Source organism: Microcaecilia unicolor, chromosome 2, assembly GCF_901765095.1.
Source record: "Microcaecilia unicolor chromosome 2, aMicUni1.1, whole genome shotgun sequence".
In the NCBI taxonomy this organism is placed as follows: Eukaryota; Metazoa; Chordata; class Amphibia; order Gymnophiona; family Siphonopidae; genus Microcaecilia; species Microcaecilia unicolor.
This window is the reverse complement of record NC_044032.1, coordinates 460,880,193-461,024,371: the sequence shown is the minus strand read 5'-3', so window position 1 is coordinate 461,024,371 and position 144,179 is coordinate 460,880,193. Positions and strand designations below refer to the sequence as shown.

Genomic DNA, 144,179 nt, shown 5'->3' with positions numbered 1-144,179 from the left:
AGCTCCTAAGCACTGCAGCCCAGATCCTGTTCTTTCATCATTAATAAATTAATTGTCAATGTTCATCTGTCTCTAAACTATTATCTCCCCCAATTAAATCACCTTCATTAGTGAATCAATAGTTTAAAAAGATAGTCTTTCATAACTTTTTCCAATGCAATCAGCTCCAAATCTATGCAGAAGTCTCTGGAGGAATGCAGCTAGACAACCTGCTTTGTTTCTTCTTTGAAGCTGTAATAGCTTGCTGATTGCTTCCAAATTCAAGGCCATTAGAATATGTAAATAGATCATTGACTCTTAAAAAGTCAGGGGCTTATTCTGTCTAATATGTGAGAAACACCAAACAAGCCTATCAGTAATTTTAATGACCTGTTTGTTGAGCAATATGGTGTGTTAAGTATCTCTTTACCATTAAACAGGTAAAATGACAGAACTGGAATATCCTCTCTCCGTAGCAAATTCCTTTGTCCTAAATGGGTGGTGACCTGTAAACATCAAAGCAATCCTTGTTCAAAGTTTTTCTCAACAAACAATTTTATTATTTTATTGTGTGTTTTACTATATTTTTATTGAGTTTACAATAAGTGTGGAGCTAACCTCTCACTAAGGGCTTCTTTTACAAAGCAGGGCTACAGATTGGTGGTGTGCTGAATGCAAAGAAGCCCATTCAGTTTCCCATGGGCTTCTTCACATTCAGCAGATGCTAATCCTTAGCACTGCTTTGTAAAAGGAGCCCTAAGAGAAGAGGGTAGTTCTGGAGGTCCTACACAAAAGAAATATATGTGGTGTCGGGGTCTTGGGTGAGGAGAAACAAGTTAAAAAGTGCATACCAACAGTAAACAGGGGCGTAGCCAGATGGCCAGTTTTGGGTGGGCCTGAGCCCAAGGTGGATGGGCATGGAATTTGTATCTCCCCCTTCCCCGGCTCCACTCTCCACTCCTTCCCACCCACCCACCTGCCGACCCAAAATATTAAATACCTGAGATGGTAGAGATCCCCAAACCTCACTAGCTAAATATTTCCTCCTCTTTGGGCAGCCAATGCTGTATTAAATGGCAGCTGGCAGCACTTGTCTTGAGCTGTTGCTGCCACCAGCAGGCTATGCATGTATGAACACTGAGCATATGCAGCAGGGCCAATGTTAGCATCAGCTTGAGGCAAGTGTTGCTGGCTGCTCTTTGGAAGAGTGCTGGCTGCCCAAGGAGATGGAAATCTTCAGCTGGCAAGGTTTAGGGATCCCGGTCAGCCACAGTAACAGTGCCACAATTTTGGGTGGGCCTGAGTCCATCTGTAGCTATGTCACTGGTATGACACAATAGTGTGTTTCCCTTTTCTCTGTTTCTTAGATTCAGGTTGTGAGAAGGTCCTTGGTGGGGAGAGCCATGGCAAAATGGGTCTTGTTGATGATTCTCAGCCAGGGTTAAAGAAAGGCGCAGTGCCCCCTGGTGCACGGAGCCGACATTAACATGGCACCGTGCACCGATGGGCCTACACACCGGAGCAGCGGGGAGCAGGCGAGGTGGGCGAGGCCTGGATCCCGCCTCGCAGGGGCTCCCCGCTCAGAGGGGCTAGAACAAAGGAGGTTTTAAAAACCCCTGGGCTGAGCTCGGACGGCCTCTTACGGCATCCGAGCACCAGCCAGTTAAGTGTTGGAGTGCTTGTATGTTGGGATATAAGCTTTTCTTACTAATACATGCCAGATTGAGATTTTCATCCTATATCTAGCTCAGGAGAAAAAGACTGATACTTTGTAGGTTTTGCAGATGATAGTTCAACATTGCTTAAACTTTAAGGATCCTAATTTGTGGGGATTTTAATTTTAATCTGGAAGACATTAGTGTTGTAAATGCAATGCTTTGTAAGGCTTTCATGTATAAAATTAGGCATGGATGTTATTCAAAAATACCACCTAACTTGAATGTTCCCTAGTCTTTGTACTTTTGGAACGAGAAAAAAAATCGATTTACTTCTACTCGTTCTACACCACTGAGGATTTTGTAGGCCTTAATCATATCTCCCCTCATCCATTTCTTTTCCAAGCTGAGAAGCCCTAACCTCTTTAGCCTTTCCTCATACAAGAGGAGTTTCTTCCCCTTTTGGTTGCTCTTCTCTGAACCTTTTTTAATTTCACTGTATCTTTTTTGAGATACGGCGACCAAAACTAAACGCAATACTCAAGGTGCGGTCATACCATGGAGCAATACAGAGGCATTATAGTATTTTTGGTCTTATTCACCATCCCTTTCCTAATAATTCCTAGCATCCTGTTTGCTTTTTTGGCCACCGCCGCACACTGAGCAGAAGATTTCAGCGTATTATCTACAACGACACCTAAATCTTTTTCTTGAGTGCTAACCCCCTAAGGTGAACCCTAGCATTAAGAAACTATGATTCGGATTATTCTTTCCAATGTGCATCACCTTGCATTTGTCCACATTAAATTTCACCTGTCATTTGAATGCCCAGTCTTCCAATTTCCTAAGGTTTTCCTGCAATATTTCACAGTCCACACATATTTTAGCAACCTTGAGTAGTTTTGTATCATCTGCAAATTTAATCACCTCACTCGTTGCTTGAATTTCCATATCATTTATAAATATGTTAACTGCGGCACTCCACTGTTCAACCTCCCTCATTGAGAGAAATTACCATTTAAACCTACCCTCTGTTATCTGAATATCGACCCCTTCAATTACAGATTCAATTATAAATCAGGCAATAGTGAATATGATTCCAACAGAAATAAAGGAAAGTAGGTTTTCTGACCTGCAATACTCTGTTGATAACTATTTCTAAACTAAGCCTTCTAGTATGGATAGTTTTAGAATCTGTACTTAATCCGCCTGACTTTTAGACTGCGTGAAATTATTGCCAGGCAGTTGTAGGTTATTAATTTAAACCCTTCAATATAAATAGCAAAACCCACTGGAATTGATTAAACCAATATTTAGACATCTACATTGGGATCCTCAGAAGCTTAGCCAAGATTGGGTGGCAGAGCCGTTGGTGAGAGGTAGTATAATCGAAAGCGACTTTTTTGACAGCATCGCTGTTTTTTCGTCGCCTCGCCAGTGAAAGTTCAAGGGGGTGTGTCGGCGGCGTAGCGAAGGGTGACATGGGTGGGCATGGGCATGGCTGCCAGATGGCCGGCTTTCGCGGATAATGGGAAAAAAAGTGGTGTTAATCAGTATTTCGCCGGGTTTACTTGGTCCTTTTATTTTCACGACCAAGCCTAAAAAAGGTGTCCCAACTGACCAGATGACCACCGGAGGGAATGGGGGATGACCTCCCCGTAGTCCCCCAGTGGTCACCAACCCCCTCCCACACTAAAACAATAAAAATAAAAAACTTTTTTTACCAGCCTGTATGCCAGCCTCAAATGTCATACCCAGCTCCCTGACAGCAGTATGCAAGTCCCTGGAGCAGTTTTTAATGGATGCAGTACACTTCAGGCAGGCAGACCCAGGTCCATCCCCCCCCCCCCCCCCACCTGTTACACTTGTGGTGGTAAATGTAAGCCCTCCAAACCTCCCCAAAACCCACTCTACCCACATGTATGTGCCCCCTTCACCCATAAGGGCTATGGTAATGGTGTAGAGTTGTGGGGAGTGGGTTTGGGGGGATTTGGGGGGCTCAGCACCCAAGGGAAGGGAGCTATGCACCTGGGAGCTTTTTTTTTATTTTTTAAAACTTTTTAGAAGTGCCCCCTAGGGTGCCCGGTTGGTGTCCTGGCATGTCAGGGGGACCAGTGCACTACAAATGCTGGCTCCTCCCATGACCAAATGCTTTGGATTTCGCCAGGTTTGAGATGGCCGTCATTTTTTTCCATTATCGCTGAAAAACAAAACCGGCAATCTCAAACCCGGTGAACTCTGGCATTTGGCCAGGCTAAACCGTATTATCGGAAAAAAAGATGGCCGGCCATCTTTTTTGATAATACGGTTCCGGCCAACGTTCGATTATGCCCCTCTGTGTTACTATATGCGTGTAAATCCTAATTTTAGAATGGATATACGCATGCAAATAGCAAATACATGCATATAGTAAGGAGGCATGGTCTGAGCATGTTTTGGGTGGGACTAGGACAGGGTGAAAAGATATATGTGCATTCCCCATTTCAGAAGAGGAATTCATGTTTATGTCCTCCAACATCAATGTCAGGATTTATACCTGCAGTCATGGATGTCTAGGTTATAGAAAGTTGATTAGTTTCTGCAGTAATCCACTGGAGGGAATAGGAGAAGTTGCCCCCTTAATCCCCAAGTGTTTTCTACGCCCCTCCCTAAAGTGATACTAGCAAGGCATATCAGGTGTTGAGACAGCTTCGGAATACATAGACATATATGTTTCCAAAATGGCAGACATACATGTGTATGTTCTGAAATACCTCAAAGCAAGGAATAGGAAAGTTAGGCTCTTCCAAAGAACCGGAGGAGACGTATATAAAAAAATCCAATCTTTATTCCAAATTAAGCACTGACAAACTTGACTCTGACTCGACACAGCTGTGTTTCGGCACCAAAGCGCACCTTCATCAGGAGTCTTATGAAAAACTGTGGATAGTGTATATGATCAATTGTCAGCTATATGATGACATTGAACCAGATATGGCTTACATCCAGTATCTCTGCTGGAGAGAGTCTCCGTAGCGTACGAGTATCTCTGATGTGTCGTTTCACTGGAATACCAACATGCATGTGTATGTTCTGGTACATACATGTTTATGTTGCTATGTTGACCCCATTGATATTTTACTAGTTGATGCTTGTACAATGGATGTTCCTGCTGCACGTAACTGGTGCAGACACGTCCATTCCTGCATGTAATTTAGGACAGGCTCTACATCGGCAGAACTTGACATATTCCAACCTGGAGGTCTCAATTCTGATTTGCTTGTTCTATCTACAATGTGTCTTTATACCCATAAATGTTTTGAATGATGGCATAAATGTGCAGATATGTGCACAATGAATGTAAATGCCAAATTTCTGTCTAAGCGCTATTTTGTAAAAATGAGCATATTTTACACCGTTTATTTGACAGACAAGTGTGCATATCAGTGGAAACTGGGTGGAGTGTCGGTGGACACTCAATGAAATTACATGGAAATACTTTTAAAACAAATAGGAGGAAATATTTTTTCAGTTAAAGAATAGTTAAGCTCTGGAACTCATTGCCGAAGGATGTGATAACAGTGGTTAGCGTATCTGGGTTTAAAAAAGGTTTGGACAAGTTACTGGAGAAAAAGTTCATAGTCTGTTATTGAGATGACCAGCAGAAGGAGCAGTGAAGGTAGCAGGGCTCTTCCACAAAATAACAGAAGGAGGAGAAATGTAATAAAATCTTTATTCTTCAAAACCGCTTTTCAGCATCTCGTTCCTGAATGTTGCACTGCATGCCCACCGTGATTGTGTCTTTTAAAAGACTGTTATCCTGAGAAGCAATCCTCATCAGCGATCCCTGATGTAGGCTTCACGCTGAAACACAGTACTGTGTCGGGTCTTGACGAATAAAGGTTTTATTACATTTCTCCTCCTTCTGTTATTTTGAGGTCAGAGAGATGATTAACTGTTATTTCAGCTAGGATAGGAGTGGATAAACATATCCAGCTGCAGTATGTGGAGCCCGTGTCACTCCTTGTGTGTATGAGTGAGACTAACAAGTTAGTTACTTCTTCCATAGAAAGCTGTGTATCAGCAGCAGCAGCTACAGTAGTGTGGATGATGTGCTCCGGACATCCCATAAAATAAACACACGCATTGTTACTTTGAACTTGTCTCTTAAATGAATTATTCCTACCCATCTTAACACTGGCATTGTCTACAGAAAACTCAACGCAGTTTTCCCATTGTATCTCATTTAATCTCATTCTCTCTTGAGCTTTAGGAAATATTTCCTTTGCAGTGTCTGAGTGAATGTCTGCAGTTAAGACCCATGTTGTTACAAGATGTTTCTGGATATCAAAGATCCTGGCTGTAAGTGGATTCATTTTTTTTTTCTGTGTCATCAGACCTATCAACAGAAAAAGAAAAGGCTTCAGCCTTCATGTGCTGTTTAAGGCTGTCTTTGAAATAAGGAGCAATAGCTCCATTTAGCAGATGAATAATGTTGAGCAATCGGAGTCTGTCAGGGAAGATATCTTTCAACAGAGGACTCAGAGGGCCTCCAGTTTCAAGAGGAATATTGTGCTGCACAAGTTGTTGTGACTTTTACTTCTGAATGTGTCACCTGTGGGGACCTAAAGCAGTATTTATACGCTTCTGGCCAAGTAATTTTTACAAGATGATTCTGGATATGAAAGATCCTAACTCTGGCTGGAAGTGGACTGATACATTTGATATGATCACTTGGTAAAATATGGTGTGATCATACAGGAAATATGAGGGAGCTGCACTTGAAATGAGAACCCGTTCTTTCTGGAGGAAAAATTGTTGGAAGCGGTTGGGCATGTTTTGTTCCTTCTACCCTATTCCTTATGTTTAATTGTTGTATACTACTTTGCAGCCTATTGTTGTTTTTGGTAGTTTTTCTGCAATTCTTTGCTGAGGGGCCCTTTTACTAAGCTGCGTAGGTGCCTACGCGCATCCAACGTGCGTCAATTTTGAGTTACCACCCAGACTTTGCAGTAATTCCATTTTTGACGTGCGTCCGCAAGGAGCACCGGAAAATATTTGTATTTTCTGGCGCACGGGCGGTAATCGTTATTCTACGTGCATAGAACATTATCGCCCGGTTACCGTTTGAGACCTGACTGCTCGGTCAATGGCTGACGGTAAGGTCTCAGACCCAAAATGGACGCGTGGCAATTTTCATTTTGCCGCACGTCCACTTTCGGCAAAAATTTTACCAAAGGCATTTTTTATTGCTGCGCTGAAAAATGATTCTCCGTGCGCCCAAAACACACTTCTACACTACCGCAGGCCATTTTTCAGTGCACCTTTGTAAAAGGGCCCCTTAGTATCGTGTTTCTATGTTTGTTATTCAACAATTTTTCAATAAAGATAGTGAAAAAAAAAGAAAATAAAGGAATTCTGCATCACAACCAGTTCCAAAGTCAGCATCTAAAAGTGCATTCAACAAGAAACCACTTGATGTAGACATTTGCTGAAACGTGACTGCATTGGGTTTTGCACATTAGATGGTTCATCAGTAAATTGATTTTTGCCATACTGGCGTACCTTTCCATTTTCTGCTTGGACCTGTCTTCTTCAGCTGCTTAAATATAAGTGCCTGTTGGGCAAATACATTTATAGAATACTGCCGTTCACACAGGTAAGTGTGCGCTTACCTGCATAAATGTATTTATTTATAAAATTTGTAGCCCACATCATCTATAATATTGAGCAGATAAAATACAATCATAATTTTCAACAAATACAAAGCAAACTCTTATTTTAAAAAAAACCCCAAATGATTAAAAGCAACAGTTCCAGTCCATAACTCACATCCTAGCAAGGAGAAAATGCCCCCTGGAACAGCACAGTTTTTAAAGCTTTCTTAAATTTAGCCATACTTCTCAAGGCCGTTACCTCAAAAGGCAAGGAGTTCCAGAGCTTCGGCCCAGCAATATAGAAAATCGAATTTCTGTACTCATCTAGATAGATCAATTTAAAAGAAACATCCAAAATATTACTGGAGGTAGATCTCAGAATTCTGGCAGGTTGATGTAGGTGCAAGCTACAAGCAATGACTGGTGAAATCTTATTAATTGTCACTTCCAAAAATAACAGTAACATTTTGTACTGAATGGCAGAGTTGTGCCTAATCGCTGTTCTATAATTACACATTCAAATGGCATAGCATGTAATTGTTAGAGGGGCATTCACAGGGGAGAAGCATAAGCACGCCATAGGAGAGGATGATCTTTATGCGGGTAATTTACAAAATAATGTAAGCTCTGTGTATTCCTGTTGCTTTAGGCATGAACATTTACATGAGCCATAGACCTGTGGTACCTTCTGCGCCTACCTTTAGGCATGCTGCTGCCAGGTTTACAGGAGTATTTTATAAGTGCACTTGAGTGCTCACGTGCCCTCATAGGATAGGCTCACTACCTATTATTAGGCTGCCTAAGTGGAGGCACCCAGCTATAGAATCACCTCTTTGGAATCAGTGCAGATGGAAGCGACCAAAATTGTAAATGGTCTCCATCAAAAGACATATGAGAAGAGACTGACGGTCCTAAGTATGTCTACTCTAGAGTAGAGACCTGCAATGGAATGGGGTTCGAGGGAATCCCATGGAATCTACGGGAATCCCCCTCCAGGGCTTCGGGGTTCCCGCAGGGATGGAAGCAGCTCTACGGGGTTCCCGTAGGGTCGGAAGCAAATCCTGTGGGGTTCCCATGGGGGATGGAAGCAGTTCCTGCAGGGTTCCCGTGGAAGTCTAAGCTGCACCTGTGCCAGCCTCTCACCTACCAAATACAAAGTTCTTTGAGTGCCACCTCCTGCTCCTCTTTGCTTTAACAGCTCAGATTTAGAAAGTCTTCCATTAACCTTCTCTGCTTCTGGGCTGATGCACAGGCCTCAGCTCTAACACAGGCACAAGCATCAGAGGTCACCTGACCTATTGATGCATGCTTGTGGCAGCCTCTCAGCACACAGTGACAGCGAATCAGAGATGAGCCTTACATGTGTGCACTAGTGTTCCAACTTCCATTTTTTTCCTTGCTTGCAGTGCTGTGGCTCGAATCCAGAGACTGAGCGAGCCAACCGTAATTTTTTCTTTTTAGGGGATGGGTAGGGATGGGTTAAATTCTTGCGGGGACGGGTGAGGATAGGTAAGATTCCAGCAGGGTTGGGTGGGGACAGGTAAGATTCCAGAGGGGAAGGGTTAGATTTATGTCCCAGTGCAACTCTGTACTCGAGAGGGGGGATAGAGGAGATGTAATAGAAACCTTTAGATACTTGAATGCAGGGCATTTTTTCTAGCAAAAGAGGTGCCGGTACTGAAATGTCAAGCTGTCCTTCAGGGGTATGAGGATCACTGAGGGACCAGCTCCACAATAGTCAGGCCCCCTGCAACCAGCCACAAAATCTATGAAAAGATAGCATTGGTGTGCAGAGACTGAGCTTCTTATCTTTCCACCTAAACCGACCTCTCCTCTCCCCCCTTTCTCTGTTTCTGTGGATAATACGCTCATCCTTCCCATCTCATTAGCACGTAACCTTGGGGTCATCTTCGACTCCTCCCTCTCCTTCGCGTCACATATTCAACAGACTGCTAAAACCTGTCGTTTCTTCCTCTATAACATCACCAAAATTCGCCCTTTCCTTTCTGAGTATGCAACCAGAACCCTCATCCACACTCTTATCACCTCCCGCTTTGACTACTGCAACTTGCTTCTCACAGGTCTTTCACTGAGCCATCTCTCTCATCTTCAATCTGTTCAAAATTCTGCTGCACGACTAATATTCCGCCAGTGTCGTTATGCTCATATTAGCCCTCTCCTCAAGACACTTCATTGGCTCCCTATCCGTTTCTGCATTCAGTTCAAACTCCTCTTACTGACTTACAAATGCATTCACTCTGCAGCTCCTCAGTACCTCTCCACTCTCATCTCTCCCTACACTCCTCCCCGGGAACTCCACTCACTGGGCAAATCTCTCTTATCTGCACCCTTCTCCTCCACCGCTAACTCCAGACTCCGTTCCTTCTATCTTGCTGCACCGTATGCCTGGAATAAACTTCCTGAGCCAGTACGCCAAGCCTCATCTCTGGCCATCTTCAAATCTAAGCTAAAATCCACCTCTTCAATGCTGCTTTTAACTCTTAAACCTAAACCTAACCCTTCAACTGTCCCCTATCCCTGATATGTCCTGTCTGTCCTAACCCTTATCTCTTACTTGTCCTGTCTGTCTGTCATAATTAGATTGTAAGCTCTATCAAGCAGGGACTGTCTCTCCATGTTCAAGTGTGAAGCGCTGGGTACGTCCGGTAGTGCTATAGAAATGATAAGTAGTAGTAGTAGTAGTAGTGCAGAGCCTGGGCTTTTTCATTAATACTTAGATACCATGGGTAAGGTTACCAACTAGATCCAGATTTGCCCAACAGGATTGCTTCAGTCCTTGGCTTACCTCAGTGCATGCAGGAACTTGTAGTCTTGCTATTCAAAGGGAATCCAATGGGGAAATCCAAATCACAAGTCCCTATATGTAATGGAGTAAGCCCAGGACTGGATCAAACCTGTCAGGAAAGTCTGAATCTACTTGGCAACCCTAACTATGGGTCAATTTTATCAAGCAGTGAAAAAGGTGCCAGTACTCAGTACCCCTGATTACCCCCTGAAAAAAAAAGTCCTGCTTGATTGTATTACAGAACAAAAATGCCTTTTATAAATGAGGATATATTGTAGAACTAGAAGACATGATACAAGGCTACATAAAGGTCGAATCAAAAGCAGCATTAGGAAATACTTCTTCACTGAAAGAGTGATGGATGACTGGAATGCCTTCCGAAAGGAGGAGGTAGAGGCAAAAATGATTCTGGAATTAACAAAGGAGTGGGATATACAGAGTGGATCCCCAAAGGGCAAGAGGATATAAACCAAAGGAATGGAGCACCTGAGCTCAAAACAGCTGTGAAATATCTGTTACTAGTAGAAAAGGCCCGTTTCAGGCACAAATGAAACGGGCGCTAGCAAGGTTTTCCTTGGAGTGTGTATGTTTGAGAGAGTGTATGTGAGAGTGACTGTGTGAGAGAGAGAGAGAGAGAATTTGCGAGTGTGTGTGTGTGTGTGACAGAGTGAGTGAGACTGTGTGTGAGTGTGTGTCTGTGAGAGAGAGAGAGTGTGTGTACCTGGGGTCCCTCGCTCCCACCCAGTTTCAGTGTCCACCCTTCCTCCGTGTTCCAGGGTCATCGCCCCCCTCCCTCCCTCCCACCCAGTTCCAGTGTCCCCCCTTCCTCCGTGTTCCAGGGTCGTCGTCCCCCCTCCCTCCCTCCCTTCGAGTTCCAGGGTCGTCCCCCCTTTTGTTTTTAGTTTTGGTACAGGTGGTGCATTCCCCCCTCCTCCCCTGTCGTCCCCTCCTCCAAAGTCCAGACCCCCATCCCTCCGAATTTTATTTATTTATTTATTTATTGCATTTGTATCCCACATTTTCCCACCTATTTGCGGGTTCAGTGTGGCTTACAATACATTGTAAATCGTGGAAATGCAGTTTGTTACAATCAGTTATGGATTCCATTGTGAGAAGTTAAGCGAGACAAAGTCAAGGTGTCGTTAGGGAAAAGGTCAAGGAAAAGAACAATGGAAAGAGACAACTGGAAATCGGTAGGGTGATAAAATCTTAGCAAAAGAACATTCGGTATAACATTTTCTGTGAGTGAAGGTTTAAGTGTGATGAGATTACGGGGGATTAGAGTTCAGAAAAGAATGTATTGGTGTATTTCTGGAATAGTGAGTGTGGACTTCATGTGTATTGCTCCTTGCAGTAAATTTTATCGAAGAGATGAGTCTTCAGTAGTTTGCGGAAGTTGGTCAGTTTGTGGATTGTTTTCAAGTTGCGTGGTAGTATATTCCAGAATTGCGTGCTTAAATAAGAAAAGGTTGATGCGTGCAGCGTCTTGTATTTTATGCCTTTGCAGTTGGGGAAGTGGAGGTTAAGAAACGTTCGAGATGATCCAGACCCCTCTCCCTCCATCCGAATTCCAGACCCCCCTCCGAGTTCCAGACCCCTCCCTCCCGCTGTCCGAGTTCCAGACCCCGCCTCCATGCCTCCCTCCCTCCGATTTCCAGACCCCACCTCCCTGCCTTCCTCCCTCTGAATTCCTGACCCCCTCCCTTCGATTTCCAGACCCCCCTCGGAGTTCCTGACCCCTGGACCCCCCTGTCGTGACCCTCTCGAGCCCCTCTTCCCGCCGCCAAACCTCCCCCGCCGCCTTCGCATACCTGTGTCCGTAACTTTCTTCGCTGGGCTCCGAAGCCCCAGCTGACATCACTGGATGTGATCAAGTTGGAGTTTGTGTTCGTGCATCTGACGTCTGACGCACGCACACAAACAGATTCCAACTTGATCACGTCCAGTGACGTCAGCTGGGGCTTCGGAGCCCAGCGAAGAAAGTTACGGACACAGGCAGCCAGGCTCATAGAACGTTGGGGGTGAGTATTATTATATAAGATGTTTATCATAAGAAACCATGTGAGAAAATAACCAGCACTATGCAGAAAGTAACCCGCACTGTGCGTGCAGATACTGCCCTGGTAACCCTACTGGGCAGAATGAATGGACCTTATTGATCTTAAGATTTTATCAGCCACTATGCAAGATAACGGAAGGAGATAGAGGTTACAGAAATTTAAACACAGAGCTCCAGCATCTGGAGACCTGTGAGATCACATCCTCCCACAGTTCACACCTCAAGCCAAGTCCTGTGTTCTTCCTGCTGAAACTTAGGTAGCCTGTTTGAACAAGCAGCTGATTTTTTTGTAGGCTAATCTGAACGTGTACCTGTATTCATAGTTATATCTTTTGGTTTGAATCTGTTTATTAGTTAGAAGACTTTTGTGTGCTATGTGTATGCTACCCCAGCACAGCTAGACTGAAGCTTCTTATCTGCTAAGAAAATTTCCTCTAGGAACTTTGGAATCTTGTGCAAAGTCCATTGGCAGCTGCATGGAATGCAGCATTTGACAGCCTTTCCTCTCTGCTGACAGGAAGGTGGAGTAGGAGGCTAGCAAGGCCATAAGGAAGGTGGAGTGGGGAGGAGGAAAAACAATGACTTGTAAATGAAAGACAGGTTAACAAGGGCTCTGGTCACACTACAAGACATGCCATATAGATTAGTCTAATTAGCTAGAACCGCCGTGTGAACCTGTGAAGATTCTCAAGGATCCCTTTGCATATCCACTGAGAAGGAGATGCTTTGTTATGTAGCTTTCCTTCACTTTAAAAAGCCTGGAAGATAATGAAAAACATTTTGTTACAATACCTAAGTCTGTTAGGCACAATCAAGTCAATTCACCCTAGCAGATTTGTATTACAGAAGGCGAATAGCAACCAAACACCAATTTTTGGCCAACGTTTGGACTGTTGAAACACTCAGAAATATATTTGCATGGGCCTGTAAAAAAGATATTTAGGGGTCCTTTTACAAAGGCACGTCGAAAAATGGCCTGCGCTGGTGTAGGCGTGTGTATTGGGCGGACGCAGATCCATTTTTCAGCACGCCTGCAAAAAAAAAAATGCATTTTTTTAGCTGAAAATGAATGTGTGGCAAAATAAAAATTGGCACGTGTCCATTTTGGGCCTGAGACCTTACCGTCACCCATTGGCTTAGCGGTAAGGTCTCACGCGTTAACCGGGCGGTAATTGTCAGCACACGGACACTGCCAATTATCGCCTGGTTAGCACCACACAGTAGAAAAATATTTTCTGCCACGCGTATCAGATGTGCGTAAAAATTAGAATTACTGTCAGGGGCACGCGGTAGCAGGGCGATAGTTCTAATTTGATGCGCGTTGTACGCATATAGGTGCTTACGTGCCTTAGTAAAAGGGCCCCTTAGAGTGCATAACAGTTAGTGTCTGACTATGCTCACCATTATTGAACTCTGCTCCACATACTGTCCTGCCCATATTTGTTTCCTCTCTCTTCCTATATACGCATCTTATATAGGTCTGCCTAAAACTTTGTATCAATGATATTTATTCCTGCTTAGCACAGGCGTAAGCCCAGAAAGCCTCCGATTTCTCTAAATAGCTTCCATTATATTCCATGAAAGGAAACATTAATTTGCTTTTTCTACTTTTGTGTATTTTTTCTGCTATTAAGCATCACTTAACCAGATGGTGCCTCTGAATATCAGCAGTGACCATAGCCGCCGAGAGGGGGGTGGGCAGGAGGGACAAAATTCCTTGGGCCCGGGCCTCCAAGGGGGGCCCAGCGCCGCAGTCCCACCCACCCTCCGTTGTCGACCGTCTGCCCCCTGCATTGAAATCGCAGTCTCACATCCGTGAAAGCAGCGCTGCAGGCAGCAGAACGCCTCCCTTTGGCCCTCCTTCCTTCCCTGTGTCCCGACCTCATCTGACGTATCTTCCGCAAGGGCGGGACACAAGGAGGGAAGAAGGGCCAAAGGGAGAAGTTCTGCTGCCTGCGGCGCTGCTTTCACGGAGGTGAGACTACGATTTCAATGCAGGGGGCCCGGCCCGGTGGCAGATGGAGGGGGGAGAGGATTTCCGGGGGGAGTGGTGACAACCTCGGGGGGGGGGGGTGGAGGGGGGAGTGGCGGTGGCGACCTCGGCGGGGGGGGGTGGGGGTGGCAGGAGCGTTACCCCGGGGGCGGCCTTGCCCCGGGCCCGGCCCAGTCTCTCGGCGGCTCTGGCATTGACTGCCACAGCACTCGCCAGTTAATGCCAGGGCAGTCTGGGGGTGGAGTCAGAGCAGACTCAGAAGTTTTCCAGGCACCACAGATATTTAATGCTGGTGACTGTATAGCTAGCCGGGCATGTTGAACCACATATAACGCAGTCCTAACTATGCCCAGTTAGATATACAGGTATGGCACTGAATATCAGCCACATAAGCACTGCCATACTGGGTCCATCAAGCCCAGTATCCTGTCTCCGACAGCTGCCAATCCAGGCTTCAAGAACCCGGCAACCCACCCCCCAAATTCAACAGCAAGCTTGTGCTTTCTTTAACAACTATTTGTGCAGCAGATTGGGTAGAGCTGAAAACCAGGAATTTAGGTCCTTGAAATCTCCATAACTAGTCACTACTTCCCACCACCAGCCCCCAACTGGAAATGTTGCAAAATTATTGAAATTACAATATTATCACTTGCCACTGCTGTGGTTTGTATTCCATTTTCTCATACTATTATTTTTTTAATTGTCTACTGGTGCATTTCTGACATACCTTTCTGTAACAATGTGTTGTAAATCGACTGCATACAATGTCAAGACATGTCATCAGAAAGACTGTTTTCTGTACAGCCTATACAATAGCAAGCATAAAACTGTCTACATTTAAACTCTTGTCAGTAAAGCCCTGTTATTTTAGTGTATATTGATTAGGACACTCTATCAGATGCCTTTTGGTGTCTTGATTCTTTATATCTGTGCTTCTGGCTGTTGTGCTCAAGAATTCTTACATTGTCTTAGATAAAGGGGACCACATGTCTATGTCGTTAATGCAATCTCGTTCAAGGGTAATGTTATTTTATCTAATGACATTAATTATCCTGCATTGGTTACTCATTTGATGTGTTCTGGTCCCTTTTGTGTCTTCCAGTGCCTTTTTACTGGTATTCAAGCTGTTAGAAAAAGTGCCAAAGCAAGTCTACTAGATATTTCAAGTGTTCCTTTATCCTCTATATATTTTGGTATGTAGAATTTTGGGATATTTCAGCCTTATTTATTTATTATTTTGGATTGCTCTGTTTTGACATTGTTAGACATTAGATTGGCTCTCTGTTTTTTTTTTTTAATTCTCTCCTTACATGAGTCATTCATTTGCATCCACCAGTTGATTATTTGTAAAGGAACTAGAAGACAAACTATTCATTTGATGGAGACACTGAAAAAGAGAAACTGTTTGATATCAGCAGCATGACTGCATAAAGGGATAGGAGGCATTAGAAGGAGTTACTATAGATATTCTGCCTGTCAGAGACAGCTTGGCAATAATCTCTGCTCCTCTACTAGAGTCAAGAAGGTGACATTTTGACTTGGAAAGCTTGTGTGGTTTCCAGAAAGAACCAGGGCTGATCCTATGCCTAGTGACAGGAGTAGGGCAAGACACCATTTGGAGGGAACCTGAGGGACTATAAAACCCTAGTCAAGGGTGTCTTGCCCTACTCCTGTCACTAGGCATAGGATCAGCCCTGAGAAGGGAAGAAGTGAAAGAAAAAGGGACAGAACAAACCGGTTGCTGTACTGATTCCAAGGTATGTTTGGACAGGATCCAGACTACCACACTATCTTTAGAGAAGATGTTGAAGAGTGGAGTTGTGGGAGAAGCTGGACAACCATCTTTCCAGGAGAAGCACCAGGGCACAAAAATTGACATCTGCTAGAGTAACAGTAAGTGTTAAATACTACTTTGATACCATCTGTGAGAGAATATTTTGTACTGAGTACTTTGTGTGACTGTAAATAGTTTTTGATAAGAACTATTCTGTTGACATCACCTGTGTTCAATAAACATTTTACTGGAGTTTACAAATATTGGCCTGGACTACATTATTGGGTGAGGGAAGTGTGGAATGTGAGTGGATTAACTGTGCCTTCCAGCTTTTCTGGTCCTGGATCTGAACCCAAAACCATTCTGAATAAACTCTTGAAGTAACCCAACAAGGGTTACAGACATTTCATCAATGGCCTCCACTCCACCCATAGATATGCCCCCAAATATCTATTCACCAATAGCCATATATGCCTTTTACTATATTCACCTCTTGGAACCTTCATACCAAAATAAATATCCTATTCCTTTGAGTTGTCATAAATCAGAGGCCTAGGGACAGAGCTAGGGTTGCTGGCACCCCTTGTATTTAAATGCCAGCTCCCACTTCTCCCTTGGACACACTACCACTATCTCCCCTCCCACCAGGGTCTGCTGCTACCTTCCACCCCTGAATCTGCTACCACCAAAATCTTACCCCATCCTCAAGGTTCACCACTCCACCGCTGATGCAAGGCCTTTCTCCACAGGTCCACACAGCTGCTGCATTCTGCCCTCTCTGATGACTTTCTGTCAAATGGGATAGGCTGCACAGCACCAGAGCAAAGGCCTGATACCATGGTAAACCAGGTAAGCATGGTGTCCTCTTGTCATGTTTACCTGGCTTAAGGTGTTCTACCAGCCCTGCAGAAGACAAGTGTTGCCATAGCCATACAGCTCCCATTACTTCCTATAAGCCTGATAACTAAGGCTGCTCTCCCATTCTTTATCCCTTTGATGCGCTGTGGCTTGAAGCAGCTCTTGTATGTTCAGTGTTTGGGTTCTGAAGGGTAGGTGAAAGTGTTTCTCTTCAAGTCCCATAGCAGAAAATGAACATTTCTAAAGCATCTTCAGTCTCACCACTCACCTCCATATATGGCCATAACCATTAAGAACATAAGAATAACCATACTGGGCCAGACCAATTGTCCATCTAGCCCAGTATCCTGCATTTAATAGTGGCCAATCCAGGTCACAAGTACCTGTCTCTGTCCCATTAAACCATGTTTATCTACATGTTCCATAATTTTACTCTTTATAATAGTTTCCACTATTTTCCCCAGCACTGAAGTTAGGCTTACCAGTCTGTTGGCCACCCTCCAATCTTCAGGTACTATGGATGATTTTAACGACAGGTTACATATCACTAACAACAGATCAGCGATTTCATGTTTGAGTTCTTTCAGTACCCTGAGGTGTATGCCATCCAGTCCAGGTTATTTATCACTTTTTAACTTGTCAGTTTGGCACAATATTTCTTCCAGGTTCACCAAGATTTCTTTCAGTTCCTCTGAATCATCACCCTTGAAAACCATTTCCGGTACAGGTAGATCTCTTACATATTCTTCCGTAAAGACAGAAGCAAAGAATTCATTCAATCTCTCCAGTATGGCCTTGTCCTCCCTGAGAGTGCCCCTTTTGCTCCTTCATGATCTAACGGTCCCACAGATTCCCTAATAGGCTTTCTGCTTCTGATGTACCTGAAAAAGTTGTTACTGTGAGTTTTGGCCTCTGCGGCAAGTTTCTCTTCATATTCTCTTTTAGTCTTCTTTATTAATGCTTTGCATCTGACTTGCCAGTGCTTATGTTGCTTCTTACTTTCTTCATTTGGGTCCTTTTTCCATTCTATGAAGGACATTCTTTTGACCTCTTTTACTTCACTTTCTAACCATGCTGTCTGTCGTTTTCTCTTCTTTCCACCTTTGCAAATATATGGAATGCATCTGGTCTGGGCTTCCAAGATGGTATTTTTGAATAATATCCACACCAGATTTAGTGCCCTACCTTTGCAGCTGATCATTTTAGCATCTTTTTAACTACAGTCCTCATTTTATTATAGTTGCCCTTTTGAAAATTAAATGCAGTTACAGTAGATTTCCTTTGTGGGTTCATCCAAGATGGTAGCTCAAACTTGATCATGTTATGATCACTGTTTCCCAGGGGACCCAACACCAGATCCAAAATGGCTTTCCCTCTTGTTGATTCCTGGACCAGTTGCTCAAAGAAGCAGTCATTTATTACATCTAGAAATTTTATCTCTCTGGCACTCCCTAATATAATATTTATCCAGTCAATATTGGGATAATTGAAATCAAACTAAATTATGCAGAATCTGTAGAACTCAATATCAATCGATCAAAAGACTACGTCTACAATCTTGTCACCTGTATCTAGAGGTACATCTTGTATCATTTAATGAAAAAAGTAGTGGAGAAAAAAGACCTCAGTATGAATCAGAGACACTTCAATGTGAAAGACACACCTTCATAGAAAAGGAGGACTCCTTTTAATCATCAGTCTAAAAAAACTCCACTTGGTAATTGAAATCACCCATTATTATAGTGTTGCCCAATTTGCCAGCTTTCCTAATTTCTGTAAACATTTCTTCATCTGTCTTGTCATTCTGTCCCGGTGGACGGTAGTACAGCCCTACAAGAATACTCCTTCCCTTCACACATGGAATTTCTATCCATAATGATGCCATGCTCTATCTGTTTCATGTAGAATGTTTATTTTATTTGACTTAATTTCCTCTTTAACATATAGCGCAACCTCCCCCCCTCCAATTTGATCCTTTCTATCATTACGATACAATTTGTACCCTGTTAGCACAGTGTCCCACTGATTGTCGTCTTTGGTGGGATACCTAACAGTATCATTTGTGCCAACATGGATGAGTAACATAGGATAATGGTCAATAGTCTTGAGGAGTTTCAGCAAGCTTTCTGTAATGTCTTGAATCTTGGAACCAGGGAAACAGCACTCCTCCCTGGACATCATGTCTGGTCAACGGATGGGTGCCTCTGTACCTCTCATAAAGGAATCACTAATTACCACAACCCTTTGTTTCCTAGTGATCCCTATTTCAGCAACTTTCAGTTTTTTTGTGCTTTGTATCTTCCTGTTCCTGGAGTATTTTGACCTCTTCCACTTCCAGAGCTGCATCCTGGTTCTTCAGTTGGGGTCTTAATTTTGCATGGTCTGGTGATCTGCGTTTAGCTGTCTTCTTTTTGTACAATATCTCTTTTCTCTTTGCTGGAGATCCCCGTTGGCTCCAGAAGCTTTGGGGACATGATATCCCCTAGTCATACTTCAGTAGTAGGAGGTGTGTACCTGTAGAAAGAAAAGACCTACTAAGGTCCCCAAAGGTTCCCTTCTTCCCCAAATGTTGTGTAAGTAAAAGGAAGCAGCTAGCCACTTTTATGTGAGATCTAACCACTTCTGATTCCCTGTATCCTGATTGCTTTGTCACCTATTAATTGGGTATAGAGTGATATTACCTGATGTGTTCAGGCTGAGAAATGTGTTTTATATATCTGACTATGTGAAAAGTAGTCTGTTTCCTTTGTAATTGTAAGTTAAAGATTAAAAATGGACTAATTCGAGCCCCTGGAAATATAATTATTCCCTTTTCACAGATTAATGAAATGTAAGTTATTGAATTCTATGATTATCCTTGCAACCAATGGCAAATTCTTCTATTGGTTTGGGTAGGGCTAAATGATGAGTGGGTCTGTGTAGATCCTGTAGAAAGAAAATAGTTTGCTTTCTCTTTTGAAGTAGAGGGAAAAAAGAAAGCCCTAGGGTGAGCTAACAACTCTAGAATAGAATGGATAAACTAAACTAATCCCCTTTTATTTAAACATAAGTGAAAAGCAATTCAGTAACTAGGTGCGTGTATTTACACTTGCATGGGTGAGAAAAGCAGCACTTACGTGTGTAAACACACTACACACCATTCTATAAGATAGCATGTAAATTCTGTAGACTGTAACTCAAGGGAGGCGTACACATGGGAGAAGCATATGCAGCTTATAGAATTAGGCATGGCCATTCATGCCTGCTCTTGAGCTGGCATGAATGGTTGCACCTACGGTAAATTTAGACAAGCCTGAGCTAGTATTCTACAATGGAATCCAGGTGCCCAGATGACTTTATAGAACAGGTTCTCCCTGCACAGCATTGGGGCACCTACATGGAGGTGCTCTCTTATAGATTTGTCCCCTAAATGTTTACCTAACGTGTTTATATACTGTCTTATTCACAGGAACATTAATATTTTACATCAATTAAATTATAATGTGTTATCTTGGTTGCTGGTTTATCCTTGGGGTTGTGCATAGAGATTACTGGACTCTTGGTGGGCCTCATGACCTCTGCTTTTGGGGAGGTTATGGTGGTCCTTTGTTTCTCCCTCTGTTTATTCAACAAGTGAAGGCAAGTGTAAGGTAAGACACACATCCTGCTCTTCTTAAGAGTCTACCTGCTGTACATGCTGTGCTGAATTTGTGCTGCTGTTTGTTGTCTAGAGTTTTGCTGGTACCTGCCGGTTTTGCTGGTTCTGCCTCAGACACCCAACGGCCACTGCTCTCGCCCACTGGTGACGCTAAGTTTTGCTGTTGCCTGCCAGTCTTGTTGGTTCTGCCCCAGATGCCCAACAGCCACTGTTCATGGCCATTGGTGACGCTAGTGAGGCTGGGGAGGAGCAGACAAACTAATGCAGGAAGGTAGGAGGCGGGGGGGGGGGGGGCGATGGCAGCCTGAGCAAGTGAGTGAGGAGTGGTGGCAGCAGCTGCGTCCCGAGTGTGTGGGGGGGTGGGGGTGGCGGCAGCTACATCCTGAGTGGGGAGGGGGGCGGCAGCCCTGCCCCGGGCCCGGCTCTGTCTCTCGGTGGCCCCGTGCGTCATTGGAAGAAGGACAGTCTAAAGGGTCTGTGCCTGAAGGTGTTTGATTGGTATCAGGAGCAAGCCTTGGGTTTATTGCTGGCACAACAGGATGTGTAAAGGACAGGAGCTTATGTAAATATATACAGCATTGATATACTCAAAGAGTGAAGTGAAGTGGCTGAGATTATCACTGATGGTCTCGGGTGTACAATATACATGTTCAGAAGTGTTTAACTGCTGGCTGCAGAATTTCTAGTTAAGTTATTTTGCATTAAATAAAACTCCCGGAGTACAGAGTGGATTTCTTGCATGAGAGACAGGGTGATTGCTCCCGAACTGAAAGAAGTACCCCTGGTAAGGGTCTCCTAAACTCTCAATGCCCTGGATCTCTACTCCGGACTATTAACTAGCTCCCAGGCTCGACTGCAGGCGAACTGAACTGTGAGTGTTTGAGACCCGTAAAAAAGGGCTAGAAAGGATTTATTTTTGACATGGATAGGAATGAGTGAAAGGAAACTGAAATGAGCTAATTGGAGGGCAGATCTGGGTTACACATAAATATGATGACTAAATAAGCACATAAAATTTCTTACAATGAGAAATTTTATGTACTTATTTAGTCTCAGCAGTTGTTGAGAAAACGGCAAAAAACTTTAGGGTTTTTTTTTTTTTTTTTTGCTCACCCTGTAGATGACTTACTTTCTTTAAACAGCAGGGGCAATGGGATTCCTGGGGGATGCCAGATAGGGGGTGGTGGTGGTGATGATGAATGGGGAGCTCACCAGTAATTGATTCTGAGTAGCAGGAACTGTTAGGGGCTCCTTAAAGTCACTAGCTGGAGGGAGTGCTGAGCGGTTTGCTTATTGCTTGCCTAGCATGACTTGGTGGGCCGAACCCTGAAAACAGCCTTGTGTAATATGTTGTAATTATCTTAATGATGCTGTGGTACTGTAACAGTGTTTGTGTGTGCTGTGTGGTTGGTGGGCGGGAAGGGGGCACTACAGCTGCCAGGGTTACAGTTCTCTGTTCCAGAAGTAAATGAAAACGAACAAAGAAGAACAGCTGCAGGGCTGAGGCCAACAGCTGCTGCTGCCCTTAATAATCAGGATTTTGTCTACCTCTCACTGGCTTCCATACTCTGCTTTGACATATGCTAAGCTTTTAGGCAACAGGTGGAAATCTTCAGAGACCACAAAGACATTGCATCTGTCACCATGAAAATGGTGGTTCTTTAGGAAACAGTATTCTCTTCTTGTCAAAAGTCGTTGATATAAATGGCCTGACCTAGAAAGCTGTTTTTTTTTTTTTAAATTTTCTGCAGATGAGAAAATTCATTCATAAATCCAGTCTGGAACTGGGTGTAAGGGTTGACACCATAGGCGGTTGGCGACTCAGCTGTTTGGGGAGGCTAAAGTGAGGGGCTAGGTGAGTTATAGGGTGGGGCTAGGGTCAGGGTGTGGGACAGATTGAAGCGGAACAGAGTAAGTTAAAATCCTTGGAGTGGGGGCAGATCCTATGTCAGCAGTAAAAGGATGGTGAAGCACTTTTGAACACTGCTAAGGATAAGTCCTTCACTGTGTGGCTCTGGTGCAGATGTATCAACTGTCTGCCCAGTACCTCTGTAATATGCGCACCGAGTGCATTCCAGGAATTATATGCCAAAAAAATATATTAAGCAGCTGTAAGCTCAATGTGGGCTTACTACTCGGCAATCTGGAGCTACCACCAGCCCAGCGAAGGCACTGGCAATAGCTCGATCCCCAGTGTGCAGCATTTCTGGCACTAGTGGAAATATTTGAAAAATATTCCCACAGGGGATTATCCGGCGGTAAATCGGTTAGTGCTGGGTTAGCGCAGGAACCCTTGAGGTGGCGGTAAATGCTCCCTCCACATGGCCACGCAGTAAGAGCAATCTTACCACATGGCCATTTCTTTTTTCAGCCTTTTTACCTGCTGTGGTAAAGAGGGCCACAGCGTGTGGCAAAATCAGCCCCTGCCGCTAGCGCAAGGTCCTTTTTACCGCAGCTTAGTTAAAGGGCCCCCTAAATAATACAACATATTAAACAGGACAATATTTGCAGTATTCTGGAAACATATACAAGTATTTAGCACAGATTTGTCAGCCTTCCAGAGACAGGAAGACGCCTACTGTAGCTTAATATAACTCTCACTGAGCTACAATTGAAAAAGGCATGAGCTAAATCCAAATCCAAAATTCAGTACCAGGCACACTGTGAATACAAAGCCCTGCAAAAATCACTTAGGACCTGTAAAGCAATTCTAACCTCCTGGAGTCACACAAGTTCCTTCCTGGAAAAATCAACACCATAAACTGTAGTGGGCAGAAGAACATAAATATACCTGTTGGAAAACTAAACAAGTTGGATTAGTACAGATCAGTCCTACACAGACACTCAGTGCTAAACGGAATACCTAGCCTTTTTCACACATGATCACATGTAGACCCTCATCAAGTATAGAATAAGTAACCACAAACTGAAAATATAAATATGTAGACAAAAATTAAATTGAACTCCAAGAAGCCATATTCTGCATACAATGCAAAACCAAAGAATAACAACAGTAACATGTCCCTTTGTACTGTGCAAAATCTAGAGAGCAGATGTAAATTAAAAAAAAACCTGATATATTTCAATTGCTACATTAAGAATTAACAAATAAAACAAAACTAGAAAATAAGGTGATACCTTCTTATTACTCATTACATTTTTTGACTAGTTTTCAGAGGCCAAAAACTCCTTCTTTAAGTCAGGATGAGGATACTATTACAGCAGTATACTATCCTAACCTGGAGAATTAAGTTTTGGTCTCCAAAAGCTAGTCACAAAAATGTATTTAGTCCAATATATATTTTTTTGTTACATTTGTACCCCGCGCTTTCCCACTCATGGCAGGCTCAATGTGGCTTGCATATTGTATACAGGTACTTATTTGTACCTGGGGCAATGGAGGGTTAAGTGACTTGCCTGAAGTGGGAATCAACCTCAGTTCCCCAGGACCAGAGTCCACCACCCTAACCACTAGGCCACTCCTCCCAATATAAAGGTGTTACCTTACAGTATTTTCCGTTTTTTTTTCTTTTACCAATATTTATTAACTTTTAAAGTGGACTAACATGGCTACCACATTACTTCACCCTAAATTAAAAATAACATTATTTTTTTCTATCTTTGCTCTTTGCCCATTTAATTTTTCTAATTGTGTTGGTCCTGGTCTCTGGTTACTGCTTCTCTGTCTTCTTTTAACTCTTTCCACAGGTCTCATGCCCATGTGTCATTTTTTTCTCTTCTTCTGTCTTCTTCACCTCTTCCACTATAAACGCCAACACTGATCTGTTCCTTTCAACTTTCTTCCATTTTTTTAACCTATGCATTCAGATTTAATTCATATTATCCAGTCTTCAATCCCCCTCTTTTTAAGGTGTCTACCTACGGTTTTTCATCTCTTTTTCCTCATTCTGGCCCTCCCATTCTCCTTTCTCTTATTCCTCAGTTTTTCACTAGCTCTTTCCTCTCTCCCACTGACATCCAGCATCTCCTGTCTCTCTACCTCGCCATTCAGCATCTCTCCCTTTTCTGTTTCTATCACTTGCCATCCAGCATTTTTTCTGTCTCTCCCTCTCCCACCATCATCCAGCATCGCATCTCCTCTCTCGCTCTACCCCTGCCATCCAGCGTATTTCCTCCCTTTCTGTTTCTATCACCTGCAATCCAGCATCTTCTATCTCTCCATCTCCCACCACCAAGGCCGCCGAGAGGGGGGACAGGGGGAGCAAAATTCCCCGGGCCCGGGACTCCAAGGAGGGCCCGGCACCGGGGTCTCTCACCCTCTCCTGCTTCCAGGCCACCGGCGCCACAGTCCCCAGTCTCCACCTACCTACCTACCCTCAGCTCCCTTCTGTCTGCCATCCGACCACCTTCATTTAAAAAAACAAAAAAAAAAAAAACCTTGAAATCAGCAGCGCAGTGCCTTATTTATTTCATTTATTTATTTGTAGCATTTGTATCCCACATTTTCCCACCAATTTGCAGGCTCAATGTGGCTTACATTTGCCGTAATGGCGGTTGCCATTTCCGGGTAACAGGATTACAAATGATATTGCGTTAAGGTGCATACATAGAGTTCGGTTTTGTATAGATTGTGTATAGTGTTATTATATAGTATTTAAGATGGATGTTTATGGTATGCCTTCTTGAAAAGATCTGTTTTCAGTAGCCTTCGGAAAACGGTTAGGTCTTGCGTTGTTTTTATGGCCTTCGGTAGTGCGTTCCATAGCTGCGTGCTGATGTCTGAGAAACTAGTCGCGTATATGGATTTATATTTTAGCCCTTTACAGTTAGGATAGTGGAGATTGAGGAATGTGCGTGATGATCTTTTTGCATTCCTAATAGGCAAGTCTATAAGGTCTGACATGTAGGTGGTCAGAGCTTCCCCGTGAACAATTGTGTGGACCAGGGTGCAAACTTTGAATGCAATTCGTTCTTTTAGTGGGAGCCAATGTAGTTTTTCTCTTAGGAGTTTGGCGCTTTCATATTTTGCTTTCCCAAATATAAGTCTGGCTGCTGTGTTTTGAGCGGTTTGTAGCTTCTTAATGATTTGTTCTTTGCATCCGGCATAAATGGCATTGCAGTAGTCTAGATGACTTAGCACTATTGATTGTACTAGGCTGCGGAATACTTCCCTTTGGAAAAAAGGTTTAATTCTTTTAAGTTTCCACATTGAGTAGAACATTTTCTTTGCTTTATTTTTTGCATGGTCTTCGAATGTGAGATTTCTGTCAATTGTGACTCCCAGAATTTTCAGGCTGTCTGAGACCGGAAGGGTGTAGTCTGGGGTGTTTATGGTATTGGGTTTGTTTGTGTTGTATTGTGAGGACAGGATGAGACATTGTGTTTTTTCTGCGTTTAGCTTTAGTTGGAATGCTTCCGCCCATGAGTTCATTATTTGGAGGCTGTGTGTGATTTCATTTGTGATTTCGGTTATGTCTTGTTTGAACGGGATGTAGATCGTGACATCATCTGCATAGATCTACGGGTTGAGTCCTTGGTTGGATAGCGATTTGGCTAAAGGTGTCATCATTAAGTTAAAAAGGGTTGGTGATAGCAGTGATCCTTGTGGTACTCCGCATTCAGGTTTCCATGGTGTTGACGTTTTTGAGCCTTCTGTATGAAAGCAGCAGATCGCCTTGGGTGGGCCTTCCCTCACTGTGTCCCACCCTCCTCTGATGTAACTTCCACGAGGGCGGGACACAGTGAGGGAAGGCCCGCCTGAGGCAATCTGCCACTTTCACACAGAAGGTGCTGCGCTGTCACTTTCGAGATTTTTTTTGTTTTTTAAAATGAAGGTGGTCGGATGGCAGACAGAAGGAAGCTGAAGGTAGGTAGGTGGACTGTGGCGCTGGTGGCCTGGGAGCAGGAGAGGGAGGCGACAGCATTAGCGATTGGGGGGAGGTGGAGGCGGGGGCAGGGGAGGGGCGGTGGCGATCCTTGGGATCCGACTCAGGCTCTTGGCGGTCCTGCCCACCACCATCTAGCATTACTTCTCATCTTTCTTTCCCACCTGCCATCCAACATCCCTTCTCTTGTCTCTCTCTTTCTCCCCACTTGCCAGCTAGCATCCCCTCGTCTCTCTCTCCCTCTTCCATGGGCGTAGTTTGACTGTTTCATTTGGGGGGGCAAAGGATGGGGCGGAGCATATTGGCATATTCATTTGCATATATATTTAAATGAATATGCTAATATGGAGGAAGGAAGGAAGGAAGGGAAAAAGAGCTGGCTTTTTTTGGGAATAACCATAATGAATATGTATGAGATATCAAGCCAGCTCTTTCTCCCTTCCTTCCTTCTTTCCTCCTTACCCAGCACTTCCTCTTCCTCTCCAGTAGTATTTCCCCACCCCCCATTCCCATACCATGCCAGTGTTGACCTTAGAAATGCATAGGCTCTATATGTAGATCCTTCAAGAGGTAGTGTGTCATGATTTAGGCTGTACACCCTTTCTGATGTTTTGGTGCCACCTCAGTAAGGCCAACACACAATCTCTCCACTGCAAAACGCTATACACAAACTTGTGCAAAAACACACTCATATCCTTATTAAACCATAACAGCACTAATTCCAAGGACAGGATGAGCTACAACCTTATGCGTGAAAAGGCAGAACTGTAATTACACCAGGCTCTAAAACACTAATACACTACCTCGTGAAAAAAAAGCAAAACAAAAAGGGCTGCAAATACTACACGCTAGCAGAATGCTGCACCTTGATCACACATGAAAAACACATGACACAACAGACATGACACAAGGAACTAGAAATAAAAAAATATGAAGGCAAAATACTAAACTGGAAAGTTAACTCAAAAGAAGTCAGACTCAGCATGCAGCAATACCAGAAAAATTGAAACTTACATGCAAAATATCACAGATGCGCATTTCAAAAAGCTGACATATTCCAATTAATAAATTCTGAATAAAATACTTTTTTCTACCTTTGTTGTCTGATCATTTAGTTTTTCTATTTGCTTTGGTCCCAGTGTCTTCTGTTTTATGCAGTATCTTCTTTCCATTTGATATTTTTTTCTCTCACCATGTCTACCATCCTCCTGTGTCCTTATGCATCCTGTCTACCATCTGTAGCCCTGTCCCTATCCTTCCTCGAGTTTCAGTATCTGCCCTCAACATGTTCCAAACCAGCCCTTAAACTCAGCAGTTCTCCCTCCATCCATGTCCAGCATTTCTCCTCTCTCCGTTCCCCTCCATCCATGTGCATCTCCTTCCTTTGTCTTTCCTTCCCTCCATCCTTGTCCAACATTTCTCCTCTCTTCCCTGCCCTTCACTCTATCCATGTCCAGCATTTCTCCTCTCTTCCCTCCCCTCCATCCATGTGCATCTCCTCCCTGACTTCTCTCCCCTCCATCCATCCGTCCAGCAACTCTCCATTCTCCCCTGCCCTCTCCTCCATCCACCCATATCTAGCAAATGTCCTCTGTCCCCTGCCTCCTCCATTCATCCATCCATATTCAGCAATTCTCCTCTCTCCCCTGCCCTCTCCTCCATCCATCCATGTCCAGCAACTCTCCATTCTCCCCTACCCTCTCCTCCATCCATCCATATCCAGCAAATTTCCTCTTTCCCATCCATCCATCCATGTCCAGCAACTCTCCATTCTTCCCTGCCTTCTCCTCCATCCATATCCAGCAAATTTCCTCTCTCCCTTGTCCCCTCCATCAATCCCTGTTGTCCAGCAATTCTCCTCTCTCCCCTGCCCATCCTGTTTCTTTCCATCCCCTTCCCCATTCTATCCAGCGTCTCCTCCCCCCTCTCCCCCTTCGCAGCATCTCCCATCTCTCTCTCTCAATAAAGAATGACAATGTGGATGCAGCAGCTCACAGGTTTGCTTGTTGTGATTTGAGTGAATGGTGACGGCTGCGCGAGGGAGTGGAAACAGAGATTTACCAAATGGCTTCCTTCCTTACAGTGGACTAGATAGGCTGGCTCACTTCCACTCCACTCTAGTACCAAAGTTGCAGCGGCGAACGGGCAGGCGGGCGGCGGTAGTAAAAGCAGCAACCAACCAGGCTCGACTCTGTCCTTCGCTTCCCTGCCCTCTCTGCGTCCTGCCTTCCTCTGATGTCATTTCCTTTCGGGTGGGCGGGACGCTGAGAGGGCAGGGAAGCGAAGGACGGAGAAGCGAAGGACGGAGTCAAGCCTGCCTGCTTGCTGCTTTTACTACTGGAGTGGCGCCCCGCCCACTAGTTTGCTGCTGCAGGTAAGAAGACTAAGTCGTCGTTGTTCTACGCCCATGCCCTCTTCCACCATAAAGTATCTCCTCTCTGTCTCTTTCTCTTATCCCCACCATCCAGCATTGCCCCTGACCATCTCTCTCTCTCTACCCACATTCAGCATTGCCCCTTCTCTATCTACCCCCCCCCCCCCACACCATGCAGTATTGCTTCTCTCTCTCACGTCCTCTCTGTCTCTGCAACCAGCAATCTTCTCTGTCTCTCCACATACCCATACCCTCTCCACATACCCAGCATTGCCTGTCTGTCTCCTCTAGCATGTAGCAATGCCCATTCTCTCTCGCTCCTCCACTCCCCACACAATTCATTGCTCCTGTCTATCTCTCTTCCCCTCATCCAGCATTGCTCCTCTCTATCTCTTTCTCACTCCCCCCTCCTATGCAGAATTTTCCCTATCTGCTGTCTCAGATACTCTTCAGCATATAGTCTCTGTCTCTCTGTCCCCCTTTATGAAGTATTATGCCATCTCTTTCTGTCACTTTCTCTCTACTATACCCTCCCATCCAGTCATGTTTCGTTTCTCTCTCCCTCCCTACCCATCCACCGCCACCGTACAGCACAATTTCATTCTTCCCTCTCGTACCTCTGCCGCAGATCCCTCGCTAATAAACAATGATAGAAGAGAGCGCAGGACCTGGCTTTCTGCAGCGTTGCTAGTGCTTCCTGTGCCGGTCCCGCCTCCTCTGATGTAAACTTCTGGGACCAGCACAAAAAACACTGCCGGCGCTGTAGAGACTAGAGAGCCAGGTCCTGTGTTCTTCTATCATTGTTTATGAGCATGAGCCTGGTGGCAGTGGTGCAACAGGAGGGAGACAAACTCTGTTGCAGAGCTGGGGTGAATGGGAGGGGAGAGGCACTGGGTCCGGTGGGCAGGGAAGGTTGTGGTTCAGGTTGGGGAAGCTTAATTTGCACTCAAAGCTCAGGATTATTACTTCCTGGGCTGGCTGAGGCCGGAGTGCTGTAGAAGTAGCCTTGTCAAGCTTGCTGGGTGAAGATATGTGGTTCTGAGAGAGGAATAAACTAAATACTATTTAATATGACTGGTTGTGGTTCCTAGTCATCCAGAGTAGGAGAGCTGATGAACAGGCAGGTAGTTGGATGACTGCCTTTCTTTATAAAATAGATGCATTTTTTCTATCTTAAACTAAGTACCCAGTTATTAAATTGCCTTTCACAAATTTCTGGCCTGGTGCACAACATGCACTGTAAACCCCATATATCATGGCTTGAAATAATATGGGATCACTTATAGGACTAGATTCTATATATGGTGCAAAAAAATCGGTACCAAAAAAAGCACTATTGTATAAGCCACACTTAAAGTTGGGCGCGGTTTATAGAATAGTACTTAACTTTAACCACAGCCATTTGCACCAACTGAAATGTGTTGCATATGGATATGCCTACATTAGGCACGTATTCCTGTTATTCTATAACAATGAGCATTAATTTTAGGAATACCCCTTTATGCACATGACCCTCCCATTTTCGCGCCCCCTTTTCAGATCATGTGTAAATTTTAGGCATGGACCCTGCACCTAAATGTATGCATGTAATTGCCAATTACATCTACTTAGTTAAAATAATTGTTTGTTAAAAAGCCAATTATTGGTGCTATTAAATTGAGCATGCAATTTTTGATGGCTTTTATAGAATTAGGGTTTAATGTGGTCAATGGTAGGACCAAATATCTTGGACCCGAATATCAGCGTTATCACCTAATTCTATTAACTTGTCCATCCTAAGTTATGCTTATCCCAATTTTGAACATGCAATTTATAGACTCGGGTCAGATGTGTGTGCAACTTAATTTAATAATTGACTGTTAAACGGATTTAACAGCTAATTATTGGCTTAAATTGGTGTTTGTTCTGCCCTCATATTTATGGAAGCAGGGTGCATTTTTATGTGTATTTAATATGAGTATTATTTGTATTCAATTGCATTGTCTATGTAATAGATAGCACTGTGTACTGGGGCTTCCCCATCACCCCCCCCCCCCTCCAATTTGCAGTATCCTGTAATTGACTCCTTGTGAGCTTTCCCTATTGGCTGTTAGGTCTGAGCTAGGGCCAGCCCTCCCTCGCTGCCCTGCTGTGTGAGAGAGTCCAGTTTTTCTTGCAGCCTTTCTAGTGGGCTGATCTCTCCTTAATCTACTGTAATTTCCCCTTTTATTTTCCTTGAGTTACTCCCCCTTATACACTTTGAGTGTTACAGCTTTTCCTCTCAGCTGGGCTGAGGTTCTGATCATCTCCTTTCCTCTAGGGAGGCTAGATACAGACTGAAGGCAACAATTCTCTTCTAAGCTACTGAACTGTAAATTGGATTTTCTTTGTTTATTCTGAGTACTGCAATAAAGAAGATTTGCTTCAGAACTGATAAGTCTGCTGGTAAAGTTTCTGGTTGGGGATGATTTAAACTGGCTGTTGAAGCTACTCTATAATTTGCCTAGAACAGCACAGTGTTAATTGGTGCTAATTGGCACAAGTTAGGAATTGCACACCTAACTGCGCTTAGTCACTATTCTAGAAGTCGTGCATGCAAATTCTATCATGTGTAATATTTTAGGGGGACTGGATGTTGGAGGTGCATGGGTGGGTCAGAGTTTGCCTAGAAATAAGCACGCTAGGAGTTACACTTCTAACTCCAATGATCTGTTCTTGGCCAGATCCAAAGGTCTCTATTCTATTCTCATCCTTCTCGATCTATCTGCTGCTTTAGACACTGTTGATCACAGCTTACTCCTTGATACGCTGTTCTCACTTGGATTTCAGGGCTCTGTTCTTTCTTGGTTTTCTTCTTATCTCTCCTAGCGTATCTTTAGTGTATGCTCTAGTGGATCCTCCTGTACTTCTATCCCACTGTCAGCTGGTGTACCTCAGGGACCTGTCATGGGACCTCTTCTTTTCTCCATCTATACTTCTTCCCTTGGTACTCTGATCTCATCCCATGGTTTTCAGTATCATCTTTACGCTGATGACTCCCAGATCTACCTCTTCACACCAGAAATCTCAGCCGAAATCCAGGCCAAAGTATCAGCCTGCCTCTCTGACATTGCTGCCTGGATGTCTCAGCGCCATCTGAAACTAAACATGACCAAGACTGAGCTTCTTATCTTTCCCCCTAAACCAACCTCTCCTCCTCCTCCATTCTCTATTTCTGTGGATAACACTCTCATCCTTCCTGTCTCATCAGCTCCTAACCTTGGGGTCATCTTCGACTCCTCCCTCTCCTTCTCTGCACATATTCAGCAGACTGCTAAAACCTGTCGTTTCTTTCTCTATAACATCACCAAAATTCGCCCTTTCCTTTCTGAGCACACTACCAGAACCCTCATCCACACTCTTATCACCTCTCGCTTAGACTATTGCAACTTGCTTCTCACAGGTCTCCATCTTAGCCATCTCTCTCCTCTTCAATCTGTTCAAAATTCTGCTGCACGACTAATATTCCGCCAGTGTCGTTATGCTCATATTAGCCCTTTCATCAAGTCACTTCACTGGCTTCCTATCTGTTTCCGCATACAGTTCAAACTCCTCTTATTGACCTATAAGTGCATTCACTCTGCAGCTCCTCAGTACCTCTCCACTCTCATCTCTCCCTACATTCCTCCCTGGCAACTCCGTTCACTGGGTAAATCTCTCTTATCTGCACCCTTCTCCTCCACAGCTAACTCCAAACTCCGTTCCTTTTATCTTGCCACACCATATGCCTAGAATAAAGTTCCTGAGCCGGTCTGTCAAGCTCCATCTCTGGCCGTCTTCAAATCTAAGCTAAAAGCCCACCTTTTTGATGCTGCTTTTAACTCCTAACCCTTATTCACGTGTTCAGAACCCTTATTTTATCATCCTCACTTTAATATTCCCTTATCTCTTATTTGTCCTGTTTGCCTGTCCTGATTAGATTGCAAGCTCTGTCAAGCAGGGACTGCCTCTTCATGTTCAAGTGTACAGCGCTGCGTACGTCTAGTAGCGCTATAGAAATGATAAGTAGTAGAAAGTAGTAACTGACAACCATTAGACACAAGTACTTATACCACAATTTGACATGGCATAAGTTCCCGTGCCTATAGTTAGGCACAAAACTGTGGACTTATGCTAGCATTGTATAATGGCATCTCAGCATAGAATTGCTATTATACAATTTGCGCTTAACGTACATCATCCTGGCACCTAAATTGTGACGCTCTTTCTTGAATCTACCCCTGTGCAAGGTCTAACTGTGTATTTTGTGCTGTTTCTCCTGTTCACTTGATGATTATAGTTTTTTTTCTACCCTCTCTTATTAGAGCAGTCTTATTTTTTTTTTTTCTGTCAGCTTTGGAAAACGTGCATGGTTTACATGTTCTTCTGGTGTACAGTTCCAGAGAAAATGCATTTCTCTCTTTGTTTCTCTACTGTTGCATTGCATGCAAAGTATCAGTAGCTGTATGTTTCACACTGCTGTCATGAAGCACAGTAGAATTCCAGCATCCTAGGAATGTAGCCATAGCCAAAAAGCCCATAATTGTCATATCAAATAGGAAAGTTAGCATCGTAAAATTATGACTAATTTTCTGCTCTCAGGACCTGATGATTTTCCAGCCTTCCTCACTGAAGAAGTTCATTTAAAAACTGGTTGTATGTTCATAGTGAAAAGGAAACTGGAAAAGGAGGAAGAGGAGCAGGGCCTTAGATAAAGGAACTATTATGAATCAATAGACAAGATTATAGAAAGTGTCTTGAAAAGAGATCACACACTCATTCACTGAGGCTTGGTGCTGTGACAGCTGCTTTATTACCAGTGCTCCCTAGATCTATTGTCAGTGGCAAGTATCCTTTCCCTCACAAACTTATTTGGTCTGAATGCCAGCTGTCCCCCAGAGAATCTTTTATTCTTTGTGTTAAACAACAAGAGCCACAGAAAAAATATTTAGAAAATGGTACACCCCAGAAACTGAACACCTGTGAATTACTACTCTCCAGAAGACATACATACTTGGCTCACTACTGGTTCTCTTTGCAGAAAATGGGGCCATTCATTCTCACTTCATGTTTTGCAGCACAACCTTTGGTTTCAAGTGAAGAATGAAATATCTTTGTTTTAGTGATATCACGGAATGGAGGAGTGCCTAGTGCTTGGAGCAGTAGGTTGAGAACCTTCTACATCAGGGTTCAAAGTCTACTAATGCTCCTTGGGGCCAATATTCAGATTATGGGAGTTAGCACTCGATGCTGAGCCTGGATATTCAATGCCGGTACATTTCCAATGACTGGCATTGAATATCTAGTTTATTTTTGGCCAGTTTCAACTTAACTAAATGGAAGACATAACTAACTTGTTAGTCTCACTCACACACATGACATGGGCTGCACATACTGCAGCAGGACATGTTTTTCTACTCCTACCCTAGCTGAGATAACGTTGAACTACTTCTCTGACCTCATGTGCACCTTTCATTAAATTAGTCACCTTACTTTCTAACTCTTTTTATTCTTGTACCTATCTATGGGGTCCTTTTACTAAGGTGTGCTAAAAAATGGCCTGCAGTAGTGTAGACACGTGTTTTGGGTACGCACAGAATTATTTTTCAGCACACCTACAAAAATTGCCTTTTTAAAATTTTTGCTGAAAATAGACGTGTGCAAAATGAAAATTGTCGCACGTCCATTTTGGGTCTGAGACCTTACCGCCAGCCATTGACCTAGCGGTAAAGTCTCACACCCCTTCTATGCCTCCTCAGACCTGGCAGTAAATTTCTCACACTGTGCTTGCTATAAAATCATCTTGTACTTCCCTTCATTGCAGCGGAATTGCTATTAACTTCACTACAATTTGTTTTATTATGCTGCCTACTGCTCAAATTAACTAATAAACTGTATCTTTTTCTGTATCTTGCACCCAGAAACGTGCGCTTATAGCTCTTGGTAACTGCATGCTTCTGCCCAAAGCAGCTTTGTGCATCTAATACTGAGTGTCCCTGCTGACTCCGCAGTCAAAATGGCTGCTGTGACTTCCTGCTGCAGCCTCGTGAGACTACCACAGGAAGCTGCAGCAGCCATTTTGAAATTTGAGTTGGCATAATCAGGAACTACTTGAATCAATCTTGCCAATGCTGGGTCCAATCTCAAAATGGCTGCTGTGACCTCCCACAGCAATCATTTTGACTGTGGAGCATGCATGTGCAGGAATTATTAGGGATCGCTCCTGTTTCTATGAGGCCACAAGATCACTAGGATTTGTAAGGCAGGCTCAGGAAGGGGGCCCATAAGGGGCAGACGTGGAGGAGCTGAGGGAGATAGGTACATAGGGGAGACCTACAGGGACATTGTAGAGAAGTCCCACCTCCAGTCTGGCAGCCCCTGTGCTGCCTTGGAGAAGGGAGGTCTTCTAAAAGGAGAGCATCACCCTGTATCTCCAGGAGCTTCTGCCCAGGAGGGAAGGGGTAGGACAGCTGTTGTAGTTGGTGATTTGATTATTAGGCATTTAGATAGCTGGGTGGCTGGTGGATGTGAGGATCACTTGGTCACTTGCCTGCCTGGTGCGAAGCTGGCAGACCTCATGCGTTACCTAGATAGGATTTTACATAGCGCTGGGGAGAAGCTGGCTGTCTTGGTACATGTGGGTACCAATGACATAGGAAAATTTGGGAGGGAGGTTCTGGAAGCCAAATTTAGGCTCCTAGGTAGAAAGCTGAAATCCAGATACTCAGGATCCAAGAGGCAGGCAGAGCTCTGAAGACTCTTGCATTAGGCTCCCTGCTCCTTTTCCCACATCTCTCTCTCTCTTTTCTTTTCCTTTCCTACCCTTCCCATGGTCTGGCATCTCTAATTCTTCCTCCTTCCAGTATTTCCCCACAATTCCCCCTGCCTCCCCCCCCCCCCCCCCCCCCCACACACACACATTCTGCATCTCTCTCTCTCTCTTCCTCCTCCTAGCACCTCTGCTAGTATCTCTTGGCATTCTCCTTCTTCTTTCACTCTCCTACCTTCCCCTCTTGGCCCTCTAAACTTACCTCTAATGCTGCAGTGCTGAAAGCTTGCAGCTTCTTACCCACCTGAAACCTCTCTCTGTAGTGTCCTGCCTCCTCTAACACAACTTGCTGTTTCTGGGCAGAGCGCTAGAGAGAGAGGCTTTAGGTGGGTAAGAACAAGGAGGTTGGATTAATAGGAGACAGCATGAGCCTATCTAGCCCATAATCCCTGGGATTCTATATATCGCGCCTTAATTTCTGTACGGAAATCGAAGCATATTCTATAACAGTGCAAGTAACTTAGTTGGTTAACTAACTAATCAGTGCTGTCAATTGGATGTTAAAAAGCAATTATCACCACTGATTGGCATTAAGATTTAAGTGCACAACTCGCTACATGTATTCTGTAACATGGTGCGCTTAAATTCTAAGTCAGCCTGGACTGGTTCAGTGACAGGAGTGGCATAGGCAGCAGCTCATTTGCTTTCCCCCTTCACAGGCCTCAAAAGCTCCCCAACCCCCCCCCCCCCCATCCCCTCCTAACACAGAGAATGCAAAATCTAGTTTGCTATCGTTTTCAATGGCATTTGCTATTGTTTTGGACAAATCAAGATGGCTGCTGCTGGGGAAACTGGCTTCAACGTTTTGACGTCATGCTGTTTCCTGTTAATCCAATCTCCTTGGATAAGAAGCATCATGCTTTCCGCCCAAATAATGTGTGCATTATTGGTGTGCTGGAGCATCAGCAGGGTGGCTCTGTCTCTCAGGCTCCTCTCTCCACAGACGTTATGCTGCCACTGTGGCCAGTTGGCCAGAACTGTGCTGGCTATGCCAGATGGAGATGACTGATTGTCATGGCCATAGTTTAAGGAGAACATTTTTAATTCCTACGGAGGAGTACACATGGTTTGAGCTCTGGGTCACATTTTGCTTTGCAGAAACATGTTTTTTTTTTTGTTTGTTTTTTTTTGGGGGGGGGGGTGGAGTTATTGATGCCAAGACTTATTGTACTGGGTCAGGGGACTGTGGGTATTGATCACATGGACATTTGGTATCCCTTGTTTCTTCTTTTTCATCTCTGACCATGTTGTTTAGGGCAATGGGGGGGTGGGGGTCTTGCTGGACGGGAGTGTTTTGGTATGGGAGGTGTAGTGTTGCAGATTGATGGGTTAGCTGTGTAAGATGTACATGTGGTAGTACACTGTATGCCTGTAAGTGGTGAAAGTGAGCATATTGTGTTTGATATTGGGGAGGCAATCTTGGATTACAAAATTATGAGTGGGGTGGAACATAGGGAATGGTTATTTAACTTGTCAAACAATGCAAAAACAACAGGACTCTCCATAAAAGTAATGATCAGCAGATTGAAAACAAATTGTAGAACTTTTTTTTAAGAAGCGTATAGTCAAGCTGTAATGCCTATTGCTGGAGAATGTGGACCATGTGACCAGAATAGAAGGATTCTAAAGAGGATTGGGCAAGTTCCTGGGGGGAAGTCCATAAAAAAATAATTTGCCAAGTAGATTTGGGAAAGCCATTGTTCATCTCTGTAAATAACTATGGGAGACAGATCTACTTTTTGACATCTGCAGGCTATTTTGCGACTCAGAAAGGCCACTGTCGGAAGACAGGATGCTGGGCTCAAGGACCTTGGTCTGACTCAGCAAGGCTTTTCATATGTTCTTATATAGGGACCAATAGATCAACACATCATGGCACTGCACGGAAGTAATATGGAACAGTTGAAGAAACAAGCAAATGAGTCTGATCACCTGGGGCTTCATTAAGCCCTGAAATTAGGAGCCCCCTCCTTTTACAAGATGTCTGGGTTTGATTGACATGGAAATTGTGCATAATGGTGGTAAGGATCCCTCTCGGGGGTCCTTTTACTAAGTTGCGGTGGGCTCTATGCGCGTTCAGTGTTTGCCCAAATGAGACTACCACCAGGCCAGGATGCCCTCCTGGCGGTAATTTCAGATTTGGCATGTACCCATAATGCGTGGATGAATTATTTATATATTTCCTCTTACTCATGCCGGTTCTGGCAGTAATCGGCACTTTGTGCGCACTGACCGGTCACCGCGCATGTAGCGCATAATCCTTTACCACTAAATCAATGGGTGGCATTAAGGGTTCAGGCCAGTTCTGGGCACGTGCTGATTTCATTTTTTCCGCAGGCCCTTTTCCCGTCCCATTAAAAAAAAACCATTTTTTGAAGATGTGGTAAAAACTGGCCCGGCGCGTGCCCAATATACGTGCCTACACTACCGCAAGCCACTTTTACCGCAGCTTAGTAAAAGGGCCCCTCAATTACTTTCAGATTTGAGTTTAAATTAGTCTAACGATCAGGACATTCCTCCTGGGAATGTCCATCTCCTTAACATAGTTATGAACCCATTAGGGGTCAAAGCTGCCCAAGAAGAAATAATACTCCCTTACTAGGGTCAGATATTCCTGGCTGATATTTGGAGGAGTAGACTCTTCTTCAGAGATTGGTATCATAGCTGCCTATTCTTTCCAAAGAGACAGTTTCCAATTTGAAAAACCAGAACAGGAGAGCTGATAAGGCAGAGGACTGTATTTCTAAACCACCGGTGCAGCCAGTATCAAAGTATGTCTACTTGTACACCATCAGCTTGAACTGGCTAATAATAAACCTGATGATGAGAGGATAATTCTTGAAAGCATGTCACAATTACATTAAGTTAATCTAATAAAAAAAACGTCTTAATTACAACTTGCTTGTTGACCCTTATTTCCATATATCCAGGTGGATTATTATAGCAACCACAATTCTCTCCTCTCTAGACGAAAAAAGAGAAGATATAATACAAACATTTAAATATCAAAAAGGGTTTAATAAAGTATTATGGAATAAAACACAAGCAAATTTACCACCATCAACACACCAAAACTAAATCTACCAATTTCGGAAACACTGAAAATTCTTGGAGTCACCATTGATCGGCACCTAACACTTGAGAATCACGCGAAAAACACAACCAAAAAGATGTTCCACTCAATGTGGAAATTAAAAAGAGTAAAACCATTCTTCCCAAGGATCGTTTTCCGCAATCTGGTACAATCATTAGTACTCAGTCATCTAGACTACTGCAACTCACTCTACGCCGGCTGAAAAGAGCGAATACTCAAAAAACTCCAAACAGCCCAGAATACAGCAGCCAGACTCATATTTGGAAAGTCAAAATACGAAAGTGCAAAACCCCTACGAGAGAAGCTGCACTGGTTACCACTCAAAGAACGCATCACGTTCAAGGTATGTACCCTAGTACATAAAATCATCCATGGCGAGGCCCCGGCCTACATGTCAGACCTGATAGACCTACCAACCAGGAATGCTAAAAGATCATCTCGCACATTCCTTAACCTTCATTTCCCCCACTGTAAAGGCCTAAAATATAAATTAATGCACGCATCAACCTTCTCCTATATGAGCACGCAACTCTGGAACGCATTGCCACGCAACCTAAAAGCGACCTATGAACTGACCAGTTTCCGCAAACTACTAAAGACCCATCTCTTTGACAAGATATACCACAAAGATCAAAACATGTGAAGCTCCCACATCTATCCAGAAATGTTAAGAATGCCTTTTGTTATATCACTATCATGAATTCCATTACCATATAACCCCAAATCCTTCTGTAACACCAAATGTCTATTCTCCTCTCATTTCCATTATCCATGATGTATTGTAAGCCACATTGAGCCTGCAAAGAGGTAGGATAATGTGGGATACAAATGCAATAAATAAATAAATAAAAGCTCAAGGACAAGGTTTTATATGTAGATAAAGGCAGATAAGCTCAAAATGCATGTGAGAACATACTTTTACTATGAGGGTCATAGACATCTTCACAGACTTCCAACAGAGATTTTAGGAGTGAAATGGCAGAATTCAAACAATCATGGGGAAGAAACCAAGGACTTTTAATGGCTAAAGGAGAGAAGAAGACAACCATAGCAGCACAGTAGACAGACCCAAATGGGTAGATGTGGTAGTGATCGCTTTCTGTCATTTTTTTGTGCTCCTAACTAGCCTTTCACCAAACACTATTCAGTGAACTGGATCATTTCTGACCAGCTGTAATCAGAGGCAAATGATATCCCATTTATGCCAAATGTATGTACAACATAGGTAAAGTTTAGAATAGCAGCAAGTCTAGACATTAAAATGCAGTGAGAATATTCCTGAACTGAATCGTTTTTCATATCAATATTGAGCCAACTTAAAAGAACATGTAAGAAAGGATTTTACATTGCTTGATTTTTTCCCTTATAGTTGAAGTATTCAAAAGGATAGAAATATAAATCTCTCTTTTGGATGAACTGATAGAGAAAGAGAATGAGAGTCATTTAGTGCCCTCTAGTGGTTCAGTTGTAAAATGACAGGTAGAGAATGCGTCTTGTATGTGGTGCTAAATAATAGGAGTGTTTGCATTTTTAGGGAACACAGTCTCTGGGGAGTGAAGAAATTGATACTACATAGTAACATAGTAGGTGACGGCAGAAAAAGACCTTTACGGTCCATCCAGTCTGCCCAACAAGATAAACTCATATGCGCTACTTACCATTTTCAGGGCACAGACCACAGAAGTCTGCCCAGTACTAGCCCCGCCTTCCAACCACTAGCCCCGCCTCCCAATCACCGGTGCTGCCACCCAATCTCTGCTAAGCTTCTGAGAATCCATTCCTTCTAAACAGGATTCCTTTATGTTTATCCCACGCATTTTTGAATTCCGTTACCGTTTTCATCTCCACCACTTCCCGCGAGAGGGCATTCCAAGTATCCACTACTCTCTCCGTGAAAAAATACTTCCTGACATTTTTCTTGAGTCTGCCCCCCTTCAATCTCATTTCATGTCCTCTAGTTCTACCGCCTTCCCATCTCCGGAACAGATTTGTTTGCGGATTAATACCTTTCAAATATTTGAACGTCTGTATCATATCACCCGTTTCTTCTTTCCTTCAGGGTATACATGTTCAGGTCAGCAAGTCTCTCCTTATACGTTTTGTAACGCAAATCCCATACCATTTTTGTAGCTTTTCTTTGCACCGCTTCAATTTTTTTTTACATCCTTAGCAAGATACGGCCTCTAAAACTGAACACAATAGCTGTGCACAAATGGAAAACTGGACATTCAAATGGCAGATGAAGTTTAATGTGAACAAATGCAAAGTGATGCACATTGTGAATAATCATCCAAATCATAGTTAACTAATGCTAAGATCCCCCTTAGGAGTCAGCACCCAAGAAAAAAGTCAAGGTGTCATTGTAGACAGTATGCTGAAATCTTCTGTCCTATGTGGCATTAGCCAAAAAAGCTGCTAGGAATTATTAGCAAAGGGATAGAAAACAAGACAACATATTATAATGCCTCTGTATTTCTCCATGGTGCAAACACACAGAGTATTGTGTGCAATTCTGATCACCGCATCTTAAAAAAAGATGTCTAAATCACCAGAAGATCACTTTTGGGCTCATTTTCAAAAGAGAAGGACGTCCATCTTTCGACATAAAATGGAAGATGGACGTCCTTCTCCCAGAGACGTCCAAATCGGTATAATCGAAACCTAATTTTGGATGTCTCCAACTGCAGTCTGTCGCAAGGACGTCCAAATTTCAAGGGGGCATGTCAGAGGCGTAGCGAAGGTGGGACTTGGGCGTGCCTAACACTTGGACGTCTTTGACCCATAATCAAAAAAAACCAAGGATGTCCCTGACGAACACTTGGACGTTTTCACCCAGACGTGTTTTTATTACGAATAAGGCACAAAAAGGTGTCTGAAATGATTAGATGACCACCGGAGAGAATCGGGGATGACCTCCCCTTACTCCCCCAATGGTCACTAACCCCCTCCCACTGTTTCTCAGAAATCTTGGGAACTAGTTGAGTAGGCTGGAAACTCCAATAATGCTGTCAGAACAGGCACAGAAAATTATTACTCCTCTGCTCCATTTTGTAGATCTCTCCCAGCATGAAATTACAAAGTAATATTGTGTACTACTTCGTTCTCTAAGGGTCTTACCACAAAGACTGAATTGGGAGAGAGGAAGAGGGGAAAATAAATAAGCAAATTTAAGCATAGCACCAAAACGTTAAAATTCACCTTATTTATTGACTGTGTCTTGTACTATACCTCCCATACACTGACTTAAAGATGGGGCACCAATTTTTTTTTTTGAGACAGGGCTACACCACAAGGTTCCATTGTAATTTAATGGGTCAATATTCAGTCACTGCAGTTAGTGGGGTTTTTTTTTGTTGAACACAATAGTGGTGATGTCACAGATTTATTTTGATATATAAAAGTATTGCATCAATTCAGGACTCGCATTGAGGGGCATAATCGAACGGTGCCGGCCATCTATTTGGCCGGCGCCGCAAAAAGGAGTCCCAAACCATATTATAAAAAAAGATGGCCAGCCATCTTTCGTTTTGATAATACGGTTGGGGCCGGCAAAATGTCAAAGATGGCCGGGTTTGAGATGGCCGGCATCGGTTTTCACCCATAATGGAAACTAATGCCGGCGATCTCAAACCCGGCCAAATCCAAGGCATTTGGTCGTGGGAGGAGCCAGCATTTGAAGTGCACTGGTCCCCCTGACATGCCAGGACACCAACCGGGCACCCTAGGGGGCACTTCTAAAAATTAAAAAATAAAAATAAAAAATAGCTCCCAGGTGCATAGCTCCCTTACCTTGGGTGCTGAGCCCCCCAAATCCCCCCAAAACCCACTCCCCACAACTCTACACCATTACCTTAGCCCTTATGAGTGAAAGGGGGCACCTACATGTGGGTACAGTGGTTGGGGGGGGGGGTTGGAGGGCTCCCATTTACCACCACAGTGTAACAGGTAGGGGGGAGATGGGCCTGGGTCCACCTGCCTGAAGTGCACTGCACCCACTAAAAACTGCTCCAGGGACCTGCATACTGCTGTCAGGGAGCTGGGTATGACATTTCAGCCTGACATAAAGGCTGGTAAAAAATGTTTTTTTTTTTTGGGTGGGAGGGGGTTGGTGACCACTGGGGGAGTAAGGGGAGGTGATCCCCGATTCCCTCCGGTGGTCATCTGGTCAATTGGGGCACTTTTTTGAGACTTGGTCCTAAACAAAATTTGCCAATTTAGCCTTCCAAAGTTCCATAGGTTTCTATGGAACTTTGGAAGGCTAAGTGCTTTGAAAATATGCCTCCAAGTGATGCCGGCGAAATGCTCCTCAGAGCCGGCCTTCTTTTTTCCATTATCAGCTGAAGCCGGCCATGTCTTAACAACGCCCACATCCCGCCTCTGTCCCGCCTCCCATACCCTTCTGAAATGCTCCCTTTAACTTTGGCCGGCTCTGCGACGGAAAGCAGTTGGAGCTGGCCAAAATCGGCTTTCCATTATACCGATTTGGCCGGCTTCAGGTGTCAGGTGTCGGAAGATGGCCGGCGATCTCTTTCGAAAATTAACTGGATTATCTCCTGAACTACAACATCCTATTGAGAACGTTAAGAAGATCACGATTCCATCTCTTCCCTCCCAATTCCACTCAAGCTAAGTAGCTGTTCCTTTTTTGTTCAGATTGTCACATTTTGTGGAATTATAATAGGTAGGAGTGGAGGCAGGGTATGCGATGATGGTGGCATGGTGCTTTTACACATCTCGAGTCTTCGGGTTCTTGTAATACACCTAAAAACTGAGCACAATTTATTGCTACATATTTAATACCCATTTTTAGTATTAAATTTTTTTATATATTTTTTTGTTTTGATATGTATTTTGTTTTTCTGCTTTCTGGTTTCTGTAATAGTTTTCAACTTACTGATTAGAAATCGAAATTTATTTAAAACCCAGAATATTTAGTAAGTTTTTTTTAATGCCAGTTGTGCCTATCAGAAAATATCTGGATATTCTACTACTACTACATATCATTTCTATAGCGCTACTAACGTATGCAATGCTGTACACTTGAACATGAAGAGACAGTCCCTGCTCGACAAAGCTTACAATCTAATTAGGACAGATAAACAGGACAAATATTCAGTGCCACTATCTAGTTAGTGACGGTGCTGAATATCTGGATAAGGCAGTCAGGCATCGGAACTTATCCAGAGATTGGCAATACTCAGTCTTCTATCCAGATAATTTAGAATAGCCTCTAATCTGTTCCAAATTATCCAAATTTCTGGATAGTGGCAATATCCAGCCTGCTAAGTTCTGGGAGCACCCTGGCTCACAGTCATGCTCCACCCCGGAAGTATCTGCATAGCACAGAGGCAGTCTGTAAGGATATTCAAAGTCAATATGCAGATAGTACCTCTGAATATTTGGTCAGTAGCAGTTATCCACATAGCAGGTGCTGTTATCTGGATAAGTGTTTTTCAATATTGGCCTGTTAATAACAAAAAATCAAAAAATGTTGAAGAGCTAAAAAAATGGAAACTTAATCAAAACATTGCTCTAACCAATGGCTATTAGCCTAGGACTTCATATATATAATACATTTAAATAACGGAAACCTTAAAAGCCTAGGGAGCCTACAAAGATGGTCTACCCCTTAACAGGCTCTCATCACAGACTTCAATCTAACCTCTGAAACCGACTGCAATGCAAAACAACTCCCTAATGGAGAAAAAAAAACACTGCAGAAAAAAAACAGAGATTTTTAATAATAATAATAATAATAATAATAAACTTGGTTAATGCCATAACAAATAAGAAACATACATACTGAAAAAGATAATCATCAACTGAAAAACATGTGCACAGAAAAAATATAATCACTTAGCTTCTCCTCCCGGGTGGTAATCCAACATCCAACCTTCAGCCGGGATGAGCTCTGACTATATTAAGTAAAGCAACATGCCATTTCCTTGACAAAAGGTGCCTTCTGTTTTGCTACTGCCTCAGGAGGAGTTAACTAGAAAACAGAGAATATCTTCCTTTATTTAAATATATATATATATATATATATATATATATATATATATATATATATATATATATATGACGTCCTGGGTTAATAGCCATTGTTTAGAGCAATTTTTTGATTAAGTTCCTGTTAATAACCAGCAATACTAGCATGGCCATTGCCCAAACATCTGGCTTCCTTGGTTTCTCTGCATAGCGTGCCTAAGAGGTGAGATGTTCCATTTTTTTGCTGAGAAAAAAATACCAAGACCTCTTTATTAGGTAATCAAACTTTTGAAAAGTCAGGTTTGTACAATATAATATGGGATGAGCACTAGAAAATCTACAACATGTCTTTAGGAATTCTGAACAGTGTCAGAAAGGAGATAGAGGCCCTTTTACAAAGGCGCATAGGCGCCTGTGTGCATCCGACATGCATCAAATTGGAACTACCGCCCGGCTACCGCACGCCCCAGGCGGTAATTCCATTTTTGATGTGCGTTCAAAACACGCGGTAGAAATATTTTCTATTTTCTACCGCATGGTGCTTACCCGGCGGTAATCGGCACTTTACACACACTGACACTTACTGCTCGGTTAGCACGCCAGACCTTACCGCTAAGTCAATAAATGCCGGTAAGGTCTCAGGCCAAAAATGAACACGCGCTCGATTTAATTTTGTCGCACATCCATTTTCGGCCACAAAAAATGCCTTTTTTTTCCCAGGCGCGCTGATAAATGTACCTGCATGCGTTCAAAACATGCGCCTACACCAGCATAGGTGCAACTTAGTAAAAGGACCCCATAGAAAGTGAATTTGATGACTTCTAAAATTTAAATGGTTGTTGCCAGTTTGTCCACAGAGTGGCAGTGTTACACCATTTTAGGAAACAGATGGGCATTATGCTCTTTCGGCCTTACTTAAAGGTTATCAACAGAAATCAAACAAAATAAAACATGGAAAAGAAAATAAGATGATACCTTTTTTTATTGGACATAACTTAATACATTTCTTGATTAGCTTTCGAAGGTTGCCCTTCTTCCTCAGATCGGAAATAAGCAAATGTGGTAGCAGATAGTATATATGAGAGAAACATCAAAGCATTACTTTGGCAGTCTGACAGAGTGGGAGGTTGGGGGTATGCATGGGGACATCAAAGCATTTCATTGATATTCTAACAGAATGGGTGTTGGTAGGTGAGAGGAGGGTAATAAACAGAGAAATAAACAGAGAAATACAGCTTTATGTTTTATAACGAGTTAGAAAACCCAGATCCTTATTAAGTCCTGTTTGTTGGGTGTCAAAATATTCAATCATTCTTATTTCCTTACGTTCCTGTATTGCTTTAAAATTACCTTTCAGTATTCTTACTGTGAAATCACTGGTGCCGTGTTCTGGTCTTGTGAAGTGTTGGCCCACAGGGGTGGGTGCCTGACTGGCACTGGCTATTTTCATGTGATGTCTGTGTAGATTGAATCTTGTCTTAAGCATCTGGCCTGTTTCTCCAATATAGCATCCTTCGTTACATTTTTTACACTGAATGATATATACCACATTGGAAGATGAGCATGTAAAATAGTCCTTTATGTTGAATATTTTTCCTTTGTGAATGACTGTGGGGTCTTGTGAAATGTTTTGACATAGTTTGCAGCTGGCTGTGTTACACGGAAACGTGCCCTTTTCTTTTTCCGTCTGTGTTGGAAGTTTACTTCTGATCAGCTTGTGTTTTAAATTTGGTGGCTGTCGGCCTTACTTAAAATACTTTTTTCATATTCTATGTCTATGGGAAAAATCATTACTGAATACAGTCTTTAATATTCAATAAACATTCTGATAGTTTTCTGCTCTATCCCACCTTACCTCTGCAAATTCAAATTGGCTGGGAAGTAAAGCTGGCACGTTCTACTATGTTATTGAATATTAAGAGTTAGATTTCAGGATTTCCTAATACAAAATTGTTTGACATTAGAGGAACAATGGTTTATATATTTTGAAGTATAATTTAAGGCTTGAGCAAAATAAAAGGGAGGGGGGGGGGGGAGAGAAGGAGAATCCTCCTATATGTGCAAACCATTATAATATTAGAGAAGAAAAATAGATGTGTATGTATTGTACACAAGGTAATGCACACACAGACAAGGTTGAACTGAATTAGCACAAGTTCCAGAATTTGTGCAGTAACATCTTTATGTCTTAGCTACCTGAAGGGGTCTTTTACTAAAGATTAACTTGAGTTATCTGCAGCAGGGCCCATTTTATTTCCATGGGCCCTGCTGCAGATAACTCAAGCTAATCTTTAGTAAAAGACCCCCTGAATTAAGTCTAAAGTCCTGTTTGTCAGTCTTGCTGCTCACCCTTTTCTAACTTGTGCTACTTTGGCCTTTTGGATGAATAAATCAGTCCAACGTCCTTACAACAGTATGAGACCCAATAGAAATGCATAATATTTGCACAAAAAAATGCCCATGAAAAAATTTAGCAAAGGCTCAGTAGGAGTTTTGTCCTAAGAATTAATGATGGTTTTGGAACTACCATTGTGTAGTGTTTAGTCAGTGATCTGGATGAATATAGGGGATCTGCATCTGATTTTCAGTGTGACCTTGCACAGTGTGTCTGCATAGGAGTATTGACTATACAGACCCTTAGGGGTTCTGCTCATTTACTATACTATATACGATACCTTCTATTCTGCAAAACACCTGACCAGTTCATTGCAGATTACAAAAAGAAGACTGGATCAAAACTTTCCAGGAACTACAATACATTTCAAAAATAAAACAAAAATAAACTCTCAAAAACGTCTCAAATAACCATGTTTTTAACAATTTACGAAAAGTTAAGTACTTCAAGATAGTGCGAGGCAGAAGATTCCAAAGTACTACAGCTTGATAATATACAGAAGAATTGAATATAGATTTATATGTAAGTCTGATTGAAGGAGACTGTAGCAACATCAATTTAAGCATAGAATAAGAGGGATTAGAACAAAGCAAATTTGTCCAATCAGCAAGATAGAAAGGGTCTAACCCAGTTAATACTTTGTAAACAAAAGAGCAAAGTTTAAACTGAGCCCTGGCTTCAATCGGAAGCCAGTGAAGCTTCCTAAGAAGCGGAGTAGCAGATTCAAATCTAGAAACTGAAAATATAAGACATGCTGCAGTATTCTGTACCAATTGTATTCTACTCACTAATTGCCGTAGACAGCCAACAAATACAACATTACAATAATCCAATCTGCTTAGAACTAATGCTTGAACCAGCAATCTAAATTCAGCAAATCCAAAATATTTTTGAATTACTTTTGATTTACGCATAGTAAAGAAGGATTTTTGTACAATCTGTTTAACATGGTTTGAAAAGGTCACTAAACTATCCACTTCAACTCTTAAGATTTGTGAAGAATTCTCAAAAACAAAAGAATCAGTTCCTATTGAAAGTTATATGGAAAGTTTAGACACTCTGGTCCCAGCCATAGAAACTTAATTTTTTCTCAGTTTAGGTTTAAACAATTAGTAATAATCCAATTATCAATAAGCCTGACACAACCCATCATGCTATTCAAGGTGGTGGCCCAATCTTTAGCTGTTGGTAACAATAAAGTGATGTCATCCATATAAATATAAAATGATATTTTTAGCCTGCTGAAGCTCCATTCCCAAAGGTTGGAGCAAAAGATTAAACAAAGTGGGAGACAGTGCAGATTTATTTATTTATTTATTGCATTTGTATCCCACATTTTCCCACCTTTTTGCGGGCTCAGTGTGGCTTACAATACATTATGAATCATGGAAATACAATTTGTTACAACTCGGTTATGGATTACATTGTGATGAGTTATGCGAGACAAGTCAAAGTATTGTTAAGGAATATAATAATGGAAAAGAGCACTGAAACATTGGAAGGAAATAACGGAAACAAAAAGGGGCGGTATATAATAACAGGAAAACATTTGGTATACATTTTCTGTGAGTAAAGGTATGAGTGTGGTGAAATTACGGGGGATGAGAATTCAGAAGTGGCTGTGTTGATGCATTACTGAACAGTGAGTGTGGGATTTATGTGTTTTGGTTCTTTCCGTAAATTTTCTCAAAAAGATGGGTCTTCAGTAGTTTGCGGAAGGTGGCTTGCTCGTAGATCGTTTTCAGGTTGCGCGGCAGTGTATTCCAGAACTGCGTGCTCATGTAAGAAAAGGTTGACGCGTGCAGTGCCTTGTATTTCAAGCCCTTGCAATTAGGGAAGTGGAGGTTGAGGAAAGTTTGGGATGATCTTTTAGCGTTTCTGGGTGGTAAGTCTATTAAATCAGACATGTAGGCTGGGGCTTCACTGTGAATGATTTTGTGGACTAATGTGCATACTTTAAAAGTAATGCGTTCCTTGAGTGGGAGCCAGTGTAGCTTCTCTCGTAAGGGTTTTGCACTTTCATATTTTGGTTTTCCGAAGATGAGTCTGGCTGCTGCACTCCACAACCAAGCCTCCAACTGGTGGAAAAACAATCTACCCTTTTCACCGTAAAACTACATACTGCCAAAAAGCCTCTAAACCAAGAGAGCACCTCCCCACCTACTCCCAACTCACTCAGATGAAACAACAAAAGATCACGATGACCAGATCAAACGCTGATGAGATATTGAACTGAGTAATAATAGCATTTTGGCCCTTACTCAACAAAGATTTACCATAAGCAATCAGAGCCCCTAGTACCATTTCAGTACTATGATTCTTTCTAAATCTCAACTGAGAGACATGGAGAATATTATGAGTATCAATATAACCATCCAGCAATTTTATAACATATCTCTCTAATGTTTGAATAAACAGAGGGATAGAGGCAACTGATCAACAGTTGTTAACAGAAAATAAATCACCTCTAGGATTCTTTTGGAATTGGGGTAAGCACAAATTTCTCCCAAAAGGGTGGAAAATGTCCGCAAGCTAAAGTTAAACCATTCTGTGAGCTTATAAAGAAAAGATGGAGACATCTCTTTCATAACATAAGTAGGGCCAATATCCAAACTACAATGAGATTTTACACACTTGGTCAATAATAATTGAATATCAACAACTTTCCTGGGGTAGATCTCCAACAAATTCTGTCTTCCAGAGCTTGTGACTTTCTCCAAGTTCTTTCCCTCTTTCTACATTCTCGTTTCAAAATTAACAAATAAGAATCAAACCATTTTTCAGATTTCTTAGCTACCTTAATTTTGGTCTTAACTGGTACTATCTCATCTAGTATAACAGTAACATGATTATTCCAAGTTGAAAAAATATCCTGTGTAGGATCAGAAGTACATAAATTATCCAATTTATCCCAGAACATAATTGGATCAAATTTCTTTATATATTTTAACAAAACCTTATTCTTGACTTTTTTTAGGACCAGCATTTTGCCAAAGAAGAGTAAAATCCAATATATATTGATCAGACCAAGGAACTTGTCTAGTATCATTGAAACTAAGGGTACAATGTGAGACCTCATAATTCATATTTGACAAAGCAAGAATATCCAAGCTATGACCTTTAACATGTGACCAATGAAAAGAAGGCCATTTATAGCCCAAAGATACCAAAAATTCAAAAACATCATTGGCTGAATTACCCTGCCTATCCTCCAAATGGAGATTAATATCACCTGCTAATAATGTATGCTGATAATGCATAGTAATGTTAGTAACAAATTTTGTGAATGTGCCCATTTACCCAGAGGACAGTACACAAGAATGCATCCAAGAGTACCTAGAAACATAGAGTCACTAAGGGCCCCATTTACTAAGTCACGCTAGAGGCACGTTACTGTTTTTAGCACATGCTAACCATTAGCGCGTGTTAACTGTGTAGGCGCCCACAATATTCCTATGGACGCCTTCACAGTTAGAGTGCCCTAATTTTGTGCATGCGCTAAAAACACTAGCGCACCTTAGTAAACAGGGCCTAATAGTGCAACTCAATATCTGTAGGGATGCTGTTGAAATATTACCTATTAAAGAAATGGTCAAAAAACTTTTATAAATTATTAATAATCCCCCTCCATGCTTACCCAACCTAGAAACATTTAACAATTTATAACCAAAGGGGCAAATCAATCGCAAACTAGGGTCACCATGTCTCTGTTATAAACACAAACCCTGGTTGTGATTCCTCAATTAAATCTTTAATAATTTTGGTTTTATCGACCTACCATTGAAATAAAAACATGGTATTGGAGTGGCAGTTGGATTGCATATATTATTAATGTCAACCTGAATCAAATTCCCCATATTAACCTTAGTAAAAGAAAAAACATTTCTGTTTCCCATTATCCTTTCTCTCCCTAATTAGAGTAGGCATAGCATTTAGCATAGCCAACGAACAATCTTTCAAATTAAACAAACTAGCCTTCTGATAAAATGACTCAACATATTGCCTAAATGTAAAATAGGTAAACAAAGAGGCGCTGGGTGTCTTGCAGCAGCAGAAAGAAACAACAGAAAGCAGACACCAAAAGTCCAAACAAGTCCTTTATTCAAACAGACCTGATGTGGCCATGTTTTGCCAATTAAACTGCATCATGGGTAGAGACACAAAACAGCTAACAGAAGAATATATATATAAAATATATATATATAATCATAAAATAATAATTTGGTACAGCCAAATTAAAATGTACAAAAAACATATATATAAAAGAGCAACAACATAAATCTTTAATTGATAAAAGTTTAGAAACTTAAAAACCACATATATAGGTAATAAAAATAGAACATGCATATGCGATAAGCTCATTGGGCATAAGGAGTTTTTTTTTGCCATTTACTTTTAGCATAGCATTTTTACTCTTGTTCTATTTGAGCTCCATTTTACCAATCTAACCCTCCCCCAGATAAGATTAGAAGTTGTTTTCTTCCACCTAAGTTGCCTTTCACATTTACTATCATTCCATTATGCTATTCCATCAGGTCATCTTGGATGGTCAGTTGTGCTACCTGGGCTAAGCCTTCTCTGCCCCTGGTTAGGTATGTCTTTTTGTACATTTTAATTTGGCTGTACCAAATTATTATTTTATGATTATACATATATTTTTTTATTCTTCTGAGTCGAGTTATCTAGCCGGGGATTGAAGGTGAGGTTAAAGTCCCCCCCACCCCAACTAACACTGACCCCTCCCCATGTGTCAGTAATAACTGATCCAATTGGTGGAAAAATTCCCTGTGATCCGCATTAGGCTCATATACATTCACTATAGTGTATTTTTGAGTCCCCACTGAAAAAAACTAATAATAAAAAACGACCCCCCCCCCCCCCTTATCTTGAATACTTTTTTCAATGCGCCAAGGATGGGAATCATTAAACGCTATCAGAACCCCCTTGCCCCCTCACGATTAGATGCAAAATACAGAAGTGGGTAATTACGATGTTTACACAGATGTTCGTGTTGTGGCTTTAGATGCGTCTCCTGAATCAGGGCAATGTCCACCTTCAAACGAACCAGCTCCCGAAATAGAAGCTGACGCTTCATATGCACATTCAGACCCCTGACATTCAGGAGCATTAAGGTTATATCGGACATCCAAACAGTGTCATACCCCCACTCCGGCCATCTACAGCCCCTCGGGTTCAGCGTTGTCCCCCTCGGGTGCAGCATGACACCCCCCCCAAGTGCAGCGTGTCTCCCTCATGCATCACCTCGAAGCCCCTTCCCGGCTGGGGTGCTGGGAGCAGCCGCACAGCTGTCAGCTCCGCCAGTTTCTTGCTCCCTCTGCCCTAGAACAGGAAGTAACAGCAGATGGAACATGGAACCAGTGGAGCTGACAGCTGTGCAGCTGCTCCCTGCATCCCTGCTGCAGCGTACACCCGGGGCGGACTGCCCCACCCTCGGTATACTGCTGTTTGAGACATTTGGGGCAAATGATTGATGAAGCTCTAAGGAAACAGCTGGGCGCTATAACAGGTCCGATAACTTCCTATGTACCTATCTGATGCCTCCATGTCTTTTTAGTGTACTAAAAAAGAGAACACAGATTAAAGTGTGTTCTCTTTTGTTGCCACATTTTCACTACTCCTACTTGCTGTTTGATACTATTTGGGTTTCTGTCAAGTACTTGTGACCTGGATTGAGCACTGTTGGATGCATGATACTGGTCTAGATGGACCATTGGTCTGACCCAGTATGGCTATGCTTATGTTCCTAACTGCTACTACTACAACTACTGCTTATCATTTCTATAGTGCATAAGATGATGGCTTTTTGACAGGAAGTACATACATTTTTATAATTAATTAGATAACAGTAAAATAAAATTACAGGATGCAGAAAGGATGATAACAAAGACAATTCCTCAGCTCTGGTCTAATATGTATTTTGTTGTGGTTTTCCCCCCTCTACATCTGCCCTCTTCAGATAAAGCAAATGTACTGGAATTGTTCACTAGTCTATAGTAACATTAATGGAAAAATACTAAACTAGCAACTGTTTGAATTCTTATTATTTGTGGATATAATGCCACTGCTGCTGCTTCATTTATGCATTTTAATAGAGAAAAAGATATATTTCAAAAATTATTTAGAGTCTTAGGAAATGACTGCTGTCATTTTCTCATATTGTCTATATACACAGTGGTCAGAACAATAAAGTTTCTTTAAAAAAAATTGCTCAGTGAAGGAGGGACTACAAATCCCATGAGTCCTGTGTACTTCCTGAACATTGATTATGTGATTGTTGCCAGGGTTACTGAAAACAATATGGATTCTTACTGCAACTTGCAGGAACTGTGATTCATTGAAATGTGTTTATCTGGGGAGAGTGAAATAAAAGATTGCTACAAAGAAGCTGAAACAATCTCTTTGTGAAAACAAGAAAAGGGCAGCAGAAGAAGGAAGTAATTAAGAAATCTTCTTATTTATGTGCATATTATGCTTCAATTCATTTAGAAATTGCTCCATTCACTCCTAAGGAACCAAGGATTCAATTTAAGCATGGCAGTAGAATTTGGTGAAGAAAATCTGCAGGAACTTTATACTTGGGTGGATACCATCCCTCTCTCCAGACCAAAAAGAAACATTACCAGAGATTTCAGTGATGGAGGTCTGTATCATTAATCCTACTTAAACCATGTCTCAGATTTGATGGTCTGTATGCAAACTTATCTTTTCTTTGCTGGTGTGCCTGATTTCTAAAAATTCAAATGCACTGACAGCTTACAACAGTTACTGTTATAGTTCTGTTTGAGTACTGCAAAGATGCCAAGTCTCACTCATTAAGACTGTGTCACACTCAGAAAGCTTTCTCCCTCTCACACTCTTTGAGCCCTGTTTCTCATTCATCAGAGCTTCAGAACCAGTGCACTGATCTTGATCACTGCTTTCATGAGAGGGAGGCATTAGAGAAGTAACCAAGTGGTCCATCCAGTAAGAAGAAATATGAGCACACCTTCCTGCCTACTGCTTTCCCTTGCCCTTTCCCTTTACTGTAAGTACATGTACTTGGAAACTGATGTACATACTTTTAATTATTGGGAGGAAAAAATTTTCAGCTAAAAAAAATGTACCCAAATTGCTCCCCATTTTGTCTGTAGTCTTTCAGAGGCTAAATATTATGCAATATTGCCTTGATTCATTTGCAAAGCACTTACATCATTCTAGATTTATACCCTGGATGTACCATCTGAAAAATCTCACTGTTTGGGATGGTTCACCCTTGGCATCTCTGGTACTGTCACCTCTGGCCCTTTGTGCTTCAGTGTAACATCAGAGCCGGCCACAGGCGTTACATATAGATTATAATCAAGATGTGTGTATTGTTTGGCTTTGTGTACCTGCACTCTAACTTTTGAACAATGATTTCACTTTCTTTTCCATGAAGCACTGGTCTGTTAACAGTTCTGAGCATTTCTTGGTGGGGAAGGAAAAGCTTCTTTTTCCTCTTGCTAGATTTAAGAATGTAGCTGATACAGCACATTGCAATATTAGTCAATTAAATTGTCACGCAAGACTACTGAGAAGGATGAACAATTCAGGTCAATAAGATTCTTTCTTGGTTTATCACCCAAGAAACAGCATTTGATAGCTGCTGTTTTATATAGTATGCTGTTTGTTATGTACTAAGTTGTTTTATTCTTATTGGAAAAACTGTGAACTACTGAAGTTACAAATTTTAGGCGCTTGATCTTAAAATTTCTACCAAATAAAACAAATTAGTTAAACATGTTACAATTAATTTATAACTTTGGTGACATATTCAAGGACAACTGAACTCAAACAAGGAAATGCAACAACAACAACAAAAAAATCTCATTATTTATTTGAAGCAATTCTGTTCTTGTGAAGAATGTTTACCCGGATTTGTGACGCTTATGCCAGGACATTCCTATATCCTAGCACCTGCTTGTATACCAACTGTTTGCTCATGTGCAGCACTGACAGAAAAGAGATAAAATGCCTGTTTTCAGCATGTCATTTGGTAGCACATAGAAACATGACGGCAGATAAAGGCCATATTACCCATCCAGTCTGCCCATCCTCTGTAACCCCTAATTCTTCTTGTTCCTAAGCGATCCTACATGCTTATCCTATGCCTTTTTAAACTCTGGAACAGTCCTTGACTCCACCACCTCCATCGGGAGGTCATTCCATGCCTCCACCACCCTTTCTGTGAAATAACACTTCCTCAGTTTGCTCCTAAGCCTGTTCCCTCTCAAATTTGTCGTATGTCCCCTCATTCCAGAGCTCTCCTTCATTTGAAAAAGGCTCTCTTCCTGTACATAAATGCCCTTGAGATATTTAAATGTTTCTGTCATGTCTCCTCTCTCCCAGCGTATACATGTTGAAGTTCATAAGCCTGTCCCTATAATTTTTGCATTCAAGACCGCTTACTAATTTCTTAGCCGCCCTCTGGACCGACTCCATCCTGTTTATATTTTTCCGTAGGTGTGGTCTCCAGAACTGCACACAGTACTCCAAATGAGGCCTCACTAGAGACTTATACAACAGCACTATCACCTCCTTTTTTTCCTGCTGGTCATGCCTCTCTTTATGCACCCAAGCATCCTTCTGGCTTTGGCCGTCACTTTTTCTACCTGTTTGAAAGCTTTAAGGTCGTCAGACACAATCACCCCCAAGGAGTAGCCCAGTGGTTAGTGCAGTGGACTCTGATCCTGGGGAACTGGGTTCAATTCCCACTGCAGCGCCTTTTGACTCTGGGCAAGTCACTTAACCCTCCATTGCCCCAGTTACAAATAAGTACCTGTATATAATATGTAAACCACTTTGAATGTAGTTGGGAAAACCACAGAAAGGCTGTATATAAGTCCCATTCCCTTTCCCCCTTTCCCTTTCCTTCACACACTGAAGCACTACACCCCCTATACTGTACCATGCATGACCCTGCACTTTTTGGGATTAAACCTTAGTTGCCAAATATCGGTCCGTTCTTCTAGCTTTGCTAGGTCTTTCCTCATGTCATTCACACCCTCCAGGGTATCCACCCTGTTGCAGAGTTTAGTATCATCCACAAAGAGACAAACCTTACCAGACAGCCCTTCTGTAATATCGTTTACAAAGACGTTAAAATCTAATCTTAATAAAAAAATATCCATCTAATTCATTTTTATAAAACATGACATTAAGAAATGATCAGTGTTATGCATCACGGTCACTCTACAGTAATGTAACCCCTGGCTCACCCCTCAGTCAGGGTTGCCAACTTAGCTCCCCGGGTCTAGTACCAGGGACCAGGGGTCATAAAACAGATGGGGAACTTCAAGCGAGCTGAACGCAGGCCGGGGCTAAATTCCGGTAGGCCAAAGGGAATTCTCTGGACACTCTCAAGTCCACTCCACGAAAAAACAACCAGCAGTCATTGCATTAAACTTAAAACTATTTTTTATTTAACAGTAACTTGAAGACAGTTTAAAACACAAAATTAATATGTACAACCAGGGCATATATTAGTTTCACATTAGTTTCAGACACTATTTCCTTTTATTGCCAAACTTAATATGCACAGTCATTGTACATCAGCAGCACGGTTTCTCTTTTACTCTTGACCCATCCCAATTCAGGATTACCCTCTGAATACTCATTGAGTGGGCCTTTTACAAAGACGTGCTAGCGTTTTTAGCGCTCACTAAAAATAAGCATGCGCTAAATGCTAGAGATGCCCATATATTTCTATGGGCGTCTCTTGCATTTAGCAGACGCTAATCGTTACCGTGCACTACTGCTTTGTAAAAGACCCCCTGAATGTCCTGCCAGAACTGAGATTCTCCTTCTCCCACTTCTCCTACCCAGGATGTCTTTTCCCCTGAGCACTCCTTCTTGTTCCCAAGTCTGGAACTCCCTGCAGGCACCCTCTGCTCCGTAGCAGGTGCTTCATCCACTGAATGATCTAGAAGTCTTCTTTTGTGTCCAGGACTTCCCCCTCGGTATTAGGGTTTCATCGGGGGTGGGCAACCAAAGACCTCAATTTCACAGACACTATCCCTTTTATTATCTCCTGGCCCTATGCAAATGGACTGGCCCTTCCTAAAGCTACCCACCAGGTTGGCAATCCCAGCCCTCCTTGGTTCAGTGACCACCCTGAAAATCCTTCCTCCCACTGCCCCAAGGCAGGGACATTTCAGGGGTGGAGGGGCGAATCACAGTAAAATACTTGGCATACAACCAAAAGTGCTTTTCCCAGTGTGCCAGATGAGATGCCCATTAATCCATCCAGAATCTGCTGCCCTGGGAGGGAAGACACCCTAACCTTCCCTTTCCTCTTTACTATTTTCAAAATATCCAAATTCATAAGACAAAAGGGGGATGGGGTAAAGTATCTGGAAGCCATGCCTAGGCTGCTAGTCAGGAAGCCGTCTTAGATTCTCCCCAAGCTGCTTCAGCTTCTTACTTTGCACTGTCTCCACTGCTCTTCTTGAGTGGCAGGTCCTGACCATTCTGCCACCTACAGTTCTACTATCACTCACTCTTTGGATCTTTACTCATTCAGGTGGCAGAAAAGTAAGGAAGTGGATGGGCTGAGAGGGAAGATCATGGAGGGAGAATACCCTCTTACTTCTCTGTGTTGTGCAGATCCCCTCTCATTCACACACTAAACCCAGAGCAGATCCCCTCTCATTCATGTGCACACATGCGTACATATTCACCCCCTCTTTCTGCCTTCTGTCACCCCTACACCAGTCCTCTCTGATTTATGCCCTCTGTGAATCCCCATCTCTTACTTCTCTAGTTAGTACATACATAAGTACATAAGTATTGCCACAGTGGGACAGACCAAAGGTCCATCAAGCCCAGCATCCTGTTTCCAACAGTGGCCAATCCAGGTCACAAATACCTGGCAAGATCCAAAAAACATACAAAACATTTTATGCTGCTTATCCCAGATATAGTGGATTTTCCCCAAGTCCAATTTAATAATGGTTTATGGACTTTTCCTTTAGGAAGCCGTCCAAACCTTTTTTAAAACTCTGCTAAGCTAACCGCCTTTACCACATTGATTGTTTCCATCTAGTTGATCCCTCCTCATGTCCCTGCCAAGTCAATTTTCCTTTCTCAGATGATTCTTGTGTGACCTCCCTGAAAACTGCTTCTAGGAGGTGGAAGGATTTTCTGGGGATCACTGTGACAATGAAGGATGGAATTACTATCCCTATGGGTGGATACAGAGAGTCCCAGCCATAGGCGCCCGGTATAAGAGGCTTGGGGAGGCTAAGCCTCCCCAGCCCCAACCATGACTTCTACCTTCTTCCCATTCCATTGCTAACTCTGCCACTGCTGCCGGTTTAGAAGTACCAGCAAAACAGAAGAGAGCCGCAGGGTCACATCAACCAGCTGCCGACTTTCCCAGTCTCTCCCCCTCCCTGACGTCATTTCCTCTCCCAGCGACTGAATCGGAAGGCACGCCTATGCAGAATCAGCTCTTCGGGGTTCAGTGCAGTAGTAGAAGCTAAGATAGGATGGCAGAGAGTGATTGGGATACGGTGACCGTTCTGAGGAAGAAGGGTCCCACTGCAGCGCAGGCCAAATCTAAACAGGTGAATAAATGGAGGAAGAAAATGAGCGAACTGAAAGACCTCTTCGAGCTAAACAATCTATCTAGATTTCTGCCCCACTACTGTGTGTTATGTGCGGGAGCGGTGCAAGCCAAGACTATGGATGTCTAGGCTTCCCGTGCTGTGATCTCCGACTGTTATTTTTTTTCTTATAGTTTCAAATGCTTATTTTTTAAAATATTGTTATTACAATCATGGGGGGGGGGGGGGGGGGTTGCCTGAAAATACACAAAAACTTCCCGGAAAAATAGAGAGGTACTAGGAAAACTTGTTCTCGTGGTGTTGGTTACGGGTTTTGGTATCTTTCGAAATTAAAAGTTTCTGGATCTCAAGCTTGGCAGTTGGATCTCCCCCCCCCCCCCCCCCCCTGTTGTCGGTCTTCGTGATTCCGGGGTGTGGCAGAAAGCAGCAGGGCTCGTCATCCTTGGACATTTCCGCCTGTCCCGTGTGATAATTGCCCTAGTCTTTGCTCACGTGTCGTTTCTGGCCTTCTTTATTCTGTTCTGCTCACTTCTCTACCTGTTTTGAATATGTCAGCTTTTGGAAATGTGTATCTGTGATATTTTGCATCATGTAAGTTTCAATATTTCTAGTATTGCTGCATGCTGAGTCTGACTTCTTGAGGTAACTTTCCAGTTCAGTATTTTGCCTTCATATCTGTTGTATCATGTGTTTTTCATGTGTGATAAAGATGCAGTATTCTGCTAGTGTGTAGTATTTGCAGCCCTCTTTGTTTTGATTTTTGTTTCACTAGGTGTGTACTGGTGTTTTAGAGCCCGGTGTAATTACAGTGCTGGCTTTCAACGCATAAGGTTATAGCTCGTCCTGTCCTTGGAATTAGTGCTGTTATGGTTTGATAAGGTTATGAGTGTGTTTTTGCACAAGTTTGTGTATAGTGTTTTGCAATGGAGAGATTGTGTGTTGGCCTTACTGAGGTGGCACCAAAACATCAGAAAGGGTGTAGAGCCTAAATCATGACACACTACTTCTTGAAGGATCTACATATGGTCGTTAATAAAAGGAGCTCATTGTGAACACTATCCACCCTAAAAGGGTGTTTTGTGGCTCTACATGAGAATTATGATATTATGATCCTTTGTTTCATACTGTTGACGGTCTGCATTTTCCGTATGGGTGGTATATTGGTGTATTAGGGTCTGCCCGGTGTAATATTTATGGTACAGTAAGGTTCTGAGTGTGTTTTTGCACAAAGTTGTGCATAGTGTTTTGCAGTTGAGCGATTGTGGTTAGTATATGTTTTGAGCAACCACTTTATTCTTTGACATATGATACATATCTAATATCTAAATTTAATAAAAGGTATTAATTGTGACTATTTTTATTTTTTTTTTTTTCTGTGTGTTGTCAGACAATTATGGAGGTAAGTTCCGCCCCTGGCCCCACCCCTAACCCTGCCTCCTTTAGCCTCCCCAAACAATTGGACCACCGACCGCCTATGGTCCCAGCCCTAATGGGCAGGGCAAGAAGGCGATAAAAAGGGTTGCATTGGTTGAAATAGAGTCTTTGGTTGTCTGCCCCCACGAAGACCCTGAGCACTGAGGGGAAAGACCTGAAACGAAGTGAGTGAATACCTGTAGCAACTGGTGGATGAGATCCTTGCCCAAAGATAAAGGATGCCTGCAGCTGGTTTTCCCAGTGTGAGGAGTCTTAAGGGAAGTGATGGGAGAGGACACCACAGGCAGGAGAGGAATGAGAGCGGAGGAGCCTCATTTCTGGTGGAACACTGCCAGTGCTCAGAAACAACCCTAATCTAGGATGGGCCAGAGATAAATGGAACATTATTTGAATTTGGTTTATGGCCTCTATATGCACGAGAACTGTGTATATTAGACTGTTTTTCATTAACTGAGTTTGCTGTTCAGTAAAAGGAAAGTTTAAGTTACTCACCAGTCATTTTTTTGAGAGCGAACTATTATGTATCCCAGAGGGAGAGAGTCCTTCAGCCTACCTGGATTTGGCCTGGCCCCAGTCTGCGCCCAGCTTATCTGAAGTGCCAATCTGTTTTGTGAATCCTGGTCCCAGGTATCTGACCTGGGGAGCTTAGCCAGTGGCCCTGTCTGAGGGGGTAAACCAGGGTTACACAAAAATGGTGCCTGTAATGTGGGACGAAAGAGCTAATTCTCATCTGGACGGAGACTTGGAGAAAAGGAGAAAATTTTATAGAGTTTTGCTTTTTTTTTTCTGTAAGCCCTGGCTGAAGGGGTAAACCAGGGTTACACTTGCATTCTCACCCTTTTCCCCCAGTTAATGCGCTAAGCTAGCCCTTCCTCTCCCCAAACCAATTCTTCCTTTTAACCTGCCACTTGTGGTTCACAGGTTCTTCTTTCATGTTCTTCCTTATGCCGTATGCATTTGTTTGTTTGTACATGTTAAAACAAATGCATATAGATGAACATACAGGCAAACAGACAGTTAGATGGATGGACCTTCCTGAAAAGCACAAATGCTTAAGTCAAGGACACCTCAAAATTAGGAAAGCAAGAAATCCAGACTATTTCTTAGAAATAGTCAAAACTTTGTGACTATAGGGCTCATTTCCAAAGTACTTAGACTTACAAAGATCCACAGGTTACTATGGAACTTTGTAGGTCTAAGTGCTTTGAAAATATGCCTCTATGCATTAACATAAATGGGTTTTGAAGGGCTCACATTTACCACCACAAGTATAACAGGTAGGGGGGGATGGGCCTGGGTCCGCCTGCCTGAAGTGCACTGCAGAACCCACTAAAACTGCTCCAGGGGAAAAGAATAGTGATAAGAGTGCACTACCGTCCACCTGGCCAGGAAGAACAGACTGATGTAGAAATGTTATCAGTTCCTGCAGTACCCCCTTCTTTCCCCTTTTCCCTGCCTTTTACTCTATGAATGATTGCTTCTTGAATGATTGGTATCACGGAACACTGTCCTGTCGATTTTTGTAGTTCTTTTCTGTTTTCCTGTTTTCTTTGTTTTTAGAATTGTACACCGCTGTGATCTACGAGTTAGCTAATGGTGGTATAGCAAACCCAAATAAACTATAAATAAACTATAACATGATGCAAGGTTCCACATTAGGAGTCACCACTCAGGAAAAGGATCTAGGTGTCATCGTTGATGATACATTGAAACCCTCTGTTCAGTGTGCAGCAGTGGCTAAGAAAGCACATAGAATGTTAGGTATTATTAGTTATCAATAGAAATCAAACAATAGAGTGGACTAACACGGCTACCACACCTCTCTACTTAGGTATTATTAAGAAAGGAATGGAAAACAAAAAAAAAAATGAGGATTTTATAATGCCTTTGTATCGCTCCATGGTGCAACCGCATTTCGAATACTGTGTGCAATTCTGGTCACCGCATCTCAAAAAAGATATAGTGGAATTAGAAAAGGTACATAGAAGGGCAACAAAAATGATAAAAGGGATGAGACGACTTCCCTATGAGGAAAGGCTAAAGCAGCTAGGGCTCTTCAGCTTAGAAAAAAGACTGAGGGGAGATATAATAGAGGTCTATAAAATAATGAGTGAAGTGGAACAGGTAAATGTGAATCGTTGTTTACTCTTTCCAAAAATACTAGGACTAGGAGACATGCAATGAAGCTACAAAGTAGTAAATTTAAAACAAATTGGAGAAAATATTTCTTCACTCAACATGAAATTTAACGCTGAATTCATTGCCACAGAATGTGGTAAAAGCAGTTTAGGGTTTAAAAAATGTTTGAATAGCTTCCTGAAAGAAAAGTACATAAGTCATTATTAAAAGCTTTAAAGTTTGGGAGACTAAACAACAGTCTCAGTGAATGAGGAAGAGTGTTTTTCAAAGGTGAGGTCCTTGTTCTGAAAAGGTGTTGTCTCTAATGTGGTCATGGATTAGTATGCAGTAGCTATGAATGATTAATTGATTCTGCTGTGCAGATCTTAATGTCCTATTTGGACAATATGGAATTAGAAGTTGAGAGAGATATAACGGTTTGTTAGAGGATAGGGTTTTGAAAACTAGTAACAAGATTTTGTAGATAATACGATGTGGTATTGGCAACCAGTGCGCATCCTTAAGGTAGGATGTGACGTGATCAAATTTCCTAGCTATCAGTCTTATTGCAATGTTCTGTATAACCTGAAGATGATGTATTTCTTTGGCCCTGATTCTTTGATAAAGGGAATTACAGTAATCTAATTGCGTTATAACCAGGGAATGAACTAGAATGTTAAATGCAGATGGCGAAAGTAGTGATTGTATGGAACGAATTAACTGAAGTTTGTAGAAACAACTGCGAACCACCAGAGAAACTTGTGGGCAGAATGCAAGGTCTGAGTCAAAGATGACCCCAAGAATGTGAACTGTGTCTGTCTGTGAGGAATCCCTGCAAGAAGAATGGATATAAGTAGTAGCATATTTGCTATTTGTGAGAAAAAAACAACTTTGGATTTTGAAGGGCTTAACACTAGGTTATTATCTCAAAGCCAGTCTGTAAATACTGTGAGCTTTTGATTCAAGATAGTGAGCTTGGTAGAAGAGCAGGAATCTAAAGAGTAGCATATCTGAATATCGTCTGCATATACATACATCGTTAAACCTAGAGTTTGAGCCAGAGTTAAGAGAGGAGCTAGGAATATATTGAAAAGTGTTGGTGATAGGAGTGATCCCTGGGGGACTCCCACTCCAGGTTTGAATGCTGTCGATGTGGATCCATTCAAGGTTACGGTGTATTCACGGTCTGTGAGAAAACAGTATCAGTAATACCAATGGAATGGAGATGATTGAGTAGAATGGAATGGTCAACCAGATCAAAGGTGGCTGAGAGATCCAGTGTCAGAAGAAGCACTGATTTGCGTTGATCAATAAAGAAAGATGGTAATACCTAACAGAAAGGTTTTGGTACTATGATGTTTCCTAAATGTGGTCTGATTAGGATGAAGAGCTGAGGTTTTGGTAATGAAGTCAAGAAGTTGTGAGTGTACTACTGCTTCAGCAATCTTGGATATAAATGGTAGATTTGCAATTAGCTCATAGATGTTGAGGTCAGTAGTAGAACTAGAGATGTCCTTAAGCTTTGGACGAATAGTAGCTGGTTTCCAGAAGTCTTGAACTAGCCCTAAGGACAGACTATTGACAATTATAGCCTGGAGAAATGATAGTAAAGAGGCTGTAGGTGCTGTAGTTGTCTTCATAGAGGTGATAAGGCGACCCAAATTACTTTGGGATGGTACATTTAAATGACTGAAGATACTAACTGGAACAGTAGCATTTTCAGAAACAGGAGAGGGAGGTTGCAGAGACTGGAATAAAGGTGCCTTGCAACAATTGGACTTTGTTCAAGAAATGACTGGCTAGCACCTACAGCGAAAGAGATTGTATCTGATTTATTTCCACAGTTTTGAAGGTGGTCAAGGATTTCAGTATCTTATATAGAATTGAGGTGTTTGGTGCCTTATTGATCATATTGGAATAATAGTTCTTTTTTGCAGTCAAAACTGCAAGTTTATATGAGTGTGCTGTACATCTGTAGATTGATAAGGTGGTAGATGAAGGATGACGGTACTATTTCCTCTTAGCTTGATGGAGTTGTTGTTTGTGTCAGTGGAGATCATGTGTATACCAAGGGTCATGTGTATGACGCCGAGTTGAGACTGTATGGAATGTAGTGGCGTTACTGTTTCAAGAGCCAAAGAGAGCTCATCATTCCAAGTCTGGATTTGATTAGTCAGAGAACGATTCTTAAAAGAATCAAAGCTTAAGATGGAATTGGATAGCAAAGATGTTGGCTTATAATTTGGGTGGTGATATAGTGGGTGTTGATTGAATGTGATAACTAAAAAGAATTAGGGAGTGATCTGACCATGGTAAAGGAAGCACTGCAGAAATTGAGGTTGTGATTAATGTGCCAGGAATGGTTAAAATAAGATCTAGGATGTGTCCTCCTTGATGTGTAGGGCTAGTGATATGTTGTGTAAGTTGCAGACAGAGAAAAGATCTAAAATATCTTGAGCAACAGGAGTAGTAGGAATGTATAAATGTAGGCTGAAATCCCCTAGAATAATCGGGTTGGGCAAGTGAAGACAGAAATCAGTGATCACTGATTGGAGAAGATGAAAGGTTGCAGCAGAGGAAGGGGGAGGATGGTAGAGCAAAAGAAAGTCCAGCATTAAAGAAGTATTCATACAGAATTTGAGGAATTCTAAAAGAAGCTGTGAAGAAGAAGTGAAGCTAGATCCACCCTTATGGGTTGCACAATTACAATTTAAATAGCGGTAAACGGGGGGGGGGGGGGGGAGGGGGGGAGAGAGGGGGTAGCCTGAGATGCGTATTTGTGTCAGTTAACTATGTTTCTGTAAGAAAAAGGAGATCAAGGTTATAGATGGTGATGAGATCATAGATAAGAGAGTGTTTGTGACGCATCGAACGGCAGTTCAGAAGTCCGGCAGAGAATTCCAATGTGGGATCAACAGAATTAGAAAAGGAGGCGGCTGTCTTGGGTATTAGTGAGAGATAATGAATCTGAGGAAATGAATAAGAAAGGCTTTGAGAGAGTGGGCATTGGCCCAAAATAACTGGGATGGGGTTTGCAAGACACATAGCGATTAGAAAAAGAAGATGCATATTAAGAGCAAAATGGTGCTTTAGCACCACGGGAAAATGGGCCAGAGCAGGGTGCGTAAAATGGGCCAAAGCAGGGTGCTTTCGAAGGAGCATTAAAAGGAGCAGGACCTGCTCCTTGTGCGCGTTCCTTCGGCACACTCCTAAGGACGTCTTATCATTTAGTGCACGTTAATCGTTAGCACTCCTTAAATCTATTAGCGCACCTTAGTACAAGGACCCATAAATTTGGCAATAATGTTATGATAGTAGCCCCAAATTTGGATGAATTGAGTGAATTAGATCTTCACAGATTATTTGATGCTTTTCTTATTTTTATATTATTCTATTTTTTTCTCTAGTGTTGACAGCAGAAGTAGTAAAATATTATTTCCCAAGACTGGTTGAAATGCATAACTATATCCCAGCCAACTCTATGCAACAGAAACTCAGCAACTGGACCACTCTTAACAGGTAAAGCCAAAGAACCACAAATGGGTTTTTATTTAATGTATGTATTTAGGTCTAACTGTGTAGCAAGGAAAATAAAAACTTTGAGTAGTATTAAAGGCAGGAAAATGTATTTTTTTTATCTCTGATATGAAGAGTTTTGGAACATGCTAATCAATTACATGAGTTAGTTCTTAGTTGACAGTGCTACTGAATATATTATATTTAATATTTTCTCATTTCACTCTGTAAACAAACAAAATATTTAAAAGAAATGTACTGTATTAGAATCAAATTTAGTTTTGGGGTAAACTGCTTTAAAGATGCAACTGTAAAATCTACTGTGGACTTAAAGGATTTGAAGTTTACAAATGTGCAATGAGTTGATGTAGCAAAGATAACTTTTCTCCTACCATTTTGTGATACAAACCACTTCTAGCAGGGGGTTCCAAGCTAAGGCTCTTGGAGCAAGTTTTTCAGGCCCTTCGTGCTTTTCCTATCTTCTGATCTGATTTGGCTGCAGACCAAAGTTTTTTCACCTTTTTTTTCTTTGCCCATGTGCTCCTTCTTGCCTATTTCTCTCCCTGCCTTCTGCAGCTTGGGACTGTCATCCAGAAGAGTGTGAGGAGCCCAGCCTCAGTGGTTCTTCCCTTTCTATCCTTCCCTGCTGAGCTTTCCTGTTCCTCAGATCCTTCTCCTCCTTCCTTCTGCCAGGAATGTGGCAACAGCCCAGGAATAAGGTAAGAGAGCAACAGGGCCAAGAAGAGCCACTGTCTCTAGAGGTTTGAACTTCTGAATCTGCCAAAAGTGAATTCCTTCAGCCACCTTCAATCTCTCCGATTGCGGCTCAGCCCCAGCTTGCATCTGTCATGGTATAAGCACCATCTCTATTGGGAGAGGAGATGCTACCTGTCTTAGTGATGTAGGGCAAGGACTTGTGTTTGATTCCCTCTTCCAGGACTGAAACACTGAGATAAGTGCTTTTGGTGCCTTGGACTGCAGGACTGGGGGAGGGGGGAGAGGGTCCAGGTGTATCTCTTTTTTGAACTGGTGTATAGTGTAGTTGAGTACAGTGGGTTTTTCATGGGCTTTTAAGGGCTCACCATACAATATAAAAGGGTAATGGTGAGATGTGCACCTTGGACCTTTTATGTGAAGTCCACTGCACTGCCCCCTAGGGTTCCCCACTGCTCTGCTGGGATGCCTGTGTTGCTAGTATATTAGGAAAGCTGTGTCCCCCTATGTCCCAATGGCTTGATTTTCTGCATTTTTCACTTGGACGTATTTTTTTTGAACATGGTCCTAAAAAATAGATGTGCTAAGCACAACAATGCCTAGGAAATGGTCATTTTCAAAGAAAAAAGATACACACTTTTCAGGTTTGAAAATCGTCGCTTTCACTACTTGATTTTTGGACATTTTCAGCAAAATATCCAAAGTCGGATTTAGACGTTGTGACAGAACAGTGTGTTCTAAACCTGTAAAATTGCCTTTATTAAACTTTGAAGTGCATTTCTCTAGTTTGGCCAGCAAGTTGTACATGTTTTATGTTAAAGCTGTTGTAGAAAAGTGAATGCCCTCTTTTAGTTTCACTCAGTGAAGAAATGAATCTACAGTACTGTGAGCAGTATACTTTAAAAACTGACTGGGCTCTGATTGGCCTGGATTTTGAAATTACCCAGCAGTTGCTGACTGTTGCTTCTGTCTTGGCCCAGGAGAAGAAACAGAGACAGATCTCTTTGCTGAGGCTCGGTTAATTATATGTCATGATCTTCCCAGGTATTGTTTAGACAGCATACAAATGTTTAGTTAGTGATATAATTGATCTATATTTCAGTTACCTGTTATTGTTTGGTGATTGCACTATTTTGTTCCACTGTTCAATTTTTAGAAGACAATAAACAATATTTAGTTTATTGCTTCTGTGTCTGGACAGACAAAGAATCCTGGTTGTTTGTGTGTTGAGTCTGTGAGTGCTTTCTCAGGATTGTGGGACCACTGGGAATGTAGCTCCAGTAACCTAGAAATCACTGGGAATAACTGGGGAACGGGAGACTCACCCAGAGGCGATTGTGATCCAGTCAGTGGGAGAAGTGTAGAGCACAGGCGTACCTTTGCTGTGCTGGGGATAGACCTTCTAAGTTGCCGCAGGGTAACTCCAGGCAGGTGGCTAGGCGTTTCATGTTCAGACGTCATATAGAAAATGCCCCTCCATGTGTCTTTGTAAAATAGAGGGGCATTTTTGAAAAGTCATCTAACTCAAAATTGGGACATCCTGTTCATAATGTCCAAAAAAAGGTCTATTCCACAGCCAATCTCATACAGGAAAAATGTCCAGAATTTCTGTTTGAAAATGGCTGTGAGATGGATGTTTTTATGCTGAGAATGTCTAAAATGAATAGCCATTTTCCAAAATTAAATATCCAACTTATGAACACCAGAAAAACAGGGATATGGACCTGACATACAGACATCCAGGCAAAGCAGATGGGTAGCCTAGTGGTTAGTGCAGTGGACTTTAAACCAAGACACTCCAGTTCAAATCCCACTTTAACTCTTTTATTTTGTAATTGTGAGCCGTCCAGGAACAGAAAAATACCTACTGTACTTGAATGTACACCACTTCAATAGCCTTCAGACTTACAGATAGCTTATATAGTTAGGTACAGTCAGGGCTGGTCTTAGGCAGAGGCGACCAAGGCGACCGCATAGGGCCCCGCGCCTAAGGGGGCCCCGCGCAGCGCCTCAACTCTGCCTCGCTCGTGCCTCCGCTCCGACCTCCGCTGCTGCTCGCCTTAGTCGCCTAAGATGATCCCCATTCCCGCGGCTCGGCCAATGACCCTCCACAGGTCCTCATTCTTGGAACAAGAAGTGATACAGACAAAAACAGTGGTGGAATCCAAAAAGGAATGGTGCTGTACACAGAGGACTCCTAAATGGCAAAGGAATGGAAACCAAGCATAGAGCAGTTCAGCTTAAAACAGAAATGAAATTACTTTTGTACTTCTAAGAAGCAGGGGCAGCCCAAGGCAATCTGCTGCCTGAGGCAAAGGTTGAGATGGTGCCCCCTCCCCACGCCCCCAGCTCCTCCTCAAAACAATAATCAGGGAGTAAGGTGGTGGGAGTTAGAGAAAACAAGTAAGCAATTATGTTTATTATAAAATCATGAAAATATATATATGAGTAACAGCCTGATGCATTGAACCATATACAAAAGAAAAATGTCCAGTCCATTTTGCCAGTGTTGAGCCCTCTGCTGCTGGCGTTTGCCACAGACTAGCTGGGGGATCAGGGGTGCAGGGTGGGGGGGAAGAGTGTCTTTTATTAGGAAGAGGAGGTTCAGAGGCTATTTTCCAGCTGGAAAAGATAGACTGCTTCAGATTCCTACACAGAACATTTTATATATCAACAGAATCCCTCATCTTTTTTACACAAGAAAAACAAAGGCCATCACTTAGGGAAAATTAGTAATAATAATAATAGACTGCAAATTAGAAACATATATCAAACATATAAACGGCGAGTGACCGACTCACTCGCAAATGTACAGTAGAGACTTCCCTCTCTGTCCCGCCCCCGCGTCAATACGTGATGACGAGGGCGGGACAGAGAGGGAAACTGCGCCGCCGAGGTTGATACCGCTCCCCCCCCCCCCCACCACCACACCCGGCCCGGGCCCTCTCTCCGCTACTAAACTTACACATCCATTCGCCGGAACGCAGCACGCACATCAGCTGAGCTGCCGTCGGCCCTTCCTTCCCTGCCTGTGTCCCGCCCTCGCTGACGTTACGTCACAGGAGGGCGGGACACAGGCAGAGAAGGAAGGGCCGACGGCAGCTCAGCTGATGTGCGTGCTGCGTTCCGGCGAATGGATGTGTAAGTTTAGTAGCGGAGAGAGAGAGGGCCCGGGCCGGGTGGAGGGATGGCGGCGGCGGCGGCGACTCCGGGGGGGGGGAACGGTAGCGGTGGCGACCTCACGGGGAGGGAGGGAGGGAGGGAGGGGGAAGGAAGGAAAACCTCAATACCAGCCCGTTTTTACGGGCTCAACAGCTAGTGTAGATATAAAATGAAACAGAAAAAAAAAGAGAGTGGATGCAGCAGAACCCCAAAGAAGAAGAAATGCATTTGTTGCCAGGCCAGGTCAGGCCCCACCCACCCAGCCACCCACTGTGAATGAATACAAAACCTGAAGAAAATTCAACATCTCTCAATATACATTTAGCAAACAAATCATACAATAGTAGCACCAATGCTATGATACAAAGAGCAAGGACTGTACTTATTACTCCTGGGGCAATTCAGTGCAAACTGAACATTTCTGCATAAAACATTTTGGGAAATTCTTCCCCCTGTTTGCTAAGCCGCATGGCAATGCCGACAGCCCATTCAAAGTGAATGGGCTGTGTTGGCATTAGCACACCACCGGCCCTATCATGGCTTAGTAAACATGAGGTCTGTGTGCAATATTAAAAAATTCTGCATTATTTGTAATTTTTTGTGCAGAATTTCCCCAGTCATAAGGCCTGACCACTCCCCCAGCTTCTTTCTTCCCTAGTAATAATTACTTTCCAGCTCTATCCTGTCCATTTCTTTCTCACCCCGACTTAGCTTGAACCCCTTCCCTTCCCCCAGCTTCCTAGTTCTTTCTCTCCTCTTAGCCCCTCCCCCCAGTGCCTACGTTTCTCTATTCCTTCTCTCCTTGCCTCCCACCTTACTGTGTCTTTCTCCTGGATCATGTGGCTTAAGAAGAAGCAAGCAGCCTGCATATCAGACCGTTTCATCTTCCTCTACCTGCCTAGGTCTACTTCTTATTTGAACCACACAGACTCCATAAAGCCACGCAGTGCAGTTCAAATAAGCAGTTGAGCTCAGGCCAGCAGAGGAGGAGGAACTGGTCTGATGCAGCTGCTTGCTTCTTTCTTATACCACATAATCCAGGAGGGCAGCACTACAAATATTACACTGGACCCTAAAACACCAGTACATCTATTCAAGTAAATCAGAACAACACTAAAGAAACAAATACATTTCCTATTGTACTGAACACAATACATAAACATCTGCGATGCACATTTCCCCATGCTAACATATTCCAGTTAATAAATTAAAAATAAAACACATTTTTCTACCTTTGTGTGTATGGGCCTTATTTTTCCATCACATTGGTCCCAGTTTCTTTTTTATGCTTTCCTGTCTTCTGCTAAATCTGTTTCCAGCGACCACTGTACACTTGTTATTCCCTCCCCTCTCCTCCTTCCCTCATTACACCTGTCTCTGACACATCTATCTTTCTCTTTAAGCTCTCTCCTCTGATTTTTCTTTTATGCTTCTGTCCACTCAAATTTTACCCTCTTGCTCTATTCCTTTTCACTTTTCATGTACTTATCAACTTTCTCTCTCCTTCTCTCTTCTAGCTCTCACATTTCCCATCCTCCTATTCCCTTTTATTTTTTATCTGCTCTCCATTATCACATTCTACTCTCTGTACTCATTATCCTCTTCTCACTCATCTCCTGGACATACCTCCTATGGCTCTCCTACATGGATCCACCATTCCCAGCATTCCCCCCTCCTTATCCCTCATCCCACCCTTATAACATTTCCATCCCCTGATATCTTCTTTCCCTTCTACCCCATCTGACATCTCTTTCTCCCCCTTCTGCCCTCAAATTCCGTCTCCCCTCTGCCTTCCCCATCCATCTTCCCTTCCATCTCCCCCTCCACCCTCCCCCGTCCAGATCCCCATCTCCTTCTTCCACCCTCCCTTCTCCATCTCCCCTTCTCCCCAATTGTCCCTTCCACCCTGTACCAAGTCCATTTTCCCTCTCCCCTTCAGCCCCCTTTGCCCTCTCCCGAGTCCACTCTTTCTCTCCGTCCTCATTTATCCCTGCTCCTCCATCCTCCCTTTCCCCCTTCCCCTCTCTCTGCCCTCCCCAATGTCTATCTCTCCCTTTCCTGCCCCACCCTCCCCATCCATCTCTCCCTCTCCCACCCCCTCCCATGAATCTGACATCTCTTCTCCCTCCCTTCCATTACCACATCCTCAAGACTTTCATCTTATTTCCCCTCCCCATTCTCTCCCTGAGTCCAACATCTCTCCCTCTCTCCCTTCCAGCTCTCCCCCAAGTTTGACATTTCTCCCTCCCTCCTATCTTTCTAGGATCCCAAGCCCAACATCTCTCACACTCTCTCTTCCCATTCTCCTCCACCCCACCCAGCAGGCCAGCATCTCCCCTCTTCCTCCCTCAACCCTTTTTCCCTTAGTCTATCTTTAGTTTGTTTCAAAACTTGCTGGGCAGCAGCAGCGTTTCAAAGGCACTGCCCTGCCACATCCCAACATCTCTCTCTACTGTGGCATGCCCCAGCGGAAACAGGAAGCTACTCAGAGAGGGCAGGCCACCTCAGAGTGAGAGAATGTTGGGCCGACAGCAGGGCAGCACACGTGAATCACTGCCACCGCCCGGCAAATTTGAGGCAAATTAAAGGTAGACTTGGAAGAAGAGGGTTGAGGGAGGGAGGGAGGAAGGAAAAGGGGAGATGCTGGCACAGGGGTGGGGGGGGGGGCATGGTAGAGGAAGATAGAAGGGAAGGAAAGGAAAGATGACAGAGGAGGAGTGCAGCAGAGTGTTGCTGCTCCCATGTAGTGCCACTTGAGGCCGCCACCTCAGTTGGTCTTATTATAGGGCCACCCCTGCACAGACCAGAAATGACAACCCTAACCACTTTCCTGGACAGATTGGTTGGGTCACTTTCTGGCCAATATTCAGTGCTATTTAGCCAGCCAGGAATGGCTCCTGGCTGGTTAAATAGCACTTAACTGGCTAACTGCTAATATTCAGCACGAGATATTCAGTTATTTCCGCTGAATATTACCACTTAGAGCATAGCAGCTAACCGGCTATATAACAATATAATCAGCTAGCTGCGAATATTCAGCGCATTGCCGGCTAAGTTTAGCAGCCAAATTAGACCGCCTAAATAGCAGTCCTACCTTTGGCTGCTGTAAACAACAAGACAGCACTGAATATTAACTTGGCTGGTTAAGTTTAAGCAGGCCCAAAAAACCCCAGATTTTCAATGCTGGTCACCAGAAACGGCCCAACATTGAATATCCAGGCTCAGTGCCAATTATGGGACTTAGCTGGCCTGCCTCCCGTGGGCTGAATATCGTCTGGTTTGTCTTTATCTGCCATAATTTACTATGGGTCTGATATTAAAAAAAAGCTGACTTCCTAAATGTATACTTCTAAGTTAGGCTCCTAAATTTATAACCTATTTTCCACCAAGCTTTGGAGCCTGTTCTCCCGATATTCAAACTGCGGGAGTTAGCCCGGTTAACTGCCACAGACAGCGCTAAACCCAGATATTCAATGCCCTCCCATTTCCGGTGACCAGCATTGAATTTTCGGTCTATTTTTGAGTGGTTAGAAGGTAACTGGCTATGTTGATACCCAGATTTAGCCAGTTATCTTTTAACCGGCCAAAGGTATCCCACATATTCACGCGGCCAAATATAGCTGCTTTAAGTGTGGCTGAATATCACCAGATAGCCAGTTAAGGGGTATTTAACTGGCCAGATGCCAATGCATTTTCAGCTGAAACTGAAACCCCACCCCTACCCCTCCAGACTGAGTCTCCTCTCCCCTCCCCCCACAGCCAAACTGAATCCTCCTGGTCCTGCCCACCCCCCCAGAGAAAGCGGGTCTCGCTGGGTTACTGCCAGCATTATCCCCCCAGAGACTAGGTCTTGAGAGTCTCGCAGGGCTGCTGAAGAACTCTCACCAGCCAATTTTATGGCACAACCAGCGGGGGCGGGAGTGATTGGGATAGCTCCTGTGCCAAAGAAGCCACTAGACCACCAGGGAAGTTAAAGTTAGGCCCAGGGAGGGTCTTCAGGTGATCAGGGGTGGGGTGGCTCAATAGCACCCACTTCCTGCAGAATAGGGAGGGGCCTGGCTGGTCAGGGGTTAGAATAGGGAGGGACCTGGCCGGTCAGGGGTTGGGGGGGTTAGTGCTGGAGGCCCGGGAGGACCTGCTTTCTGCTGGGAGGGGGAGGATATGCTGTTTTGGTTTTGGTTTTGGCTGCTGATTCGGTTTCAGTTGACACCAAAAAGCCCAGTTTTAGTCAGCCTCTATATCAATCTTTCACCTCCTAGCACATATAGCTCGAATAGGGTAATGATATATAATTTTAAACTTTTAAAAGAGACAATCTGATATTTAAATTATTGTTTTCTCTGTTGTTTTTTTTTCTGTATCCCCTATTTGATCATGTCTGTCTTTTTCCTGTTCCTTCTTTCTCCATTTCTCCCAACTTTATCATCTCTCTGAGACCTATTCAGTCTCATGTTTCTTTTCACCACATTTGTCTTCTCTTCCTCTGTTTCTTCCCCCCCCCCTCCATTAGCTCCTGTTCATGATTTTTTCCTCTGCTTCTTTTCAACATCAACTCTATCCCTCCCAGCTCTCTCGTCCTCCCTTCTCTTGTGCCATCCTTACCAGATCTACTCTCCTACTATGCTGTTAATGCTTCCCAGCTCCTTTTTCCTCTCCTCATGATTCCTTTCTCAACTTTATCTCAGGCACCATCACCTCCACTCTCTTTCACCCCTTCATCCATTCTGCCTTTTGATTTCTCACTTCATTCAGCCTACATTGTCCCCTCCGACCCTTTCTCAGCCTCTATCAAAAATGTTAGTGGAGGGGCCTCATCTACTAATATACATTAACCAGATAAAATTATGGACCAGAAAATGGATGAAAGACAGGATGAACAGGAGGCTGGGGAAAAAATGACGCAGGAGTAAAAATTGGAAAGCTGGTAAATAGGTGAAAGATAAAAAGAGGGAGACTGAGGACTGGAGGAGTAGAAGGAGGAATTAAATCTAACTATAGGAAGATGAAAAGGCAAATGAGACAAATGGAGAAAAAAAGATGAAACAGAAGGATCAACATCAGAGACAGATTTTTTTGGAGGAAGGGAAAATACAAGGAAAGTGAAGAAATAGAATATGGAAATGAGATCCTAGAAAAAAGACATAGGAGAAAACCAACAATTTGTAAGTTCTGTTCTTTACTAGGTTATGGTCTGTCTGTTTTGCATGGGTAACCAAGGTGAGGAATTCTGTTAACATGTAGGTTCTGTATACTAATCTATGATATTCCAGCTTGTTCTCTTTTCCCAGCTTATACTAGTGTTGTAGAATATTTGCAGTGCTGACTTTTCATAGGTAGGGTTGAAAGAGTTTGAATTCTTGGATTTGGTGCTGGTGCTGGTATGGTAAGCTTCTGAGTGTCCGTTTGCAGGGCTTTGTGTTACTTTGCATGGTGTCTGGCAGCGGAGGGAGTCTGATTTGCTGTCACTCATGTGACACCAAAATTTGAGCAGAATCTTTTCTGTATGTTGAATTGTAAAGTGAGCAAGCATCACACAGCGAAGGTGACACACACAGATGATGTTAATGCAAAATGTCCAAAGGCCTCAGTTATTTCAAACCAGAAGTTTATTCAAAAAATGTAGTGGACTTGACATGAATTGTGTTTCAGCCACAAAGGCCTGCCTCAGGAGTCCCTGTAGTGTAGAATTAATATCCCCTCAGTGCTCTGTGATGTAGAGAAACAAACCACCGAATCACGGAGATATCAAAACTGGAGCACTCGCAAAGAGTTGTATCGAATTCTACACTACAGGGAATCCTGAGGCAGGCCTTTGTGGCTGAAACACAATTCATGTCGAGTCCACTACATTTTTTGAATAAACTTCTGGTTTGAAATACCTGAGACCTTTGGATGTTTTACATTGACCTGTGCGAGGGTCTTGTGTTCTATTGTAGTCAAATTGTAAAGTGAAACATCCTACTTCTGCTTTACATCCATTGTTGGGGGAGTTGTTTATTGGATGGTCTGGGAAAGTTGCATGTGAATGAATAATTAGACCCTATTAGACTGGTAATCCTAAGACAATTATGTGTTTGCTGGTGAATGTATAATTAGCCTCTTAATATAGTTCAAAAAATATACAGAAAACATTGGACTATTTCAGTCACTAAATGGGCAGATATTATGCATATAATTGTGGGTCAGATTAAAGGAGGAGCAAGAGCAGGCCAAAAAATGACCTGGAAAGACGGAATAATCAACCACTATTTGAATAAATGGTATGTTTAGTTTAGACTTGTCGAATAGCAACAAATAGTGTTGGCGTGGTCACCACAGTATCCATATATTAAGCATCTCTACCTGTATGGATAGTTGTGCTGAATATGCGGATTAAGTTAAACACTAGCATTTAACTTGAGCCAGTGACCGTGCTAGCTGAAAATGTATCCCTACCTGCATGACTCATACTGCAGGATTGGCCCAAAGACAGGGGTGAAGTTGGCTTAGGGTGTCACAACCCCTAAAGCCAGCCCTGCCCCCAGACATGAATGGTAATTTGCTGCTTTTAATGATAATCATTGCAAGAAGTGTGTTAATTCACAGAAACAGCAATTCCAGTCACTGTTAGACAAATTTGTTTCAGTGCGACAGTCTGGAAAGCTGTAATGCATTTTCCTTTCTCCGTTGGCAGCTTGCCAACCCTTTGAAAGATGTGGAGCCTTCCCTATTCTGTATCAGTCACGAAGGAAACAATTACCATGTTCAGTGCCTCTATATGGCATGTATGTGTTGCTATCAGCTCTCTGCACAGCGACATCGCCTGCCCTATGTGACACTAGCACTTCAGATAATTTAAAGCTGAGGTGGCCTCCTCTCTTTTTCCTATTCCATAGCTTTTAAGATGCTCCAGGTTTTTTATGGGCCACACCCAGCATCAAAAAATTATGAGACTATTCAGTGACCTAAAACTAAAAGGAAAGGCTTTGTAGTTTTACACTTTTGCAGTCTGTGAAATGTTTCCTTCAAACTGACTACACGTCTCCCTCTAGGCAGGTGTGAATGAGTGGGAAGATCTTCATGGAAACAAGGCAGTCTTGCAGAAGACACAAACGGCTGTACTCAGGCACAGGAGCACAGTGCCTGTGTGATTGCTGATATTTTAAGCTCTCTGCTGTATTTTATCCTTTGCAGGAAGGTGCTAAATAAACTGAACTTCTCCGTTCCAGAAGATGTGATGCGTAAAATTGTTCAGTGCTCCCCTGGTGTGGTGGAACTCGTGCTGAACACCTTGCGACATAAAATTGAGGAGAAACAGAAACAAAGCAAGATGACAACTGAATCATCTCAGGTCAGCAAGCATTTATTATGGGATGATGGAAGGTAACCGCCTTATGACCCGCCTTTCCTTAATTATGTGATACAAATGCAATAGAGAAAATTGCTAAGCACAGAGATTCAGCTTGTGGAACTGCCACAGAAGGAAGTCAGCATAAGAATCACTGTAAATTATAAAGGAAAGGAAAAGATTTAGCTCATTCCTTTTCAGCAGAAGCTCAAGGCAAGTTACATTCAGGTACAGCAGATATTTCCCTGCCTCTGGAGGACTTACAGTCTCTGGTTGTACCTGAGGCAATGGAGGATCACAGGGCATGACAGTAGGATTTGAACCCTGACTTCTCTGATTCTTAGCTTGTTGCATAATACATTAACCATTATACACTCCTCCACTCTTTGCCTCTAAAGCAGGGGTGGGTGGGTAACCTTGATCTTCGAGGGCCGCAACCAGGGTGTGCTTGTAAATTTTTAACAGTGAGCACTCTCTCTCTGGGCATACCCAGCCCTGCAATTGGGGCTGGGGGCCCCAGGGGTGGACTTGGGGGGCGATGCATTCCTCTCTCTCTCTCCTCCTCCCCCCTTCCCCCTGGGAGTGTGCTAGGCATACCTTTGCTTGCAGGGATGTTGAGCCCTACCAACCAAATAAATGGACTGTCACCGCTCCCTGCTGCTTGTTTCTGGCTCTGAGCAGAATGCCAGGACTTCTTCCGCATGCTTAGAGCATGCAAGACAAGTCCTGGCATGTTGCTCAGAGCTGGAAACAAGTGGCAGCAGTCTATTTGACTGGCAGAGTTCAGCATCCCTGACAGCAAGGTAAAAGGGAGTTTAGGAGGGGGCCTGAGCTCAAATTTTGGAAGCTGATTGTTAAAGTAGCCATGGGGGGGGGGGGGGGGGGGGAGAGGGGCCTACTTTAACAACCAGCTCCCAAAATTCTTAAAAACTTAACAAACGGCTCTCATGAGCCTGTGCGAGGCCCCTCCAAGCACACTACTGGCTGCAACCTAGTCAGGCTCTCAGGATTTCCCCAATGAATATGCTTGAGATCTATTTGTATTCAATGGAGGTAGTGCATGCAAATAGATCTCATACATATTCATTGGGGAAATTCTGAAAACCTGAATGGATTGCGGCACTCGAGGACCGAGGTTGCCCACCCCTGCTCTAAAATCATATATAAAAGAGACCTAACAATATAGTAAATTACATTTTGAAATAATTTTATGGTATTACAAGAAATGATTTATCTTGGGGGAAAGAGCTCTAGAGCACTCGCTACTGTTTATAATTTAAGAGCAGGCGCTGTATTTATAAGTTTTAGAATATCAATTTCTCCACCAATCACCAAAGGTGATAATTGCAATAAATTAAATAAATTAAGTATATATAAAAGACACCATATACTCAGAACACAAAGAGACCGTATTTTTAGCTTCAAAAAGGTTGATTTAATATACAATTGCACACAAGAGGTAGGTTTTTAAAAGGATCTTAGAACAGAGAATTTGTGCATAAAATAGAACAAAGTAGCAGGTAGGTTAACTTACAAGTCCTTGTTACAAGCATGCTGTGGTCCAGCTGATTGGTGAGCACATGGTCGGGACAGGAACAGGGCTTCTGCAGTGAGTGGATCTGAGTTGCTTGCAGCTGAAGAGAGAATCTGAATCTTGGGGAAACAGCTTTTGCTTTTATATCTTGCAAGCTGCAGGAGGATATGATCACACAGTCCCAGCACCTGCTTCCTGGTTTGCACTGGATAACTTGCAAGGCATTATGGTTATTGTAGTCTGTTCACATGATCTGCATTATAGGTCTCTCATTTCTGCAGATGTCCTGGCGTCCATTTGTCTGATAGATGATGGGAGGGGCAGGTATACCTCTGATGACAGGCAAATGTTTTGTTTATGGTTTCCCCTCTAAAGTCTTTGTTATCAATAGCTGGAGTTATGCCTTTTCCAGACTATCTGTCTGCTGGTGGAGATGTCTATGTGATTCTTCAAGTATCTACCTTAGTCATGCTTTTGTTCAGTCTTTTTAGGTGGGAGGGCAGAGAGAGTTTTATTTCTCTTTGAAGCACAGTACCCTTTTGTCTCTTAAATGTCTTTTAAATGTTCCCCAAAGGGAGAGGGAAGAGGGCTTTTGGAATGGAAGTCAGTTCTGCTGCAGTGTCAAATATATATTTTTAAAAGCTGCACAAATATATTGGTGTATATATATGTATCTGATCCAACACAACATCATGCTACACATTTAATTCTGATGATTGGCTTATACCATAACAATGGTATTTCAGTACAGTCTTTTTGTTAACATTTTGCATTCTGCACTGAAAACATGCTGCATTCTCCTTTTTTCACTAGTCCTTGTACATACACAGGAGATAATTGTATAAATGCTTTTCCACATATAAAGTTCATGCAAAGAAAAGACCTTTTATAAAATTTGTGGCCATATTCACATGTATACATACATGCGCTACACATAGGCATCCCCAAAGGACAGTTTGAGCAGATTTTGGATGGAGTTGCAATATAGACATGTACTTTGTAAAATAAGCAAGTATATGGATAGAGAAAATGCATACACATAGAGCAGCTTCCGAGCAGGTGTAAAATGGTATTCGTGTGATATTGGGGCTTGAAATAGGTGCTTTTTCACATAGGTATCCATTTATTTATTTTAAATACTTCGACCCGCCTATAAACTAGGCAGTTTCCATAAAAACATACATACCAATGTAAAACAAAACATTCTCAATTAACAGAAATGTGACATAAAATACTACTAGTTTTAACTGGGTAGAACTTGATTTTATAAGTGAACCTTTGACACACATATAGAGCAGGGTTAGATCTGACAAGTTTAGGCGCTCAGATTTTCTTCTGTATCAGCCTCTATGGTCTGATTATAAAACGGAGTGCTACACAGAGAGCATCCTTATCTTAGAGGAAAACAAACAAACAAACAAAAAGGCGTGATTGCTATATGCTATGCTATGCTATATGATTCTTACATTTCGCTAAGTTCAAAAGAGATTCTAAGCAAATTATAAACAATAAGTCCTTCTTCAGGAGAATTTACAATTGCATATCTAATACATTGAAAGTAAAAACAACATCTTTCTCACCAGTTGCACATCTCAAACATTAATTACAGTTGCATATTTAATACACTGAAACTAAAAAGCAGCTTTCTCATCGAACAAAAAAGACTTTAATGCTTTCTTGAAGGAATAATATTGTGTTATTCTCTGAATTTCTAAAGGCAGTCTGTTCCAAAGCTTAACTCCCTGATGTAAAAAGGAACATTCTAGCATGGATTTCTTCCGAACACCCTTAAAAGATGGATAATTTAATTTCAAACAGCGTTCCAATCTACCTGAGGAAAAAGATGATAGGAAATCTAGATAATTAATCAGTCTACCAGATCCATTTCTGTACAGTATTTTATACATCATACATAAGTACATAATTAATGCCACGCTGGGAAAAGACCAAGGGTCCATCGAGCCCAGCATCCTGTCCACAACAGCGGCCAATCCAGGCCAAGGGCACCTGGCAAGCTTCCCAAACATACAAACATTCTATACATGTTATTCCCGGAATTGTGGATTTTTCCCAAGTCCATTTAGTAGTGGTTTATGGACATGCTTGCTTTAACTTCAGTCTTGAAGACACCAGAAGCCAATGTAGCTCCTTCAACAGTGGGGATGCTCTTATACTTAAATCAGAAATTGAAGTTTTTGTAACAGTTTTTTAGTAAGGCCCCCAAATAGCGAGTTACAATAATCTAAGTATGGAATCAGGATTGCCTGTGCCACTGTTCTAAAGTTATCTGGGTGTCACTTTGATCAAATTGCTTTCAGTTACCGTAATTGGAAAACAATTTTTTTTTAGATAAAGCCTTCACATGTAATTCAAAAGTTAAGCCTGAATCAATAATTACTCAACACTTTTGAGTGGTCTTCATTCATTAGTTTCTCACCTGTACCCAATTCGGTCTCTTATGTCCTCATCAGAATTCTCCAATATTTTATATATGACAGACAAATCCAAATCTGAGAGAACTTCTGAAGCAGTTTATTATCCAAGATCTCCATTTGGTTTTCAGTTGGAACTGAAACTATATGCACAGCCCCCACTCCTGACTCCACCTCCCCCTGACCAAAAAGAGCCTCCTTGAAACACCCCCCAGCGCAGTGGCATAGCAAGGGGGGGGGGGCGGTCCACTCCAGGTGTCAGCTCGGGGGGGGGGGGGGTGCTCCCTGCCAGCTTCCCCCCTGGGTGCAGCACGATTACACCCAGTGGTGTGCTGGAGCCGGCTCTCTTGCCTGTCTGCTGCCAGGACTGACCCTCCCCTGCTGGCGCTGCCGGTTTGCACTTTAAAAATGGCCACCGAGACTTCCAGAGGCGGCCTCGCGAGACTTCTGCTGAAGTCTCGGCAGCCATTTTGAAGTGCGAACCGGCCGGCAGCGCCAGTGGGGGAGAGTCAGTTCTGGCAGCAGGCAGACAAGACTGCCTGCCCCAAAGAATGCAAAGAGTCAGATCGGGTCGGTGATGTGAGGGATTGGGAGGGAGGGACCGAATCGGATCGGGAGGGAGCGGATCGGGAGGGAGGGAGGGAGCAGGGGAGGAGAATTCGCCAACAACTCAGGAGGGGGTGGCAGGGGAGACAAGGGAGTCGCTGGGCATTTGTGGATGGAGGGGAAAGGAGGGTCACTGAGTATGGCTGGGTGCATGCAGGGCAGGGGAGAGGAGGCAGGAGGGTTACTGCTGGACATGGGTGGATGGAGGGCAGGGGAAAGGGGGGTCACTGGGTATGGGTGCATGCAGGGCAGGGGATAGGAGGGTCACTTCTGGACATGGGTGCATGCAGGGCAGGGGAGAGGAGGGTCACTGCTGGACATGGGTGCATGCAGGGCAGGGGAGAGGAGGCAGGAGGGTCACTGCTGGACATGGGTGGATGGAGGGCAGGGGAAGGAGGGTCACCGGGTATGGGTTCATGCAGGGGAGAGGAGGGTCACTTCTGGACATGGGTGGATGGAGGGCAGGCAGGGGAAAGGAGGGTCACTGGGTATGGGTGCATGCAGGGCAGGGGAGAGGAAGGTCACTTCTGGACATGGGTGCATGCAGGGCAGGGGAGAGGAGGCAGGAGGGTCACTACTGGACATGGGTGGATGGAGGGCAGGGGAGAGGAGGGTCACTGGACATGGGTGGATGGAGAGGGGGGAGAGAGAAGAAATGCTGGACATGGATGGAGGGGAGGGAAGAGTGAGGAAGGAGATGAGGGAAAAGAAAGAGAGGAGAAAAACTGCACATGGATGAAGAAAATAGGCAGACGCTGAGGACCAGAAATGAAGAAGAAAGGAGGAAAGGAAAGAAATAAATAGAAAGGAAGCCCTGGAAATGGAGTTAAGAGGACAGATAGCAGCAGAATCGGATACTGGGCCAGCATGATCAGAAAAACAGTCACCAGACAACAAAGGTAGAAAAAAATCATTTTATTTTCATTATAGTGTTTGGAATATGTTCACTTTGAGAATCAGGTGCTCAACATTAAAAGTTTATATTTATTTACTTATTTATGGCATTTTATCGCACATTAAACATGAATTAGATTGGAACCTGGGATCATTTAATTTTTTTTTCCTGGAGTAATGCATTGCCCCCCCAGGCTCTCTCCCCGGCTATAGCCAACTCTGCAATCTGGGGGGGGGGGGGGCGCAGAGGGGGTCGGGGGGGCGCAGAGGGGGACCGGGGAGAGAGCCTGTTGTTAAACATTTACCAGCACACCACTGGGTAGCATGGATTCACTTCGTTCACCCAGCCCAATATTCAATATTAAGTCATTCTGAGGGCATAAAGAGCTGTGACAAAGTTATCTGGACAACTTGGTTGGTCTGACTTTATTCAACTATATTCGGACTGTATGAATATAGGCTGAACATCTAGAAAAAGTCAACCAGACAATAACTTAATGGGCCTGATAGTCAAAAGGGTTTAACCAGGCAGGTTAAATCTCTCTGAGCTGGCTAGCCGCTGGTATTCCTAGTCAAAAGGGTTTAACCAGGCAGGTTAAATCTCTCTGAGCTGGCTAGCCGCTGGTATTCCTTGGCATTTTACCAGGTAGTACCGCTGAATATCCTTAGCTGACTCAGTTAGGGGCGGTCTTGGGGTGGAGTTTGGGTGAAGCTACAACTTAGTCAATCGATGGTGATATAGGAATATAAGAAAATAAGAATAACCATACTGGGTCACCAAAATTTGGGCACGGATCCCAATTCCGCACATAAACTAATTAGTCACTTAGGTGCTAACAATTATTGGTGTTAACAAGCGCTTAATTGGCATTAATTAGGAGTTATGCATGGATCTGCCTCATGCCCTTTTCTATAACATGTACATCTGCTTTTCACAGCATACAACTCAAAAGAGGGTGTGGCTATGGGAGGGGCATGAGCGGATCAGGATTATTTATTTATTTATTGCATTTGTATCCTACATTATCCCACCTATTTGCAGGCTCAATGTGGCTTACATAGTTTTGTTTACTTATGAAATACAAGTATTTGCATGCAGTGCTGGTCCAAGGCAAGATGCCTCCTGAGGTGGAGCTAAGATGCTGCCCCCCAGGCCGATATGCCCCCTCCAAGCCGATGTGCCGTTCCCCACCTCATGTCAAGATGCCTCCCCCTCCTGGGCCGAGATGCTGCCCTCCTTCCTATCTGCGGTCCGTTTGAGGTGTTTACCTGTTTCATCACGTTCCAAACCCGGCAGCAGCAGTGATTCCCATATGCTGCCCTGTTGCTAGCACCCGCCTCTTCCCTTTATTGCGTCTGCCTGAGTCTCTGACAAAACAGGAAGTTACATTAGAGAGATGGCTGCAGTAAAGGGAAGAGGCGGGTGCCAGCAGCAGGGCAGCGTATGGGAATCACTGCCGCTGCCGGGTTAGGAACGTGATGAAACAGGTAAACACCACGAACGGAATGGAGGAAGGAAGAAGTTGATGCCACTCCCTGAAGAGTGGGGAGATGCCGCTCCTTGAAGAGTGCCGCCCGAGGCCCCAACCTCAGGTGGCCTAATGGTCAGGCCACCCCTGTTTTCATGCCTAACTGCCATCAGTTGGAAGCAAATATTCACACCAGCTTTTGACACACATAGAGGGGCATTTCCGAAAGGGTCGTCCTAGTTGCGATTTGAACGTCCTTGCAAAATGTCCAAAACCAGGGGTGGGGAAACCCGTATTTTCAAAACAAGATGGACATCCATCTTTCATTTCGAAAATCCCATCAGGGACATCCAAATCCTTAAATTTCACCGTCCCTAGATTTGGACGTCACTAGACATGGACATTTCTGATTTTTGGTGATTTTCAAAACCAAAGACGCCCATGTCAAAAACGACCAAATGCAAGCCATTTGGTCGTGGGAGGAGCCAGCAGTTGTAGTGCACTGGTCCCCTTGACATGCCAGGACACCAACCTAGGGGGCATTGCAGTGGACTTCATAAATTGCTTCCAGGAACATAGCTCCCTTACCTTGTGTGCTGAGCTCCCCAGAACTCCTCCAAAACCCACTACCCACAACTGTATACCACTAACATAGCCCTTACGGGTGAAGGGGGCACTTAGATGAGGGTACAGTGGGATTGTGGTGCGTTTTGGAGGGCTCGCTGTTTCCTCCACAAACGTAACACGTAGGGGGGGATGGGGCTGGGTCCACCTGTCTGAAGTGCACTGCACCCACTAAAACTGCTCCAGGGACCTCGATACTGCTGTCATGGGCCTGAGTATGACATCTGAGGCTGGCATAGAGGCTGTCACAAAATATTTTTAAAGATGTTTTTTTGAGGGTGGGAGGGGTTAGTGACAACTGGGGGAGTAAGGGGAGGTCATCCCCGATTCCCTCTGGTGGTCATCTGGTCATTTCGGGCACCTTTTTGTGCCTTTGTCGTAATAAAAACACGTCCGGGTGAAAACGTCCAAGTGTTCATCAGGGACGTCCTTGGTGTTTTTCGATTATGGGTCAAGGACGTCCAAGTGTTAGGCACACCCACGTCCCGCCTTCACTACGCCTCCGCCACGCCCCTTTGAACTTTGGCCGTCCTTGCGACGGAGTGCAGTTGGGGACGTCCTAAATCGGGTTTCGATTATACTGATTTGGACGTCCCTGGGAGATGGACGTCCATCTTCCGATTTATGTCGAAAGATGGATGTCCTTCTCTTTCGAAAATGAGCCCAATAAGTGCTCAGGCCCAAAGTTAGGTGCGAGAATTGTGCCAAGCTACTATTCTATAAAGGGTGTTCTGTGCAGAGCGATGTTTACAGAATACTATCTTACCACAGATCATAACGGCACCTAACTTTAGGTGCCATTTACTGAATCTGACCACAGAATATTTTTTTAACCCTGCATCAGAAGCCGCATGCTCACCTATCAGCACATGGCTCTACCATAGGGCTTTTTGCATCGGCCCCTGAGAACAGCAACTGATGGAAACCTAAGTTTCAGTTATAGGTGAAAGATAAAGAGTTTGTGAATGGAACAAGGACAGGAGGCAGTCAGAAAACAGGAATGCAGATGTGCATGATGAGAGTAATTATATGAAGCTTTTTGACATGTAAAGCACATTTTACACAAAGAAAAGGACTTTTATTAAATTGTACAGCTACATTACTCATTTCTGCTCATAACTGATTGCTGATGTGTGCTCAAAGATCCAAACTACATAAGAACGTAAGAATAGCCATACTGGGTCAGACCAATGGTCCATCTAGCCCAGCAATCCTGTTTCCAACAGTGGCCAATCCAGTCACAAGTTCCTGGCAGAAACCTAAAAAGTAGCAACATTCAATACGACCAATCCCAGGGCAAGCAGTGGCTTCCCCCATGTCCATCTCACTAACAGACTGTGGACTTTTCCTCCAGGAACTTGTCCAAACCTTTTTTAAACCTAGATACACTGACCGCTGTTAGCACATCCTCTGGCAGCGAGTTCCAGAGCTTACTATTGTGAGAAGTACTTCTATTAATTATGTAATGTAAACTGTTTTGCTGCTTTTGCTAATGAAAATGGTAGATTAAATACAATAATAAACATAAACATACTTTAATGCATTCTCTGGGTTGGTGATGGGGGAAGGGTGGAGTCATGTACACTCGTAGGGTACATGCACAGGTTTACACTTTCTTGTGAAGGTGTAACTCTGTGTGCTGACCCTGTGTGACACTGTGGCTGGTCCTAAGAACCTTTTTTATAAGTATATATAGATACCTATGTGGCTTTATAAAACAGGTGCCTTTAAGGACTTCTCACATAGGCGTCCTGTCATAAAATCAGGCCCAATAAGGGGACAGAGATAAGGTAGCCAGGTGTGTGATTAATAAAATAGATTGCAGTGTAGGTGGGTGGAGCAGAATAATAAAGTGGAGTTTATTAGAGGTCAAAATTACTTAATCTAATTGGAAAAGAAACCAATAAATCAGAACAAACTAAAAAGGAAAAACTAACATGGGGTGGGTAGGTGAGGGGAGGGAATAAATAGGCTATATTTAGTTTAGAAAAAAAAGAGCCCTTTAAGTTCTCCTGGCCTTAATAAACCTCTTTTAAGAAGCAATAGCTTAAAACAATGCTAATGCATAAAATATTACAAACCAAGGCAGTTTCATAATATTGGCTTCTTTGTGTTAACTTGCATTTAATGCATCCATTAATTTTAACTTCCATTGCCACACAGAACTAATACGGAGGCTCTTATAACCTTAGTTTTCTGTTGTCAGCGGTCCATCATTAATGTGTATTTTATTTAGTTTTCCTGGTACACTGTCAAGCTCATTTTCAAAGCACTTAGCCTCCCAAAGTTCCATAGAAACCTATGGAACTTAGCCTCCCAAAGTGCTTTGAAAATATGCCTCTGTGTATCATTGCAGCCAAGAATCTAGCATTCCATTGTTATTTCAAAACATAGAAAAGAAAATAAGATGATACATTTTTATTGGACTACCTTAATACATTTTTGATTAGTTTTTGAAGGCAATGCTTTCTTCTTCAGATCAGAAAAGAGCAAATGTTGACAAATATTAGAATATATAAGTGAAACATAAAAGCATTCCAATTAGGGTTACCATATTTGTTCCCCCCAAAAAGAGGACACATGTCCCGCCCCTGCCACACCCCTGTCACGCCCACCACACCACACCCCTTTCACACTCCCACCCCGCCCCCGTCACACCCCCTAAGGATGTCCTATCCTCCCCTCCCCTTACCTTACTGTACTGCCCTGGTGGTCTAGCGACCTCTTCAGGGCAGGAAAGAGCCCCCTCTTTCCTGCCTGGAATGGCCGCAGAAAACAACAAGGCAACCGATCTGCAAAATCCAACTTGGAAAACAAGCCAGCAGATCAGTATAATATCCAAAAACTACTACTACTACTACTTAACATTTTTTTTTTTTTTAATTTTTATTTTATTCATTATTAACCAATTACAAATAGTTGTTTCCTTCTTGCAAAAAGTACAATCATAACTGTAATACACACTACTTAACATTTCTAAAGCGCTACAAGGGTTACTCAGCGCTGTACAATTTAACATGGAAGGACAGTCCCTGCTCAAGGAGCTTACAATCTAAAAAACAGGTGTACAATCTAAAGACAAGTCTGGAGTCCGTCTGATAGGGAGTACTATATTTCACAAAAGGTTAGGTGCCGAACGCAGCATTGAAGAGGTGAGTTTTAAGCAGAGATTTGAAAATGGGTAGGGAGGGAGCTTGGCGTAGGGGTTGAGGAAGATTGTTCCAGGCAAAGGGTGAAGCAAGGCAGAATGAGCGGAGCCTGGAGTTGGCAGTGGTGGAGAAGGGAACTGAAAGGAGGGATTTGTCCTGTGAGCGGAGGTTACGGGCGGGGACATAGGGGGAGATGAGGGTAGAGAGGTAGTGAGGAGCCGCAGACCGGGTGCATTTGTAGGTAAGGAGGAGAAGTTTGAATTGTATGCAGTATCTGATCGGAAGCCAGTGAAGTGACTTGAGGAGAGGGGTGGTGTGAGTATATCGGTTCTGGCGGAATATAAGACGTGCGGCAGCGTTCTGAATGGATTGAAGGGGGGATAGATGGCTAAGTGGGAGACCGGTGAGGAGTAGGTTGCAGTAGTCAAGGCGAGAGGTAATGAGAGCGTGGACTTTATTGAAGATACCGTGCATAAAGCAAATGCCCGACACGGGATTGGGGACCCCCGCCAGCAAAGGTACCTGATGGCAGCGGCGGGGGAGGGTTGCCGGCAGCGGGAGGGCGGGTCAAATGTGGCGGGGGAGGATCAAATGTGGCGGGGAAGGGTCAGTGACAGGGGGGCCAGGGCTAAATCTGCGGGGGCCCATGCCTCCACCTAAAGGTAGGCACTCAGGTCTGTGCATTGCTGAGAATGCTCATTTTAATACTAATGATCTCGTTGCAGTGCATTTGCATAGGGTAGTCAGTAACTGCTATGGGGAACAGTAAAAGGGACACAGAACCCCTTGGTGTATAACATGCTAAATAATGTTTGCTTTTAGACAGGTTACAACCAGTCTAAAGCAAATGTTCCAAGCATGGTAAGCTTTATGCATCGGGTCCATACATCCTGGTTTTCCTTTCCAGTTTCACTTACAAGGGAGAAGGACGGGGACAGCAACCACTAGGGGATTAAGGAGTGGTCATGCCTTAATCCCTCCAGTGGTCAGCTGTTCAATTAGAAGAACTTTTTGTAACTTGGACGTGACTGAAAAAGGTCTAGATAAAAATGTCCTTCTTTTTAGACATGGATGGTTCTTCCCATTTGAAAATCTCTGTTGGATGCCCTCCCTAGTCCCACCCAAAACACACCCACAACATGCCCCTTTGCTATTTGGATAAATTGCAGTGTGAAACTTCTAAATTCTGACTTTAGAAAATCAGGATTTGGACATTTTTAGCAGATTAACTTTTTTGTATACATTTTAAGTTATCGTTGTAGTTTATTGAACTTGCTCAACACTGCTCTAGCTGCCAAAGCAGAGCAGAGTGGTGTACAAAACTTAAAAAAAAAAAACATATGGAAAAGGAAATGAACTACAAATGATGATAGGAAAGAGAAAGTATCACACAAACAAAGAAATGAGGTACCATCATACAAAGAGAGGCATTAGCGCATGCAGTCAAAAACAGGAGTGACTCGACCCGACTAACCAGCAGCAGCCTAGATCTAGTTAGCACTCTCCAAAGGTTTGTCTGAAAAGCCATGCTTTCAGGTTGGCCTTAAAGTTCCTAAGAGACAGATCGCTACATAGGGCAAGGGGCAGAGAATTCCAAATGTGAAGAGAAAGGAAGAAGAAAGAACGCTGTCTAGTTGTCTCAAGCTGGGCAAATTTAGGGCTTGGTAAAACAAGACAGAGGCTGTTGAAGGAACAGAGGACCCTGGCAGAGGAGTAGGGGATAGTAAGGTGGGAGAGATAATCAGGGGTGCCTAGCCTAAAAACCTTAAGTGTCAGCAGTGTATGTGATCTGAAATTCCAGTGGAAGCCAGTGGTGCTGTTTTAATAGAGGGGATGTCTGATCAGAATGGTGAGCGTGGCATAGTAATCTAATGGCAGTATTTTCTAAAGTCTCCAACTTCTTAAGAGCAGACTGAGGTAGGCCTGAATAAATGATATTACAGTAGTCAAGACGTGAAGTGAAAAAAGAAAGAAGTGCATGGAAACTATCGTGATCGAACAGATGATTAGTCCGTAACTGTTGAAAGGTAAAGAAGCAAAGCTTGGATAAGTGTGAAATGTGTGGCAAAAATGATAGAGAGGAGTCCAGAATTACTCCCAGATAACGAAAATATGAAACTCTCTCCCTCCATCCACTGGTCCAGCATCTCTCCCCTGGTGCACTCTCTCTCTCTCTCCCTCCTCAGCTCCCCCTCCCAGGCCAACATCTGCCCCCCCCCCCTTTGGTCCAGGGTTCAATCTCTCTCTCTCTCTCTATTCCTCTGCTCCTGTGTCCAGTATCTGTCTACTTCGCCCTGCTCTACAAATGCTGCAGCGGGTCATACCACAGGCAGTGCGAAAAGCTGCTCTCTGTCCAGTGGAGCCTTTCCTATGCACATCCTACCTCTGATGCAACTTCCTGTGGGTGGGTTGCAGCAGAGGAAAGGCTCCGCTGATTAGACAGTTGTTGTCAGTGCTGCCTCTTTTGCAACCCATCACAGCATTTGCAGGAAGGGGGACGGAGGTAGGAGGAGAAACGTCAGACCCAGGTGCAGGGGAGGAGGAAGAGGAGAGGAAGGGAGAGTGCAATTTCAGGCGGCCCCTAGCATTGGGAAGCCCTGGATATTTTGACGGGTTTGCTCAATGATAGCTATGACCCTGGCACCTTTTGTGTCTTAACAAATCAGGCAAAAACGAAATACCTGCCTGCTCTTTTAACCTAAATGCCTTGTTATAAAATTACCTTCTAGGAGTGTCCATATACATTTGTACTGGCTGCTTTGAGACTGACAGATCAGGGCCAAAATAACATGTGGACCTTTAACAATGCAAATGCACACATGCATTAGTTACTTTTCTTAAATGCACCATATGGAATGACTCTTTTTAATCCACCTGGATGCAGCTGGGTGACTCTCTCTAAAGAATAACCTCTTAATGATTATGAGGATGAACACTATGGAGTCATGGGCAAACTCATTTCAACTGAAACTGAACACTGACAAAACACACTGCCTCATCCTCTCATCTCAACACAATACGTACAAACCCACAACCATAAACACCCCAGACCACACCCTCCCTATCTCAGATAGCCTGAAAATACTCGGCATTACAATCAACTGCAACCTTACACTTGAGAGCCAAGTGAACTCCACAACAAAGAAAATGTTCCACTCAATGTGGAAACTTAAATGCGTAAAACCTTTCTTCCTGAGGGAAATATTCCATAACCTAATACAATCAATGGTACTAAGCCATGCAGACTATTGCAACGGAATCTATGCGTGATGTAAAGAACAACTCACAAAGAAACTCAAGACCGCTCAAAACACAGCAGCCAGGCTGATATTTGGTAAAACACGATTCGAAAGTGCCGAACCCCTCCGAGAAAAACTACATTGGCTCCCAATCAAAGAACATATTACCTTCAAAATCTGCACCCTGGTCCACAAAATTATCTACAGCAAAGTCCCAGGCTACATGACAGACCTCATAGATCTACCAACCAGAAACACAACCAGATCATCACGAACATACCTAAACCTCCACTACCCAAACTGCAAAGGACTCAAATACAAAGCAACCTACGCATCCAGCTTCTCCTATATAAGCACACAACTATGGAACTCACTGCCAAAAGCTGTGAAAATAACCTACGACCATCTAAACTTCAGGAAATCACTAAAAACCAACCTGTTCAAAAAGGCATACCCTACTGACCCAACATAAATGCCTACACTTTGCAACACAGCAAAACCAGAGCTCGTAATGGACACTATATAACCTCTCCTCTCTTTGATCTCCATTGTGCCTGAACCTTAATCGACCACAACATCACCATGTATTTGTTTCTCTACCAGACTTGGCAAACACCTTTTCGGTACTATGTGAGCCACATTGAGCCTGCAAATAGGTGGGAAAATGTGGGATACAAATGTAAGAGAGAAACTACATTGGCTACCACTCAAGGAACGAATCGAGTTCAAGATCTGCACAACTGTCCACAAAATCATCCACGCAGACGCCCCACTCTATATGCTAAACCTAGTGGACCTACCACCTAGAAACACCAAAAGATCGGCCCGCAAATTCCTCAATCTGAACTTCCCCAGCTGCAAAGGAATTAAATACAAACAATCATACGCCACTACTTTTGCGTTTTAAAGCACACAGATCTGGAACGCATTACCCATGGCCCTGAAAAATATGGACAATCTAACCAGCTTTCGCAAATCTTTGAAGACACACCTCTTCAACGAAGCCTACGAAAGACATCCTTAATAAATCACTCCTCAAATCACTCAGGTGCATCAAAAATGCCTCTCACAACACCTTTCTAGCACCTTACATTGTGATAAACACAGGGTCTGCCCTTACATGAGGAGGCCGCCAGAGGGCGCTCTCCCACTGAAAACCGGGAAAATGCCCATTCTGGTCACTAGAGGGAGCTCCAGTGATCTGGCTGAGTATTGACGTGCATGGGCCAGTAGAGGGAGCTCCAGGGAGATAGCTGGGGGAGTGAGAAGAGACTTCTAGACCCAGATCTTTCTGGAACCAGAGGGGCGAGGTCTCAAGAGGTGGGGAGGTTTATTGGACACCTCATAAATAGCTTCCTCTCAGTAGAGGAAGGAGTTTTGCCTGAAGGAGAAGAGATGGTAACCTGGAGACCTGAAGCCTGGACTGTGTGTCCCAAGTACTGAGGAGGGTGGACTGTGTGTCCCAGGACTGTATGTCCCAAGTACTGAGGAGGGTGGATTGTGGGTTCCAGGACTGTGTGTCCCAAGTACTGAGTGAAGCAGGCTGCAAAGCCTGGGGTGAGAAGTCCCCAAAATATTGAGGTTGGAACTGTGAAAGGTTTAAAATGAACAAACAGCCGTGGGGTGGAGGATAGGACCGTAAGGTTAATGAGAGTAAAGAAGGTCCTATCCAGGGGTGGTGGCTGTTATACCCTGAGACCCAGGTGTCCCACAGTAAGTGGGCTCAGGGGGGAATTTGTAGTAAATAATAGTTGGAAAGAAAGGTTCCCACAAGATGGAAGCCTAGCTCTAATAAATGGAATTTACATGTACTCAGCTAATTTGCATATTTCTGAAAGCAGAGGAATCCGGGCTATCTTCCAGAGAAGGGTGACCAGGGGGCCCCACCAGAAGAACTGGTAAGGGGGTCGGTTACCAGGAGATACAGCGGGGAGGCCGGGCCAGGACTGAAGGTTAATGGAGAGGTCACCCTGAGGGAAAGGGGAGGCCCAAACAGAGAGGCCCGAGTCACAGAGAAGTCTAGCTTCAAGGTTGTTTCCTGAAGCAAAGGGCTGGTGAGGCCAGGCAGGAGCCACTAGAGGGCCGCTGCACACCTGAGAGCACCCCTGCGGGCTTACAACATCTAATTCATCTACTTTCTGCTTATGTATTTAATACCATGTAATGACCTTGCATCTAATTCATTTACTTTCAGCTTATGTATTTAAGATCATGTAATGACTGCATCATAACAACATTCTATAAGCCACATTGAGCCTGCAAAAAGGTGGGATAATGTGGGGTACAAATGCAATAAATAAATAACAAATAAATAAATGAAAGCCTGGAGCTGTTCAAATCTTGCTAGAGCTTGTCTGTGCCAAAGCCCACATGAGCTCCTGTTCTTTCTTCTACAACCAAGTCTGCCTTATAGTTTTTAATGGCTGTTTGTGGAACATAAATTGACTTCATTTTGTTTGCTGAGATACAAGCTGTTCGTTTTTGCTCAGCTGTCAGATGAAACAAAGCCCACTGGTCTGCCTGTCTGCTTTCTATTGTCTGACCTCAGTCAGCATTTCTGCCTTTGCCGTCTCCCAGGAGTACAACACTGGAACTAAATGGTATCTCTGTCTTTTGATTTCTCTAAATCTATATATAATAAGTAACTAGTTTGGAATGCCCTACTAGCATATCTGCCTCACATAAGTGACATTAAGTATAATGAACCATGGCTAATTCTGAGTACTTACAACTGTTCTAATTAAAAGGGCTTTAAAGTTATTGTTAGCTTTTATTCCAATTTTTAAAGAGTGCCCCAATCCACCTGTCAATCAGCCCCACCACAAAAAAATTCAGCATTTTAAAAGCAGTAGTGCTGCTTCTTCAGAAACACTTTCTTTTCCTTTGCTATTTGGCTGGGGTTTTTTTGGTAGTAAAATGCTACACCCACATCCCTGACAAAAAAGGTAACAATGGCCCCATCCTTGCAACAGCACAGTGCCATACTACCTCTCAGCCAGTGCCTGCTCACTCAGGGCCCTCCACCTGGGGCCAGGATCCATCCTGCGTGCCCATAGCCAGATAACCCTCTCAGGGGACAAACAGTTCTGATATCATTGCCTCTGTGGTTCCCTGCTATGTTGTATTGTTGGTGCCATACCTCAGACATGTGCCCCAGGTGACAATAATTGCACCCAATTGTCCCTGTCCCTGTCTCCTGATAGCCAGCTGCACCACTATGCAAGCCATGCATGATGTGTTGATCTCAGCTGCAAACCTTTTAAACACACAATGCACTCTCCAGCTGCCAACCAGACTGCCCAGGACCAGCCTGCCCGCCCAGCTCCTACATGTAAAGTCTCCCTTGTATGTAGGAGACAGGGACAACTGGGGGCAATTATTGTTACCTGGGGGACATGTCTGAGGTGTGGCACTATGTAGGAGCTGAGCTGGCGCTATTGATAGTCTGAGGGGACGGTCCTTGAGACAGCCCTGGTTGGCTAAATATAATCATAGTGAACGACATGTCCCCCGCCTGACAATGCTCTGCTTTAAGATGAATGAATAAACAGTTAAAAAATACTTTAAAATATGTAATATAAGCTAGCGGTTTATGCAGCAGGAAAGTGGAGGGAAGTTCCTAATAACTTTGAATTAAAACACTTGAGAACCGATGACGAGGTGGGTGCAGGAAATCCTTGCATCAGTGTAAAATCATTGGCAAGGTGCACCGCTGATTCGGTGTTCTGTTAATTCTTAGTGGGAAAAACAGTGTTGTTATCTCTAAGCAATAGAAGCCAGCTGAAGAGAGATGTGAAGAGCAAGGCTGGAGAGAAGCCACCAGATGTGGACCCCGTGAACCTTAGGCCTGTGGAGAACATGATGCACAGACCAGCGAGATCTCCAGGATTACACGGTGGCCTTGGCGAGCACACTGCCCACACAGCAAGTGCCTAAGCCTCCAACTGGAACCAGTGAGGTCACCAGTCCTGCTGCAACACCCTCCATACCAGCCACAAGTGCCACCAGTGGTCAAGTCGTTCAGCCAAGCTTCACAGCACCCGCCTCAGCTGCAAAGCTGCAACTGCCATCCAAGGATGAGACCCACAGCACCCCAGGCCAGTGGAACAACCATGAGACCAGGTCCCTCGGGGGCAGCACACACTTCCTTGCTGGGTGCTGGGACCAGCAGTGGATCAGCCGCCTGGCCAATGAGGTGGCCAGATGTCCAGGGTGCAGAAGACGCAGCAGGATGGACTGATAACTGTGAGGACTGTGGGAGCCCCACAGGGGAGGATTCTGGCACACTTTCTGCTCCTGCAAGGCCCAGGCCATTGCCAGCAGATCTATGCTAATACAGAGGGCTGGTAAGTTGTTGTTTTTTAAAATGTTGCCCTTCCAGTCAGTGCCTGAGCCAATCAATGCTCAGGCACTGACAGGAAGGGTGATATTTTGCAATAAGCTACGGATTACTAATTTACATGCTCACTGCTTACAGCATGCCATGGAATTTTTGAGTTGGTAATTTTGTTATACAACTGACATGTTGACTGGCTCCTTCATGGGTCTTTCTGCATCAGCTCCCTTGGGTATTGTCAACAAACCCTGGTTTTGTGATTCAACAACTCACTATGATTTGTAAGGGATGAAAGCTAACAGGAAGTAAGTAGGAATTGTGTCTCAGAGACATAGGGAGGGTATTTTTATGACAAGGTTCCTAGGCATGAAAGGCACTTACACAGAGCTGGTGCAAATGTGGTAGATGCTACGGGTAAACCTTTAGCTTTACACCCTACTCAACTAATTTTCAGGCCTCTAGCCTGCAACCTCTCCCACCAAGATTTTAATACTTAAACTCAAGAATCATGATCATCTTCCAAACATCCTATAAAAATGCAGGGTTTAAAGTATGTGTTGACGGTTGTCAAAACCTATTGTTTTGTTTTGACTGCAACTGTGGTTTGCTGCCCCAAAGAAGCTGCTGCCCTAGGTGACCACCTAGTATTTCTTAATGCTTGGGCTTGGGCTAGACCTACACTTACGTGCAAATGTTGGGCCTGTTTAATAAAAATGCCCTATGTACCTATGTAGGAGCTTTTAGGTAAGCTTTTCTATAGGCGTGTATGTTGAGCCTATTTCATAAAGACAACATATGCGCCTTTTGGCCTTTATAAAATAGCCTACCTGAAAGCTCCAGCACAAAGTTATATTTCTCCAAGGCAGGAGTAAGTTTCTTCATGTACGTGCCAGTGGAAATTGGTGCATATTTGATTATTTTATACAATACATGTGCAAGTGACGATCTTATCACTTCTCCACCTCTGGGAATGCCTATGGGAATATTACATAAAAGTTGAAGTTACGGAGTTGGTATTTACAGCTAGTTATCCAGTCAGCAGCACCTACTATCTGAATAAGTAGCACTCACTGGGCCCAGGCTGTGATATTTAGCAGCATTATCTGGGTAATATATGACCGTCTCTGGGAAAAGGTGACTAATGTTAGGAATGGCTGATTTTCATGTCATAGGGTCCATAAGCAGCCTGAAAAAGTTACATATTTGTACTTCTATAACCTTTTTATTATTTTCATATAAAAGGATGGGGTTGGACTGTTGCATTACAAATTGTTTACTCTAACAGAATTCATGAAAACTTCATTTTTTTTTTTGTGGTGTTTCTGCTGCTGGAAGTTCCAGAAGCCATTTTGATCTGGAGCCAGCCATACACAGGAGTGAGTGGGGACACTCCTGTGCCCACTACCCTCTAATGAAAAGGCAGGGAAAGAGGGGGCTGCCGCTGGGGCAGTGGCGTAGCAAGGAGGGCTGCCACCCGGGGCGGTTCGCCGTTGCACCCCCCCCGGGTGCAGCACGATGACACACCCCCTCAGTGCATCAACACCACCCACCCCGACCCAGTGCCTACCCTCCTCAGCTCCCTCCAACCAGTTGAGCACCCTACCTTTAAAGAAATTTCAGAAGCCGTGGAGAGGCGAGGTGCAGCGCCTCGCACCTGCAAGTAAAAGAAGCGTGGATCGTCATCAGCCTTTCCCTCACGCTGTCTGTCCCGCCATTGCGGAAATAGGAAGTTGCGTCAGCGGAGGGCGGGACAGACAGCGTGAGGGAAGGCCCGATGACGATCCACGCTTCTTTAACTTGCAGGCGCGAGGCGCTGCGCCTCTCCACGGCTTCCGAAATTTCTTTAAAGGTAGGGTGCTCAGCTGGTTGGAGGGAGCTGAGGAGGGTAGGCACTGGGTCGGGGGGGGGGGGTGTAATCAGTGGTGTGCTGGTAAATGTTTAACAACAGGCTCTCTCCCCGGTCCCCCACTGCGCTCCCTGTCCCCCTCTGCGCCCCCCCCCCCCCCAGATTGCAGAGCTGGCTATAGCCGGGGAGAGAGCCTGGGGGGGGCAATGCATTACTCCAGGAAAAAAAAATTAAATGATCCCAGGTTCCAATCTAATTCATGTTTAATGTGCGATAAAATGCCATAAATAAGTAAATAAATATAAACTTTTAATGTTGAGCACCTGATTCTCAAAGTGAACATATTACAAACACTATAATGAAAATAAAATGATTTTTTTCTACCTTTGTTGTCTGGTGACTGTTTTTCTGATCATGCTGGCCCAGTATCTGATTCTGCTGCTATCTGTCCTCTTAACTCCGTTTCCAGGGCTTCCTTTCCATTTATTTCTTTCCTTTCCTCCTTTCTTCTTCATTTCTGGTCCTCAGCGTCTGCCTATTTTCTTCATCCATGTGCAGTTTTTCTCCTCTCTTTCTTTTCGCTCATCTCCTTCCTCACTCTTCCCTCCCCTCCATCCATGTCCAGCATTTCTTCTCTCTCCCCCCTCTCCATCCACCCATGTCCAGTGACCCTCCTCTCCCCTGCCCTCCATCCACCCATGTCCAGCAGTGACCCTCCTGCCTCCTCTCCCCTGCCCTGCATGCACCCATGTCCAGAAGTGACCCTCCTCTCCCCTGCCCTGCATGCACCCATACCCAGTGACCCTACTTTCCCCTCCCTCCATCCACCCATGTCCAGCAGTGACCCTCCTCTCCCCTGCATGAACCCATACCCGGTGACCCTCCTTCCCCTGCCCTCCATCCACCCATGTCCAGCAGTGACCCTCCTCTCCCCTGCATGAACCCATACCCGGTGACCCTCCTTCCCCTGCCCTCCATCCACCCATGTCCAGCAGTGACCCTCCTGCCTCCTCTCTCCTGCCCTGCATGCACCCATGTCCAGCAGTGACCCTCCTCTCTCCTGCCCTGCATGCACCCATGTCCAGAAGTGACCCTCCTCTCCCCTGCCCTGCATGCACCCATACCCAGTGACCCCCCTTTCCCCTGCCCTCCATCCACCCATGTCCAGCAGTGACCCTCCTCTCCCCTGCATGAACCCATACCCGGTGACCCTCCTTCCCCTGCCCTCCATCCACCCATGTCCAGCAGTGACCCTCCTGCCTCCTCTCCCCTGCCCTGCATGCACCCATGTCCAGAAGTGACCCTCCTCTCCCCTGCCCTGCATACACCCTTACCCAGTGACCCCCCTTTCCCCTGCCCTCCATCCACCCATGTCCAGCGACTCCCTTGTCTCCCCTGCCACCCCTTCCCGAGTTGTTGGCGAATTCTCCTCCCCTGCTCCCTCCCTCCCGATCCGCTCCCTCCCGATCCCTCACATCACCAACCCGACCTGACTCTTCGCATTCTTCGGGGAGGCAGTCTTGCCTGCCCGCTGCCAGAACTGTCTCTCCCTCACTGGCCTGCCGGCCGGTTCGCACTTCAAAATGGCCGACGAGACTTCAGCAGAAGTCTCGCGAGGCCGCCTCTGGAAGTCTCGGCGGCCATTTTTAAAGTGCAAACCGGCAGCGCCAGCAGGAGAGGGTCAGTTCTGGCAGCGGGCAGGCAAGACTGCCTGCCCCGAAGAATGCGAAGACTTAGGTCGGGTCGGTGACGTGAAGGATCGGGAGGGACCAAATTGGATCGAGAGGGAGGGAGCCAGGGATCAGATTGGGAGGGACGGACGGGACCGGATCGGATTGGGAGGGAGGGAGGAGAAGAGCCGGCTCGCGCGTTTCAACAACCGGCTTGCAAGAGCCGAGCAAAGTTAACAACCGGCTCTTGCGAGCCGGTGCGAGCCGGCTCCAGCACACCACTGATGCTACCAGAATGTGTTTGATGCTGCCTTTTTTTTTCCAGCTAAATTTGAGCATGTTGTGACTTACCCACAAAAAATTTAGCGATCAGCAGTGGGTAAATTTTAATGATGAAGTTATTTGTCAGGCTGAGTGCCAAAGTTATCTCAACAGACCATTTAAATCTCAACCTCATGGGTATAATCTAATGTCCATCTATGTTAATCTATGCTATTTACATGTCATTATTATGCACACTTTAAACTATCGTTCAGTAAGTGTAGGTGTATGTTTTTAGCTATGTAGCAAACACATATTTAAACACAATGCACTTGTGTTTTGGACAGTTGACTGGATTAATGCTGGCTTAAAAGTAATAAGTACCTTTGCTGTTAGGCATCCTTTATAACACTTTAAATTTTTTAAACATAGCCACAGGAATGTGAGATGTACATGCTGTAAATTTTGTTTCAGTATTTAATTTGTTTTTATTGCTTTACAATCTAGGAGCTGAGTCACCCTGTGGAAGAGAACAATTACACAGATGCAGGTAAAGAATAAATGTGTCTCCTGGGTACTACCTGGAAAGATGGCTACAAACTGCACTGTATAAAAAAATAGATAAATGTGTTTTGAAGTGATTCTGAGCTTTAATCTTGGCTGCTGAATACACAGAAATGAGTGGGGACTATACCACTGCATACACTGCTGCATGCAGATCCCGAGGGTTAGTGGCCTTTTTTCAGGAAAGTTTCCAACAGATAAAAACTAGCTCTGTAACAAACTTCTGTGTATAAATTAACTAGGAAGCAGCCAGAAAAAGAGAATTCGGGCTTCACGCAGATTTTCCTAGTACCTAACTTTCAGTAAAAGAAAAAAGAAAAAAACCTCCATAAAATCACCAAAAGGTCCAAAGAAAACAGCAGAGGTGGCCTAGGAAAGAAGGAAATAACCAGAATTATGAACCCTTGGGTATTTTCCTCTTTCCTGGACCACCTCTGCTGTTTTTTTGGACCTAACTTTTTGTGCCAAATACGGAATCTGGCCCTGTAACATTATATGCTACTTAATGTCAACACAATGGGTCCCGTTTACTAAGCCACAATAGAGGCGCGTTACGCACGCTAACCATTAGCGTGCGCTAACTGTGTAGGGGCCCACAATATTTCTAAGGGTACCTTCACAGCGCGTGCTAATTTTGTGCACACGCTAAAAATGGTAGCGCACCTTAGTAAAAAGGGCCCAATATGTATTATGGAGTGGAGTGGAGTGGAGGAGTGGCCTAGTGGTTAGGGTGGTGGACTTTGGTCCTGGGGAACTAAGGAACTGATTCAATTCCCACTTCAGGCACAGGCAGCTCCTTGTGACTCTGGGCAAGTCACTTAACCCTTCATTGCCCCAGGTACAAATAAGTACCTGTATACAATATGTAAGCCGCATTGAGCCTGCCATGAGTGGGAAAGCGCGGGGTACAAATGTAACAAAAAATAAAATAAAATATCTAAATAGACAAGTAGAGGTGAAATATGTAGACAGATAAGATAGAGTAATGGGAGTTTAGATAGATGATGAGAGTGACTAACGAGGAAAATTTGCATTTGTAATCAGAAAGGGTGCATGCAACTGATCTCAGCTAGAGTACATGTGATAAGCAAATCCTGCTCCAATATGTGCAACCAGTGTTAGCCCTTGTGTGTTTGTGACTAACTAGTTAGTTGCCTCTTCCATTAAAGGTTTGGGAATATCTTGTTCTTCAAGTATTTTAACCCATTTCCTTTAAGAGCCTTGAAGATCAGAGACAAAGTTTTAAATTTAGCCCTCTATTGGGCTAGTACCTAGTGACGGTTTTGCAGAGATGGTGTACTGCAATGATTTCACTGACAACCTTCTATTAGTCATGCTGCAGCATTCTGTATCATCACTAGCTCAAGGTGAGTTACATTCAGTTACTGACTACAGTGATCTTGCATTCTAAGGGTTTTATTTCCTAACTTGTGTTGACATCCATTAACGTATGTTAAATCAATTCAGCACGTTAAATAACACAAGCACCATTATTCTCAGTGGGATCTATTTATGAATTATGGAGGAGATTCTATATATGACACCTAAAAAATTGGCGCTGAAATCAGTGCCAACTAAGCGTATTCATTAATTGGCGCCTAGATTTAGGTGCCGATTATAAAATATGCTTCGTACCCAAGCTGCAAAGGACTTAAATACAAATCAACTTACGCATCCAGCTTTTCCTACATAAGCACACAATTATGGAACGTGCTAACAAAAGCCTTGAAAACGACGTATGACCACCTAAACTTCCGGAAATCACTAAAAACTAACCTGTTCAAAAAGGCATACCCCACCGATCCAACGTAAAAGCCTGATCCCTGCAACACAACTAAACTAAAGCACGTAATGGACAAAACTCAACTCTTCCGATGTATGTTTCCCCAATGTGGCCATGCCACATGAACTTTATCTTACTATAACTAGGCGTGTAAATTTCAGAATACCCACAAAACACCCCTTTCCCACCTATAACCACACACCTTTCTGCCTGCACACATTAGAAGTTTGGTGCACATCATTATAGAATACACTTAGCGACTTGTACATATAACTTCTAATCAGTGCCAATTACTGCTTGTTAAGTTACACACATTGTTATAGAACCCGTGCCAATTTTGGCACAGATCTCTAGGCACGCTATATAGAATCCTGGGGTATATGGTTAACTGAAATTGCTGTGCCTTAACTCATTAACACTTTAGTAAGTGAGGCTCTAAATTTGTACCTGAAGTAACAGAAGATGAAGTGACTTGTCCATGGTCACAGGTAGCGGCAGTAGAATTTGCAAACTAGCTTCTCTAGCTTCTATAACCAGTGGGATGCTTCTTGAAGTTTATTTACCATAAAGTTGTAGGAACGTGAGATCGCAGCATGGACCAAGATATCCACTTTTGTGAGATCAAATGGACATTTACCACACTTACATACATCACTGCATGTTTTAATTTGAAATCAGCTGCAACTTATCAATGACCTTATACCTTCACTGACATCATTACACTCATAAAATGCAACTGCATTCAGTTTCTGCATTTTACACTTTGACTTGCTACACAATGGAGGCCTAGAGTGAAAAAGCAATAAACAACTAAGATCCTACTTTCAAAAAGAGGAAGAGCAGCTTGTCCAAACTTTTTCAACTTTAAAATAATCTATTATATCCAGTAGTCAGGACCTTGGACAAAACCTCTGTCTTTATTTATTTATTTATCTATCACATTTGTATCCCACCTTTTCCCACTGATAGCAGGCTATCAGTGGACATGAAGATGACAAAGGATCCACCAAGTACTTGCAACCAGTTAGTCATCTACCTAAAAGCAGATTACTTTTTTCTTCTTCAAGTTTGTCTGTACAACACATTTGATTTTGCTCTTGATGGGCATTTGTGAGGTTTTGCAATAACTGCTTGGTTATGGTTATGGTTGACTTTTTTTAGTAATTCCTATCAAATGGTGGCATGGAAGTGTTTTAAAAGAGACTAATATGAGGCTTTGTGGTAATTAAAGTGGGGACATGTTTTTGGCATCATACCTTCAAGTTACATAAAAGCAAATTTTCAGATAAAATGTAGAAATCAGAATTGGGATGTCCAGGATGGGACGTGTCAAATTCCGGTAGTATTTTAGAAAAGATCTGTCAACCTACAGTTTTTCTAACATACATACAGGAATGCATGTGTATGTACTGGCTACATGTAGAGGTAGCAATCATAATATATTTATCAATGTCTAAATATCAACAGAGGTAACACGACAGCATATATGGCTAAGTGTCGGCACTTACATATGTAAGTGGTCTTTCAGAACCTAGATGTGTATGCGTGCTATTTAGAAAGCTACACATCTAAATTCTGCAAATTAAGTAAAGAGGCCACAATAATTCACCACTACTTATTTTTTTTGGGAGAGGACTGGCGCTATTTAACATATTTATATATGATCTGGAAATCAGAATGATGAGTGAGGTGATTACATTTGCAGATGACATGAAACTATACAAAGCTGTCAAAACGTATGTGGATTGTGAAAAATTGCAGGAAGACATTTGGAAACTGGAAGACCGGGCATCCAAATGGCAGATGAAGTTTAATGTAGACAAATGCAAAGTGATGCACATTCGGAAGAATAATCTGAATCATAATTATCTGATGCTAGGGTTCACTTTAGGAGTCAAGAAAAAGACCTAGGTGTCATTGTACACAATACACTGAAATCTTCTGCTCAGTGTGCAGTGGCGGCCAGAAAAGCAAATAGGATGCTAGGAATTATTAGGAGAGGGATGCAAAAAAGACCAAAAATATTATAATGCCTCTGTATTGCTCCATGGTTTGACATCACCTTGAGTATTATGTTCAATTCTGGTCGCCGTATCTAAAAAAAGATATAGCAGAATTAGAAAAGGTTCAAAGAAGAGCGACCAAAATGATAAAGGGAATGGAACTGCTCCCGTATGAGGAAAGGCTAAAGAGGTTAGGGCTCTTCAAGTTGGAAAAGAGACAGCTGAGAGAGGATATGATTGAGATCTACAAAATCCTGAATGGTGGAATGGGCGGAGGTGAATCGATTTTTCATTCATTCAAAAAGAACAAAGGGGACACTCAATGAAATTACATGGAAATATTTTTAAAACAAATAGGAGGAATTTTTTCATTCAAAGAATAGCTAAGCTGTAGAACTCGTTAACGGAGGATGTGGTAATGGCAGTTTATTTATTTATTTGTTTGTTGCATTTGTATCCCACATTTTCCCACCTATTTGCAGGCTCAATGTGGCTTACATAGTACCGTGATGGCGATTGCCAATTCCGGTATGACAAATACAGAGTGATATTGTGGTAAGGTTCATGTGTGATAGGCACATTAGGGAATCAAGGAGGAAGAGTTAGATTGTGTCCAGTTCGAGTATTAGTTTCATTGTGTTGCAGGGTCCAGGCATTTAAGATGGATCATTAGGGTATGCCTTTTTGAACAAGTTAGTTTTTAGTGATTTCCAGAAGTTTGGTGTTTTCACAGCGTTTGGTAATGCGTTCCATAGTTGTGTGCTTATATAGGAGAAGCTGGATGCATAGGTTGATTTATATTTAAGTCCTTTGCAGCTTGGGCGGTGGAGATTTAAGTATGTGTGTGTTGATCTTGTTGTGTTTCTGGTTGGTAAGTCTATGAGGTCTGTCATGTATCCCGGGGCCTCGCCGTAGATGATTTTATGAACCAGAGTGCAGATTTTGAACGCAATACATTCTTTGATTGGGAGCCAGTGCAGTTTTTCACGCAGGGGTTTGTCGCTTTCGAATCTCTTATTTCCAAATATAAGTCTGGCTGTGATGTTTTGAGCAGTTTGGAGATTCTTTATGATTTGTTCTTTGCATCCCGCATAGATTCCATTACAGTAGTCTAGGTGACTTAGTACCATTGATTGTACCAAGTTGCGGAATATTTCCCTCGGGAAGAAAGGTTTCCACATTGAGTGGAACATTTTCTTTGTTGTAGTTTTCGTGTGGTTTTCTAGCATGAGGTTTCGGTCGATTGTAACTCAGAGAATTTTTAGGCTGTCTGAAACAGGGAGGGTGTAATCTGGAGTGTTTATATTGCTGGGTTTGTTCCTGTTGCATTGGGATGCGAGGATGAGACTGTATTTTTTCTGTGTTGAGTTTTAGTTGAAATGCATCCGCCCATGAGTTCATGGTTTGCAGGCTGAGGTTGATTTCGTTGGTGATTTACGTTGGGCCATGTTTGTAAGAGATGTATATCATGACATCATCTGCAAATATGTAAGGGTTAAGGCCTTGGTTGGATAAGGATTTGGCTACTACTACTACTACTTATCATTTGTATAGCGCTACTAGATGTACGTAGCGCTGTACACTTGAACATGAAGAGACAGTCCCTGCTCGACAGAGCTTACAATCTAATTAGGACAGACAAACAGGACAAACAAGATAAGGGAATATTAAGGTGAGGATGATAAAATAAGGCTAGTGGGGTCATCATTAGGTTGAAAAGGATTGGTGATAGCGGTGATCCTTGGGGTATACCACAGTCTGTTTTCCATGGTGATGATATGTTCGAATTTGATTTCACTTGATATGTTCTAGTGGTTAGGAAGCCCTTGATCCAACTAATTACACTTCCACCAATCCCAAAGTATTCTAGGATGTTTAGAGTATCTGGGTTTTAAAAAAGGGTTTGGACAAATTCCTGGAGAAAATGTCCATAGTCTGCTATTGAGATGGATATGGGGGAAGCCTCTGCTTGTGCTGGGATTGGTAGCATGAATGGTGCTACTACTTGGGTTTCTGCCAGGTACTTGTGACCTGAATTGGCCACTGCTGGAAGCAGGATACTGGGCTACATGAACTATTGATCTGACCCAGTATGACTATTCTTACGTTCTTATGAACACTGGGGATTAACGGGGATGACCTCTCCTAATCCCTCTTGTACAGCACTGCTCAAAAGAAGCACTTTTACAAAACTTGTACAAATCCCAGTGTTGATCTCAGAGGTCATAGATGTGTATTCGCCTTCTGAAATGGGGAATACGTGTGTATTTTATGGCTCCGCCCTAGTTCCACCCAATCTGCTGTAGTCTGAGCATGCTCACTGTGCTTGACATCATGAAGAAATAATGAAGTTTTTGAGACTCACCATCTATCTACAAATACATGTATGCCAATTTCCTCTTGCCATGACATGGATTTTGCAGTGTCTTTTCTTTGAGAATTATTCTAGATTGCTTTTTCCATTCCCTTGACCTACATGCTTTAAATTGAATATCCTGCATATATCTGTATAGTAGCTGCAGGAGACAGAGAACATTGATTATTCTCATTACTGTAACCTGATTTTCTGTCCAAAACTAAGTTTTCTAAAATTCAATAAAGAAACATTTGCTTAATGCAGGTTTTAATGTCTAGATCGCTTATATCTATTTTAACTCTGTTCAGCAGTACTTAACCCATATCTGTCTGATTTGATTTGAAATTAGAAATCACAGTAGCAGAATCTGTAAAGTCTTTATTTTTCTATTTATTTTACTTGGCTTTATAGAGGAAACCGCAAATAAGGTGCACATCATCCTTCCAGTATGTCACTGTGCAAGTTGGATCACTTATAGCATAATTATAACATGTGGTCATTGTTATAAATTATGCATATGTGGACAGTTGCACTATGTACAATTTAATTTACTCGTAATCTGATGAAACTGAATAATTGAAGGATAGGAAGAGCTCAGTAAAACCAGACCAGACTCACTTAGGTCTTTGATACCTTTTCCAGATTTCATTATCCATAAAAATGTAAGAACATAAGAATAGCTATACTGGGTCAGAACAATGGTCCATCTAACCCAGTATCCTGCTTCCAACAGTGGCCAATCCAGGTCACAAGTACCTAGCAGAAACCCAGGGGTCCTTTTACTAAGGTGCGCTGAAAAATGGCCTGCAGTAGTGTAGGCATGGGTTTTGGGCGCGCAGATCCATTTTTCAGTGCGCCTGTAAAAAAGGACTTTAAATTTTTGCCGAAAATGGACGTGCCGCAAAATAAAAATTGGTGCATGTCTATTTTGGGTCTGAGACCTTACTGCCAGCCATTGACTTAGCGGTAAGGTCTCATTTGATAACCGGGTGGTAATAACCTACACACATCAAATGTCAGAAAATAAAAAGTATTTTTCGGACGTGCATGGCGGACACATGCAAAAACTGAAATTACCACGTGGTAGCTGAGCAGTAACTTCAAATTGGTGCACATTGGGCGCATGTAGGCACCTATGCTGCTTAGTAAAAGGCCCCCCCCCCCAATTAGTAGCAACAATCCATGCTACCAATCCCGGGTCAAGCAGTGGCTTCCTCCATGTCTGTCTCAATAACAGATGCTACATTAGCAGATCATGAATATATCAGGACACCCATACTCTTGGGGAAAATTCTGTGCAAAAAATAAAAAGTAAAATCTTCACAAAAACATTTGAAAATTCTGCACACAGTTTTTTTTAATTTGCAGAATTCTGTATTCTTGTATCTGTAATGTTTTTGTATTTTCAGTGATTGCAAGGTGCTGAGGAATAGCTTAGCCATATTGATTTTGTATATAGATTTTGGCATCTACATAAACCCCTGATGCAGGCATGCTTTGCAAAAAACAAAACAAACAAAAAACAACTACAGCCGTTCTTTTCATCATCCTTGTGCCCTTCTAATAAAGCTTTCATAACCATATTGGATTTCACAATCCTTTTCCCTTACTGGGCCATTACCACTCTCTTTTCATTTGTCCTTTAGTGTAATCACCCATCATGAAAGCTTGGCTGTCCATGCCCCAGACCTGACACTCCCAAGCTTTCTCTCTGCTCAGGCTCAACTTCTGCCTCCCTGTAGCCTCACTCTCCAGCTAGTTTGAATCCCCTTCCTAAGCTTGATCTCCCTCCCCTGACTCCTGGCTGGATCAATCTACAGTATTTTCCATGGTGGACATCCCCTAGCTTTCTTTCTCTCCATTCCCAGCAAGACTATCCAGTTCTCTCTGCCTCCCTCTTTTTCTCAACCCCCCTCTCTTCAAACACATACATATCCATAGCTCTCTTTCTCATATCCCCCTCAACACACACATACTTTCTAAAATCCCTTTCCCCCGCAAACACACAGACATCCATAGGTTTCCTTCTCCCCCAATGTTTCTATGTTTCTTAAGCATCCTCCCACTCCAATGGTCTCTTTGTGAAACAACAGCTCTCTCTCTCTCTCTCTCTTTCTCTCTCTCAATTCCTCTCCTCTCGGGTACACACCCCACCAGAGTTCTCTCTCAGTCCCCTCTCCCATGCACAACGCACAACACAATAGCTTTTTCTCAGTCCCCCCTAGCCAGCACTCTCACACCACCACAGCTCTCTCTTAAACCCACCTCCCCATATATACCTATATACCATTTTCCTGGTATCCAGCCATCAAAACCATTTAATAAGATAAAACCTAATACAGACCTAAAATATTCATAACTGAACCTGGGCTTCTATCCATCCTCCACACTCATTCTCTTACTGTGAGGGAACAAGAAAGCCTTAAGCTGTGTCCTACCTCTTCTATACCCTCTAGGGCAGTAGTTCCCAAACCTGGTCCTGGAGGCACCCCAGCCAGTCAGGTTTTCAGGATATCCATAATGAATATTCATAAAAGAGATTTGCATACACTGCCTCCACTGCATGTCAGTCTCTCTCATGAAGATTCATTGTGGATATCCTGAAAACCTGATTGGCAGGGGTGCCTCCAGGACCAAGTTTGGGAACCACTGATGTAGAGTGAGTTTTTCATGGGGGTAGTTAATAACAATAAATTAATTAATTAAATAAAACCAAACCATGCCAAGTTCTCTTCTGCCTTTAAACCCAGTTGCCGCTTATTACACAAGGTGGGCGCTGCCACTGAAAAGCTGCTAACCTGCCAAAATTTTCAAGTCATTGCCCACCTAGATAGACTATGTAGTAATGAGCCCTGTGACAAACGTAACACACTCTGGACTGTACGAGTTCAACTTATCCCTCAGCATTTTCTTCCTTTTTTAAAAACTTTTAACAGAAATTCTTTATTATTTTGTCAGAAAAGCCTCAATTACACACAGTCATATAAGAGCTTAATATAACAGGGCATCACATAAACCTTCTCTATACAATTGTTCATCTAGCTGACAAACTAAATGCAATTTATTTTCTTTCTTTTTTTTTTCCATTTAGCTATTAAAGGGTCCTTTTACTAAGCTGCAATAAGAAATGGCCTTAGCATGCCCTTAGGAAGGTTCTTCCCAAACGATAAGGCCCTTTTTACTGCAGCCATAAAAATGCCTTTTTTCAAATCTTTTCATTAATGGCCATTTGCTAATGTTGCCATTATGTCTCTAACATATGATTTAATTTTACTTTTTAATAGTGTATAATCTTTCATAATGTTGTTTTGTAATTTATATTTATGTTTTTAATGTATGTTTATATTTATTATATTTATTCATGTAGACCCATGAGGCAGGCACTTTGGCGCTGAAACACGGACCATGTCGGGTCCTTGATGTGAATATTCTGAATAAACTGCTCTTTGATATTATCTCCCTATTGGTTTGTACATTTGTCAACCTCTACTTTTGCTGTTTTGTTTTGATTTTCCGTGGAGGCTCCTCCTGTCTTTTTGGATTTGACCCCTACGGCAGGCCATTTTTGGCCAAAACATGAGTCGTGTCGGGTCTTTATGAAGATGTGGAGGGGCATAATCGAAAGGGATGCCCAAGTTTTGCTGAGGATGTGCTCGCAAAAGGTCCCGATGGAGGGGGGGGGGGGGGAACCCGTATTATCGAAACAAGATGGACGTCCATCTTTCGTTTTGATAATACGGTCGGGGACGCCCAAATCCTGAAATTTAGGTCATCCTTAGAGATGGTCGTCCCTAGACTTGGTTGTTTCTGATTTTCGGCGATAATGGAAACCAAGGACGGCCATCTCAGAAATGACCAAATGCAAGCCCCTTGGTTGTGGGAGGAGCCAGCATTCATAGTGCACTGGTCCCCCTGACATGCCAGGACACCAACCGGGCACCCTAGGGGGCACTGCAGTGGACTTCATAAATTGCTTCCAGGTACATAGCTCCCTTACCTTGTGTGTTGAGCCCCCCAAAACCCACTACCCACAACTGTATACCACTACCATAGCCCTTACGGGTGAAGGGGGCACCTAGATGTGGGTTTCTGGTGGGTTTTGGAGGGCTCACATTTACCACCACAAGTGTAACAGGTAGGAGGGGATGGGCCTGGGTCCGCCTGCATGAAGTGCACTACACCCACTAAAACTGCTCCAGGGACCTGCATATTGCTGTGATGGACCTGAGTATGACATCTGAGGCTGACATAGAGGCTGGCACAAAATATTTTTAAAGATTTTTTTGAGGATGGGAGGGGGTTAGTGACCACTGGGGGAGTAAGGGGAGGTGATCCCCGATTCTCTCTGGTGGTCATCTGGTCAGTTCGGGCACCTTTTTGTGCCTTAGTCGTAGGAGAAACAGGACCAGGTAAAGGCGTTCAAGTGCTCATCAGGGATGCCCTTTTTTTTCCATTATGGGTTGTGGATGTCCATGTGTTAGGCATGCCCAAGTCCCGCCTTCGCTACACCTTCGACATGCCCCCGTGAACTTTGGTCATCCCTGCGATGGAAAGCAGTTGGGGACGCCCAAAATCGGCTTTCAATTGTACTGATTTGGGCGACCCTGTGAGAAGGATGCCCATCTTCCGATCCGATTTGTGTCAAAAGATGGGCGTCCTTTTCTTTCGAAAATGAGCTTGATAGGGTCTTTGTGAAGAATTAAATAAAGTTGTTTTGGATACCAGTTGTGAGATATGTTTTTTGTTCTCCACTGTTGTGTGTTTGATGTGCTATAGATGTGGAGGATGTTTCTTCTGTGTTTTAGGTTGCCATTAGTGCACAGCCATTTTCAACAATTACTGAGTGAGCACTTATTACCATCTATTCTGTAGGCAGTCAGGGCTCACATGGTAAGCGTGTGATAACCAGTTATCACATGGTAATATAAATGTACTAACTGGTTAGTGCAGGAACACCCACTCTCCGCCCCTGATACGTCCCCTCAAAAAAAAAATATTTAGTGCACAATTAGTGCCTGTACATGGCAAACTAAATCAGAATGCTTTAGCTCATCCCATGTTAGGCCTTTTTTGCTGCATTAGCTCCTAACACAGCTTAGTAAAAATGTCTCTATATATAAGTCCTGTCTTCATGGCTCCACAGTATCCCAAAAGGTTGCCCCTGAATTGCTCCTTCACCACACAGATTGGACAGCTGTAGTCTTTACCTTTTGTAGGTGATGTGGACAAGAAACTAGTCAAGGCAATTCACTCTACCTGTGAAGCTATTTACATATATCTTTATGCTGTGGAGTGGAAGGCACTGGCTAAATTCTGTCTATTTGTCCTCTGCATCTCAATCAATTTTAAAGCCTACCTTTCTGTCCCGGACCATCAGGTGTACAGTCTGGGCTGCCTCAGAATTTACCATGTACGATACTGAGACATAAAGTAGAATCTCCATAACTGTTAAGTAGACTTCGGAGTTTAATCTTTTACCTCACCAATTTACCTGCCTCAACACATGCTTTGCTAGTGCCTGAGTTTCTTACCCATCTAAGCATTGGTCATTCCTTGCTTAGCACGGCTCAGGTTCTTTGTTCTTGTACAGTCTAAGGCTGCCTGGGAATTTTCCTTCTATTGTGTTCTCTTTCATGTTGTTTATTCATAGGGGAATGTAATGAAAGAGTAAATACATAAATAATTTCTTGACTGCACTGTCAAGAAATGAACTAATCTCTTTTCAGCATCTGATATTGAATACATGAATAAAGAAACAGACCTGGAAATGCTGCTTTGGAGGGAAAGGAGCTAATCTCATAGTCTTCTGCTTCAGCAACTGTGGAATGGGTTTCATTGCTGGGGGTGAAGAGGGAGAGGCTAGGATCTAGGAATATTTCTTTTTATATTGGGACTTGGGAGTTGGGCTTATTAAGAGAGGAATTTGCTAGCAGGTACATTTTATCTATGGGGACTTGTGTAAGGGTGTTAGTGGGTGTGGGATCCAGCCAGAGAGAACACTTTCAAATATTAGGAACTTGGTGGGAGGGATGGTGGGAGAGAAATCAGGATTACTTAACTGGTCAAAGGTAGGCCTGTTTCTTGCAGTTCCTAGTTTTGGCTTGCCACGTTACGCCTCAAGTGTTGAAAATTAGTGCTAGCTAGCTCTGGAATTTCATCAGCTAAATGTAGCAATTTAATGAAACTGAAGGTTTAAAGTACATAAGTATTGCCATACTGGGAAAGACCAAAGGTCCATCGAGCCCAGCATCCTGTTTCCAACAGTGGCCAATCCAGGTCACATATACCTGGCAAGATCCCAAAAATGTACAAAACATTTTATACTGCTTATCCCAGAAATAATGGATTTTCCCCAAGTCCATTTAATAACGGTCTATGGACTTTTCATTTAGGAAGCCGTCCAAACCTTTTTTAAACTCCGCTAAGCTAACCGCCTTTACCAGATTCTCTGGCAACGAATTCCAGAGTTTAATTACACGTTCAGTGAAGAAACATTTTCTCCGATTCGTTTTAAATTTACTACATTGTAGCTTCATCGCATGCCCCCTAGTCCTAGTATTTTTGGAAAGCGTGAACAGATGCTTCACATCTACCCGTTCAACTCCACTCATTATTTTATAGACCTCTATCATATCTTCCCTCAGCCGCCTTTTCTCCAAGCTGAAGAGCCCTAGTCGCTTTAGCCTTTCCTCATAGGGAAGTCGTCCCATCCCCTTTATCATTTTTGTCGACCTTCTCTGCACCTTTTCTAATTCCACTATATGTTTTTTGAGATGCGGCGACCAGAATTGAACACAATATTCGAGGTGCGGTCGCACCATGGAGCAATACAAAGGCATTATAACATCCTCAATTTTGTTTTCCATTCCTTTCCTAATAATACCTAACATTCTATTTGCTTTCTTAGTTGCAGCAGCACACTGAGCAGAAGGTTTCAACGTATCATCAACGATGACACCTAGATCCCTTTCTTGGTCTGTGACTCCTAACGTGGAACCTTGCATGACATAGCTATAATTTGGGTTCCTCTTTTCCACATGCATCACTTTGCACTTGCTCACATTAAACGTCATCTGCCATTTAGACGCCCAGTCTCCCAGTCTCGTAAGGTCCGCTTGTAATTTTTCACAATCCTCCCGCGATTCAATGACTTTGAATAACTTTGTGTCATCAGCAAATTTAATTATCTCACTAGTTACTCCCATCTCTAGGTAATTTATAAATATGTTAAAAAGCAGCGGTCCCACTACCTTTCTCTATTGAGAATACTGACCATTTAACCCTACTCTCTGTTTTCTATCTTTTAACCAGTTTTTAATCCACAATAGAACACTACCTCCTATCCCATGACTCTCCAATTTCCTCTGGAGTCTTTCATGAGGTACTTTGACAAAGCCAATGTCTGTCTCAAATACAGGCTAAGGACTTTCCACCAGGAATTTGTTCAAACCTTTTTTAAACCCAGATACGCTAACTGCTGTTACCACATTCTCCGGCAAAGAGTTCCAGAATTTAACTATCTGTTAAATGAAAAAATATTTCCTCCTATTTGTTTTAAAAGTATTTCCATGTAACTTCCTTGAATGTTCCCTAGTCTTTGTCTTTTGGAATGAGTCAAAAATTGATTTACTTCTACTTGTTTGACCTCAATCATATCTCCCCTCATCCGCCTCTTTTCCAAGCTGAAGAGGCCTAACCACTTTTGCCTTTCCTCATACAAGAGGAGTTCTATCCCCTTTATCATTTTGGTCACTCTTCTTTAAATCTTTTGTAATTCCACTATATCTTTTATGAGATACAGCGATCAGAACTGAATGCAGTACTCAAGGTGTGGTCTCACCATGGAGCGATACAGAGGCATTATAGTATTTTTGGTATTATACAGCATCCCTTTCCTAATAATTCCTAGCATCCTGTTTGCTTTTTTGGCTGCTGTCGCACACTGAGCAGAAGATTTCAGTGTATTATCTACAATGACACCTAGATCTTTTTCTTGAGTACTGATTTCTAAGGTAGACCCTAGCATCAGGTAACTACGATTTGGATTAATCTTCCCAATGTTTATCACCTTGCATTTATCCACATTAAATTTCATCTGCCATTTGGATGCCCAGTCTTCCAATTTCCTAAGGTCTTCCTGCAATATTTCACAGTATGCACGTGTTTTAACAACCTTGAATAGCTTTGTATCATCTGCAAATTTAATCACCTCACTCGTCGTTCCAATTTCCATATCATTTATATCAGTAATAAATATGTTAAATAGCACCGGTCCCAGTACTGATCCCTGCGGTACTCCGCTGTTCACACTCCTCCACTGAGAGAAATGACCATTTAACCCTACTCTCTGTTTTCTGTGTAATAACCAATTCCTAATCCACACCACAATACGTGCATATGGCATGGGGAAGTAATATGGGTGTGTTTTGGGGCAACAAGGGTGGAACAAAAAGATACAGATGTGTTCCGTATTTCAGAAGAGGAATGCATATGTCTGTGTACCAACATCAGTGTTGATATGTATACCTGCTCTTGGGGACATATAAGTTAGAGAAAGCTGCTCGTTTTGTGCACACTCCACTGGAGAGATTAGAATTGGTCTCCCCCTTAATCCTCCAAAGAGATTTCCCCTTCCTTCTCCCAAAAAGCTGATACTGACACAGGATTTTGGTGACTTGACAGCTTGGAAAACATAGACATGTATGTTTTCAAAATGGCTGACATACACCTGTATGTTCTTGCACAAACACGTGTGTGTTCTGAAATACCAACATTCATATGTATGTTCTGACACATACAAGTTTACATTGCCATGTTGATCCCATTGATATTTTAGGTGTTCATGATTATAATGATTACTAGTAAAAAAGGCCCGTTTCTGACACAAATGAAATGGGCGCTAGCAAGGTTTTCCTCGGAGTGTGTATGTTTGGGAGAGTGTATGTGAGAGTGAGTGTTTGAGAGTCAGAGTGAAAGTGTGAGTCCAATCCATGCTCCTCTGTCACCTGGCCCCTCCATTCATCCCTATCCAGCAATTCCCCTCTCTCCCTGAGGCCTGCCCTGCAATCCATATGCATCCATGGCCATCTGTCCCCTCCATTCATCCCTATCCAGCAATTCCCCTCTCCCTGAGTCCTGCCCTTCCAATCCATGCCCATCCATGCTCCTTTGTCACCTGGCCCCTCCATTCATCCCTATCCAGCAATTCCCCTCTCTCCCTGAGGCCTGCCCTGCAATCCATATCCATCCATGCCCATCTGTCCCCTCCATTCATCCCTATCCAGCAATTCCCCTCTCTCCCTGAGTCCTGCCCTCCCAATCCATGCCTATCCATGCTCCTCTGTCCCCTGCCCCCTCCATTCATCCCTTTCCAGCAATTGCCCTCTCTCCCTGAGCCCTGCCCTCCCAATCCATGGCCATCTATGCTCCTCTGTCCCCTGCCGCCTCCATTCATCCTTTTCCAGCAAGTCCCCTCTCTCCCTTCCATGACCCCCCCTCGCATCCATGCTCCTCTCTCTCCCATGTCCCAGCCTGGCCCGCCCTCTTCTCCCCCCCCCCCCCCTTCGCATCCATGCTGTCGTTTCTCCCCTGCCCTCCCGCTCCCATTGTTCTACTTTACTGGCCACCCTCTTCTCTCCCCCCAACATGCGTGTTTTTTTTTTTCTTGTTTTTAAATTTACCTCCGTGGCGGTTCCGGCAGCGAAGCGTCAGGGAAGGAGGCGGTGCTCCCGACGTCTAGATTTCCCTTCGCTGTGTTCCGCCTTCTTTTGACGTCATCCTTGACGTCAGAAGAAGGCGGAACACAGCGAAGGGAAGGCTAGACGTCGAGAGCGCCTCCTCCTTCCCTGACGCTTCGCTGCCGAGCGATGCGATTGGTTGAGTGTCATTGCTCCGCCCTCGACGTCATCACGTTTGACGCGTGGGCGGGGCAGACACAATGCGATCTCACCCCCTTCACTTTTAGAATGTTGTCTAAGAGAGGCTTCATTAGAACATTGGAGGTGCGTTTTATATAGAGAGATTATTATAAAATGAATATATAACCAATGCATATACGTTCATTCCTCATTGTATTTTAGAACAGACTCTTTGTTGGCAGATCCTGTTCTGAAATACTAGTGGAATTTGAGACAGCCCAACCAGAACATCTCAATTTCAATTTGTACATTGTTTCCAAAATCTGCTTCCACATGGAACCTTTTGTAAAATAAGTAGAAGGATGCTGACAAATGCATGTGTATTTGGTGGCAGGTATAGAAAGCTACATGTCCAGGAAAAGAGTTAGATCAGAAAAATTGCTGTCCTAACATTATCTGGATATTTATCTAAATAGTGGTTTGAAATATCGTGGTGGCCACTCTACCCAGATATTCAGTAAATCTGGGTAGCCAGATAGCAGCACTGTATATCCTTATTTAATATAACCAAGGTCTAACTTTATGTAAACCGCTTAGGTATAGGTGGTATATAAGTTGTGAAAATAAAGAAATAATAACTGCAGTGACTGAATATTGACATGCTACAATAAAACTAAAACATTATTAAAATATTTTAAAGTTTTGTTTCTTTCTAATTTTCTAACAGTTCATTTATTTTTTTGCTTGCAAAATTCTGTTAATGGAGCAAATTTAAAATAGCAAAGTATGCACTTTACCTCACTGTGACAGGGAGGGTAGGGTGGAGGGAGGGATTCATATGTTCTTTCTGTTCTCCCTCATTTTCTCTTCACAACATTCTTACTGTTTCTATTCCTGTACCCTCATTCCCTTCTATGATACCTCTCTGTATCATTCTTCTCATCCAGCTGCAGATGACTACTTCTTTGACTGCCCCCCTACCATGGGGAGGGATTTCTTCAATTCTCAAAAATCTCCTTTAATTCCCCTGGTCCCTGCACTGAAAGAATGAAACTGTTATCCCAAACTGTTTCTGTTGTGAGGGTCAAGGATTTCCAAAATGCTTTAAACCAAAAACATCAACCAGGGGCGTAGCCAGATAGCAGATTTTGGGTGGGCCTAGGCAAGAAGTGGGTGGGCACAAAGTGTTCTCCCCCCCCCCCCCAAAAAATATCTAAGCTGGTGGGAAAATGTTTCTCTCCACCTTGGCAGTCTGCAGCAGGCATGCGCTGAAAACTGAGCATTCACAGGTGCCAGTAACGTAGAGCACACCATTTTCATTACCATCAGGGGGAAGTCTTTAGCTGATAGAGCTTGGAATCCCCATCAGCTACTGTTAAACATGTGCTACTGTTGGGTGGGCCTGAGCCCTAAGTGGGTGGGCCCCAGCCCACCCAGACCCACCTGTGGCTACGCCACTGGCATCAACCTTTCAAAACTGCTAATTTATTTACAAAGAAAAGTGTTGTGACAAGATTGTGCAAAGCTTCTGGTTAATGAATATTGTAGTATTTTTATAACTGAAGGCAGGTTTTAAAGGAAGTGTATATGTTTCTCTGGGCAAATTTTTTTTTTTTGTTACATTTGTACCCCGCGCTATCCCACTCATGGCAGGCTCAATGCGGCTTACATGGGGCAATGGAGGGTTAAGTGACTTGCCCAGATTTGCGATAGTAAAACTATGCACATAATTCAGCTTTGAAAATTACCCCAAGAAATCTACATGCTTAGGTAGGCCCCTCTGTTCCTTTACAAGATAGGCTCCTACCGACACCCTGTTAATTCTAGGTGCCCCGGCATAGAATTGTCCCCTTTAGTGCATAAATACAAACCCCACCCTAACTCCACCCTCAGGAAAACTTCTTCAAACAACAGCTAACCTTACTCACATACAGACTGCAAGCACTTAGGTTTACCCACTTAGGAGTAGATTCTATATATCACGCCTAAAAAATCAGCGCTGAAAAAAATATTACTAGGTGTATTCTATAAGGTATGCCTAAATTTAGGTGTGCTTTATAGAATACGCCTAACGTTCCTCGCGGTTTATAGAATACACCGAGCGCCTGTCCATTTGACTGAATTTAGTTGCAAGCAGTAATGCCAAGTAAAACTTGATGTAAATGCTGACACATAAATTAGGCACTGATTTGGTGTTTTGTATAACAACGCGCATAGATTTTAGAAACGCCCACGACCTGCCCATTCCACGTCCATGACCACACCCCATTTTCAACTACGCGACTTAGAATTTACACGCATCATGTTACAGAATACGCTTTAGACAGTTTTGCATATAAATTCTAATTCATGCTCATTAGTGTCAATAATTGCTTTCTTAATTGGCAATTACTGCTTTTGATTGGCTTGTTAACTAAGTTGGGCATTCAAATCCAGAATATGCCTTGATTTGCATGCGCAACGTAAGTCACGCTATGCAGAATCTGGGAGTTATTGGGTGAGCAGTTTTATAACAGGCTGTATCTGTGGGTAAAGCACTGCTTTATGTGGAAATGTCTGAAATTTATCCTCTGCCTGGCTACAGATGTGTAACTGCTGTTTTATCTGCTGCTCTGACACTCAGTTTTTCATATTGCATAGGCTATCCTACAAAACAAAAAAATAACCCAACAGGCAACAGTGTAGATCATCCTTCAAAAGCTCATCATGTCAGGTAAGATCTTTTCTGGGATCAGACTTCTAGCTGGCATTCTTCAAAGAAACCATGATTGTTGATGAAAGGGTCAGTGTTTCTCAAAGAAGCTATTGAATCAGCACAGGGTGTCATTCTGGTTCTCAGGGGCTATCATCAGTGAATGTTCATGAGTATTACTTGCATTCCATTTATTTATGGCTTCTTTTACTAAGCCGTGCTAGCGATTCTTATTCGGCAAATGAGAGGACGCCCATAGGAATTGAATGGGCTTCCTCTCATTTGCCGTGCCTGGAATCACTAGAATGGCTTGGTATAGGAGACCCTTATTTATTTATGTGCTCATTTGTTCGTTTTATAGACTGATCCTCCCAGATAAGCTCCAAAGCAGTTTACAATCTACAACAAACATAAAGCATAATAAAAACATATTTAAAATATCCAAACAAGTTAACCATAAGCTGCTGTAAGCAACCATGATTTGCAAAGAAAGCAGGGTCTTTTTCAATTTAATTTCCAAGGGGAGCTGATTCCAAACAATAAGGCCTGTATAAAAGAAGGCTCACTGTCAGGTCACTATCAACCACACAGTCTCTGCCATGAGCATACTGGAGTATCAGGTCTATACATACAGCGCTCCTGAAGAATTTAATGACTTCAAATCAGGAGATCACGTGATGCCATAGGCAGAGAGGACGTCTTACTCTCTCTCCGGGGGTCCCGCGCCTTCAGGCCCTCATCTAGTATAAGTGAGTTTTGGAGACTCAAAATATGATATTTAATATCCCAGAACATGGGCAGATTTCTTACCTAACCGGAGATCTCAATGTCGGGGAAAAATAATAAAGTGGAGAAGGAGAAACTGCGATATGGAAGAGATAAAATGGCGGCAGAAGCCCCCGCGGTGCCTTCGTTCTATGACCAGCAGCTGCAACAAATCACAGAGGTGGTTGGGAGAGCCCTGAAGCCTTGCCTTGGCACGCTTGCGGATCAACTTACTAATGTTGAATCCCTTCTAGCAGAGACATCACAACAAACAGGAGACCTTGAACGGCGTATCTCCACAGTTGAGGACATAGGGGCCAGGACCGAGAAGGCGATTAACAGGCTGGAGAGCCAGGTACGTGAGTAGGCGGACAAGATTGAGGAGCTGGAAAATCGCTTGCAGTGTGGAAATTTACATATTGTAGATCTCCTAGAGAGTTTATCTGAGCGCCTGTTACCCACATTATTGGAAACCTGGCTTAAAGTGGAGATCACACTGTCTGATTGTGCGGGACCCTTATGTTTAGAGTAGGTCCACCAAATTGGATTGCAACAGGCAGGTCACCATATGCAACGCGTGGTTATCATTAAGCTTCATAATTATGTGCACAAAATGGAAATACTTCAAGGTTTTTGTCTAAAAAGAGATTCTTTGCAATATGAGGGGGAACTCATAAAAATGTTTCAGGATTTATCCGTGGCGCTACTAGAATGCAGAAGAAAATTTTCTCATTATGTTCTACTTTGCACGAGAAACAGATTAGATGTATGCTTTTGTACCCAGATATTCTTAAAATCTGCTTAGATAGCTGCTGGCAATCCTTTGATACATCCCAAGCTGCCCAAGATTGTCTCAACAAATCTCAAGGTGCAAAAGGAGCGCCTACTTGACTTTTGAATGCCTGCTGTGTTCTTATTTACTTGCTGCTTGTTACAATTTTCTGGTTTAAAGGACACCTACCTAGTATAGTTTATTAGTAGTGGGATCTAATTGGTATGTATTGCTGGGGAGAGGTGTTGGGGGCCCCATGTTTCAGGGTGATTCACTATTCCGCTACACTATGGTGTGGTGGGTTCTGTTTGGGGGTTTTTTTTTTGGGGGGGGGGGGGTTACAGGGAGCTGTTAGGGGGCAGAGAGGGGGAGGAATGAGGGAGGTTGGGTGAGAGGAGGGGAAGGAGTGGGGTGATTTGACAAATGGGTAGGATGGGGAAAGGTTTAGCTACTATCCCGGGTTCTATAATACAATTTTGGAATGCTTTTGGGAAGTTATTTGGGCTGCGTGCAGGAGTCTTCATAGGGGCATTGAAGATCTGGGGATCCCTGGGATGAAGGCTAGGCACCCTAGGGATAGATTAGCACAATACCATTGTTGGAGTTATCTAGGTTTACCCCAGCTCTGATGCAGTCTGATTGTCAGATAGCCTCCTGGAACAAGGGAGGTTTTACCTCCCCTATTAAACTCTCTAAGATTCTGAATTCTCTTAAGCGCCACCATGTGGACATTGCTTACCTTCAAGAGACTAGATTCACAGATAGTGAACATCAGAAATTGCAGTGGCAATGGGTGGGAGATGTTTTCTGTTCCTCCTCAAGCCATCATGGGGGGTGGCAGTCCTTTTCCATAAGCCACTTCCCTATAAGGCTGCACTATTGTTTAAGGACATACAATGCCATTACATGCTCTTGAGAGTATGGGTATAGGGGCAGGAGCTTTGTTTATTAACAGTGTATGGACCAACCCCATTTGATGCGTGTTTTTACTCTGACTTGTTGCATGAATTGGTGGTGGTTGGAGATCTAAATGTGGTGATGGACCCTGGTCTTGATCACTCTGGGAGTCAACGGATTGGGAATCGGGAAGACCGGTGGGCCAGGGCTCTACATAACTTTGCCACAGCATTGAACCTAGTGGAACTCTGGAGGTTCCTCCACCCTACTGATAGAGAATTCACACATCTCTCCAGGGCCCATGGGACCTACCCCTATTTAGATTACATTTTGGTATATCACTCCCTATTTTCTCTGATTAAATTGGTAGACGTGGTCCCTGGAGAGATCTCAGACCATTCCCTGGTGTGGGTGGACATGGAAACTGTGACACCATCTCGCTCTGGCAATGGCTGGTGCTTTCCAGCACACCTAGCCCATGATGCTGATTTTATTAAATATCTTTTTGACCGTTGTCAATATTATGCTTCTAACAATGTCCACTAACAAGAATCCCAGGGGAGAGACAACTCAAATGCACCATATAAAAAGTCAATCACAAAAATGTTAAAGAAAGCAGTATAAAAGATGCCTAAAGAGGAATCAAGTAATATTTCTTTATTTATTAGAAGGTTCAATAGAGAGTTCAATATAGGCTGCACTTGCAGCCGAGCATAACTTCTGTGAGTCAGGCTGCTCTATACATCATAAAACAATCTCCATATAGAACCCCCAATTTTTTTAACTTTAGTGTTTTAACCCAATGTGAAATTTGAATTGAAACAAAATTCAAGATGGAGGATCTGTTGAAAATTAGCACTGGTGTCCCTGGGGAAGATTTTTGAAACAGAAATTTCTGTAGGACGTTTGGAACTCACAGTGAAAGAGTGACAGAGTTGGAAGTTCAGATAAGTCTGCTCCTGTTTGTTTCTTAACCTCCAGTGCTCAGTTGTTGACTTTTGTTGAAGAAGTTGAAAGATGAAAGACTTAGATTCTAGGGAGAACACTTCACTCCTTTACTTAATGGATCCTGGTGGTATATGATGCCTATTGAGAATTTGTTTATTATTACATTTTGTGTCAACTCAAATTTCACATTGGGTTAAAACACTAAAAAAAAGAGACAGCCTTGTACCCGCTGTGGTAAAAGAGGGCCTCAACATGCATTAAAAACATGTGTTGACGTGCAGGCCCCCTTTTACCACAGCTTAAGGACCCCTTAAGCGGGTGTAAACATATGTAGCTTCATTTTACCTGTGATTTCTGCATGATCTGTACGAGTGTTTTATAAAGACACATAGGTGCATATGTGCCTTTCTAAATTAGGCTATCTATAGAAATCAAACAAATAAAACATGGAAAAGAAAATAAGATGATACCTTTTTTATTGGACATAACTTAATACATTTCTTGATTAGCTTTCGAAGGTCGCCCTTCTTCTTCAGATCGGAAATAAGCAAATGTGCTAGCTGACAGTGTATATAAGTGAAAGCATTCAAGCATTACTATGACAGTCTGACAGGGTGGGAGGATGGGGGTGGGTAGGAGGTATGCATGGGTACATCAAAGCATGTCATTGATATTCTAACAGGATGGGTGTGGATAGGTGAGGGGAGGGTGATCAACAGAGACATACAGCTTTATGGTTTATAATGGGCAAGGAACCCCAAACCCACCTCCCCGCTCCCCCCGTTTTCTATTTCTGTTGATGGCTCTCTCATTCTCCCTGTCTCCTCAGCTCGAAACCTTGGGGTCATCTTTGACTCTTCTCTCTCCTTCTCTGCTCATATCCAGCAGGACCGCCAAGACCTGTCGTTTCTTTCTTTACAACATCCGTAAAAATCCGCCCCTTTCTTTCCAAGCACTCTACCAAAAACCCTCATCCACACCCTTGTCACCTCTCGTTTAGACTACTGCAATCTGCTTCTTGCTGGCCTCCCACTTAGTCACCTCTCCCCTCTCCAGTCGGTTCAAAACTCTGCTGCCCGTCTCATCTTCCGCCAGGGTCGCTTACTCATACTACCCCCTCTCCTCAAGACCCTTCACTGGCTCCCTATCCGTTTTCGCATCCTGTTCAAACTTCTTCTACTAACCTATAAATGTATTCACTCTTGCTGCTCCCCAGTATCTCTCCACACTCGTCCTTCCCTACACCCCTTCCCGTGCACTCCGCTCCATGGATAAATCCTTCTTATCTGTTCCTTCTCCACTACTGCCAACTCCAGACTTCGCGCCTTCTGTCTCGCTGCACCCTACGCCTGGAATAAACTTCCTGAGCCCCTACGTCTTGCCCCATCCTTGGCCACCTTTAAATCTAGACTGAAAGCCCACCTCTTTAACATTGCTTTTGACTCGTAACCACTTGTAACCACTCGCCTCCACCTACCCTCCTCTCTTCCTTCCCGTTCACATTAATTGATTTGATTTGCTTACTTTATTTTTTGTCTATTAGATTGTAAGCTCTTTGAGCAGGGACTGTCTTTCTTCTATGTTTGTGCAGCGCTGCGTATGCCTTGTAGCGCTATAGAAATGCTAAATAGTAGTAAATAGTAGTAGTAATCCTTGTTAAGTCCTTTCTGTTGGGTGTTAAATTATTCAATCATTCTGACTTCAAAGGTCTTACATTCTTGTATGCATAGGCGCCCCGTATAAGAGGCTTGGGCTCGCCACTGCCCCGCCCCCCGCCGCCGCCGTACCTTTAAATATTACAGTTTTGCTGGAGTCGCGGGCAGCCGGCATTGAAGACATCGGCAGGCTTACGCCGGTTCCAGCAGCCTTCCCTTCCCTCGTTGCAAGTCGGATGATGGCTCCGCCCTCTTCTGACGTATTTCCTGTATCTACGAGGGTGGAGCCATCATCCGACTTGCAACGAGGGAAGGGAAGGCTGCTGGAACCAGCGTAAGCCTGCCGATGTCTTCAATGCCGGCTGCCCGCGACTCCAGCAAAACTATAATATTTAAAGGTACGGCAGGAAGGAAACAGGGCAGACGGGAGAGGAGGGTTGCTGCACATGGTGGAAGAAGGGGAGAGGAGGGTTGCTGGATGGAGGGAAGGGGAGAGGAGGGTTGCTGGACATGGTGGAAGAAGGGGAGAGGAGGGTTGCTGGATGGAGGGAAGGGGAGAGGAGGGTTGCTGGACATGGTGGAAGAAGGGGAGAGGAGGGTTGCTGGATGGGAGGGAAGGGGAGAGGAGGGTTGCTGAACATGGTGGAAGAAGGGGAGAGGAGGGTTGCTGGATGGAGGGAAGGGGAGAGGAGGGTTGCTGGACATGGTGGAAGAAGGGGAGAGGAGGGTTGCTGAATATGGTGGAAGACGGGGGAGAGGAGGGTTGCTGGATGGAGGGAAGGGGAGAGGAGGGTTGCTGGACATGGTGGAAGAAGGGGTGAGGAGAGGGCAGGGGAGAGGAGGGTTGCTGGATGGAGGGAAGGGGAGAGGAGGTTTGCTGGACATGGTGGAAGAAGGGGAGAGGGCAGGGGAGAGGAGAGTTGCTGGACATGGGTGGATGGAGGGGAGGGGAGGGGGAGAGGAGGGTTGCTGGACATGGAGGGGGAGGGAGGAGTGAGGAAGGAGATGAGATAACAGAAAAGGAAGAGAGTAGAAAAACTGCACATGGATGAAGAAAATAGGCAAAAGCTGGATCCACTGGACAGTCAAGTTTGCGGAGGACCCAGCTTTTACTTACAGATGTAGGACAAGAAATGAAGAAGAAAGGCGGAAAGTAAACAAATAAATGGAAAGGAAGCCCTGGAAACGGAGTTAAGAGGATAGCAGCAGAATCGGATACTGGGCCAGCACAATCAGAAAAACAAAGTCACCAGACAACAAAGGTAGAAAAGATCATTTTATTTTCATTATAGTGTTTGGAATATGTCCACTTTGAGAATTAGGTGTTCAACATTAAAAGTTTATTTACTTATTTATGACATTTTATCCCACATTAAACATGAATTAGGATGTTTTGTGGCTCTACATGAGAATTGTGATATTATGATCCCTTATTTCAATATTGTTGATGGTCTGCATTTTCCGTATGGATGGTATATTGGTGTATTAGGTTCTGCCCAGTGTAATATTTATGGTACAGTAAGGTTCAGAGTGTGTTTTTGCACAAAGTTGTGCATAGTGTTTTGCAGTTGAGCGATTGTGGTTAGTATATGCTTTGAGCAACCACTTTATTCTTTGACATATGATACATAGCTAATATCTAAATTTAATAAAAGGTATTAATTGTGACATTATTTTTTTTTTTCTGTGTGTGATCAGACAATTATGGATTTAAGCTCCACCCCTGGCCCCACCCCTAACCCCGCCCCCTTTAGCCTCCCCAAACAGTTGGGCCACCGACCGCCTATGCTTGTATGGTTTTAAAGTTACCTTTCAGGATTCTCACTGTGAAGTCACTGGTACAGTGTCCTGGTGCTGTAAAATGTTGACCAACAGGCGTGGTAACCCTACTGGCACCAGTATTGCTCATGTGATGTCTATGTAAATTGAATCTTGTCTTAAGCATCTGGCCTGTTTCTCCAATATAGCATCCTTCGTTACATTTTTTACACTGAATGATATATACCACATTGGAAGATGAGCAAGTGAAAGATCCCTTTATGTTGAATATCTTTCCTTTGTGGATGACTTTGGGGTCCTGTGAAATATTTTGGCATAGTTTGCAACTGGATAAATTACAGGGAAGTGTGCCCTTCTGTTCCTTTTCAGTCTGTGATGGAAGTTTACTTCTGATTAGCTTAAATTACTTAAATTAGGCTACAAATAGGCTTCTTCTCAGCCTTCACACATCAAATTACCCATATAATGCAGAAATCAAGAGTTTCCCATAAATGAATATTCATTGGAAAATATGAATTTGGTTAGGCATGGGGCAAATAATATGGAACAGCAAGGTATTGGGGTGCCTGAGCGCATCACCACAGTCCCAGTGCAGTTCAGTAGCAGACAAGTGCTGGGCTGTTGCTTGTTCTATGTGGACTGAGTCAATGGCAGGTAAGAAACCAGTTATCTTATGTTACTTTTGGGGCAATTCTATATATTGGCACCAAGACGTAGGTCAATTTGTAAAATTCTTTTCATCGTACAACTACCCGACGTGGCCACGTTTTGTCAAACGGCTGCATCAGGGGCTTTAAACACACTAACAAGGGATTTAAAAGGACTTCCCCCGTGTTAGAATCTGCGCATCCAAGACTTTTACAATCAGCTCTTGAATGGCAAGTAACAGCAAACTATGCTCTAAGGCAGCTCCGCACTTATATAGTAACATAGTAGATGACGGCAGAAAAAGACCTGCACGGTCCATCCAGTCTGCCCAACAAGATAAACTCATATGTGCTACTTTTTGTATATACCTTGATTTGTACCTGTCCTCTTCAGGGCACTTCTTCTCACAAGCTGATCTGCTTGTTGCTGTTGAGCTACTTGGCTGCAGATCACTGCCTCTCTGGTTGACTAAATCGTAGGAGCCACAATGGGGTGCACTTTAGCGCCACTTCTATAACCGTTTCTAGACATGCCTAAGCCTTTCTAGAATACTAACTCAAAGCAGCTGTGGCACGCCAAACGTTCGGCACACTAGTTTATGTCACATCAATAAGAGGGGTAAGTTTGTGCACCTGTGTGTGTCATACAACATGCACAACTGATAGTATTCTGGAAGGTGTGTGCATCACTTAGTGACATCCACATATATGCACCCTGCCCCCAGCAGTTGCATGCTAAGCGACTTACATGTGCCGGTTACAGAATAGCACCTAGCTCTTAAATGTGAGTAACTTTCAATTATTGGTGCCAATGACGTGCATAAGTGTTAGACTTCTGTAACATACAGCTTATAGAATAGCCACTTTTTGTGTTTGAGGGGGTACCTTTTAAATAATATTCACCCAGACAAGGAGTCTCAAAAGTTGCTCTGTAGACTGTTTTTCAATGGCGAGTGCACTTTTTTGTCAGTTTAGGTATAGCAAGGTGGCAGTTCAGGATTCAGTACATAAAACGGGTATCTCAGAACTTTGGCAAATGCAATTACCGAGTCTCTTTTTCAAATCACAGCTGCCTGTTAGTAATCACCAGGCAAAATCTCTTCTCTTTATTTGCCTTCTGATGTCTAAGCTCCCAGCATGAATGCTGCTGCTGCACAAACAGGAAATTTGCTTCTCTCTATCTCTGTTGCACACATCTGAGTATTACTGATACGTTGCCAGGGTTCAGCTCTTGAAGGATGGATTCTGTCCTCCAGGCTTTCTTCACAGGGAAGACTCTCCTTCCTCTTCTGCTTTTTTCACTGGAGCCAGTGCAGAAAGCTACCATGGGCAGAAGCAAGCAGTTAACGAGAAGTCTATGAACATGTTACTAGGCACGTGATGCAGAAAGGTATTGAACAGAAGTTAACTTGTGCACAGCATATTAAAATGAATGGCAAGCAGCCTATTCGCTATTCTGCCCTGAGTACAGAACTGCTGCAGAAGACTTTAAGGCGAGCACAGCATGGGAACCTGAATGCCTGGTCTGGGGAAGCATATGACAGTTAGCTTACCCTTCAGCAGCAGTTGCAAAGGGGCAGAAAAGCTAACAGCACTACCCCCTCCCCCGAGAACCCAAGACCCAATCCCACCCCAAAATAACTCTCTGATCCCTCCTGACTCCCCCCCCCCCCCCATAAAATAGAAAAAAATTATCCCTGGTGTCTACTGGCACCCCTAAACTTCACAATCCCCACCCAGGCCCCAATATCCCAAATACTACATGCCCTTGCCAGAGATGACCCCCTGATCATCTAACACCCCCCTCCAAAACAATTAGCCCTGGTGTCTAATGGCATCCCCAATCGCCCATTACCCCTCCCTACAGGCTCCTCAGACCTCCCCCCCCCCCCCACCCCCACCCAATGTACCATGAAAAAGAGACAGGAGCTATGCCCACTCACTCCTTTCCCTGCATCGCCATCTTCAAAAATGGCAGCTTCTGACTCCACATGGTACGTCCTGGAATAAACCATGCGGGATCAGTCTGCCAAAGAAAGGAAGATTTCCCTTATTTGGTAGTCTGGGTGCAGACTTATCCCCTTGTTTGGCACACTGACTCTATGCGGTGTGTCCCAGGATGCACTGTATGGGGAAAGGTACCACCATTTTCTAAAATGGAGGTGCAGAGGTAGGAATGAGTGAGCATCACTCCTGCTTCTTCTGGAAGATACACTGGAGGGGGGTACCCTGGGGGAGGGCTTGTGAGGGGCTAGGGGTGCAACTAGATACCAGGGCTATTTGTTTGAGGGGTTGGGGAGGATTGGGAGGTCTGAGGATCAGGGGTCATCTTGAGGAGTTTAACTCGGGGGGTAATGGAGGATTGGGAGAATTTTGGGTTTATGGAGGTGGCCCCCTCACATAGCAGTTATTTTTTAAATGTCTCCCTTACTATTAGCGCATGAGCGAATCAGAGCTTATACACTGACAGGAAGGGGATATTTTAGCAATGAAGCAGTAATGGGATGGAGGGAGATTTGAACCTGGGGGCGGGAGATATTGGGTCTTTATTCAGTGGTGTAGCTGCTGACTTCCTTCCTCCTGAGACAGTACGAGGAGGAAGGGGATGGCTTTGGCAGCAGAGTTTTTCAACTGGCAGGGCTTCGGAATACCTGCCAATAAAGGTACGATGTCTAATGTGGGGGTGGGTGGAGGGAGAGGAAATGAGTGGTACACCATCTACCCCGGGCCCCCCTGTATACCCTTGTGCCCCCCCATGGACTGCTGGCCACACCCTTACCTTTAATTGTATGATAAATCATGTGATTAAAATTTTTAATCTAAATGCAACCCTAATTATAAGCACTGGATAACTTGTCTACAAATATTTTATGCTTCTTTTTTTCAATATAAGCAAAGGTCAACATCAGGGATACACACAGACCATCCATGGTGACACAAGTTTTCGTATTCAGCTAGCAGAGAAAGAGCATGCTCTGCAAGAGACACAGGAGGCTGTTCAGGTAAATAGAACTCCTTTCTTTTCATAACTTATGTAAAATTAACTGCATACAAACACAGTGACAGTAGAACCACATGACAACTGCTTAAGTAATCACAAGCAATTAGTAAACAGGGGTTTGTGTTCTTTAACTTTGTACAGGGTCAGGCAAAATAATAAAAATAATCCCCTAGAGTTATTTGCTGTTTTCTCAGCAGCCGCTTGGAATTTCAAAGTGAAATTTCACAGCTTTATGTGTTGTTATTATCTATATTTATGTGCTGAGTGGAATGAAATTATCTTTATTAATAATAATAATAACAATAATAACAATAATAATAATAAAAATATGCTGCTACCCAAAAGGTCCCATTAGATTTCCATGCGGTTTACAGTCCTCAGGAATCCAGGCAAGCCCCGGAGAATGCATTATTAAAAATCATAGCAAAGTTATAGACTTTTAAACATGACTATCCAGCAATTTTTGTGCATTCAAAAATGTTTGCACTGTAAAACTACCATTATTTGAAAAAAAAAAAAGGGGGGGGGGTACCAGCCAAGGAGATTAGATAAAAACAAGAGACAAGATGACATCAAAAAATTGAAGCCAATTAGGTTAGTCTGTGTTTCCCCTTTCCTGCGCAGCTGTGATTTTGCTTACACTCAAAACAAAGCAAGCAGACCTATGAGCTGCTGCATCGACGTTGTCGTTCTTTATTGTAGGCAGCATTTTTATTTAATCTCACTTATATTTTCAAACATGCTGGCTTGTGCAGCATATGGATGTACACAGAGGAAGTATAATAACAGAATAACTTTTCATAGGTATAGTAGTAATTTATTGTAAAACATAATCAGTGTGTTATTTGGAGGGGCTGGTTATAGGGACAACCTAGCACTGTTATATTCGTGTAGAGATTTTTTTTTTCTCCTGGTAAAGGGCCACTAAAACAGACATCATGTTATAAGAATCAGGTGCTCAATATTCAGAGTTTCTATCTGTTTGTTTGTTTATTTACATATGGCATTTATATCCCACATTAAACATGAATTAGGTTGAAACCTAGGAGGATTTCAAATCTTTTTTTTTCCTGTGCCTACATCAAAAGAAAAAGATGGCATGTGGGAGCTTGCTCCTTTTGTTTTGTGGATTGCAGTGGTATGTTATAAAAATACACTTGCCTTTTTATTACTACTATTTCATAGAGAGGTATTAAATAATAAGGGAAAGGCTTCCTTCTTGCAGAAGTTCTGTCCAGTGTCAGAAATGTGCCAGCTGGATGGTGAAGGCACAAGGAAAGCAAGTTTGGTCCAGTGAAGACTAACTCAAAATAACCTGCTCCTTAGCTGGGCTCTAGTATTATCATATTGAAAACATGACCATACCATGCCTCTATGGTTATGTTCCACTAATAAGTTAAACGATTAACTGGCTTTCTTGAAAGGATTATATAAACTTTGGATGCATGACTAGGGACACAAACATACACTTATTTATTCACTATCACAATTACTCATGTATTGCCACAAAACAACCTTTTAGGGTGGATAGTGTTTACAATGAGCTCCTTTTATTATCAACCAGGTAGAAGAGATAAGAGTTTTCAGTTTTGGCACAGTATAAGTCAGCACAAAAACAGAATATAAGAAAACCAATGGACTGCATTAGGGGCTTTTAGCCCACTAATACATCATGTAACCTACATAAGAAATAAAGGAGAGAATGGGGAAGAAACGAAAGGAACAGGGAAATCAGGGGAGGGAAGGGAAGGGTGGATGTGTCCAAAAGTCTAAGGACCTTGTTTACTGAGCCGCACTAGCGTTTTTAGCATGCGCTAAAATTAGCACATGCTAAACACTAGTCACCCATATGTTCCTAAAAATGCTAGCACGCCCTTAGCGCGGCTTAGTAAACAAGGCCTAGACTTTTGTCTGGGTAGCAATGTTAGAAGCCTATCACAAGCTCCACCCAAAGCCGCAAGCAATTGCTGAACTCAAGGAAGCGCTGCAGATGATCTGGGACAGCCTGCCACAGGGACCGATTGACAAGGCTGTTAAGAACTTCCCAAAGGGACTGAAGGCATATGTTAAAGCTGAGAGTGGAAAATTTGAGCATTCACAGTGACTGCAAAATTCTGACATATTGTTAATTGTATCGTTTGAATGACGTTATTTTACTGTGTTTTAGCTCGAACATTTTTAACGTGTAAGAATTGCTAGGTAGTAATGTTAAAATGTAACATCAACATAGCTTTTAAATGTAATCCGTAAGTATGATGACTAAATAAGTATGTAAAATTTCTCATTGAAATTCAAAGTGATTGCTGAGAAAACAGCAAAAAACTTTAGGGGGTTACTTTTTTTCGCCTCACCCTGTATATCACAAATCAAGACTAATAAGAGAAAAGGAAATAAAGAAAAGAGAAATTCACAATTTGCCATAAGGCAGTGATTCCCAAACTTGATCCTGGAGGCATCCCAGCCAGTCAGGTGTTCAGGATATCCTCAATGAGTTATTGTGAGAGATATTAGCATGCACTGCCTCCACCCACATGCTGATCTCTGTCTTGAATATTCATTATGGATATCCTGAAAACCTGACTAGCTGGGATGCCTCCAGGATCAGGTTTGGGAATTACTGTCATCAGATCTTTTGTTTTGTTTTATTGGGTTTTGTGTTTTCATTTACTGAATGTTTTCCATCAACAAGCACAGTTGAGTCAGGCAGAGATGTAATAGTTCTCCCAAAACTCAGGGCTTAGTGTAGAGTTTCAGCATGCTTGGTGCTTCTTGCATGCAGCTCTCTTGTTTGAATAAGAGATTATTACCTTTGAGTGTTTTCTGACATTGTTCATCTTCATCTGTCTTCTTTAAAAAAAATGTATTTTCCAGTCAATATTCATCAAGTGGCAGTCGGTGTTTATCAGTGCTGGCTAAATTAGACCAAGATATTCAATTCTAGGCCATGTGGAGGCCCTGGCATTGAATATCCAGGCATGACTAGGTATGTGCTGGAAGCTGACATATGCAGGTGCCACCAATATTCAGCTAGAACCTGCATAAGACACTTACCCCTGGATTCTATATAGCACAACTGAAATTGCACATGCAGTTCCAGTCATATTCTGGATTTGTGCACACAATTTAAATACTTAACAAGCCAATCAGTGCCGATAATTGCCACTTAACAAGCAATTATTGATGCTAATTGGCATTCATTAGAATTTACGTGCACAACTTGTTAAGCGTATTCTGTACTGTGGTGAGCGTAAATTCAAATGTGTGCTGCCAAAAAGGGGGTGTGGAATGGGTGGGCCTTGGGTGTTCTTAAAATCTACACATAGGGATATAGGATGCACCTGGCTCTATGCCTAACTTAGGCGTAGATATTTACATCAAGTTTTACAGAATATGCCTAGGCGGACATATTTTTGCCACCAATTTTTCAGGTGACATATATAGAATCTAATCCTTAGGGGGGACATTATCAAGGTACGGTAAAAGTCAGGGTTGTACTGCATCTTGATGTACTATGGAAGTCACCAACCTGCAGTCTCTTAATCCCACAGGTTGCTGACTCCCTTGTAAAAAGAGCACTGCTTATGAGCCACCTCACATGCAGTAATATTCCATCAACCTGGGAGAATCAGGTTGCCAAGCTGCAGCCCAGTGCTCCAAGTACACATTTTAAATGATCCGGCAACCTTATAAAATAGTTATGGCCAGAGTACCCCCACCCAAACAGACCCCCTCTTGTGAGCATCCAAATCAAGGTCCTCCCCCCCAATAGTGCTTTCCCTAATCACAATCATCCCCAACGTGAACGGTTGATGGTTAATGTTAAAAGGACTAGTAACCTTTTGGTTCTATACCTGTGAAGTGGGATAGAATGGATAGTCATGGCCTGTGATTCTTAATGAAAGCCTGCTAATAGGTTTAGTTCCTAAGTGAAAAAAGTATTTCCTCCTATTCTTGGGCTTATTTAGCATCCCTTTCCTAATAATTCCTTGCTTTTTTGGCCACTGCTGCACACTGGGCAGAAGATTTCAGTGTATTGTCTACAGTGACACCTAGATCTTTTTCTTGGGTGCTGACTGCTAAGGTAGACCCCAGCATCAGGTAACTATGATTCAAATTAGTCTTTCCAATGTGCATCACTTTGCATTTGTCCATATTAAATTTCTTCTGCCATTTGGATATCCAATCTTCCAGTTTCCTAAGGTCTTCCTGCAATTTTTCACAATCTGCATGGGTTTTGACAACTTTGAATAGTTTTGTGTTATCTTCAAATTTAACCCCCTGTTTTCTGATGACACAGCCCATTCAAAGTGAATGGGCTGAGTCGGCATTACCGCACCGAAAGCTGCTAGTGTCCCGTCTGTGGCCGTGACAACCCTCAGACTTACCCTGTTTCTGGGAGTCAGTGTCTGTGCTGGCTTCTGCTTGTCTCTGTGTCTGTGTCTCTTAGGTTCTCTCTGGCTCTGTGTGCTGATTGCCCTACTGAACCTCACCTGTGTGGGCTTTGCCTCTTCCAAGATGGCTGCCGCCTCCTCCTCTTTGCCAGTATCCAAGATGGCCCCCGCTGTTCCTTCCTATGGGCTGACTGCTCTGTGTGTCAAGCCTCTGTTTGGTTGCAAGGTGATTGCTGCAGCTGTAGCTCTGGTGTTGAAGGGCTTTATTAATCACTTGAAGACTACAGTCCTGGCCTTTGCATCTCATCTAAAGGTCCTGGTGTATAGAGTGCTCTGTACACAGTTTCAGTGTTTGCTCTGTGTGAGTTTCTATGTTTGTTAGACTAGCTAGCTTAGGCACTGTCTGGCTTGTAGCCTGTGTATAGCTTTGCTAGTGTTCTATGTTTGTTTAGACTAGCTAGCTTAGGCACCGTGTGGCTTGTAGCCTGTGCATAGCTCTGCTAGTTCTCTGTGTTTGTTTCCAGTGCATGACTAGCTAGCTTAGGCACCGTGTGGCTTGTAGCCTGTGCATAGCTCTGCTAGTTCTCTGTGTTTGTTTCCAGTGCATGACTAGTTAGCTTAGGCACCGTCTGGCTTGTAGCCTGTGCATAGTTCTGCTAGTTCTCTGCGTTTGTTCCTAGTGTTAGACTAGCCGCCCTTGCTAGCCACTATCCCAAGACTGTGTTTGTTCCTAGTGTTAGACTAGCCGCCCTTGCTAGCCACTATCCCAAGACTGTGTTTGTTCCTAGTGTTAGACTAGCCGCCCTTGCTAGCCACTATCCCAAGACTGTGTTTGTTCCTAGTGTTAGACTAGCCGCCCTTGCTAGCCACTATCCCAAGACTGTGTTTGTTCCTAGTGTTAGACTAGCCGCCCTTGCTAGCCACTATCCCAAGACTGTGATTGTTCCTAGTGTAGACTAGCCAGCTTAGGCACCGTCTGGCTTGTAGCCTGTGCATAGCTCTGCTAGTTCTCTGTGTTTGTTCCTAGTGTTAGACTAGCCGCCCTTGCTAGCCACTATCCCAAGACTGTGATTGTTCCTAGTGTAGACTAGCCAGCTTAGGCACCGTCTGGCTTGTAGCCTGTGCATAGCTCTGCTAGTTCTCTGTGTTTGTTCCTAGTGCAGACTAGCCAGCTTAGGCACCGTCTGGCTTGTAGCCTGTGCATAGCTCTGCTAGTTCTCTGTGTTGGTTCCTAGTGACAGACTAGCCAGCTTAGGCACCGTCTGGCTTGTAGCCTGTGTAAAGCTTTGCTAGTGTTCTGCGTTTGTTTCCAGTGCATGACTTGTTAGCTTGGGCACAGCTTAGTTGTTAGCTGGTGTATAGCCTTCCAAGTCTCCTGAGTTTGCTCTCTGTATGTTCCTGTGTATGACTGGTTTGCCTGGGTATAGCGTTCCTATTAGCCTGGGTACAGTTTACTAGTCATTGTGTTGAATCCTGCCGACTGCCAGAACCCGGACAGTCCCTGCTCGTCTGCCTTGCCTTCGCCTAGGTGCCAGGGGGCACTCCTGGATCTTCATTCCTGCTGTTCCTGTAAGTCCTACCGGCTGCCAGAACCTGAGGGCTCAACCCTCGGGGAAAGGCAGTCAAGTGTAGGTGAAGCCTAGGTCCAGGGTGTTCCAGTTCCGCGGGTTCCGCTCCAGTGTGTTCCAGTCCAGCGGGTTTCACTCCTGTATGTTCCAGTCCAGTGGGGCCACTCCAGTGTGTCCAGTCCAGCGGGCCCCACTCCAGTGCGCACCCGTCCGGTGCGTTCCAGTTCCGAGTGTTCCGGTGTAGAACTCCAGTCCGGGGTTCCGGGCCAGTCTTGTTTCATCTCTACCTGGAGGGTGATTTTGCCTGCCACTGCCGCTCCACGGTAGTGGCCTATGGACTCACAAACCCCGCGCTCCCGGGGAAGAAGCCTGAAGGTATGCCAAGGTCCTCGAGAGCGCGGCAAGCGCGAGAGACGCGACAGCTAGTGCAGCTTTGTAAACAAGGGGGTTAATCTCATCACTCGTCATTCCGATTTCCATATCATTTATAAATATGTTAAATAGCAGTGGTCCCAGTACAGATCCCTGTGGCACTCCACTATTCACCCTCCTTCATTGAGAAAAATGCCCGTTTAACCTCTGTTTTCTGTTCAATAACTCATTCCTAATCCACAGAAGGACATTAATTCTATCCCATGACTTTTTAATTTTCTCAGGAGTCTCCCATCAGGAACTTTATCAAAAGATTTCTGAAAATCTAGATAGAATCCGGGGAATGGTGCATAGGTATACTCTATGCATTTACATGCATATGTGTGCATGTATGCATATATATGCTAATCATTTAGGCAAGCTGTCGGTGCATAAACATTTGTGCCCACTGTATAAAATTACCCCCAGAGCATTTCAGATTTTTTTGGAATGAAATCTAAAACTAGCTTATATTTGTTAAAATTTATCTTTATTGGTAAATTTCATTTGTAGTTTATCCTGCTTTCATTCTAGCTCTCTAAAGCTCCTCCTCTGGTCTGGAAATAATCATTTATCCATCTCATTCTAATTCTTTTCAACCAAACAAGTTGAAAAGAATTACACAAAAGGGATTGAGGATGTCTATCTGTCTGTCCAGGAGTCAAATAACTCTGAAAATATAGTAGAATGGGATGAAACTTGGCATGAGGGAACACCCAGTAAAAAGACAAAACAAGAGTACAAAAATGGACCAGAGATGCACCCCCCCCCCCCCCCCCAAAAAAAATGGCCCAGTGGAGTTCTATGGGAGAAGGAGCACCAGGTTCTATAGCATAGAAAAATTAATGAAATGGGATAGACATGTGGGGAAAAAAACATAAAAGGCTCTCAGGTAGCACTAGTTAAATCTAGAGCTGGATCCAAATTATTTAAAGGGTGCAAAAAATTAGGCTCACAAGAGTCATGTATGCATATAACTAAATTAGCTAATTGGCACAAAATTGGCATTAAGTACCCTTAATTAGCATCAACAAGCACTAATTGGCACTAATTTGTGGTTATGCGCATAAATGACTTACGCTCCTATTCTATAAACCTAGCACCTAATTTCTATGGCGTGCAACTCCAAGGGGGCCATAGACATTTAGAAGGGCGTGGGCAGGTCCGGGGTGGGCTGAGCAATGAGGTGCTAAGTTAGAGAATATTGTTAGTTCCATGCATAACTGCCAATATTTGGGCCTGAACATTTATACCAGTTCTAGACATGGTGTAAGAACTTGTACCTAGAGTTTAGGCAGAAAAATGCTAACTTAATGCTAGTATTGTCTAATGGCAACTACACACAATATTGCCATTATAGAATTGGTGCTTAACGCCCAAATCTTTGGAGCTGAGTTTTAGTGTCCTTTACTGAATTGGGCCCATGGAGTTTATAAATGGGCCAGCTTAGACTGGGGGTTCCAGAGAAATATGGCCCACTGCATTTCTACATCATAATAATGAGTTCCAGCATCTGTAGCACAGATAATTACATACAGTAAAAAAAAAAAATAGCAGTTAGAAAATTCTTCCTTTCAGACTGTCTTTCCCCATTTTCTACTCTCCCAAACCCCAAAATTGCCCGCCACAATTGCCCCACCATCCCACAAATTGCCCTACCCCAGAACCTAACACCCTACAACTGCTCTGCCACCCTGCAAATTGCCCACACCCTCAAAAACAACTCCCATAACTGCCCTAACTCCCCACAAACTTTTGTTGCTCCCAAAAACTATCACTACAACTGCCCCACCACCCTGTAAGCTGCTCTACCCCCTTCAAATACCCTCTTTCAACTGCACCACCACCCTGCAAACTTCTCCAGCACCCTACAAACTATGCCATTCTCATAAACTGCCATGCCACTGAAAACTACCCACCAAAACTGCCCCACCACCCTGCTAACTGCCCCCCTAAAAACTACCCCCACACAACTGCCATGGCTCCACAATTACATCACAAGCCTACAAATTGTCCAACCCAAAAAGTATCCCACAAGTGCTCCACCATCCTGCAAACTGCCCTGACCCCCCCCCCCCCAAAGTACCCACTGCAACCCCCAGCTACCCTCTGCAGATATAACACATGCAATGCAAATAGAAAACACATGCAGTGGGGTTGGAAAGAATTTTATGTGCCATGCTCTGCATCCTTTACTCACTTGTTTCATGTAGAACTTGTACTGATGTTTTTACTTTCAAGAAAGTGTTTTGTTTCTGTTTACATCCATTGAGAAGTTTTTGTGGACTCGGCTTTCACCTCATTCTGCCCCCTATTTACTAAATTGTGCTAAAGTTTTTCAGCTACCCATAGTAATATCCAAAATTAATGTGTGGTAACTTCAGAATTATTGCATTCATTGTCTGGAGTTTTCCCAACATTTTTTAAAAAGACAGCTGTATAGTTACAGTAGTAATTTTTCTCTGCATTATGCTAACTGCACAGCTGAGAATGCATTTAGCTGCACCATTTGAAGTGCGTTATCTGTAAGGTGCAGTCTGTTTCCATTTCCTACCTATTGCCCAAAATGGCATTTATCATATTAAGACTTAGGGGCCTTTTTTACTAAGGTGCAGTAGGCCTAATGCAGGCTTACCGTGCACTAAAAGGGAACTACTATGGGATGTGCTGAGGTGTCCTGTGGTTATTTCCTACTCAGCACATGCTGATGCCATGCTGGAAAATATTTTGTGTTTTCCAGCATGGGACGTGTGCCCATGGTTGGAGAGTAGGTGTGCCTGTGCTAATTGGGTAGCACAGGCACATTACCATGTGCTACCTGATTAGTGTGGGAGCCCTTACCGCCTCCTAAATAGGTGGCAGTAAGGGCTCCCATGGTGATGGCCATGTGCTAATGGGAAATAGCATGTGGTCATTACAAAGAAATATGGAAGGCGGCCATTTTATCACTATGCTAAAAGTAGCTGCAACACACTGAAAACCCATAGGCTTACACCAGTGCTGACCAATTTTTAGCGTGGCTTCGTAAAGGGACTCCTTAATGTAGTACTTAGTGCAGCACCATATTGTTACAGTGCACTGAGGGGTCCTTTTACTAAGGAGTGTTAGAAACTGGGCCTAGTGCATTTTAACATGGGACTTTCCAGCCTGCTAAGCCCAGGTTCAGAGTGGCACCTTTTAAAAACATTTTTTTTTTTTTTTTATTTTGCAGACCATGCACTGTTGTCATTAGTGTGCAGAATCTGCACAAAGTTAATGCTGGAGACATTAAGTGCTCCCATGCAGGGGTGTACTGACAGTGATCTAAGTCTCCAGGCAGTGAAGGTCATTGGACTCCCCTGGCCGCTGCCCGCCTGCTCTCACATTAAGTCTGTATTATCCAGTTAGCACGCATTAATCAGAACGCACTGGCTGAATAACACCCATGACATGCTGCCCCCAAAAAATATATTTAAAAAAAAATGCATGCTTAGTGTTTTGCAGTAAGCATTTTCCCAGTTGTTAAGCATACATTAGGGCTTAACAACCTTTAGTAAAAGGACCTCCTAAAAATCATATTAGGCCCCCTCAGTGTCTTAGAGATCCTGTGAGTCACAGTCATACTTATTCTATTGGCAATAGTGCAAATCATGTGAGAAATATTTTGGTACAGGATTGACAGAAACAGTGTTGGATGAACATTGACATTCATCCGCAACCACTTTTTTAAGTAGCGTAATTTAGATTTTAGTGTTATTCTTTTGCAGATTTTGCAGCTGAAAGTGCGTAGACTTGAGCAACTGCTCCAAATGAAGAACATCAGGATTGATGATCTGACCAGGAGGCTACAACAGGCAGAACAGAAATCAAAATGAGGAGCTCTTATTCTACCCATTTACCTGCACCAAATAAGATTTCTTAAAATGTGTGCTTTAAGATATAAACACAGTATATTAACATCATATCTGATATAATGATTCCTGAGTCAGTGATAATTAATATAAATACATAAGCTAAGAGGAATGGAAAAAAGAGTGTTACGACAGAATGCCATTTTCTGCACAAGATGCATCTGTTTGGCAGTCAGAACTGTCCTCTTTTCTTTTATTGATCATTTTTGTTACAGATACTAAAATTTAATTTCTCCAGGATTTATGCTCCAAAGCCATACATAATTTTCTCCAAAGAATGATTTGTTGTGTTTTCATATAAAGAAAAAATATTTCTTAATATCCGGTGTTACCATATTCAATCAGTTTTTGTGGTCAAAGAAACAGTTATAGAGGCTCAAAACATGTTATCTGTAAACTATGGGACCTTGCACGGCATTGATGGACTATAAATCCTTGTATGACTTTTTATTTATGGCACTGCTAAAAAAAAATCGTATTTTTGTATTTAATGAAGATGAAGCGGCTCATTTTCAAAGCACATAGACTCACAAAGTTACATAAACAATTCTTACAGAACACTGTAGGGGTAAATGTACAAGGGTTTAGTTAGGAACCAGAGAGGTTATGTGGGTGAACTGGCCTAGGTAGATTTTCAGTCCACTAAAAGTACATGTTCTCAACTGCCATAAAAAGAGGCATTCTGGGTGTAATCCTATAACAGAGTATCTAGATCAGTGGTTCTCAACCTTTCTTCTGTTATGACCAGGGGCGTATCTGCGTGGGGCCACAGGGGCCTGGGCCCCCGCAGATTTCACCCTGGCCCCCCTCCCCGCCGTCAACCCTCCCCCGCTGCTTACTTTTGCTGGCGGGGTCCGACCCGCAATCTCCATATTTCGGCTTCCTCCGTGGCCATGTGCTTCCAGGAAGTAACGCTGCAGTGCTGATTCGTTGAATCCAGTTCGGCGTCTGACGTCCCACGTCAGACGCCGAACTAGATTCAACGAATCAGCGCTGCAGCGTTACTTCCTGGAAGCACATGGCCACGGAGGAAGCCGATATATGGAGATTGCGGGTCGGACCCCGCCAGCAAAAGTAAGCAGCGGGGGAGGGTTGACGGCGGGGAGGGGGTGGAGAGAGGCGGCGGCGGGGGGGGGGGAGGCAAAAATGTGCCCCCCCTCTCTGGCTCTGGCCCCCCCTACCGCCGGATTCCAGATACGCCCCTGGTTATGACACACCTGACAGGCATTGTTAACCTGTGAGACACACTGCATACTACAATGCGCAGCTGAACACATTTTTTAACCCCTCCTCCCCTCATATAGCAGTTCATTGCTGCTAATAATAATACAAGGGAAATGAGAAGCAACGGTGGTGATTATGAGGAGGCGAGACAGTGGTGGATTGGAGGCCTGCAACAATTCCATTTGGGGCTGGTAGCAGAAGTATGGACTAGTTCTGGAGATTTCAAGTACCTGACTTCCAGGTTATCAACTCTCCCCAATCTGCTGCGCACATGGTTGTTAAGGAAAGCACAAGCTTGGTGTCAAATATTTGATAACACACTTCCCAGCAATTTGTAACACACCAATGTGTCCTGACACACAGATTGAGAACCACTGATCTAAATATAGGCACCCAGAGGGCACCTGATAGGTGTATATTCTATAAAAGGAAAGTAGGCACCTATTTCCTGTACAGGGTGGGTTATTTATGTGCTTATGCACTTAGAGAGAGATTCTATGTATGGCGCCTTTTAAAAATCGATGCCATAAAACTATGCGGTTAGTGTGATTCTATAAACTACGCCTAAAGTTAGGCATAATTTATAGAATACGCTCAAGTGCCATTCTTGCATCTAAAATTTAGACGCAACCATTTAGGCCACCTAAAACCAGGCCTCAATACCTGCACCTAAGTTAGGCGCAGATCGTGTGTATTCCATAATAGTACGCATAGTTTTTTGAACTGCCCAGAACCTGCCCATTTCCTGTCCTGGCCACACCCCCTTTTTTACTGTGATTATTAGAATTTACATACACAGTATTATAGAATATGCCTAGAAAGATGTACGTGTAAATTCTAATTAAAGACAATTAGTGCCGATAAATGGTTGTTGTTAATTAAGTTGTGCATGCAATTTGGCCACACGGCCAAATTAGAACACACAACTTAAGGGGCCATATATAGAATTTGGGGGTTATAGTATTCTGTAAACTGCACACCTAGATGTAAGCTCTGTTCATGCTCTGTCCAGATGTCACTCATACATATGCCTGTCCGCAAACTGCACTCTATCCCAGATGTATGCGAGTTACAGAACATCACTTAGGAGACGAAGAGGGGCATTTTCGAAAGAAATGTCCAAGTTGTGATTTGGATGTCTTTGCAAAACGGCGAAATCCAGGGGTGGGGAAAACCATATTTTCGAAACAAGTTGTATGTCCATCTTTAGTTTCAAAAATACCGTCAGAGACGTCCAAATCCTTAGATTTGGATGTCCCTAGATTTGGATGTCCTTGCATTTGGACGTTTCTGACTTTCGGGGATTTTCAAAACCAAAGACATCCATGTCAAAAACGTCCAAATGCAAGCCATTTGGATGTGGGAGGAGCCAGCATTTGTAGTGCACTGATCCCCCTGACATGCCAGGACACCAGCCGGGCACCCTAAGGGGCACTGCAGTGGACTTCATAAAATGCTCCCAGGTACATAGCTCCCTTACCTTGTGTGCTGAGCCCCCCAACCCCACTACCCACAACTGTACACCACTACCATAGCCCTTACGGGTGAAGGGGGGCACCTATATATGGGTACAGTGGGTTTGTGGTGGGTTTTGGAGAGCTTGCTGTTTCCTCCACAAATGTAACAGGTAGGGAGTATGGGCCTGGGTCCACCTGTCTGAAGTGCACTGCAGTACCCACTAAAACTGCTCCTGGGACCTGCATGCACTGTCATGGACCTGAGTATGACATCTGAGGCTGGCATAGAGGCTGGTACAAAATATTTTTAAAGATGTTTTTTGAGGGTGGGAGGGGGTTAGTGATCACTGGGGGAGTAACGGGAGGTCATCCCCAATTCCGTCCGGTGGTCATCTGGTCATTTCGGGCACCTTTTTGTGCCTTATTTGTTAAAAAAACACGTCCGGGTGAAAATGTCTAAGTGTTCGTCAGGGACGTCCTTGTTTTTTCTGATTATGGGTCAAAGACATCCAAGTGCCAGGCACGCACAAGTCTCGCCTTCACTATGCCTCCTACATGCCCCTTTGAAATTTGGATGTCCTTGCGATGGACTGCAGTTGGAGACGTCCAAAATCGGGTTTCGATTATACCGATTTGGACGTCTCTGGGAGATGGACGTCCATCTTTCGATTTATGTCGAAAGATGGACGTCATCCTCTTTCGAAAATGAGCCTGTTGTTGACATACATGCATGTCTGAGTACACCTAAGAACTCTTTTAACCAAACTGACCCACTATCCACACTTTCTTTAACAACTAACACTTCAAAGTGGATAATACTACTGGATATCAAAAACAGAAAGGGAAAAGCCTCAAAGGTCAGTGGTCATACAGGACCCTAATGGACCGGTCCGTGGAACTCTCTTATTTGCTTCACTTAAAGCTTATTCAAGACTGTTCACACTAGATCTCAATCTTTCATTGGCAAAAAACCCCTTTCATTTTATGTTTATTTTACTGAAACATTTTCTTATTTTTATTTCATATATATAAAACCTCTCATGACTACTGGTGCACCTCTTAACACCACGCGTGTATCACAGTATACTATGTAATACCACTTATCTGTTCCAGCACACTGTTTAATGCCAACGGGACCCATTTCGCCCACAAGCTTCATCAGGGCACAAGTGCTACAAGATAAAAAACAAATTGTTAAGATCTCTCTTTACCACTGTTTTTGTGTTTTTGATATCACACTCAGCTCACTCCTTATCTACCTTTAACTCACAACTGCCATTTTCTTACCGGCCCGATAACCAACATCAGTGCAGACACTTTATTTATGTATTTCTTGACCAATCAACAGCCACAATGAGTTCTACCTCTGGCCAATGAAAAATAAATCTTTTTTTAAACTGTAAACACACCAATCGCCTACACCGTGCCATTTAACACTAGTCTACTAATAGAACACAGTACTAAAAGTCCTGCAATTCTCTTTATCCCCCAAACTCTCCAAAATCAAAGAAAAATGGCACATTCTATGGTCACTTCTAGTCCTTTTAGCTCTAGGGAGTCCAACCTATGGATCCACCTCTGTTCTCTACGTTTCAACAACTTGTCCCTATCTCCTCCTCTTATCGAGGGTAAGACCCGTTCAGTGACCCAGCACTCAAACTCTTTGAAACTGGGTTTGAACTGCACGGAATGCATCACTAATGGTGCTGTCAATTTTTGAGTAGACATACAGGAACAGTGCACATATATAACGGTAACAGAATTCAAAAATGTGTGGGATAAACATAAAGGAATCCTGTTCGGAAGGAATGGATCCTCAGAAGCTTAGCCGAGATTGGGTGGCAGAGCCGTTGGGGGGAGGCAGGGTTGGTGGTTGGGAGGTGGGCCTTGTTCTGGGCAGGCTTCTACGGTCTGTGCCCTGAAAATGGCAGAAACAAATCAAGGTCAGGTATACACATAAAGTAGCACATATGAGTTTAAATTGTTGGGCAGACTAGATGGACCGTGCAGGTCTTTTTCTGCCATCATCTACTATGTTACTATGTATATATGTTAGTATCCTAAACCATTCACATGTGTAACTGGCATGTAAATATTAGCACCTACTTCATAAAATTACCCCTTCTGTGTATAGGAGGAGGTAAAACTATGGAACAGACTCCCAAAAGCTGTGAAAACAATCCATGACCATCTAAACTTCAGGAAATCACTAAAAACCAACCTGTTCAAAAAGGCTTACCCTACCAATCCAACGTAACTCCCCACACCCGGCAACACAGCAAAACCAATGATGTACTGGACAATATACAACCTTCCCTCACTTTTGACCCTCATGGTGCCTGAAACACACCAACCTTATTCTACCACAATACAACCCTGTATTTGTTCTCTACTGGACTTGGCGAACGCCTTTACGGTACTATGTAAGCCACATTGAGCCTGCAAATAGGTGGGAAAATGTGGGGTACAAATGTAACAAATAAATAAATAACTTCCAGCTCATATGACAGTTTCAAAACTGTGGGGTCTGTTTACTAAGCCATGCTTGCGGCTTCCGCAAGGCATTGCCAACACAGCCTATTCAAAGTGAACGGGCTGTGTCGGCACTAGCGCACAGCCAGCCGCGCTAGCAACTTAGTAAACCCCAGCGTGTATGTTCATA

General features: G+C 43.4%; 1 protein-coding gene across 1 annotated transcript; it reads left to right on the top strand.

Annotated features, from left to right (window-relative positions):
* The first annotated feature begins 53,264 nt into the window (after window positions 1-53,264).
* Window positions 53,265-139,106, top strand: SPEF1 (sperm flagellar 1). Its single transcript, XM_030192552.1, has 7 exons — window positions 53,265-53,581; window positions 65,486-65,597; window positions 76,644-76,800; window positions 99,365-99,407; window positions 118,061-118,133; window positions 128,469-128,577; window positions 138,693-139,106. The coding sequence occupies exons 1-7, from the start codon at window positions 53,473-53,475 to the stop codon at window positions 138,798-138,800; spliced, it is 711 nt and encodes a 236-aa protein (XP_030048412.1). The 5' UTR covers window positions 53,265-53,472; the 3' UTR covers window positions 138,801-139,106.
* Window positions 139,107-144,179: the final 5,073 nt, after the last annotated feature.

Coding starts and splice junctions, on each gene's coding strand:
- SPEF1 (XM_030192552.1), top strand. CDS start 53,473: ATGGCAGTAGAATTTGGTGAAGAAAATCTGCAGGAACTTTATACTTGG. Junction 65,598..76,643: donor AACTGGACCACTCTTAACAG/GTAAAGCCAAAG, acceptor TATCCTTTGCAG/GAAGGTGCTAAATAAACTGA. Junction 118,134..128,468: donor TCAAAAGCTCATCATGTCAG/GTAAGATCTTTT, acceptor TTTCAATATAAG/CAAAGGTCAACATCAGGGAT.